The sequence below is a fragment of the Cervus canadensis genome, chromosome 4 (assembly GCF_019320065.1).
Source record: "Cervus canadensis isolate Bull #8, Minnesota chromosome 4, ASM1932006v1, whole genome shotgun sequence".
Taxonomy (NCBI): Eukaryota; Metazoa; Chordata; class Mammalia; order Artiodactyla; family Cervidae; genus Cervus; species Cervus canadensis.
Window position 1 is genome coordinate 72968260 of NC_057389.1, and position 144179 is coordinate 73112438.

Consider the following 144179-nt stretch of genomic DNA (forward strand, 5'->3'; position numbering starts at 1 on the left):
GGGAGCAGGAACTTAAAACTTGGTATTCGAAAAGTGTTAGGTAGAAGCTCAAGAACAGCCCTCCACACAGCCACACACTATGAAGATCCATCCCAGAATAGACAGTGCCTCCCTTAACCTCAACAGTTGTTGATATTTACAGAGGAGCCTCCCTCTCACTCCAGATAAGGAATGACAGACCAGGCAACAAAATTAGTGAAGGTCAATAGAACAAGAGTCAGCAGTTAATCGATTGCAGAAGGAAAGCTTCACTGAAAGGAGCCAGACCCCTGTTTTCTCAGGATAATCAAACACCTGACTCATGTAGATAGACTCATAAAATTGACTTTTTTTTTCCCTCTCAGTCTAATTGACTGATGCCTGGGTATCACATAAACCTTGGGTGTCCTCAAGATAAGACTTAATACTCTACTACTAAAGCCAGACATCTAATTACTTTCATTCCACATGAAAGATAGCCCAGAGGAATGGATGGATGTCTTTCCCATCAAGACAAGCCATTTCTTTCAAACTGTCAAGGAGCTGTGCAGAAGCCCTGTTGAGGAACACCTTCTGTAAGTCATACCAATCAGATAAATCTTCAGCCACAAGTATTAATAGCAAAGATGAAGTTATAACTACAAAACACACTATACACGTAAGTAGTACTCTGCATTCTGTTTTGCTTATTTAAACTGACCCTAATATAGTGTTTTACAACTTTACATCTGATTTTTATAAATAATATATCAGACTTAGGAGGAACTTTAAAATTTTTCTAGCCTAGTAAATCACCAAAAAGCAAAACCTCTTGTACAATAGCTCTGGAAACTTCACATAAATGTGCATGATGAAAGAAAAGAGGGGGGAAACACAGATTATTAAGGTAAAAATAAAATCTTAAAGTAGCAAATTTCATTTTTGAATAGTTCTAATTATAAGAAAATTCTCTTATAAACTGAGGCTAAATGTTTCTTAAAATTTCTACCCAATGATACCTTCTAAAAAGCTGTGTAATTAATCTAGTATACTTGCTTTTATGTGCATACAAAGCAATACAACCAAACTTTATTGTTTTTCTCTTGCAATTTTTTTAGTATTTCTGACTTAAGAAATCCTCAGTTCAACTTCCATCTTAATATTCAAATATTTTTCAAAAATTTAACTATATATCTTTAAAATTAGTAGTTTCTAATGTGTTTCTTATCCAACACCTTCCATCAGTTAACATTTTGAGCACACCTTTGAATATGTGTGTATAAATTACATGCATGTGTTTCTTTACTACTAAATTATTAAAATACATACATCAATATGAATTTTTAATTAGATAATTTAGAAAAATAAAGAATTCTACATGACTCATTAAACACAGTATATTACATACACACATTTATCACTACTTTGTCCCAACCCACAAAAGTGACAGTATTATTAGAGATAACAGAAAATTGCAATTTTGCAAGTAATGGGGTCAGGGGCAGGGGTCTGAGAGAAGCAAAGTGACTAGAAAGCTCAACTCACAATACAGATTTCTCCTAGAAGGACTTAGAAACTAGAGGCACTGTCTAGAAGTTTTGAGGATTGGTTGGAAGATCCCATCTCTGTTCTATGCAGCTGAATGAATCCTCTTACCCCTCACCCCAACCTACACATTCTGGCAAAAAGCAGTAAGTTTACTTTCTAGAAAGCTTTGCATGGTTGAGTGAGGCATTGTACTGAGAATGATCAAGTTAAATTCTGCATATAGAAAGATGAGACCTCCAGCCCGCCTTGCGTTACTCAGCTACCAGCATGCTAGAAGTCACATTTATTTCATCCATGCATGAAACTAAAGATTCCTCTGAGGAAATGGAACTGCTAAGTGAATAGCTACATTATTTGGCTATACCAAAGTGAAAAAACCTGCTCATTGCCTTTCTATCCTATTATGAAGCTCCCCAATAGATAAGCCTCAATTTTACATACAGAAATTTCATCATTAAGCATTTTATGTCTCATTTGTTAATATGAACAAAGGGCCAAAGATTATCAGAAACTTGAGGAAGGTCTCTGACATGAAAAACAGATCAAAACTAACAGAGGAGAAAAAAAAGGCACTCAGAAGAAATAGAGCACAGATTAAAACAACAGCAAACTATAACTAGAGCTCTACTAGAAGATACTATAACTGTGAAACAAGAATAATGTGTTATTAATATAATCAAAGAATAACACAGAGAAAGAAAGACCTCTTGGAAATAAAATTATTAGCCAAAAAAATAGTTTAATATATGGATTGGGAGATAAGGGTGATAAAATATACCAGAAAGTAGGACTAAAAAGCAGCAATTCTTCAGCACTCAGCCTTCTTTATGGTCCAACCCTCACATCCGTATGTGACTACTGGAGAAACCATAGCTTTGATTACAGGGATTTTTGTCAGGAAAGTGATGTCTCTGCTTTTTAATACACTTTCTAAGTTTGTCATAGCTTTTCTTCCAAGTAGCAAGTGTCTTTTAATTTTGTGGCTGCAGTCACCATCCGCAGTGATTTTGGAGCCCAAAAAAATAAAACCTGTCACTGTTTCTACTTTTTCCCCATCTATTTGTCATAAAGTAATGGAATGGGGTGCCATCATCTTAGTTTTTGAATGTTGAATTGACACTTTTGAACTGTGGTGTTGCAGAAGACTCTTGAGAGTCCTTTAGACTGCAAGGAAATCAGACCAGTCAATCCTAAAGGAAATTAACCCTGACTATTCATTGTAAGGACTGATGCTTAAGCTGAAGCTCCAATACTTTGGTCACCTGATGCGAAGAGCTGACTCACTGGAAAAGACCCTGATTCTGGGAAAGACTGAGGGCAAGAGAAGAAGGGGACGACAGAGGATGAGATGTTGGATGGCATCACTGACTCAATGGATATGAGTTCGAGCAAACTGTGGGAGATAGTGAAGGACAGGGAAGCCTGGCATGCTGCAGTTCATGAAGTCACAAAGAATCAGACATGACTGAACAACAGGACTGCAAAATAGATGGAAAACAAGAGAGAAATGAGAAAATTAAAATAAATATGGAAGTTCCCATATCTAATTAATAAGAATTCTAGAAAGAGAGAGTAGAGAAAAAAGAGGGAACTAAAATAAAAATAATACAAGAAAAAGATTTTCAGAACTGAAGGATATGAGTGCCTAGATTGAAAGGAACCAAGTACTCCACACAATAAAAGAACAAATATCTACAATAAGATATATAATTGTGAAATTTCACATCACTGGATGAAAAAGAGACCTTTATTTATTTATTTTTTCATTTATTTTTATTAGTTGAAGGCTAATTACTTTACAATATTGTAGTGGTTTTTGCCATACATTGACATGAATCAGCCATGGATTTACATGTGTTCCCCATCCTGAACCCCCTCCCACCTCCCTCCCCATCCCATCCCTCTGGGTCTTCCCAGTGCACCAGCCCTGAGCACTTGTCTCATGCATTCAACCTGGACTGGCAATCTGTTTCACACTTGATAATATACATGTTTCAATACTATTCTCTCAGATCATCCCACCCTCACCTTCTCCCATTGAATCCAGAAGTCTGTTCTGTACATCTATGTCTCTTCTTCTGTCTTGCATATAGGGTTATCATTACCATCTTTCTAAATTCCATATATATGCATTAGTATACTGTATTTGTGTTTATCTTTCTGGCTTACTTCACTCTGTATAATACATATACACAATGGAATATTACTCAGCCATTAAAAAGAATACATTTGAAAAAGAAACCTTTAAAAAGCTCCCAGAAAACAATAAAGCATCAGGACTCAACATGACATTGAATTTATTGATGGCAATCTTGGAAACTGGAAGTAGAGGAAATAATGTCTTATGAAAAAAAAATTCTAAACTCCAATACTATCTTCATCAAAATTATCAATCAAGGCATTTCAGACAAGCAAATTCTTGAAAAGTTTATCTCCCACATACCTTCTATCAGGAAGCCACTGGAGAATGGGATCCACCAAAATGAGGAGGAAAAGCAATTAAAAAACATGAGAATAAAGTAAGAAATCGACAAAGAAAAGAGACAAAGGAATTCCAAGACGGTGAAGAAAAGTCAAAGGACAATAGCTATGCAGTAGATCTTGGAAACAATCAATCCATTACCATAATAATGTAACCACTGATTGTTAAACAAAAATTTTACATAAACATACTGAGGCAATGGCAGTAAGGCAGGAGTATGAATAAGCAGAATACAGAACAAAATCCTCATCTTTCATAACAGGAAACAACAGGTAATGTCTACAATAGAAGAATCAAGAAATAGTAATACGGGTATACTACTTAGAAATATAAACATAAGTGGCAAAGAAAATAGCCTCTGGGGAAAAGGAATGAGGGTAGCAATGAGTGTAACTGGGAAACACCATTTTCTGTCATAAACTTTCAAATGGTTAAGTTTCATACACTATTCCATTCACAAAGAAAATAAGTTACAAAGGAACATTAACAATTTTAGTATTTCATTCCTGGAAGTGAGAGGATCACAGACATTGAGTACACATTCCATTCTGTAGACTATCACTTTATACAGTAAGACAAATAAGACCATATTTCAATAACAAGGCTTCCTAGGAGCTCTGCAAATGAGAAGAGGTCACAGAAAAAAAAGTAGAATTCCAAGAGAATGCTCCAGCCTATCTTAGATAATCTATGAACATGTCATGTAAAACCAGGTAGCCTATATAGCCTGTGTCAGTTCTAGGCAACCAGAAGCTCAGTTCCCTTTACCTATACAATGCAAAGATTCTGGTTCCATACTGGTTGGAAAAACTACCTGAAGAAGCACTAGTTAAAAATGCAAACTCCACAGGCTACTTGGCTCCATGAGTTTCTATTTAATAGAAAGTGTCATTGGAACCCAGGAATCTGCATTTTTACAATTGTCACAGGTGATTTTATGTCACTGATGCCCAAATCTTGAGAAGAACATTATGATGTTCTTCCTGAATTCCATGCTTTAAGTCAGGGATTGGCCAACTTCAGTAAGGGACCAGATAGTTAATATTTTAGGCTTAACCAACCATTCAGTCTCTACAGCAAGTATTCATTCCCACTAATGTGTGATAGCAGCTACAGTTAATATGTAAATAAATGAATGCAGCTATGTGCCAATAAAAATGCAGCTATGGACACTGAAATTTAGACTTTATACAATTTTGACCTGTTACTAAAAATTACTCTTCCTTTGATTTTTTTTTCAACCATTTAAAATATAAAAGCCATTCTCAATTTCAGAGCCTTTCAAAAACAAGTGGGAGACCTGATTTGGGCCCTCAGAGTAGTCACCTGACCCCAGCTCCAGGGCACTCCACTAAATGAGCAGTAACACCAAGATGAGTCCATGGAAAGAAGGAAGCTCCAGAAACCAGAGTTAGAAAAGGTCTGCTATTTCACATAAACCCTCTACAAATCAAACAGTGAAATTGGTGCTTCCTCCCTTCCACACATATCCTACTAGAGAGAATGATTTATGACTTCCTCTCACTCCCTGTAGTCTTACCCCATTCTTCCAGAAGTTTCCTTGAAGACTATATTAATCTGATTTCACACAAATAAAAATACTGGATGGGAAAAATGAGCACACAGAGTGATTTCCCCAAAGTCCTTTTTTCCGTCTATGATTAGGAATCCCTCCAGAAATCAGGCTTTCAGAAAGACTTCACACTGTCTTCTTAGTTTAACCATATGAATTTTTAGGTTATCTAATAAGCAAGTCAAAGTCATGGGTATCCAATAATATGCTTACATTTTAAACTTCTCTGAATTACAAGCTACTGTAACACCAAACCAGAATCTTAGCATCTAAATAAATCATTCATCTTCTTGTCACTAACTTAGTATTTACCATGTGACAACACAGGATGCACTAATAAGATTATATCATTACATTAGAAGGTAGCTTACAGAAACTGGCCCCTAAAATTGATTATTGGTTCATAACCCTAATGAGTTCTGCATCAGCTTATAGGGTTTTAGAAGCATTATTTTTTTTACCAGAATGTTAGATAATTCTTTTCTCAGATTTCAAGCTTCCATTAAGATGATCTGGTACCTATGAGGTTCTCTGCGTCTTTTTTCCTTTCAAGCACCCAAATTTAGATTAACAACCATGTCAATTAAAGACTACCTTTTAAACATTTGAATTAAGGTTCTCCCTTTTACTACTAAAATATACAGACCAGGTGGACATATACTGTATTACACTGTTTGCCATTAACGTGTTGTTATTTTATATTGTTTTTTTAACTAACTGAATAAGCTTACATTATATTTTTATATCTTCAAGTTATAAATTGGAGTGTTTTGCAGAAATATAATTATTTAAATTTTTCATAAATAAAATCTTCACATTAAGATATCAACTGATATATCTTTGATTTCATCATGAAAGGCAACTGATGATTCAAAAGGTAGTACAATTTTTTTGGTTTGTTGTGAGCTGAAAGAAAAAGGAAATGGATACTTCCACACAGTGTTTGCAGACTTGGGTCAATACTGAAATAACTGCATGGCCTTGGAAATGAACCATCTACAATCTGCTAACAGCTCTGCCCCACTGGCCTCTTAGATGTCACTTCACATTCAGATCAACAGTTTTCCAAAAGTCAATGCAATTGTGATTTTGCCTCATCTTTCAAGTAATACTTACAGACCTCATCAGTTACTTCACCTTAAAATTTCTTAAAAGACTCAAAAAGTGCAAATGTCAGTAGCAGCCAAGAGAACAGATGTGTAGAAAAGCAAGCAAAAGGCGGCTTTGGCATTTCAACTCTATAGTCAGTTGCATCTCACAGATGCCCAGAACTGTTCCCAATTCAGTGTTAACTCTTCCCTAAAATCCTTCAATAGTACACACTACACGCACACATGGGCATTCTCTCCGTATCTCTCTTTCCCTCCCTGCACCCCATTTTTTCTCTGCCTCATTTACTGCTCCACACACACCCTATTCTTGATGCTCTCCAGAAAAGCTAGCCACTTCAACAGTTTTACATTCATTTACCAAATTTAGAACACTTCCTCAGATGCTCATTCTATACCATATGCTTTTAGCACCTTGTCTCAACTTAGGAGGAAAAGAAAGAATGAAATAAAGTGTCAAGATCTCGCATGAAAACTCTTCAGATTTACTGGAAAGCAACAGAAACATAACCACTTTTGTTTTAGTCTCAGGCATGCATCTTCAATATGCCCTACTCCCCCCAGATATAAACATTCTAGGAAGGTATGAAGAACAGTGGAAGCTGAGCAGTCTCTGAATCTGGGATCAAGTTATATGTAGTACTTTAGGAAGTGAGTGAGTAAAATCGCTGTCGTGTCCAACTCTTTGCAACCCCATGGATTGTAACCCACCAGGCTGTTCTGTCCATGGAATTCTCCACACAAGAATATTGGAGTGGGTTACAGTGCTCTTCTCCATGGGATCTTCCCAATCCAGCAGTCGAACCCAGGTTCCCACATTGCAGGCATATTCTTTACCATTGGAGTTACCCAGGAAGCCCAGTGCTTCATAAGGCTCCACTAACCTGCTGTCTTGTGCTATTTTCACTTATGTTCAAGACAAACACCCTTCATTCAAAACAATTTGTGTATTACTCCTATACAATAAAATTTTTACTCAAGTACTCCAGTTGGAATCAAAATTGTGTAAAAGGTTTTAAGCGCAGACAGCAGCAGCAGGAAATGTCCTCCCTAACCTTGCCTCCACCCCCAAGGAACAAAGATTTTGAACGAGCAATTCAGTTTATATAGAAATAGGACTGTTCTTTGCTAAAACCTTACACTAACAGTTTCGGGAAATTGCCAAATCCAAAGTAAAAACTGAAAACATCTTAGAAACAATATTTTTATGACTGTTAATCTGGCCCATTTTTATACCTTAAGATTAGACAGACACGAAAGCAGCAATACATCAGCAGTCACACATTCAGTGAGATTCTAAAACAAAAGGTTCAGACTCAAATGAACACAGGAGCCAGGCAATAATACAAATGACTGTGCTCTGGGCCAGGGAATAATGGACACAGAAGAATGCACGTCCAAAGGGGACAGGCAACACTGACCTCCATCTGTCGCCATGAAGGAATATAGGATCAAGGAGGCAAAATATTTCAATTTTTTAAAAGAAAAGAGAAATCTTAAATTTTAAGTGAGATTCCCAATGTGAAATGCTAGCAACTGGCATTTAATTAAACCATATGCAGGTTGTTTAAAAAAAAAAAAAAAAAGTTAGTGCTCAGGCCACCAATGTCATATCCACATATCTAAAACAAATTGTTTCATCACAGCCTCTCTACCACGAGGGAGCAACTCTCTTGAGTGAGCCTGTGATAAAACTGAGGCGAGAAGTACCCCAGATTGATGTCCCACTCACCACCTTCCCTAGGACTAATGACTGGATGCTTTGGTAAGAGGAACATAGGGTCATGATGAGAAGTGGATTAAGGCAACATTTGCTCTCATCTATCAATGGCCACCTTACTGTGGGGGAGAAAACGGTGAACAAGGTTGAGAATGCAGAGAGGCTCCACAGAAAGGCGGCTAGCCTCTGTAGAGAGATGATTTAGCAAATACCAAGGGGATAGAATGAGTGTAGATTCTACTGTGTTATACAGCTGTAGCCCTAAGACTTGGATAGCAGCTCCTGATCATGGCAGGGTACATGGATGATACATCCTCCAATAATTAATCTTCAAAACTCTACATCCCAAGGGCCAAGGCCTCCACTCAGCACTGTTAAAAATATTTCTGTGCTCTGCTTCAGCAGGTGAACATCAGTGAGAAACCCAATTCTCTATTGCTTCTCCCCACTCTATGTTTTCTTCAACAGATGCTATTACAGCCCTCAGTGTACTTACTGACCAATCACTCTTTTGAGGCCTTATTTAAACCAACCTTGATGAGGCTTTGAGATTACTGGGTGGCACAGTGGAAAAGAATCTGCCTGTCAATGTAGGAGATGCAAGAGACATGGGTTCAATCTCAGAGTAGGGAAGATCTCCTGGAGTAGGAAATGGCAACCCACCCCAGTACTCTTGCCTGGAAAACCCCATGGTCAGAGGAGCCTGGTGGGTTATGGTCCATGGGGTTGCCAAGAGTAGGATACAGCTGAGCACACAGGCACACATGGCAAGATGAGGTTTTAGGGGAAAAGGAAGATCAAGGCTTTAAAGTGAGAAAAGATGAAAAGAGAGTCACTGAGGTTTAAATATGATCAAGCTCAACCCCCTGGGGTTGAAAGTAAAATGGGGGTTTAGGCAGGATGGAAATCTAGACACAAATGCATTTACTAGCAACTCCTCTTCATCAGAACTCTCAGTAATCAGTAATAAAACAGGGTCCAGTGAAAGCAAGTAAGCTGCAATTCACAACCAGAAGCTCCTTTTTTGTTATAAAAAAATACTGTAAGTACTGTACTGTGCTCAGTCATTATAAAAGAAGACTGACTAAAACAGAAAATACTGCAACATTACAACTTGCAGTTACCCGTTCAAGAACAACCAAAATCAGCTAGTGAAGTCTTGATATCATTCTTGCACATTCTTGTTGCTTCATGTCAGGTGACTGGTTATGATACTGATCAAAAAATTGGTTTTTTGAAAGGTATTCTGACCTGCTAAAAGCTCATACAGTTGAAGTTATATTAAGGTAGAGCAGTTGGGCTCTTTGGAAGTTTTAATAATTCACAATTATACAAGGAATGGTAGTTATCTAATTATCTATAAGATCTATGAAAATTTCAACATGAAAATGTTGAAAAGCTAAGACTTAGTTCATTTAGATTTAATTATTAAGGAGTCAAATATAGATGAAAGAAAGGATGCTTGTAAAATAAAATTAACATGAACAAACTTTAGCAATTATTTTTTCACAAACTGAGCAAACAAATTAAGATGATTTTGGATGGCCAAAATTTAATATAATAAATATTAATCAGTAATTAAGCACATCAGAAGAAATCCATAATACTTAGAAGCCTTAAATGACTAAATATCTGATGCAAAAGTAATGCAAATACGGACTTTTTCTTTCACATCAACAGACTCCTTCATGAAGAATTTATACTACATGAGAAATCAGGCTTGGTGTACAGAAATGGTGAAGTACTTGGCTCTCCTTTTTAACTCAAAACAAACAATAATTTCTTCACCATATTTTTGCAGTAAAACTAGGTTGATTTCCACTCTCCTATTTTGAGCTAAAGTATTTGAATAATAAATCAACAATCAAGATATAACTTTCTTACCTTGAAGAATATGAAAAAATTGACCTGTATTCTGGATGCAATTCAGGAAGATTCCTAAAATATTGTGGAGAATGTGTCTAACATCTTGACCTGACTATTCTGATGGGGACAGTGCTCCTCAGGATGTATATAGGCAGGTATATTTTTAAGAAATCACTTTAATGATTTTATAAAAAAAAATTATCTGTGGTGAAACAGATCACCAGCCCAGGTTGGATGCATGAGACAAGTGCTCGGGCCTGGTGCACTAGGAAGACCCAGAGGGATCAGGTAGAGAGGGAGGTGGGAGGGGGGATCGGGATGGGGAATACATGTGACTCCATGGCTGATTCATGTCAATGTATGACAAAACCCACTACAATACTGTAAAGTAATTAGCCTCCAACTAATAAAAATAAATGAAAAAAAATAAAAAATAAAAAAAATTCTCTACCATGAGTATTTCATAAAGGAATCTTTGTCATCTGGGGAGGGGCTTAATATTCTCAAGACTGATAGCTGTAGGTACAGCATTTTGGGGGCTTGAACTCCCCGCTTCTCTGAATGACCTTCATGCTCCTCTTCTCTTTCTGCTATCTCTAGTTTGTGAGGGTCTTTGTAGATCAGCAAACATTTACTTTTTCTTAATCACATGTGTCTGGCGCTTTTGAGAGAACACATCTGTTCTTCATCAGGAGCTCGAGATCCAGTAATGAAAACCCCACATCTAGAAAGGCAACCCTGAAAGAGATCACAGGGTGTTAAGGATCCTGAGCAGCAGCGTCTCTACAAACCAGAGCACTCTCTGCACAGCGAGGATCAGCATGCGTCAGCCTAGTCCAGGCTCCACAGGGTTTTCTCTTTTTGGCATAACTGCTAATGGAACTGCCAAAGTGCCCTTAAGGGCTCTTCTTCTGCTTGGCCTGAGAGTTTCACTTTCTTAACAGTTCACCTCAGGTACAGCCGACTCCCTGCACTCTAATGCAGTGACCCATAGCTGGCCCGTCTCCAGCACTCAGCTGGAGATAACCACAATAGGAGGCCAAGGGAGGGTTACTAGGGAGTAGATAGTAAAGCTTTTAGCCAAAAACCTTTAAACAACAATTTAGCTTTTCCTTCAAAAGGTAACATACACATTTTAAAATTTCACATACTGCAGGGACCAATGTTTCTCTTTGCTCTTCCTAACTTTTGAGCAAGTCAGGCAGTTTGAGAGCAGAACAGTTGATATTACAGTACAGATTTTATCATTCATTTTCTACTTAAAAGGAGTGGGGAGATTCAGCCCTGACATTATATTTGAGATGCTGCTACAGAATTTGTCACAAAATTTCTATCAGAATTTTAAAATCTGACAATCAGGAACCTGGCTTACAATAACATCAGGTTAAGTCACTATAAGAATGCAGAGAGGGAGGGAGAAAAAGGGAGAGAATTTTTCTAAACTGTTTTAAATATATGGGCAAATAAGGTGAAAGAGGAGCAAAAAGTTGATGCAAAAACTGTATCTATATCCAATCTAAATGCAAGAATTATATCTATATCTAAATTATGCAATTCTGTATGGCTGATTGCTGGATTCTTAGCAATGCAGAATGAGAATTTAATTTGTGAATTAGGAAACATTTCGGATTTTGATCATTTAAAAATATGTTTTTCAAAAGAAAAGACTAGGAATTGATGAGCTGTTTATTACCTTACTTCACTTACTCTGTGCAGTCCTAAGATAATAAATTAAAAGCAGTTCTGTCAGATGTATGATGTCCTTTATGAATAACTATTTTAGGATTCTCCATATATCACCCTATTTTCTTTTCCATATTATAACAACATATTTGAGGCTCTTTGTTCCATAAGCAAATTTCAGAAATGTTTACCTACAAGTTTCTTCATGAATTTTTTTGGCTATGCCTGCTTTTTCATACATATATCTAAATAATTAAAAGATCTCACCACAGAAATGAAAAATACACTGCTTCCTTTGATGCATGTTATCGGTAGCGCTGTACTTAGAGCCAGAAAGTGTTTTTTAGCCTCACCTTTTGTGGAAATCCTGTATTCACATCAAGTAATGTTAGTATAACTTCAGACAACAAGCACTCAATCTCTTTCTGGTTCTATTTTAAAAAGACTGTTTTGACAGCTCTAATTGTGGCATGCAAAAATATCAGTCAGGTAGCTGAACTTGCATTTCAAAGACTATCCTTCAGGGCTGGATTTATTAAATATTAAATAAGAACATTAAGCAAATCATACATTTTACATGAAATATTTTGGTTTCAACATGATTTCCTCACTGAAATCATTGGTCAGTGCAGTCCCTTGCTACTATCATACCTAAATTATGCACTAGGCAAGGAATTTTCCTGTAGAAATCAGCAAGTCAACTGGAACAACCTCTCTGCAGGAAAGCCCTGTCAACATATATTAGAATCCTTTTTCTGATTATATTTTGATAATAAAGTGAAGTAGGTTAAGAAAAGAAAATTAATTTTCTTTATAAGAAACATCTAATGAAGCTTTTATTCATTTCTGACAGGGATTCACCACACGTTGAGAATAACATCCTGCACTCAAGAGGAAAAATCAGATTCCATTCCCCCTTCAGAAAGAAAGTAAATGTGACATGGTTTCTAAAGTAATACATTAGAGAATTAATGACCAGATCACAGGGATTGAAACAACTATTTTAATCAAACAAATACATATAAAATACTACTGTTGTTATATCCTTCCTTATAAAGATCCAGACAGGATTAAAGGATTTACTAAAGACTGCTGATGCCTACCACTATGACTAAAAGTATTCTATTTTCTTCTGGTAGACATTTATAACCACAAAAAATAATTAATTGGACAGTCAGGCTGTGCAAATTGGCTTTTTTCCTTTAAGAATAAGACTTTTTTAGGAACAAGCATTTATGTGAAAATCTCCTACCACTTTCAACTTTTCCTAACTTCAAAATAAAGGAAAATCCAAATAACTAGATTTTTTTAAACATACAATATTGTACTTAAGACAGTACCTGATAGCTACTATAGGTGTTAAATATATATATGCTGGATGAAGGATAAAATAACATGGATCAAAAAATTTAAAAGTCAAAATCTGCACGGTGTATCTCTTTCCAACCTTTTACCTTTAACCTTGTCTTGACTTTTAAAGTATCTGGAGCACCTTATGGAATGTATACAATTGGGTCTTATTCCACTAATCATCAGAGAAATGAAAATCAAAACCATAATTAGGCAGCCACTATGGAGAACAGTATGGAAGTTCCTTAAAAAAGTAAAAACAGAGTTAACATATGATCCTGCAATCCCACCCGTGGGCATATATCCAGAGAAAACTATAATTCAAAAAGATACATGCACCCCAATGTTCACTGCATCACTACTTACAATAGACAAGACATGGAGGCAATTTAAATGTCCACTGACAGATGAATGGATATAGAAGAAGTGGGGTGGGTGTGTGGGTGTGTGTGTGTAATGGAATATTGCTCAGCCATTAAAAAAGAACAAAATAACACCATTTGTAGCAACATGGATGGACTTAGAGTTTATCATGCTAAGTGAAGTCAGAGAAAAGTATCGTGATATCACTTACATGTGGAATAAAATCTAAAGAATATATATATACATATACACACACAGATACATATATATACACACAGATACATACATATAATTGAATCACTGTGTGGTACACCTGAAATTAATATGATAGTGTCAGTCGCTCAGTCGTGTCCGGCTCTTTGCAACCCCATGTAGCCTGCCAGGCTCCTCTGACCACAGAATTTTCCAGGCAAGAATGCTGCAGAATATGATAACTGGAAACCAACTATACTTCAATAAAGAAATAAAACCGTTTAAAACTACAATGAGTTATCATCTCATACCTGTTAGAAGAGCTAGCATCAAGAACACAAGAGAGAACAAAAATGTTGAGAAAAGGGAACCCCTAAACACTGCAGGCAGAAATGTAAAAACAGTACAGCCACTAAAATGACAGTTCCTCAAAAAATGAAAAAATAGAGCCACCATATGGTTCAGCAATCCCACTTCTGGGTATATATAAGAAGGAATTAAAATCAGAATCTTTAAGACAAACCTGCATCCTCATGTTACAGCATTTTTCACAATAGCCAAAACATGAATACAATCAAAATGTACTTCAATGGGTCAACAGATTAAGAGAAAATATTACACACACACACACACACAGAGGAACATTATTCAGCCATAAAAAAGAAGTAATCTTGCCATGTGCAACAACATGGATGTACAGTGGAGGGCACTATGCGAACTAAAATAAAGACAGACAAATACTAAATGGTACCACTTATATGCGAAATCTTTAAAAAAATGCTAATTTCATTGGAAAAGAAAATAGAATGGTAGTTATCAGGGACTGGGGTAGGAGGGAAGTGGGTGATACAGGGCAACGGGCACAAATTTTCAGTTACAAGAAGAATAAGTTCTGAGGATCTAATATATAGCATGGGGACTATACGTAATAATATTTGTATATTTGAAAGTTGCTATGAAAGTAAATCTTGAAAGTCCTCATAGCAAGCAAAAAAAATTGCAATTCTGTATGGTTATGGATATTAACTAGACTTACTAAGATGATCATTTTGCAGTACACACAAATATCAAGTTACTTGTGCATTAGATCCTAGGCATTCTCACCAGATACACAAGAGTTGCCAGTGTCAACTCTGTGAGGTGATGGATATGTTAATTATCTTGATCTTGTTAATCATTTTATAATGCATATGTATATCAAATCATCACATTATATAAATATATACAATCATATTTGCCAATTATTCCTTTGTAACAATAAAAAAACATTCTTGGGATTTAAAGATTTACTGAGTGTTCTGACCTCAGGATTAGTCCCATCATACTTTACATGTCCAGTCATTTCAATAAGAAACACAAACTTGCAAGATTATCTGTCATCCTATAGACTCACCACTAGACTTCTCTAAAAATCCATTTCCTACTCTTCCTATCCTTACAAACTGTGACACTGTGATTTTATAACAAGAAATATGTATTTCATCTTCTTTCTCATTTCCGACAGAGCTTCTAAAATCTTTGGAATTTCCGAAGTGATAAAAGCAACAAAGGGGTCCTAATGTTTATAACAAACCCCTTTCTACCAACCCTGAGTTTATGTTAACAAGGTGACTTTTAAGCACTTAATGATGGGGGCCTGCTGCCAGGAGTACCAGCCACAGGATTGGAGGGTTGAAACTTCCAGTACCCCCATGTTACTACAGGATTATCCACAACAGCCAAAATATAAAGTAAACTAAGTGTCCTTCAATGGATAAATAAAACGTGGTATGTGTGTGTGTTTAATGATTTTAAAAAAGGAAATTCTGCCATTTTCAACAACATGGACAATTCTGGAGGTTATAACTCTAGTAAAATAAGCCATAATTAGAAAGACCATGAAGAGGAGAGCAGCTGGAGGTTGAATTAACCTCCAATGGTCGTTGATTTAATCAATCATACTTATATAACGAAGCTTCTGTAAAAATCCAAAAAGGAAAGTGTTCAGAGAGCTTCCAGGTCAGTGAAAATATGGAGATTCAGGGAGAGTGATGAGCCTAGAGAGGGCACGGAAGCTCCAAGCCCCATCCCATATACCTTGTCCTATGTAATTCTTCCATCTGGCTCTTCTTGAGTTACAGCCTCCAATAGTAAACTGCCAATCTCGTAAGTAAAATGTTTCTCAAAGTTCTGTGAGCCACTCCAGCAAACTAATTCAACCCAAGGCAAGGATTGTTTTACCTTTGGTCTACAGCCAGCTGATCAGAAGGCACAGGTGACAACCTGGACCTGAGGCAGGGGCGTGACTTGAGGGGTTGAGCCCGTAGTCTGTGGGATCCGCCGCTGTCTCTCAGGAGTATCAGAACTGAGTTAAATTTGTGGAACACTAGGTCAGTGTTCTCAGAAACTGGTTTAATTCCTTGGTAGTATGGGAAAAATACACACAATGAACAAATCTTTCCACTGCACCTTTTAGAATTCATGGTCAGTGATCAGTAGGGTGACTGTGTATTACCATTTGAACATTCCTGTATCACTTTACTGTTTGTATGCTGTCACACCCAATAGACAAAATTTCCCTCATTGATATAATAAATTAGATGTTTAACCTAATTACCAGTAAGCTCTCCTATCCTTGAACATTTCCCTCACCATAAGTGCAACTGGCTATTCCCTTAGGACGTTGCTTCTCCCGTGGTCCTCTCAAGTGGAAGCTGCTTTTCCTCTCACATCCCTCGTACCTCAAAGCCTGGAGACAGAGTAGTTCTCCTTAATGGCCCTTGTCACTTTCCATCAAACCGTTCTTTCCTCTTTCTTCATTAAAAACTTATAGCACCTTTGAAAGGCATTACCAGACTATTACCCCTTTCCCTCCTTGTTGACATTACCTATTAACGTCCAGTCACTTCCCCTCACTCATTGATGAATTCAGTACCTACTTTCCACCACTACTCCTGTTATTCTTGGAGAATTTCAGACCCCAAAACTTGGCCATCCAATTCCACAGCCTCTTGATTCTTTACTTGATGGCTTCCCAGGTGGTGCTAGTGGTAAAGAACCCACCTGCCAATGCAGGAGACATAAGAGACATGGGTTCGATCCCTGGGTCAGGAAGATTCCCTGGAGAAGGAAATGGCAACCCATTCCAGTACCCTTGCATGGAGAATCTCATGGATAGAGGAGCCTGGTGGGCTATAGCCCATACGGTCACAGAGTCAGATACGACTGAAAAGGCTTTGCACACACACAGTCTAGATGTCCTTCTCTCCTCATCCATCCTAGATTCTGTGGTCTAGTTTATAACACAGTACCCCCGACTCCCTTATTCTCTTCCCTTCTCTTGTGCTCATCTAACACCACCACAATCCAATCATCTGCTTCCTCTAGGACTAGGCACCACAGCAGAACATAGAACACACACATACACAACTCACATAAGCATGCTAACCAGATCTACTTCAAATGTATACTCATGTATCTGAAAGGGGAACACAACAATGCCAAACAATCCGACTCCTTGCCCCAGTAAACCCACTCTCCAGATAAATACCTCATTCTCTCTCTCCATTAACATATCTCAATATCCTTCTTCATGCTTGTTTAATGACTTTACCACTTTCTTCACTGAAAAAATATAATCAGATTAAAAAATGTCATTTTTTTTCTTCAGCAAGTCTACTGATCTACCCAGACAGCTATCCTTAATATCGCATATCTCTAAAAAAAGACTCCTGTCCTTTGATTCTCTGCATGATTATTTCCCTGAAAAATTCCTGAAGATTACTTATGTGCTGCATCCTTCTCATCATTTAGCAAAAAAACGGAAAAGTCACCTCGTCCAACAAGGCCTTTACCAACTGCTCTGGCTGAACTCTGATACTCTACTACTGGACTCTCTTCTGTAATGGCTATCAGTACCTGAAATCATTTTATTACACCTGTTTCCAACCACCAAACTTCAGCTTCTTGGACACAGGCATTCTGTCTTCAACATCACTATATTCTTCAGTACTTAAAAGAGTGCCTGATACATACTAAGTGCTACATAAAAATACTTAATAAATGGTTTACTGTGCTGATTACTGAGAAACACTAAGTAGACTGAGATCTATCTACTAACAGACATAAAAGACGGACCTTAAGACACTTTTACTATATACTGACCTTGAACTTTTATAAATACTAAAGCCTATTTCACGACTAAAGCATCACGTCCAATTATCCAAAATAATGGTAGATGCATGGAGAGATATATTGCCTAACATTTTCTTCTTTGATACAAAATACTAGGAATGATTCATATACTAATATTTCAAATTAATCATTCAAGATATTTTAATAATAATGCTATTGATAATCACCATAAAAATAAAACATAATAACAATTTTAATTTTAAAAATAATTCAAATAACAACAAAAATTAATAGAAGCATTAAATCATTAGTAACTTAATGATTTCTTTTAAAATGGAAATTAATGTTATCTTAATCTACTGAATATTAGATATTACAAATTACAAGTGTTAAGTTCTAAATAAAAACTATTATTATACCCTGTAAAAATAAACATTAATAAACGTTAAGCTAAAATGAAGACCAATACTCTGAAAAGTAATGAAATCAATTAGCACAAATTAAAAAATCAAAAAGCAACATCATAATCCATTTTTCCCACTTTAACTTACTGAATGAACCCTTTATAAATTAAAGGAATAGCCAATTTATTAATATATTTTGCCTGAAAGATACTGTTTCCACTCATTTTTATTTTTACTTTATTCACTAAATGATATTTTTCTTTTATAAAAGACTACCCATCATGGGTGAAAGTATCTGTCATTGCCCCATAGAATTTGAATTTGCAAAAGTTCTAAGAGTTAGTAAACAATACTATTAAATGTATGTTAAAATACTAGTTTCATTTCTATAATTGCAGAAAATCCAGAGATGTGAAAAGGCAAGCTTACATTTTAGATTCAAAATCACGGCTTTTCACGTATATTTTTAACTGTTTCTTCATTGACTATATTAAGAAAGATGCAATTTTAGAAATAAAATTATTTAATAAAGCTTAAAAATATGCAATTATATTTATAAAATCTGATATTTTTCACATTGTAAGTTATTTCCTTTTTCACATCAATTATGTTTCCCATAAAATTAAATATATGCAAAAAATGTAACAAGAGATTTTTCACCTTGCAAATAACATATCTGGAGACAGAAATGGATAAATACTTTTAGCATACAAAATTAATGAAGAGTTCATCTGTGATGAAAATAATCCTGAGGCAGATGTACTTTTAAAAATGTGATGAAAATAATCCTGAGGCAGATGTACTTTTAAAAATGTCTGAATTCCTCAGTATATTCCTGCTGCTAAGTTGCTTCAGTCGTGTCCGACTCTGTGCAACGCCACAGACGGCAGCCCACCAGGCTCCTCCGTCCCTGGAATTCTCCAGGCAAGAACACTGGAGTGGGTTGCCATTTCCTTCTCCAACAGTATATTCTTAAGTAACAGTAAATTATAATCTCTCATTCAAAGAATATCTTTTTCAGTGTTTTTAATCCCTTATACTATAAAATTTCTTTAAAAAATAATTCTTATGTTGTTAGTTCAAGTGAACAATTATTAAAGACTAATAAACAATTATTTGTTTCTCTAGTATGCTTTTTTAATAAACTAAGGGAGCCAAGTCATCAGCATAGAGTAAGTCAGGGAGCACTGATTTCCTGCACAAATTTTAATCTATTATAATCTACCAAAACCGCTACAGGAATTAAAAGGCAGTGGCTTATTCTATGCTATAAGCAATCAGATTCAAAGTTTCATTACATCTAAAACACATTATTTAAAAAAAAATGCACAGTATTACTAATTTATAAAAACATCCAATTATCTATAACAATTTATCTATTAAAAACTCATATCTATTTTTAGGGAATAACTCTACATAGTAAAAATCCAGTTATATAAAACTTCTAAGTTTACTAAATCAAAATTAATGTTTTACTTACAGAATCAATAACGTTTACTTCTACACCAATGAAGTTGTATCCATGATCAACAATTTACCTTCCTGAAATTCAATATCATTCAATGGAAAAGATTCTCTATTAATATGATCACATTTTTAAACAGCCAATTTAGGGCACTAAATGGGGATATGTGATGAAGAAGGGGATACATGATGAAGAAAGCCATATGGAAGTGCTCTTCTACATATTTCACTAACAATGGTGGTGGTGAAGAGCTTCCTCCTTCCAAAATCTTAGAGAAAAGACCCTATGATTGTAATGGTTATAGCTAAGAAAAGTTGGTTTGGAGTCTTAAAGTGGGGGAAAATAATTTTTCTTAATAAAACTCTCATGTTTCATATAATAAATTTTATAACCTAAGCTACAGGAAGCTGCTAAGAGCTATGACTTGTTTTGTATACTGTAGTCCTCAACACTTTATGTACATAAAATTCTCAAAATACACAGCGATTTTTTAACCCATCACAAACAGGCTGACGAAACACACAGTCACCTTTATATAAATAAATACTCTCTGAGTTAACTACATGGTTTAAATAACAATTCACAAAATAATCTACCCTACATCAAAGTGTAAAGTCTACATGTAAAGTCTTCTATTAGCTACAAATCCACAAAATCTGGAACTAGTCCAGGCAACTCAACCAAATACAAAGCATCTGAAGTTAAAAGTCAACTAATATAATAAAAAAAGCAATAACTTTTAAAAGTCAGATTGTTAAATCCTCACATAATACTACACATTTTGAAAAATTTTAGTAACTAAAAATATTAATAATGATAGTTTTTAAAATGTATTTAAAACTGCTTAACGAGAATAAGTGACTTAAAAAAGCTCTGTGTCCCTGACCTGGGTAGAGTGGCACCTGGTTGGTGGTGGCTGTCTCATATCAGTGAGGGACAAAACAACTCCTTGTTTATCCCAGCTTGGCTTTTGCTCTGTGCCCATGCCTGGTTCATGCCCTGGACACATGGGAAAAAAAAAAAAAAAAAAAGCTCTGTATGCTAGAAAAATTAAGTGTGTGTGTGTGCGTGTGTGCACGTATAAAGCTTACTTTTAAATCTAATGTTTAGTTTTTCTTTACAACTCCAAAGTATATACAGGAAACTCTAGAAGTAGTAAAGAAAAAAACCAGAGCTCCCTCTTCTTGCCTAAATGTGTACATAACTGGAGTAAACGTGAGTTAGAAATACATATATACTATATATACATCTCTTATTCTATACAAAAATCCCCATAAATATTTTCCCAAGCGGACAGGAAAATTTATTTTCCCAAATTGAAACTTTTTGCCCACTAAAAATATTTAAATTTGTTCTCAAAATTATAGTAGTCCTCTATTCTACAGTTATTTCCATGTGAAAAGTTCAATATCAGTAAGGGTATCACAGTCAACAAATCTGTTCAATGAATACTGAGAGAAATCTAAAATTATCCAGATTGCATAAAAATGAAAATGCTTGCTATTTCAAAATGACACGCACCTGGTTAAAAATTAGGGCTCTATCCAAGACAATCTACAGATTTTGTGCTTTATCTATCAAAATTCCAGTGGCATTTTTACAGAAATAGAACAAATAATCCTAAAATGTGTATAAAAACCAAAAAAAAGCTCTAAATAGTCAAAACAATCTTGAGAAAGAAAACAAAGCTAGAGGTATCATGCTCCCTGATTTCAAAATATATTATAAAGCTATAGTAATCAAAAAAGTATGATACAGGCACAAAATAAATGAAACAAAATAGAGAACCCAGAAATAAATCCACACTTATATGGCCAATTAGTCTACCATAAGGATGGAAATTTTCTTCAATAAATGCTGTTGGAAAAACTAAGCAGCCACATACAGTCACATGCAAAAGAAAGAAAACTGAACCACTATCTCACACTATACACAAAGATCAACTCAAAATGTATTATGACTTAAAATGTAAGACCAGAAATCATAAACCTCCTAGAAGGGAACATAAGCAATAAGCTCTATGACATAGGTATTGGCAATGATTTTTTTAAATCTGATACCAAAAGCAAAGGCAGGCAATAAAAGCAAAAAATAAGCAAGTAGGACTACATTAAACTGAATAACTTTTACACAGCAAAGGAAATCATCAACAAAATGAAAAAGCATCCTACTTAAACAAGGAAAAATATCTGCAAGTCACGTATCTAATAATGGATTGATATCTAAAATAAATAAATAATAAAATTAAATATTAAAAAATCCAATTTAAAAATGGGCATATTATCTGAAGAGACATTTTCTTCAAAGAAGACATATAGATGGTCAACAGGTACATGAGATGCTCAACATCACTAACAATTAGGGAAATGCGAATAAAAAACACAAAGAGCTACCACTTCACACCTGTTAGAATGGCCATATCATCAAAAAGACAATAAATAATAAATGCTAGTAAGGATGTAGAGAAAAGGGAACCCTTGTGCTCTGTTGGTGGGAATATAAATTGATGCAGCCACTATGGAAAACAGCATGGAGGCTCCTCAAAAATTGAAGACAGAATTACCATATGATCCAGTGACTCCAGTTCTGGGTTTTTATCTGAAGAAAACACTAACTTGAAAAGATATATGCACCTCCATGTTCATTACAGCATTATTTACAATAGCCAAGATAAGGAAATGATCTAAGCATCCATCAGTGGATGAAGAAAATGTGATACATACACATGTGCGTGTGTGTTTGTCTATGTGTGTGTGTGTATATATATATATGTATGTCTACATATATATATATATGAATATGTGTAGCTATAAAGGAATAGTATTTAGCCATAAAAAATTATGAAATTTTGCCATCTCCAACAACATGGATGGACTTCTGGGCATTATGCAAAGTGAAGTAAGAAAAAGAAATGATATCACTTATATGTGGAATCTGGGGAGGGGGGAAGCTTATATAAAGACAAGCTCTAAGATAAACAGAACATGATTGGTGTTTTCCAGAGGCAGAAGTGGAAGTGAGGGTGGAATGAAATGAGTGAAGAAGGTCAAAAAGGTCCATTTTTTAAGTCATGGGGATATAATATATAGCATGGTGACTATACTTAGTAATACTACACTATAGTTTAAAGTTGCTAATGGAGTAAATCTTAAAACTTCTCATCACAAGAAAAAAATCTGTTATAATTATGTATGGTGACAGATGTTAACCAGACTTACTGTAGTGATCATTTTGCAATGTATATAAATACCAAATCATTATGTTACACACCTGAAAAATAATATAATGTTATATGTCAAATGTACTTTTTCTAATTATACTCTAATTTTTAAAATTAGGGCAACTAAAATAGCACACTTAAATCACATTAGCTGAATTCAAGTTTCGTTCCTAAATACTTATTTATGAAATAAAAATTCAACCTAAATTACTTGATTATTATTTTCTTTTGCTACTTATTTCAAGCTATAAAGCTCATGTAAAAGACTGTAACTTGATATAGATATCCTCTATTATAGGTCTCATGTAATTATCTATAAACACCCATAGAAACAATACTGAACCAATCAAGCATACCATTTTCTTTTCATTCCACTTTATAAATAAGAACTTCTAACCCAGCTCAACAATTAATCACATTTCAAATTACTGATCTGAAAAAAAAATTAGAGGTACATTTTTAAAACAGTATAGTATGAAATAAATCTTGCTTTTCATTGAGTAAGTGAAACTTGTTTTTATGGCTATTTGGATTACTTCTTCTAGGTAAGTTCAGTATGTAACTCTTATTCTTTAGACAAAAACGCACAGACTTAAAATGTATAAAAAAGTTAACCTGGTATTGTCAGCTGCAGATATCATAACTAGCACCATAAGAACAATTGTACTAAATTTTAACGCTATTCATTAACAGTTCCATTTTCCTGAGTTTGCGTTTGTTCTTTGGCATTGGCTTAGGATATAATCCATTTTTCAGAAGATGTTCCTTGCTGAGGCGAATTTGAGCACCATGCTGAAGCTGGAAAGAGCATAAAGCCTGAAGAGGGCGAAGCAAAGTCTGTTAAGACAAAAAAAAAAAAAAGAGAAAGAAACATACCCAAGTGTGACAAATCATGAATTTTTTCTCTGGAAACAGAGATTATTATATTTTTATTATCAGCTGTTAACTATGAAAAGCAATAGATACTCTAATAAATATATGATAATTTCTAAATGAATAATTCATATAAATTCATACCTTACATACCACTAAGGAATTCCAGTAAGAAGATACAAATACTAATTTTCCATATAGGTGATAAAGTCTAAACTTAGTTTTATACTTGAATATATTCAAACAGTACAAAAATTGGTGCCATTATAATAACTGATTTGTAACAAGCAGACTAAAAGAGACATTTCAGTACAAATTAGTTAATTCAGTTTCAGTCACAGACTAACACAAGCTTCCTGCTACTTGATAACAATTAGATGATGGCAGCAATGGATAAGTTTACTAATTCTCTCACAATACTCCATGGCCTACGTGCATGCTCAGCTGCTTCAGTCATGTCCAACCCTTTGCAACCCATGGACCCTTCCAGGCTCCTCTGTCCACGGGATTCTGCAGACAAGTATACTGGAATGGGTTGCCATTTCCTCCTCCAGGGGATCTTCCCGACCCAGGGATCAAACCTGCATTTCTGTGTCTCCTGCATTGCAGGCAGATTCTTTACCGCTGAGCCACAGGGGAAGCCCACCCAAGGCCCACATACCAGTTAGATATTCAGGTTTGGGTGCATTTGAAATAACTGGAACTGTATATATAGCTGTCTAAACTCAAATACCTATAGAGCCAGACATAAAACACAAACATGTGACCTAGATGGACCCATAAGATAACACAAGAATAGTGAAGGTTGTAGAACAACTGGAGCATACTGTCCTTGAAGTTATTCAAATTCAAAAGTTAGGAAAAAATAAAAAGATTAAGCCAACATTTTAAACATATTTGAGTCAGATTCTTTCCTTGGGCCTAAGATACCTGATCTAACGCTTTTAAATAACAAACCTAATTGTGCAGATTGTTTTGAAAAAATAAAAAGATACATAGGTCTTTTTAGTTAGATAGTTAAATATATAGATTTAACTACAAAGATTTCACAATGTCTAAGTAAAAATGTATTCCCTCACAGGTACAACATAAGTGGTAGCAAAGGGCTTTTAAGTTTTAATTTACAATGAATTCTTACAAATATGTGGCACTCACTGATAGTTGCTCTTCCATATCCATTCTTTTCTTATTTCAAAAAAATCCAAAACTTCATTCAAGGTGGCAATGTGTCCAACTAGCAATACTACACTAACTAGTGACAGTGTTTCCAACAAGATAAGTGGAAGGCCGTGGATTAGGACAGACTTGGCAGGCATCATGGGCTTTTGCCTTTTCTTCATATCTGGAACATGATTATTAGATGTGAGATAACCATTGTGTGACTACAGGGCAATAAAAATGAAGATTAAAGCAAAAACATACAATGATGAACAGAAAGAGAAGAAATCTGGGTCTCTGATGTCCTTTTCAGCTGCATCCCCAGCCTTGGACTACTCACTTCAGCATTTCTGATTCACAGGAAAAAATAAGCCCATATATGGTTCAACCACAGCAGTAAGGCCCCTGTTATATGCAACCAAATGAAACTCCCAACTGACACCAATAAGAAAAAGACAAACATATTGGAAAAAGCTCTGACATTGCTGTAGAAAATCTCTGGTATGTTCTTATAATTTTAGTATCTTCAATTCTTCAAACAAGAGAAGAAATACAGAAATGACTATATATTACTTTAAGGGCCAACGTAGGAAATGACTGGATCCTGAAACATCATGTGTATCAGAGACACACATCCAGGACCATATACAGACTAAGAAAACTGAAGTCTCTATTGCTATGCTATGACATTTACTAGATTCTTCATGATAGAAGAGTAATGCTCCTATAATACTCCTCTAACTCCTATAAGGGCTTCCAACTTTTACTTCCCGAAGATAAGATTCTATCAATTCTCTGAAGTAATTAAGAGAACGAATTTTGGAGATAGACAGATTTGTGATAGTCACTAGAGCTGCTTACATATACACCAGTCCTCTTTCAGGATACATGATCAGACTGCATTTTTCTAGTCCCCTCTGAAGCTAGGTATGGCCATATAACTTGACATGGTTAACAAAATATGAGCATGAATAGTGTGCATCATCTCTGGACAGATGCTTTAAAAGTGGTTAATGATTCCCCACGTCCTCTCACTCCTTCCTTGATAAAAGTAGAATGATGTGTCTAGATGATGCATCCATTAGCCTGCATCCCTAACTATTATTAGTAGAGGTCCCACTGGCAACCCCACTGTACATAGAGTGTATTATGCCATTCTGATTTTGGAGTTTTAAGTACTGATGCAACCATCAGCTATGTGTTTCCAGATAAATTAGGTAATCTCTATTTGCCTCACTTTCTTAATCTGTAAAGTGAGGAATATGTAAGATGTAAAGTCCATCTTACATGGTTATTATTATGGTGGGCTATAATGATACATTTGAAGTGCTTAGCAAACAACTTGATATAAAGGATCATTTTTCTCTATACATTCATAGTATTATATCTGAGGCAATGTGAAGCTATATGAGAGGTTTACTTGTTCAGAAGAACAAAGAAAATCCTCTAGTTACAAAATTAGCTAATTTCTAAAAGTTTATTTGGGGGAAAATCAGGGTTTTGTAAATCCCTTGTCTACAGATGCAAAGTGACAGTTTCAAAAGACCATTATTACCAACATCTGGTGATGGAGTAAAACTAAGGCATTTCAGCTACAGCACAAAGCCTTGTCCCATCTAGTTATAAAACTTCATAAGGATTCCAAGGTATGAAAAATCCTCGTACATATTACAAGAGCAGAATGAAAGTCACCAACTTCCCATTCAATTTTTCTGTCAATCTACAGACAAGAACATGAGAGACAAGAAAAGGCAAAACAATGAAATCTTGAAGAGTCTGTTGTCAGGCATTTAACATAAAGTATTCCTATGTTATGCTTCTGATAAAAATGAGGGAACTACTTCTTGTATATTACACATAAGAAAGCAGCCACAAAGAGATTACATGAATTGCTTTCTGGTAAAAACTGATGACGACAAGTGATGAAGTTCTAATTCAAACTTGCTTCAAAACTCATATCATGCTATTTCCCAGTGTTTGAAAACTGCTCAAGAATAAAGGAAAAGAATGAGTCAACAGACTAAGAAAGCCATTCTATGCCAAGTGCTTTATTTTAAGAAGCCCCACTTCTACAGAATGAAGCCAGCTGAAAAATAGTAATTTTTCTCCCCTCATCATCTTAAGGTTATATTAGGATATATCTAATAAAAGATTACTGGGGGGGAAAGGCATGTTATAGCTTTCCTTCCCAGGAAAGAAAGAAAACACCTATTTCTGAGCAGATGTTAATTGTGTTTCTCAGAAGAATGCACCGATTTTTTTTTTTACTGCAGCTAGATCTAAACAGGCTGACTTGGAGTTATCCCACTAAGAAAGCTAATTGTCAGTTACATGCAATAATAAGCAACTTGGGATGTCTCATTATGCTTTTTTTCTGCTCATGCTCCTGCTGTTCATCTTATCAGAACCTCCCAAATAACATACCTGACTATCAAACACCCTTTTTCTACTCCTGGTCACTATCCACTACCCCAAGTGACCAAAGCAAAAAGAATGAGAACTTAATGACTTCACTATTGCTTTGGGACCTTATGTTCAGCTTGATCCATTCTGTAAGGTGGGGCTTCTTAAGGAGATAAGAATACCAGACCACCTTATCTGCCTCCTGCGAAATCTGTATGCAGGTCAAGAAGTAACAGTTACAACTGGACATGGAACAACACACTGGTTCCAAACTGGGAAGGAGTACAGCAAGGCTGTATATTATCACTCTGCTTATTTAAAACTTATATGCAAAAAAATAAATAAATAAATAAAACTTATATGCAGAATATGTCATGTGAAATGGTGGACTGGATGAAGCACAAGCTGGAATCAAGACTGCCAGGAGAAATATCAATAATCTCAGACGTGCAGATGACACCACCCTTATGGCAGAAACTGAAGAAGAACTAAAGAGCCTCTTGATGAAAGTGAAAGAGAAGAGTGAAAAAATTGGCTTAAAACTCAACATTCAGAAAACTAAGATCATGGCATCTGCTCCCACCACTTCACGGGAAATAGATGGGGAAACAATGGAAACAGTAACAGACTTTATTTTGGGGGGCTCCAAAATCATTGCAGATGGTGACTGCAGCCATGAAATTAAAAGATGCTTACTCTTTGGAAGGAAAGTTATGATGAACCTAGACAGCATATTAAAAAGCAGAGACATTACTTTGCCAACAAAGTTCGTCTAGCCAAAGCTATGGTTTTTCCAGTAGTCATCTATGGATGTGAGAGTTGGATTATAAAGAAAGCTGAGCCTCGAAGAATTGATGCTTTTGAACTGTGGAGTTGGAGAAGACTCTTGAGAATCCCTTGGACTGCAAGGAGATCCAACCAGTCCATGTTAAAGGAGATCAGTCCTGGGTGTTCACTGGAAGGACTGATGTTGAAGCTGAAACTCCAATACTTTGGCCACCTGATACGGACAGCTGACTCATTTGAAAAGACCCTGATGCTGGGGAAGATTGAGGGCGGGAGGAGAAGGAGATGACAGAGGATGAGATGGTTGAACGGTATCACTGACTCAATGGACATGAGTTTGGGTGAACTCCGGGAGTTGGTGATGGACAGGGAGGCCTGGCATGCTGCTGTTTGTGGGGTTGCAAAGAGTCAGACTTGACTGAGTGACTGAAGTGATGTCTGATGTTGGCTGATCCTAGGGTTTTACATCAACAAAAAGGAAAATACAGAGACTGTACAAAAAGCAAGCTTAAACAACAGTCTTGAGTTTCATCTCTCCTTTAAGATACCTAAGTATAGTGTTATTTTCTTAAGAACATACAGAGATTATGGTTAATAAACAAAGATAAGTATAATAATAAACAGATAAGTATAGGGGACTATTAAGTGTGTTTTGCTGATGCAAGGTACATTAGAGCAGGTGATAAAGTTAAGGGAGAGGGAAAAAAGTCTGAGAATACTCCCTGGTCAATTGGAGGAAGGATTTAGGATCCCTCATGAATTTTTCCCTCAAAGGAGAGAAAGAGAAATTGTCAAGACCCCAAAGTAACTCTACTCACACAGATTCACACAAAAACAGTCTATTCACGATAGCCTACTTCTTCCACAAGAAGAAAGTCTCCAATCCTGACACAGGACATGGCTAGGGTGGCGGAGAGGAAAAGGGCAATTCAGTGCTGCTTCTAGCACTCTTTAACTCTCCTCGCCTGCAGGTCTTTCACCCAGTAATTCTGACCTGAGCTTTTGTCCATTATTGGTATTTCCTTCATGGGTAAGGCACACTTTTATAATAGAAATCATGAGGTATGAGAGAGAGAGGAAAAAGGCAGAAAAGAGTATTCTGTATGTATGTGTTTTGTGTGTGTGTGTGTGTGTGTGTGTGTGTGAAGAGGGAGTTACAAAACTCCATTTAGTTATGCTCATTATCCTCTGATTTTTCTTCTTGAGTTGAATTTATCAAAAATGTTCACTAATTAAAAAAATCTAACAATTCAGTTTTATTTTGGTTTTTTTTTCTTGTCATAAGTGTAAAGTTTCTTACATGTTCTAAAAGAATCAGACAGTGAGCTTACTAAAATGTTATTATTTACTAAAGATTATGAATTATATATGAAATCATCAGGCTTTCATGGAAATTAAATAAAATGCTGATTGCAGGTTATAACCTTTTCATATTCAGTAGGCTTTTTTCTCAAAAAAAATTGTATCTCTTTATACTTTAAGCAACGTTAATAAGATAAACAGAAAGTTGATATTTCTCCTCAAATAAAAGTACCAATGGAAAAGACGCTGCTGTAAAATGTTCTTTTAATTAAAAAGAAAAAAGTCTAGTACAAGAGAACACAAATACTAAGAAATACAGAATGCTGAAATATCTAGCCAAGAAAAAACTGTATTTAAAGTTATGCTACTTAAAAACAATTTAGCATACTACAAATGCTGTTTGCACAGCCTAGAATGAATATTTAAATAATGCAATCTGGAATGCTAAACTAACAGAAAAACACCAGAGGAGAAAGGAAGGTTTTAAAAGTACACACATTTCTATCACAGATATAGTCTACTTGTCACTTGAGCTACAAATTTAACAACTTATGCATTTTTTAATTTTCCAGACAAAAATCTAACCGAACACCTACTTTCAAAAACTATGTAACTTTCCAAAGACATACCTCTTGTATGTAGTTATTTTTCTCCAAGATAGAAAGAGCAACAGCTGCACACTCCAGTGTAGAAAGGCACCTATTAGTTGGTTGCGCCCGAATTACATACTGACTAGAAATGCTAGTTTTTAATTGCACCTGAAACCAAAAACAGAATAAAATGCAATTTTCGTTCTAGGTTTAAAACATAAGGTCTGTATTTTAAATACTAATTACTCTAATTTCCTTCAAAAATCACCAGTTTATAAATATTAAATGTATCAATATCTTCTGCATATAAATCTTTTCATTACTTTGTTAAAAAGAAGCAAGAAGATAGTTACGCATCTAACAAAGAAGATACATTCAAAATATACCCAAATTCCTACAAATCAAAAATAATAAGACTAATAACTCCCTCCCAGTGGGCAAAAGAGTAAACAGACACATCACAGGAGAATATATACAAACAGGTACACATAAAGGGCTCAACATGATTTAATATAAATTAAAATCACAATAAGATAACATCTCATACTCATTACTCCAACTCTTTTGCGACCACATGAACTGTAGCCCACCAGCATCCTCTGTCCACGGGATTTCCAAGGCAAGAATACTGGGGTGTGTTGCCATTTCCTCCTCCAGGGGATCTTCCCAACCCAGGGACTGAATCTGTGTCTGCTGCATTAGCAGGCAGATTCTCTTCCACTGAACCACCAGAGAAGCCCCCTTTCACACCCATTAGAACAGTTAAAATAAAAAAGACTAACACCACCAATGCAGCAAATGAAACTCTCATACATTGAATTAGGAATGAAATGGTTTAATCACTTTGGAGAATTAATATTTGGGATTTTTTTATTTTACAGTTTATTCTTCCATTAGTTTTTTAAATGTCTTTGAGGTCTCCTGTTGAATCTTTTTTTTTTTTTTTTTTTTTGAATCTTTTTTAAACAATTTTTTTTTTTTGATTGTGCTGGGTCTGTTGTTACATACAGGTTTTCTCTAGCTGCAGAGAGTGGGGCCTATTCACTAATTTCACTGCAAAGGCTTCTCATTGTGTGGGCTTCTCTTGTTGCAGAGCACATGCTCGAGGCGCCCAGGCTTCAGCAGTTGTGGCACGTGGGCTCAGTAGTTGTGGCTCAAGCACGGCTTGGTTGAGCCACAGCATGTGGAATCTTCCCAGACAAGGAGCTGAACCCATGTTCTCTGCATTGGCAGGCAAATTCCCAGCCACTATACCACCAGGGAAGTCCCTTCCATTATTTTTTAAACTGGTAAGTGTGTGTCTGTGTGGATGTGAATGCATATAAACACAGAGACATATATATATCCTCTTTTTAGATAAAAGTAGTAGCATACTACAAATACTTTTCTCCATCAAGATAATATTCTAACTGAGACAGAGTCACACATGAGAAAAGCAATAGAAAAATGAATGTCAGAATTTTGGCTCTTTGATTCCGACTTTAATTACATGAAACTCAAGCATTATCCTATACTCATAAGCTATATTCCAAGTCCATACTCTGACCAAAATCATATTTAAGAAAACGTGATGACAAATATGGTTCTTTCACTCTTCTTTTTGGCAAAATTCACAGTGAATTTTGTTTATTGGAATTAATTTTATCTTTGAAAGAAAATGGTGGGGGGAGAGAGAGTTTTATTTCTTACTATGGCTCACGTGGCTGTATGAAAACAGAATTTGAAATGTCATTTGTTAAAAGATTTCAGAATATCCTTCTCTCTGGGGATTATCCAGTAACTGGATATATTAAAAGAGTATATATAACTACTATCTGTTATATTAGTAGCATATATGTTTATTAAAATGCTAATATGATCTCACAGCTCTTCTTTTTATACTTATGTGCTACATCACCTTCAACACATGCTAAATTCAATGAGTAAATCAGCAAAACCAAAAAGAAAACCTGTTGACCCATCTTCTTGAGAAATCACAAGCATCATAATAATTTTTAGAAACTCCCTCATCCGCATGAATAAGAGGTCAAAAAAACCCATGGCAAAATTAGCTACTGTAAGAAAGAAAAAAATTAACATATAATAAAAGTATGTTATGTAGAAAGAGGAACTACTAAAGGGATCAAGATGACTATATCAAAGTTGACAATAATTAATTAATTTCAGTCAAGTCATTTAGTTTTTCAGATCCCGCTCATCTGATAAAAAAATCAGATAGCCAGACATGATGGTATTAAAACCTATGTTTAGTGATGAATCCCAAGATCATATAATATATATGCAATTATAATTCTATATTAATTATATGTCATTATGATTAATGTGTATATTATATATCATATATTATGTGTAATTATTATATATAATCTTCATTTTCAATATTTGGAAGCTATGTTGATGCAAAGAATGTTTCACTAATTCTGATCTTGGAAGTTGGTTGTCCGAGGGTAGAAGCTATCTAAAGACTCTTAATATGACTTCTTTAGGAACAGGAGTATCACTGGCTGGTTTAGAATTCTACTGGCACAGGTTGTAAGCCTATCACTTCCACTTTAAAAATAGCCAACTTATCCAAACCTTGCTCCTAAGATGTAGCTTCAATCTTTTCCACTGATTTTCTGGATTAGCTACAATTTTAATTCCTTAAAATTTCTTAAAATCCTTTCTTTCTCTTCCATTAAGTATATATTTAATGTATAAGAATACCAAATAACAGTTTGACAGCTATGATCACTGTTCAGATACTTTTTTAAAAGGTCTGTTCAAATATTTCCTTCCTAGATAGACCTTCAGTTACTTTTGTGATTTGTGTCATTAAAAGTGTGGGAGATGTAGGAAGTTTAGTGATTTAGTAATGACCTTTAGGACTCAAACAGACAGTCAAAGGAATAACAAGCCATGGCTTATGTTTGCACAGCACATCTTTAAAATAAGTTGTTATAATATAGTTAATCCATTGGTCAAGAAAAATAAACAAAAAAAGCCCTCAAAATTAAAACAGTAATCATCTCCACACTCTGCCCAACAAACACTATATTTTTATAATTTGATGATGATTATTTGTTATCTGTTCTCAGGCTCTTTTAAGACATTTCATTACTACATAAAACTATTCTGTTTCTCACTCCATTATTAACAGTCACAAGAATTTTTAATCACTTGATCACCTTCCTTATAGGTTTCTTCAGTTCGGTTGCTCAGATGTGTCAGACTCTTCGCAACGCCATGGACCTCAGCACGCTAGGCTTCCCTGTCCATCATCAACTCCCAGAGTTTACTCAAACTCATCTCCATTGAGTCGGTGATGCCATCCAACCATCTCATCCTCTGTCGTCCCCTTCTCCTCCTGCCCTCAATCTTTCCCAGCATCAGGATCTTTTCAAGTGAGTCAGTTCTTCACATCAGGTGGCCAAAGTATTGGAGTTTCAGCTTCACCTTCAGTCCTTCCAATGAACACTTAGGACTGATATCCTTAAGATGGACTGGTTGGATCTCCTTGCAGACCAAGGGACTCTCAAGAGTCTTCTCCAACACCACAGTTCAAAAGCATCAATTCTTCAGCACTCAGTGTTCTTTACCAACAAAGGTCCGTCTAGTCAAGGCTATGGTTTTTCCAGTAGTCATGTATGGGTGTGAGAGTTGGATTATAAAGAAAGCTGAGCCTCGAAGAATTGATGCTTTTGAACTGTGGAGTTGGAGAAGACTCTTGAGAATCCCTTGGACTGCAAGGAGATCCAACCAGTCCACGTTAAAGGAGATCAGTCCTGGGTGTTCACTGGAAGGACTGATGTTGAAGCTGAAACTCCAATACTTTGGCCACCTGATACGGACAGCTGACTCATTTGAAAAGACCTTGATGCTGGGGAAGATTGAGGGCGGGAGGAGAAGGAGATGACAGAGGATGAGATGGTTGAATGGCATCACTGACTCAATGGACATGAGTTTGGGTGAACTCCGGGAGTTGGTGATGGACAGGGCATCTGGCATGCTGTGGGTCATGGGGTCGCAAAGAGTTGGACACAACTGAGCAACTGAACTGAACTGAACTGAACAGCTTTCTTAAAATCATAGCCTTGACTAGACGGACCTTTGTTGGCAAAGTAATGTCCCTGCTTTTCAATATGCTGGCTAGGTTGGTCATGACTTTCCTTCCAAGGAGTAAGCATCTTTTAATTTCAAGGGTGCAGTCACCATCTGCAGTGATTTTGGAACCCAAAGCAATAAAGTCTGCCACTGTTTCCCCATCTATTTCCATGACATTATGGGATCAGATGCCATGATCTGTTTTCTGGATGTTGAGCTTTAAACCAACTTTTGCACTTTCCTCTTACACTTTCATCAAGAGGTTTTTTAGTTCCTCTTCACTTTCTGCCATAAGGGTGGTGTCATCTGCATATCTGAAGTTATTGATATTTCTCCCAACAATCTTGATTCCAGCTTGCACTTCATCCAGCTCAGCGTTTCTCATGATATACTCTGCATATTTTTAAATAAGTAGGGTGACAATATACAGTGCCTTGACATACTCCTTTTCCTACTTGGAACCAGTCTGTTGTTCCATGTCCAGTTCTAACTGTTGCTTCCTGACCTGCATACAAATTTCTCAAGAAGCATCTCAGGTGGTCTGGTATTCCCATCTCTTTAAGAATTTTCCACAATTTATTGTGATCCACACAGTCAAAGGCTTTGGCATAGTCAATAAGGCAGAAATAGATGTTTTTCTGGAACACTCTTTCTTTTTTGATGATCCAGCGGATGTTGGCAATTTGATCTCTGGTTCCTCTGCCTTTTCTAAAACCAGCTTGAACATCTGGAAGTTCATGGTTCACGTATTGCTGAAGCCTGGCTTGGAGAGTTTTGAGTATTACTTTTCTAGCATGTGAGATGAGTGCAATTGTGTGGTAGCTGAGTGTTCTTTGGCATTGCCTTTCTTTGGGATTGGAATGCAAACTGACCTTTTCCAGTCCTGTGGCCACTGCTGAGTTTTCCAAATTTGCTGGTATACTGAGTGCAGCACTTTCATAGCAGCACTCTAAAGCTGCGCTTCTAAAGGTTTCTAAAAAAATCAATCTATTTTGTAGGCTTTATGAAACAACCCTAGTCTAGAACAAGCTGAAATAAACTTTTTAGTGACATTCTGAATTCCTTACCAGTGGAAGACACACATTAAAAACCCTCCTTTCTGAAGCAACCTTTCTTATATGATCTTTCATAAACAGAATTCATTATCTGAGCTTAGGACCTGCCCTTTGAAGGCAAGGTACTAAATGTTTTCTTCTGCTTCCAATCCTTCAACCCACTTCATTCCTTTCATTTCCTCAATTTAGTTCAACACTATGATCTAATAGTGATAAGGGTCCAGCTTTGACATCAGAGAGTTGCCAGTCTGAACACAGACTTAGCCACGTACATGCACAGTGTCATGCACTTGGACAATCATTGCTTTTCTAGAAAATATACGTATATTGTCTCATTCAATTCTCACAAAGACCTTATGAAGTAAGTACTATTATTATCTCAATTTTACAGATGAGGAAAATAAAGTACACTGAGGTGAAGTAACTTACCTGAGGTTCCAAAATCAATCATGGTAAAACAGATAAATGAATTTATAAAGTCTTATTCAAGACCCTCAGCTCTTTATAACTAGGTTAATAATTAAATGGATGAATTCTTCAGCAAATCCCAATCAACAAAACAAAGCTATTCTGATGGAAAGCAAGACTGAGGCACTCCTGAAGAATTTTAGGGTTCTTATGAACAGTTTAAAAAATCAATAGCACAGGGAGGAGTCTTCTCAACAATGAAAGTTTCTCAATAAATATCAATATCTATTGTCTTGCTCCAACCTCATCACACTATGAAGTCTGTATACTTTTTCTAAAACTTAAGATTCCAAGCATATTAAAAAGACATATATATTAAAAACACATATATAAAAGACAGAATATTAAAAAGCAGAGGCATTACTTTGCAACAAACGTCCATCTAGTCAAAGCTATGATTTTTCCACTACTCATGTATGGATGTGAGAATTGGACTATAAAGAAAGCTGAGCAAAAAAGAATTGATGCTTTTGAACTGTGGTGTTGGAGAAGACTCTTGAGAGTCCCTTGGACTCCAAGGAGATCCCACCAGTCCACCGTAAAGGAGATCAGTCCTGAATATTCATTGGAAGGACTGATGCTGAAGCTGAAACTTCAATACTTTAGCAACCTGATGCACAGAACTGAACCATGTGAAAAGACCCTGATGCTGGGAAAGATCGAGGGCAGGAGGAGAAGGGGACGACAGAGGATGAGATGGTTAGATCGCATCACCGACTCAATGGATATGAGTTTGAGTAAACTCCGGGAGTTGGTGATGGACAGGGAGGCCTGGCGTGCTGCAGTCCATGCGGAAACAAAAAGTAGGACACGACGGAGTGACTGAACTGAACTGAACTGAAAGATTCCAAGGTTAATGTCGAAATTCAGAAAACTTGATAAAAATAAATTTAAAGGGAGCATTAGTTATAGATAAAATGATATTAGTGCTACTTCTAAAACACATTATTATTTAATTTTTTTTTCTGAGTTGACCAAAGAAAATTCACTTCTTAAGTGAATGGTAAAGCACAATTCCAAAATTACTAAAAAAACTTGTAGAACACATCGGGTTTAAAATTTAGTGCTTTCTTATATTTTAAAGTGATAATAAAGTTACACCACACTTCTTCAACATACAAAAACTTTGATGTTAAAATGCAAACATACAATTCAGAAGTCTAAAAATTAAGCTCTTACAAATTTCAAATTTAAGCAAATCCAAATAATGATACAAATTTAAAATTTTATTCAGTGACAGCCATATATATATTATTTATATATTTCATTTATATATTTAATTATATTATATTTATATAGAAATATACTATATATATTTTATTATATATTTAGTCATTTAGACATATCTTGACTAGTGCTTTTTCCTAATAATACCAATATTTAATCTACCATTGTTTTTCACATAACTCCAAGTAATGCATATCTGAAGTCACTGAGAACTATGGGTATGGAAACATCTAGAGAAAGAAAGTAAAAACACATAGATTCACAAGATCACAGAATAGGAAGTTATCATTATAAGTCAAACAGTCTATCTCCTTATTCTAAGATATAATTATTCTTTTAAAACATTATATTAAAAGAATTAATATAAACTTTAATACTGAAATATAATTTATCTTAAATAAAAAAGTTTTATGAGAATTTCAAAGCCTCCTCTTTAAAAAAAAAAAAAAAAAGACTTAATAGAGGCACAAAAACACTTTTCTACAACCTTGAATTAAAATTGATGGTTACAGTCTAGGATACGAAAGCAACCTAGATGTCCATCAACAGATGAATGGATAAGAAATCTGTTGTACACATATACAATGGAACATTACTCAGCCACAAAAAGGAACAAATGTGAATCAGCTGAACTGAGGTAGATGAACCTAAAGCCTGTTACACAGAGTGAAATAAGTCAGAAAGAGAAAAACAAATTTTGCATATTAATGCATATATACTGAATCTAGTAAAACAGTACTGATGAACTTATCTGCAGGCAAGAACAGATACGCAGACGTAGAGAATGGACTTGTGGACCCGGTGGGGGAAGGAGAGGGTGGGATGAGCTGAGAAAGCAGCACTGACATGCATACACCACCACGTGTACAACAGACAGCTAGTGGGAAGCCGCTGGACAGCACGGGGGGCCCGCCTGGCGCTCTGCAACCACCTAGGGGGTGGGAGGGGAGGGCGAGGAAGAGCCAAGAGGGAGGGCGTAGACATACAGACATGACTGATTCATGCTGTTGCACAGCAGAAACCAACACAACATTGGAAAGAACCAATTAAAAATAAACTTTTAAAAACTATAAAAAGAAATGAAAATAATAATAATAATAATAATAATTAAAGAAATGATTGGTTACAATAACTCTTTAGAAGACTACAGTAAATTAACAAAATATGATACCATTAAACAGGTCAGAGAGAAGAATGTCACTACAGATTACAAGCTTTAGCATTACTTTCTGCTAGCCAAATACCTATTTTTTCCAGTAATACTTAATGGAGACAAGTCTCTGTTGAGTAATGCTATAGAAACTAACTTTTGGAACATCTCCTAAAAATGAAATTGTCCAACCTAAGCATATCTACATGTATGCATTTATTCATACTGGGCTTACATCAATTTATATCATTTATTAGGAAACAGAACAGAAACTGATTTAGGATATTAGAAATTGATTTCCTAGTCTCACCTAAGCAATAACCAATTTTATAATGTCTTGCGAGTGAAACATTTTTTCATCAAAGATAAATTTCATTTAACAAAGCTGTCATGGCTTCATAAACAGCTACTGGAAAATGAATCATAAATTAGCCTAGGTGTGAAATAAAGCACATATTATGCAATTACCTCATAAGTTCAATCTGTCACATAAAACTTTTATTTTAAAATTTACTGAGTTAAACTGTACACTTTTTCATTTTATTAAAAACACTTTTCTATAACCTTGAATTAAAATAATGTGCATGAATGGAGAGGTAGAAAAACACCACACTAAAAGCATAAGACAGGAAATTAGACTTATATAATTCAACTCTACATAATAGTATGACCTCAAACAAGATTTAAACTCTGAGTCTAAAACTTAACAATCTTAAAGAATAATTGTGCTTTATGGTACTAATGCATGTGAAATGTTCAGCAACGCCTGCCAAATAGTAAGCACTTGATTACAAAGATGTTAGGAGGGTGGTACTAACACTACTGATGTTAACAACGGTAGTGCTAATGATGATTCACAATGCTTCTTCACAGTTTAATGAGTAAGTGTGAAGCAACTCAGCTTTACTGCAATAAAGCCAGATGAGTGGTTTGATCACCAGTGTAGGATAAGATAAAACTTACTAGCAGAATGTCAACTTTTACAAGATGGAAGAAGAAAAGGTATTGAAGAGGCAGAGAAAAAGCAGTCTTAGAAGCAAAGGAAAGAACCAGAAGAGAGCTTCACTGAATAACAGAGAAGAACAAGTTACTGACAAAGAATTATCAAAAGATAACCCAATCAAAAAGTGGGTACAAGCACTGAATAGATGGTTTTCTAAATAAGACGTACAGATGGCTAAAGGTACATGAAAAGATGTTCAACACTGCTAACTATTAGAGAAACGCAAATAAAAACCACAATGAGATTTCACCTCACACTTGTAAGGGTGGCTATCTTTAAAAAGTCTACAAATAACAAATGTTGGCCAGGATGAGAAGAAAACGAAAACTTGTGCATTGTCAGTGAGAATGTAAATTGGTGCAGTCACTGTGCAAAACAGTATGGAAAATCCTCAATAAACTAAAAAAAAGAACTATCATGTGATCCAGCAATTCCATTCCTGAGTATATATATCCAAAGAAAATAAAAACAGTAATTTGAAAAGATACATGCACTGCACCTCAATATTCACAGCAGCATTATTTACAATAGCCAAGATATGTAAACAATCTAAGTAACCAGTATCCAACAACATATGAATGGATAAAGAAGATGCTATAGACAGATAGATGGAGATAGATATATATATATATATATATACACACACACACACATATATACATATATGCACACACACAATAGAATAGTACTCAGCCATAAAAAAGAATTCTGCTACTTACAACAATGTGGACCTACAAAGTATTATTCTTTTAAAAAAAATCTTTTTTAAATTAATTTATTTTAATTAGAGGCTAATTACTTTACAATATTGTGGTGGTTTTCACCATACATTCACATGAATCATCCATGGGTGTACATGTGTCCCCCCCCAACCCTGAAGTCCCTCCCACCTCCCCCCCATCACATCCCTCTGGGTTATCCCAGTGCACCGGCTTTAAGTGCCCTGTTTCATGCACAGAACTTAGACTGGTCATCTATTTCATATATGGCAATATACATGTTTCAATGCTATTCTCTTAAATCATCCCACCCTTGCCTTCTCCCACAGAGTCCAAAAGTCTGTTCTTTATAACTGTGTCTCTTTTGCTGTATTACATATAGAGTTGTCATAACCATCTTTCTAAATGCCATATATATGCATTAATATACTGTATTGTTTTTTTTCTTTCTGACTTACTTCACTCTGTGTAATAGGCTCCAGTTTCATCTACCTCATTAGAACTTATTCAAACGTGTTCTTTTGAATAGGTGAGTAATATTCCATTGTGTATATGTACCACAGCTTTCCTATCCATTCATCTGCCGATGGACGTCTAGATTGCTTCCATGTCCTGGCTATTATAAACAGTGCTGCGATGAACACTGGGGTACACATGTCTCTTTCAATTCTGGTTTCCTCAGTGCATATGCCCAGAGGTGGGATTGCTGGGTCGTATGGCAGTTCTATTTCTAGTTTTTTAAGGAATCTTCACACTGTTCTCCGTAGTGGCTGTACTAGTTGACATTCCCACCAACAGTGTAAGAGGGTTCCCTTTTCTCCACACTCTCTCCAGCATCTATTGTTCGTAGACATTTTGATGGCAGCCATTCTGACCAGCATGAGATGGTACCTCCTTGTGGTTTTGATTTGCATTTCTCTGAAAATGAGTGATGTTGAGCATTTTTTCATGTGTTAGCCATCTGTATGTCTTCTTTGGAGAAATGTCTGTTTAGTTCTTTGGCCCATTTTTTGACTGGGTTGTTTGTTTTTCTGGTATTGAGCTGCATGTATATTTTTTAGATTAATTCTTTGTCAGTTGCTTCGTTTGCTATTATTTTCTCCCATTCTGAAGGCTGTCTTTTCACCTTGCTTATGGTTTCCTGCATTGTGCAAAAGCTTTTAAGTTTAATTAGGTTCCATTTGTTTATTTTTGCTTTTATTTCCATTATTCTGGGAGGTGGGTCATAGAGGATCCTGTTGTGATTTATGTCAGAGAGTGTTTGCCTATGTTTTCCTCTAGGAGTTTTATAGTTTCTGGTCTTACATTTAGATCTTTAATCCATTTTGAGTTTATTTTTGTGTATGGTGTTAGAAAGTGTTCTAGTTTCATTCTTTTACAAGTGGTTGACCAGTTTTCCCAGCACCACTTGTTAAAGAGATTGTCTTTTCTCCATTGTATATTCTTGCCAGCTTTGTCAAAGATGAGGTGTCCACAGGTGTGTGGATTTATCTCTGGGCTTTCTATTTTGTTCCATTGATCTATATTTCTGTCTTTGTGCCAGTTCCATACTGTCTTGATGACTGTAGCTTTGTAGAATAGTCTGAAGTCAGGCAGGTTGATTTCTCCAGTTCCATTCTTCTTTCTCAAGATTGCTTTGGCTATTTGAGGTTTTTTTGTATTTCCATACAAACTGTGAATAATAGTAATATAATATATACATTTTTAAAAATACTTTCTGCCTATTCCTTCATTTGGCATATGAATTAAGGAAGGTAATTCATGTAATTAAGGCTCAAAATTTGTGAAATTGGGATTTTGCATTTTGATATCTTGCTATAATTTATATCCTAAGGATTACACTCTACCTAAAAAGTGAGGTCCACCAGTTTTCAAAGACACATAGAAATTTAAAAGAATTAATTCAAAATCTAACAACTTTAGAGTTTATAAAATATGAATTACTGAAGAGTAGATACAAGGCTGTCTTCTTAGAAATTTATAGTACCTTGCTTAATGGAATGGTTGGCACAGGCCTCATTGCATATATCAGCCCAGACTCTTGACATCAGACTGCCTAGCTTTAGACTTGGCTCCACAACTTACTTACCATTTGACATGACAGGTTACCTCTGCTCTTAGAGTCTTCATTTGGAAAATAGAAATAATAATATCATTTACATAATAGATTGTTGTGACATTCAAATGAGATAACACACACAAAGCATTTAGCATAGCTCCTGGCTTATAGTGTGTACCTACTAAGTATTATTTACTGATAATATATATAATGTCGTTGGCTAACTAGGCCTTGCCCAAGTCATTTACTTTTTTCTTAGCTAATAACTTTGCTTCATATTATCAGATAGTAAAAGAATGTAGAATATATTTCTGAAGCTATAGGATCTTGAGTTTCAGTAGACAACTGAGTTAAGTTCTTAATACTTTCTGGAAAAATTGTATTTTTTAAGGGATACATTTTAGTCTTAGCAATGATTTAATCACTTTCTTGCATCACAGTAATTAAATAATTGTTGAAAAGACTATAATTCATGTTTAGGAATTTAATTATTTCTAAAAGTAATGTATTCACATGGCTGAAAATTTAAAAGATATGAAAGAGTTTAGAGTCAAAAGTCTTCCTCCTGCCTCTATACCCCATATACCCTTTTACCATTCCCAGAGGTAACCAATATGTCAAGTTCTTGTGTATTTTCCCAGATCATTTTATTTATATACAAGTAAACCCTCCCTTTCCTCAATATGTGGTAGATACCTGCTGCTCTGATCCTTACTTTTTTCATTTAACAAGTTATTTTAGTACTTACTTGTATCTGTGGGTAAATAGCTTCTGTATTTATTTTAACAGCCTCGCTTCTTAGGTATGGATGTATGTAGTTTATTAACGATGTTAAATTATGCTTCCTTTGTCTTTTGTTTTTCTTATTCAGTTTTTTACTTAATTTTCTGGCAATAGCTTTGTATGGGTGCTATGCTAGTTTCTGTTCTTTTTTTTTTTTTTTTTTTTGCTTACTCATTTTTATTTGAGGCCTGTTAATGCAGGGAGGTAACTGTGAGAGAAGGGCCATAGCCCTGGGAGGAATTTTCTTTATCATCTTAGGTGTGCTCAGGATTTCACCCAAAGCACTATCTATAAAAGAACAGATGATTGTCTTGTCCTTTCCTCAGAATAAAAGCTTCTGCTTTTCAAAAGTCACTGTTAAGAGAATGAAAAGAAAAACCACAGACTGAGAGAAGGTATTTGCAAAGAATAGGTTGGAAAAAAGACTTATTTTCATAATATGTAAAGAACTTTTACAACTCAGTAATAAGAGAACAAACATCTCAGTTAAAGAATGGATTGGCTAAAGTTTTAAATACTTCTACCAGAAGAAAGTGAAAGTGAAAGTCCCTCAGTCTTGTTCACCTTTTTGTGACCCCATGGACTGTAGCTCCACAGGCTCCTCTGTCTATGGAATTCTCCACGGCAGAAGACTGGAGGGCTAGCCATACTGGGAGCTTTCCTCAGTGATCAATGCTAAGAAATAGAGGAAAACAATAAAATGGGAAAGAGTAGAGATCTCTTCAAGAAAACCAGAGATACCAAGGAAACATTTCATCCAAAGACGGGTGCAATAAAGGACAGATGGTATGGACCTAATAGAAGCAGAAGATGTTAAGAAGAGGTGGTAACAAAGACAGAAATATAGATCAATGGAACAAAATAGAAAGCCCAGAGATAAATCCACACACCTGTGGACACCTCATCTTTGACAAAGCTGGCAAGAATATACAATGGAGAAAAGACAATCTCTTTAACAAGTGGTGCTGGGAAAACTGGTCAACCACTTGTAAAAGAATGAAACTAGAACACTTTCTAACACCATACACAAAAATAAACTCAAAATGGATTAAAGATCTAAATGTAAGACCAGAAACTATAAAACTCCTAGAGGAAAACATAGGCAAACACTCTCTGACATAAATCACAACAGGATCCTCTATGACCCACCTCCCAGAATAATGGAAATAAAAGCAAAAATAAACAAATGGAACCTAATTAAACTTAAAAGCTTTTGCACAATGCAGGAAACCATAAGCAAGGTGAAAAGACAGCCTTCAGAATGGGAGAAAATAATAGCAAACGAAGCAACTGACAAAGAATTAATCTAAAAAATATACATGCAGCTCAATACCAGAAAAACAAACAACCCAGTCAAAAAATGGGCCAAAGAACTAAACAGACATTTCTCCAAAGAAGACATACAGATGGCTAACACATGAAAAAATGCTCAACATCACTCATTTTCAGAGAAATGCAAATCAAAACCACAAGGAGGTACCATCTCATGCTGGTCAGAATGGCTGCTATAAAGCCTACAAACAATAAATGCTGGAGAGGGTGCAGAAAAATGGGAACCCTCTTACACTGTTGGTGGGAATGTCAACTAGTACAGCCACTACGGAGAACAGTGTGAAGATTCCTTAAAAAACTAGAAATAGAACTGCCATACGACCTAGCAATCCCACCACTGGGCATACGCACCGAGGAAACCAGAATTGAAAGAGATACATGTACCCCAATGTTCACTGAAGCACTGTTTACAATAGCTAGGACATGGAAGCAACCTAGATGTCCATCGGCAGATGAATGGATAAGAAAGCTGTGGTACATATACACAATGGAATATTATTCAGCTATTAAAAAGAATGTATTTGAATCATTTCTAATAAGGTGGGGAGAAGGCAATGGCAACCCACTACAGTATTCTTGCCTGGGAAATCCATGGAAAGAGGAGCCTGGTAAGCTGCAGTCCATGGGGTCGCTAAGAGTCGGATACGACTGAGTGATTTCACTTTCACTTTTCACTTTCATGCATTGGAGAAGGAAATGGCAACCCACTCCAGTGTTCTTGTCTGGAGAATCCCAGGGATGGGGGAGTCTGGTGGGCTGCCGTCTATGGGGTTGCAGAGTCGGACATCACTGAAGCAACTTAGCAGTAGCAGCAGCATCAGCTAATGAGGTGGATCAAACTGGAGCCTATTATACAGAGTGAAGTAAGTCAGACTTTTGGACTCTGTGGGAGAAGGGGAGGGTGGGATGATTTGAGAGAACAGCATTGAAACATGTATGTTACCATATGTGAAAGAGATCAGCAGTCCAGGTCCTATGCATGAGATAGGGCACTCAGGTTCACTGCACTGGGACAACCCTGAGGGATGGGATGGGGGGGGAGGTGGGAGGGGGGTTCCGGATGGGGGACACATGTACAACCATGGCTGATTCATTGAATGTATGGCAAAAACCACTACAATATTGTAATTAGCCTCCAACTAAAATAAATTCATTTATGAAGGGAAAAAAACATATCCAGTATACTATTATTAATCAGGTAAAATAATAGAACAAAAATACATGGAGGGCTAAATGTGAAATTTTGTAGGGTAACATCCTTACATATTTATATAACAATTTTATCGATAATGAGATTTCGTTACTAAGCTCTAGATGCAATAAAAAAATGTCTTCTTTCTTCTAAGTTTGGCTACATTTTTCCATTTGTATTCAAATTGTTTCCCAAATCTATAAAAAATTCTCCTGATTCTTCTTTTTAATTATCTTCATTATTAGTATGGCAAAGTGTTAGAAGGTCAAGTATTTTTTAACCATCTGTTTCAACTACACCATCCACATCACTTTATAAACAGAGGAAGTGTTACCAACCATGCCCTGTAATTGAGGCACATAATCATACCAGCTGCCAAACTATGCCAAGCATGCCTGCTATGGAAACGGCTCTTCTTTCTCTGAATTAATTGTATCCACTGGGCCAATTTAATGCAGTGCTTCTCCAGCATTACCTTTGCCAACCATGACAGCTGTTGCAAGGAAGTCTACAATGCATCCACTGCCACTCACATTCCACCCTCAACTGTGGAACTGGGACTATGCAAAGCATCTCTGAATAATGTACTCGCCTGAAAGAGTGCAGGCAATTAGAGGCTTAAATGTCATCAGTATCATAATATGGCTCACTAGAAGTTAAAGAAATTAATATATATAAACACAAATTCATTTCACATTATTAGATAATTTTACATATCACAACTGAGTAAAATCCACTGGATCATTGCATTATAATATATATAATATATTTATCTTTCCTGATATCTAGGTTGGTAAAGAAGCTGCCTGCAACGCAGGAGACCCTGGTTCGATAGCTGGGTCAGGAAGATTCACTGGAGAAGGGATGGGCTAACCACTCCAGTATTGTTGGTCTTCCCTGGTGGCTCAGCTGGTAAAGAATCTACCTGCAATGCAGGAGACCTGGGTTCGATTCCTAGATTGGGAAGATCCCCCGGAGAAGGGAAAGGCTTCTCACTCCAGTATTCTGGCCTGGAAAATTCCATGGACTGTCTAGCCCATGGACTCACAAAGAGTCGGACATGACTGAGTGACTTTCATTTTCACGTTCTTTCAGTCACTGAAGTGACCTGCATGACCAAGGAATTACTAGTGATTGAATTAAGACCAAAAAGCCCTTATCTCAAGCTTCTCTTAACTTCAACCATCCAGAAGACACCCACAAACTGTTATGCAAAACAAAACAGTAATAATAATCTAGCTCCATGCTGTCTAATAAAAATGTATTTCAAGTTACATATGTAATGTTAAATTTTCAAATAGCTGCATTTTTAAAGGAAAAGGAAAGAGATGAATTTAATTTTAATGATATATTTTACTCAACCAACAAGATCTGAAATAAACTAATATTTTAACATGTAGTCACTATGAAAGTTGAGATTTTATATTCTTTTCCTAAAAACAAGTCCTTAAAATACATTGTATACATAACACTTAATTAGGAGGCTAAATTTAAATTATACATTGTTAATCTGTATTTCCATTTAATGAAGTAGAGTCTAAAAAGTAGTTCACATATCTAAGTTGTTCCAAACATACTTCAGTTTTCCAATAACACATTCATGTACCATATAAACACATTCCTTTAGTATTCTCATGCATGTTGACAGAATGATATTGTTTAAATGAATTTTTGCTTAATGCAAAAGCATGTAAGTTTAAAAGCTATGACTGCCTAGTGAGTAAGTTCACTAAGCCTTGGGTCAACTCAGTTTTTAAAAGCCAAATTCAAAGAAATTGAATTGAAAGCTACAAAGCATTCTTCAATTTTTCCTGTAGTATTCCATTCCTAATACTGGTGAAAAAATTTAAATTTAAATCGCAATGCCATTGTTGTTTGTTTTTGATTGTTGAACCATGACATACATTTTGACTTGGAGTTCACAGTACAGAAAATTCCTTATAAAACTCTTCTGCAACCAATAAGCAATGGCAAATTAAAAGAAGATTAAATCCATTGTCTTGTATTTCTTTCCATAAACCACTGATAATTTATAACATATGCATCAGTTCAGTTTGGTTCAGTCATTCAGATGTGTCTGACTCTTTGTGATCCCATGAATCACAGCACGCCAGGCCTCCCTGTCCATCACCAACTCCTGGAGTTTACCCAAACTCATGTCCATTGAGTCGGTGATGCCAACCAACCATCTCATCCTCTGTCATCCCCTTCTCCTCCTGCCCTCAATCTTTCCCGGGGGTCTTTTCCAATGAGTCAGCTCTTCGCATCAGGTGGCCAAAGTATTGGAGTTTCAGCTTCAACATCAGTCCTTCCAATGAACACCCAGGACTGATCTCCTTTAGGATGGACTGGATGGATCTCCTTCCAGTCCAGGGGACTCTCAAGAGTCTTCTCTAACACCACAGTTCAAAAGCATCAATTCTTCAGCGCTCAGCTTTCTTTATAGTCCAACTCTCACATCCGTATATGACCACTGGAAAAACCATAGCCTTGACTAGAACTTTGTTGACAGACCTTTGTTGGCAAAGTAATGTCTCTGCTTTTTAATATGCTATCTAGGTTGGTCACAAATTTTCTTCCAAGGAGTAAGCATCTTTTAATTTCATTGCTGCAATCACCATCTGCAGTGATTTTGGAGCCCAAAACAATAAAGTCAGCCACTGTTTCCACTGTTTCCCCATCTATTTGCCATGAAGTGATGGGACCAGATGCCATGATCTTAAGTTATCTGAACGTTGAGCTTTAAGCCAACTTTTTCACTCTCCTCTTTCACTTTCATCAAGAAGTTCCTTAGTTCTTCTTCACTTTCTGCCATTCCAGCTGTGCTTCTTCCACCCCAGGGTTTCTCATGATGTACTCTGCATATAAGTTAAATAAGCACGGTGACAATATACAGTCTTGATGTACTCCTTTTCCTATTTGGAACCAGTCTGTTGTTCCATGTCCAGTTCTAACTGTTGCTTCCTGACCTGCATATAGGTTTCTCAAGAGGCAGGTCAGGTGGTCTGGTATTCCCACCTCTTTCAGAATTTACCACAGTTTATTGTGATCCACACAGTCAAAGGCTTTGGCATAGTCAATAAAGCAGAAATATATGTTTTTCTGGAACTCTCTTGCTTTTTCAATGATCCAGCGGATGTTGGCAATTTGATCTCTGGGTCCTCTGCCTTTTCTAAAACCAGCTTGAACATCTGGAAGTCCACGGTTCACGCACTGCTGAAGCCTGGCTTGGAGAATTTTGAGTATTACTTTACTAGCATGTGAGATGAGTGCCATTGTGCAGTAGTTTGAGCATTCTTTGGCATTGCCTATCTTTGGGATTGGAATGAAAACTGACCTTTTCCAGTCCTGTGGCTACGGCTGAGTTTTCCAAATTTGCTGACATATTGAGTGCAGAACTTTCACAGCATCATCTTTTAGGCTTTGAAGTAGCTCAACTGGAATTCCATCACCTCCACTAGCTTTGTTCGTAGTGATGCTTCCTAAGGTCCACTTGACTTCACATTCCAGGATGTCTGGCTCTAGGTGAGTGATCACACCCTTGTAATTATCTGGGTCATGAAGATCTTTTTTGTATAGTTCTTCTGTGTATTCTTGCCACCTCTTCTTAATATCTTCTGTTTCTGTTAGGTCCATACCATTTCTGTCCTTTATTAAACCCATCTTTGCATGAAATGTTCCCTTGGTACCTCTAATTTTCTTGAAGAGATCTCTAGTCTTTCCCATTCTGTTGTTTTCCTCTATTTCTTTGCACTGATCATTGAAGAAGGTTTTCTTATCTCTCCTTGCTATTCTTTGGAACTCTGCATTCAGATGTTTATATCTTTCCTTTTCTCTTTGCTTTTCGTTTCTCTTCTTTTCACAGCTATTTGTAAGGCCTCCTCAGACAGCCACTTTGCCTTTTTGCATTTCTTTTTCTTGGGGATCCTCTTGATCTCTGTCTCCTGTACTATGTCATGAACCTCCATCCATAGTTCATCAGGCACTCTGTCTATCAGATCTAGTCCCTTAAATCTATTTCTCACTTCCACTATATAATCATAAGGGATTTGATTTAGGTCATACCTGAATGATCTAGTGGTTTTCCCCACTTTCATTTGCATAAATATATACAATTTGCATAAATGTACACAATTATTTTTTATAATTGTATCCATGTCACTTTTTAGAGAGACTGTTTCAGAAAACCAAGGTACAAATAATTTCAATGCATATAATATGATGAAATGAAGCAATAAAGGAAGCAATACTTTTACTCGAAAAATCCAGTAAGTCTGAATTTTTGACCTACCATAGCTGGTGCACTATCTACATGATGTAAACTAAATTTTTCATATTTAGATGAAATTCTTTGACAGATTTGAAAGATTCAAACAGCATCTAAGCCTTGAGTTCAATTTTTTTAGATTACAAATTGACAACCTTTCTTCCTACATTTGAGCTTACCCAAAGTATTTTTCATCCAAAGTATTAACTGGACTGTGTCTCTTTTATCACATGACTCATCTAAGGCTAAATAAAAGTTCCTTCAAATTTTCAAATTTTAAATCAACTGATCTTTGACACTGCAGGAAAGATCCATCTAGGTGAAAACATACATACTCCTGGGTAAAAGCAAGAGAAAAGAAAGCATACATCCATACAAAGATTAGTAATTAATGCTTATAGCACTTTGTTTATAATTGTCAAGACCTGAAAACAACAAGCAAAGTAATGTCTCTTTTTTAATATGCTGTCTAGGTTGGTCATAGCGTTTCTTCCAAGGAGCAAGCATCTTTTAATTTCATGGCTGCAGTCACCATCTGCAGTATTTTTGGAGCCCCAAAAAATAAAGTCTGTCACTGTTTCCATTGTTTCCCCATCTACTTGCCATGAAGTAATGGAACCAGATGCCATAATCTTAGTTTTCTGAATGTTGAGTTTTAAGCCAACTCTTTCACTTTCATCAAGAGGCTCTTTAATTCTTCTATGATTTCTGCCATAAGGGTGGTATCATCTGCACATCTGAAGTTTATGATATTTCTCCCAGCAATCTTGATTCCAGCTTGTGCTCCATCCAGCCTGGCATTTCACATAATGTACTCTACATATAAGTTAAATAAGTAGGATTCGGGTAACCCCCGGCAATGATGTTTTTGCAAAATGAAATAAAACTATAAACATAATCTTCAATTAAGCATTTTAAATAAAAAGTTTTCTAAACTACATGCACTTTTAAAGGGTATTTGTTTCTTCTAATGCCTTTTTATCCTATATTAAATACCATACCTTATGTGTTAAGATATCCAAACTATGAGGTAAATTATCTTCAATGTAACAGTATTTTATACAGAAAGGGAACAACCCTGCATCCTCTTTCTACCTAATTCCCAAAGCTATAAGCCAAGTTATAAGACAATGCTCCCAGGTAAACTGAGGTTCTGTTATCACCATGTTTGTTTAAAGAATAGGCCTTGATAGGATGCCCATATCCCAAGCAAAGTTAGCTTTAAAAAAAAGTAGCCCAAAACCAATGCAGTAAACCCTACAGCAAAAATTTTTTAAAAAAAGAGGCTGTACAGGTGCAAGGGGCCCCAGAAAGACAACTGCCATTAATTGTTTGTGACTTTCTAATAAATTATCATCACTATCTCTAAACTGTAAGTTCCATAAAGACGGAGATCAGGTCTGCTCTAGTTCACTAGTAAAACAGAGCTCAATCAGAGTAGATGATCAAATACAGCAAGCATCCAATAGATTTTTGTTGTAAGAATGATTTACTGAGAAAATGAATAAGTATACAAATGAACAAACATATAAACAACTGATTAATCAGCACACGAGACAATTTAACCCACAATAGAAAATTTAGACCACAACTAAGCTCTTGTCAAGACTAAACATTAAATTTAGGAAACAATATATAAGAGAAAAGGAAAAACACAAGATAGGAGGAATAATACTAAAAATAAAACATAAGACAGAAGTAAAAATACTAAAACTATTACAGAAAAAGGAACAAATACACCACCATACTCTAAGAAGCGGAACAGATACTAAAGAAAAAAAAAGACTTGAGAAGAATTATTTAAATATAAGAAGACAATGAGACAAAGGTGATTAGGAAAATCAAGAATAGATAGTTCTTCAATAAATGGTGTTGGAAAAACTGGATGTCCACATGCAAAAGAATAAAATTAGATGTTATGTTACAAAATACACAAAAATTAGATCAAAATGTATTAAAGACCTAAACATAAGATCTGAAATTTAAAACCTCTTAGAAGAAAATATGGAGAAATTTAAAACCTCATAGAAGAAAATATGAAGAAAAGCTTAATGACATTAGATTTCTCGGGAATGACACCAAAAGCAAAGAATACAAAAGAGAAATAAATAGGATCACAATGAACTTCTAAATTTCTGTGCATCAAAGGACACAATCAACAAAGTGAACAGGCAACCTAAAGTTCCTCTTCCTTTTTCAAGTTCTCAATATAAGGAGCCTGGAAGTTACCACTCCATTATAACAATGAATAAGAAACTGAAATAGCTTTATTGGATGACAACGTAAGATACATTACATTCTCATTTTTTCCTTTCATGTGGGAATTTCTCCAAGTTACTTCACTGACATCTGTCTTGGTCAGTTCAGGCTGCTACAACAAAATGCCACAGGCTGCCTGACTATCATTTCTTCTGGGAATACCCTTGTTATAAGCCTTATATATGAAACTTAAAGCTCAGAATTTAAATCTTCAGGATTGGGAGACAATGTCCTGTGAATATATTCATGTTTCTGCACACTCAGGGCTTTTTCAGCACAGAGCCCTGGCACCAAGGTTAAAGGATGTTTGAATAATGCACACGTCATGGAAGTAATGACATGCTGCTGTATTATACACAAGCACAGGAAAAAAAAAAATGGGAAGCAAATACAACATACTCTCCATTCTAAATACCTGAGGATGTGAGGAGGGAACTGCAGTTACAGAGTGACCTAGAAGGAAGGCAAAGAATATCAACTCTGGCTTTAAACACTGATTTGTTTCAGCAGCTAATAGGCCCCATGCTTACCACACAAATAAGCAACCATCAATTTCCCTCTCCTCCTTCAAATACATAGTTTATGAAATATCTTTTCACAGATTTAAAGAGTTGTCCAAGAGATACAAACAACGTGTAGGCCATAATAAAACTTCTCAATATCTCACTGACATATGACACCATGTTAGCTGATAATTACCACCAAGATATGGGAAACTGTGTAACTCTCATAAGAAGGGTATATAAAATATATGTAAGAAGTATATAGACAAGTCTAATTTAAAGCAACAAAAATGAAGACTATTTACTGAATCCCCAGAGATAAAATACCTCAAAAACACACTAGTATGGTATTAGATGCTTACCCAAATTGCTCCGTAATTTTCCAAACCAGCCCTAACCCATTCTAACATGTTCTCACACAATCTTCTCTATCCTTCTCTGTGATTAAGATTAGGAATTAGTCTTTCAACCTCTTAATAACAGCATTTTTTTTATATGAACTTGAAAAATGTTAGAACTCTTTACTAGTTCCACCACTTACTAGCTATGTGACATTACTAAGCATCTCTGTGTCTCAGTTTCTACTTTTACAAAACAGAAATCTTAATAACATCTTCCTTATGAAATCATTATGAAAATCAAATGAGTTAATATTTGTATTTAGAAAAGTGAGAAATAATAATCAAGATAAGAATGTCTGGAAAGTAAAATCATATTAGTAAAGAAGAGAGTAACAGCTTTTCGACTTCAGAAAATATTTCTAGCATTTGGTACCCAGGGAAACTTAAGTACTTATTCCAAATTTGAACTTTCCTTTTATTTTATACTCATAACCTCCAATATTTGGTTCTTTACATTTTTCCCTCTGAGTGTTAAAATATTTAGTAGTCAATAAACCTAGATAGATAGCTAGGCAGATAAACTGAACTTCAACAAAATTAAAAGGTTTTTTTTTTTTTTTGCAAAGAACACAATCAAGAAAGTAAAAAGACAATCCAAAAAATGAAAGAAAATATTTGCAAGTCACAAATCTGGTAAGGTGTTATCCTACAGAATATATACAGAACACTTACAAAACAATAATAAAGAGAACTAGATTTAAAAATCAGCACAGGATTTGAGAGTTATTTCTCAAAAAAAAAGATATACAAACAAATGACAGATAAGCACATAAAAAGATGCTCAACATATAAGTCACTAGGGAACACAAACCAAAACCATACTGAGAGACATCCCTGGTGATTCAGCGGTTAAGAATCCACCATGCAATGCAGGGAACACAGGTCCAGTCCCTGTCAGGACACTAAGACCCCACATGCCACAGAACAATTAAGCTGATGAACCACAACTAGAAAGGGCACCACAACAAATGATCCCGCATGTCACAACTAAGGCTTGATGCAATCAAACAAATAAGTAAATATTTCAAAAACAAAGAAACAAAAAACTCCACAGTGAGATACCAACCATGGTGGCCAAAACTTAAAAAGGGAGGGAGGGCATAACTAGTGGCCGCCAGGAGATGGAGAAATTGAATTGGGTAGAGGAAATGTAAAACAGTGTAGCTGTTTGGAAAACAGTATGGCAGTTCCTCAAAAAAATAAAAACAGAGTTACTAAATGACTCAACAATATACTTTTAGGTATATACCCAAAAGAACACAGAACAGGTATTCACACACAAAACTTGCACATAACAGCATTATTCACAACAGCCAAAAAGTAGAAATAAAAGTCCATCAATGGATGAATGATAAACAAAATGTATATGCATACAGTGGTATATTATTTAGCCATAAAAAAGAATGAAGGGCTGATACATGCTACAACATAGATACACTTTGAAGGATCCATGCCTAAGTCAAAGAAATTAGACACAAAAGACTACATATTACATAACTCCATTTATAGGGTGTGTCCAGAATAAGCAAAACTACAGAGAAAAAGTAGATTACTCTTTACCTGGACTTGGAAATGGAGGAAAGGGTAAAATGACTGCTAATGGGTACAGATGTTTTCAGGGGCATGAAACTCCAGAATGTGGAAAATACTATGGAAAAAGGATAGCTGCACAAGATATATATATATGTATGTGTGTATATATATATATATATATACACACACTAAAATCCGCTGATATATATATACACACTAAAATCCACTGAATTGTACACTTTAAAGGGGTAAATATTAAAATTATGAGTTATATCTCAATTTAAAAATATCTAGTGCTGCATTTTCCAAATTTGCTGGCATATTGAGTGCAGCACTTTCACAGCATCATCTTTTAGGAGTTGAAATAGCTCAACTGGAGTTTCATCACATCCACTAGCTTTGTTCATAGTTTTGCTTTCTAAGGCCCACTTGACTTCACATTCCAGGATGTCTGGCTCTAGGTGAGTGATTACACCATCGTGATTATCTGGGTCGTGAAGATCTTTTTTGTACAGTTCTTCTGCGTATTCTTGCCACCTCTTCTTAATACCTTCTGCTTCTGTTAGATCCATACCATTTCTGTCCTTTATCGAGCCCATCTTTGCATGAAATGTTCCCTTGGTATCTCTAATTTTCTTGAAGAGACCTCTAGTCTCTCCCATTCTGTTGTTTTCTTTTATTTCTCTGCATTGATCATGAGGAAGGCTTTCTTATCTCTCCTTGCTCTTCTTTGGAACTCTGCATTCAAGTGGGAATATCTTTCCTTTTCACTTCTCTTCTTTTCACAGCTATTTGTAAGGCCTCCTCAGAAAGCCATTTTGCTTTTTTGCATTTCTTTTCGCTGGGCTGGAAGAAGCACAAGCTGGAATCAAGATTGCCGGGAGAAATATCAATAACCTCAGATGTGCAGATGACACCACCCTTATGGCAGAAAGTGAAGAGGAACTAAAAAGCCTCTTGATGAAAGTGAAGGAAGGGAGTGAAAAAGTTGGCTTAAAGCTCAACATTCAGAAAACTAAGATCATGGCATCTGGTCCCATCACTTCATGGGAAATAAATGGGGAGACAGTGGAAACAGTGTCAGACTTTATTTTTCTGGGCTCCAAAACCACTGCAGATGGTGATTGCAGCCATGAAATTAAAAGATGCTTACTCCTTGGAAGGAAAGTTATGACCAACCTAGTTCAGTTCAGTTCAGTTGCTCAGTCGTGTCCGACTCTGCAACCCCATGAATCGCAGCACGCCAGACCTCCCTGTCCATCACAAACTCCTGGAGTTTACTCAAACTCATGCCCATCGAGTTGGTGATGCCATCCAGCCATCTCATCCTCTGTCATCTCCTTCGCCTCCTGCCCCCAATCCCTCCCAGCATCAGACAAACCTAGATAGCATATTAAAAAGCAGAGACATTACTTGGCCACCAAAGGTCCATCTAGTCAAGGTTATGGTTTTTCCAGTGGTCATGTATGGATGTGAGAGTTGGACTGTGAAGAAAGCTGAGTGCCGAAGAATTGATGCTTTTGAACTGTGGTGTTGGAGAAGACTCTTGAGAGTCCCCTGGACTGGAAGGAGATCCATCCAGTCCATCCTAAAGGAGGTCAGTCCTGGGTGTTCACTGGAAGGACTGATGCTTGAAGCTGAAACTCCAATACTTTGGCCACCTCATGTGAAGAGTTGACTCATTGGAAAAGACCCTGATGCTGGGAGGGATTGGGGGAAGGAGGAGAAGGGGACGACAGAGGATGAGATGGCTGGATGGCATCACCGACTCTATGGACATGAGTCTGGGTAAACTCTGGGAGTTGGTGATGGACAGGGAGGCCTGGTGTGCTGTGATTCATGGGGTCGCAAAGAGTCGGACACAACTGAGCGACTGAACTGAACTGAACTGAACTTAGTGTTGCATTGCTTCTCAAACTTTAATCTGCAAAACAATTACTTGAGTATCTTAGTAAAATGAAGACTCTAAGTAGTTCTAAGGTGGAACCTGATATTCTGCATTTCTAACAAGCTATGAAGTGATGTCAGTGCTGTTAACTGGTCCATGAACCACACTAGGAAGGAAGGCAGAGCACGGCCAACTCCCAAAGCTGTTGACAGAAGTAAAGAGAAATGATATTGTTCATGAAACTAAAAAGACAATCTCAAGAAAATGAAAACACTAACTTAAAGAACTTTCTGTACTCCCATACTCACTGCTGCAGTATTTATTACTACCAAGATAAGGAAACAACCTAAACACCCATCAACAGATGAGTGGATGAGAAAATGTGATATATGTGTATACACTGGAATATTATCAGGCCATAAAAAAGGACATCCTACAATTTGTGACAACTTGGCTGGACCTTGAAGGCATTATGCTAAGTGAAATAAGTTAGAGAAAAAGGAGAAACAAATAGTATGATCTCACTTACATGTGAAATTAAAAAAAAAAGAACTTGTAGATACAGAAAATAGATTGATTGCTGCTGCGGGGGGGGGCGGTAAGGGCACCAAAAATGCAAACTTCAGTTACAAAATAAGTCACAGCAATGTAATGTACAGCATGATGACTAAAGTTAAGAATACTGTATTATATATTTTAAAGTTGCTAAGAGAGTAGATCATAAGAATTCTAATCACAAGAAAAAAATTCTGTACCTATGTACAGGAATGGATATTAACTAGACTTACTGTGGACAGCACTTTTCAATATATACAAATATTGAATCATTATGCTATACACCTGAAACTAATATAACATGTCAGTGAAAGTGAAGTGAAAGTTGCTCAGTCGTGTCCAACTCTTTGCAACCCCATGGACTATACAGCCCATGGAAGTCTCCAGGCCAGGATACTGGAGTGGATCGCCTTTTCCTTCTCCAGGGGATCTTCCCAACCCAGGGATCGAACCCAGGTCTCCCGTATTGCAGGCAGAGTCTTTACCAGCTGAGCCACAAGGAAAGCACCCCATATAATTACACCTCAATAAAAAACATTTTAAGGATAACAATGAATTTTAATTAGGCAACAGATTAGATGTAACATAAGCCAGTCCTTAACAGCTCTATATAGACACAAGACAAAGTTTTTACGAAAATGTGTTAGCCAGTGAGTGCTCCCAACAGTGCTCTAATTATCAAGTGAGAAATCAAGCTTTAGTGAAAGTTTTAAAGGCAATAAAGCAAGAATATGCAAACACTCCCTGAAAATAAGTTTATGAAGAAAGCCAGAAGCCTCTACAAACATTTCCATATTCACCTTAGATTTATTCCTAGCAAATGACAAGAGTCTCCTGTGTAAAATTCTTCTGAGGGAACAGATATTCATTCATTGCCAAATGGCCTGGATATATTAGAAATTCAGATTAAAAGGAGGCCAAGTTAATGTTTGCATTGGGCTTCCCAGGTGGCTCAATGGTAAAGAATCTGCCTACAAATACAGGAGATGCAAGAGACACAAGATCAATCTCTGGGTCGGGAAGAGCCCCTGGAGGAGGAAGTAGTGACCCACTACAGTATTCTCGTCTGTAAAATCCCAAGGCAGAGGAACCTGGCACACTACAGTCCATGGGGTCACAAAAGAACCAGACACGACTGAGCACAGCAAGTTAGCGCCTGATTTACAATTCTTTCATTCCTCAATTAGGTAAGTATGAAGTCCACCTGTGTATTTGGGAAAAGACCAATACTTTGGATGTTAATTTTGATTTCTGTTTTCTTTTTGTCATTTTTTTGTTTCTTGTGTTTAAAGCAAAAAATTTATACTACTACAGAAACTAAGCAGATGAACTAAACTAAGAATAACAGCTAAGACAAACTGATGCAAAAAGCAGGTATGTGGGTGTACGTATATTGAAGTGGTGGTAAAAGAAATGACAAATAAATTACATTTAGAAATAAAACCTAATTAACTTAAGCTACATTATTTAGAGATTATTTTAAACTATACCTCTTACTGACAAGAGATGATGTACGTTTTTTTTCCTTTTTCATTTTTACTTTTCACTTGGTGAACTAGACTGTAAGACAGAATTATTAAACTATTTATATAGAGCAGTAGCTTTGAATGAACCAAGAAATATATAAATAAGCATGCTTTTACAAGTAAACAACCAGTATATAGTAGACTGTAGTTATCTTAAGGCCTTCTGGTCTGCCCATTCGTGATTTTAAATCATCCTGCTGATAGCAACACCCCATGGTCCCTAAGGATTCCTAATTCCTGTGGTACTTCTGTCAATAATGGTACCACCATCCACAACAACTCCAATGAAAGAACAACCCAGGATTCTACTCTGGGGAAGATAAATTATCTTTCTATTATGATAAATAAAACCAGGGGAGACCGCCTTCCACAGACATCTTCCAGTGGCAGGGAGGAAGCTCATTCATAACAAGAGAAAAATCAGAACACAAAGGGAAGCAAACTCTCAAAAGATGCTTGAGAACCAGATTCAGCCAAGTCAGAAGCCATCCCCATCTATTTGGAGTTTCCCAGTAACATGACTTATATACTTTCTTTTGTTTAGCTTGAGTTGGATTTCTGTCATCCATGAGAAAGACATATTACATACAATTTACTTGTGCCATATATTAAAGCAAGGCCCCTAAGAAAGTCTACTATGTAATAAAATAAATTTTCTTTCAGAAAAGCTGAGGAACAAAGTTAATAATTAAGTAAAAATCATCACATATACAGGAAATGTTTTTAAGAAATAGGAGAAATACTAAAAACAAGCAAATTTTTTAGTGTTATAGAAGACAGTTCAGACCTTACTATATAATCACTGTAATTTATCAATATCATTTTATAACTAGATATCTGTCTAAGGATATGTATATAGTAACATTTAAAAATCAATCCACTTCTCAAAAAAATAAAAATCAATCCACTTTTCAATTCATCTCACCTATTTCTGTTTGTATATATTTATGCCTATATACATACATCACTTCATGGCAAATAGATGGGAAAACAGTGGAAACAGCGTCAGACTATTTTTCTGGGCTCCAAAATCACTGCAGATGGTGACTGCAGGCATGAAATTAAAAGACGCTTACTCCTTGGAAGGGAGTTGGTGATGGCCAGGGAGGCCTGGCGTGCTGCAGTTCATGGGGTTGCAAAGAGTCGGACACGACTGAGTGACTGAACTGAACTGAACATATACGAAGTATATACTTATATATTGTATATATACCATATATAATTTATGTACAAAATATATTTATATGCTTTTTTAGAAAGAGTAAATTATGCAAACTTCATTGGTTTTTTTAGCAACAACTTCTAGAAATGTATCTTTTCTAAGTCATACTCATATATTGGGGCTGAATACTGTATACTCTAAAAAGCAATGCATATTATTGTTTTTACAATGATTCATATTTCCAAAATACATTAAGATGAAACTGTCTCAAGATATATAAAATGAGTTTTTACAAATTGTTTCATGTTTTAAATTACTATTTTTTTATTTCAAGCAAAAATATTTAGGAAAAAATCATCTTTCTGGTCTAGAGCTAGCAAAATTTCAATTCCAAAAAGTAAAACTTGAATATCTATTCCTTACTCTCAAAAGGTTTAGAAAAACATAATTATATAGAGACAGAGTGATATATGGCATAAAGTTAACAGCTGAGGGTATTTGAGAGAACTTTGTACTATTTGTGAAATTTTCCTGTAAGTTTGAAGTTATTGCAGCATCAAAGTTCACAACTTTGTATCTTGTCTATCATATGATTATTAGAGTGATGATGTCATTAAAAGTACATTCTATTTTGTGAACTTTGTTTTTATACTGATGACCCATTTTTGAGATTTCTGTCTTTATCTTTTTTTTTTAAGAACTCCAAGAACTCCAAGTTTATGAAGCCTTTTTCTGATTCATACTCTTCTCAAGAACCATTTGCCTTTTCACTTTAGTTTATGGTGATGTTTTCCCCCATGTTAAACCTATCTGATGTTTCTTTTAGGCATTTTCTTCTATGTTCTGGTTGTGAGGTACCCATTTAAAGGTTTAATATATAATCTACCTACATTTGCTTCTAGTTTGGAAAAACAAGAAGAGAAAAAGAAAAGTATGGCATAGTAGGACTAGGAAAATTAATTTACCTGTTTCCTTATCTGCTACTAAATTTAAAAGAGAAAAATAGTTTTGGTAAATTTTCATTTTTAAAATAACTTTTAATTTTTTTAATGTGACTATGTACTTCATTTCTGTGGTAGTCATGTAGTTATCACAAAATGAAAGCTTAGTGTTGCAGACATGACATACCCATGCAAAAAAGAAAAAAAAAAATTTGCACAAATGTTTTACAAATGTAACACTTTCATCAAACTTTTTTCTTTATACTGAGAAATATCTAAATGTAATGCAAACACACAGCTCCCTGGTGGCTGAACAGTAAAGAATCTGCCTGCAATGCCAGAGACCTAGGTTTGATCCCTGAGTTGGGAAGATCCCCTGGAAAAGGGAATGTCAACATAAAATTTTACCTGAAATGTGCCACATTCTAACAGTATCTATGTCTTCAATGAGTTGGTTCTTGTGAACACAGGGACTACTTAAGAAGTTAAATAAACCTACAGAAGCTATTATATATATATAAATATTCCAGATGAAAGTTTTCCTTTTCAGAAGTGGTACAGTACTTTAAGACCATAGGCTGTGGCTCTAAACTAGATGGATTCAAATCACAGTTCTGTTATGAGTAGTTATATGATCTAAAGTGAGGTTAACTAATACAATTAACAATACTTACATCATGGAATCTGGGGAAAGATTAAACAGATTAATATATGTAAAGTACTTGGAAATAGTACTGGCCCATTCAAAGCATTCAACATGTTAGCTGAGTTTCATCTAAAAACCACACCCACATTTTAGTTAAAAGGAATGAAAACTATAAAGAATCTAAGATCAAAAATCTCGGAATCAGGGCTTCACAGCTATTTTTCACTAAGTGCATGGCTTGTATAAACCCAAAAAGAGCGTAGAAAAGTATGTAACATAAGAACTATTGAAAATATAGGAATAATTTCATTACAAATAGAAGTTTTTCATATACCTGTTTCAATATAAAATAGCCTAAGTATGCCAAAAATAGAAGCTTAAAGAAAAAACTGCAAATAACAAACTTTAAAAAGATGTAAACACTTTCATTGGTAAATAGAGAACATAAATTTTTTATACTCATAGAACATGCGTAAAAATTTTTCATGTACTTGCCCTCATAAATATCATAAAAGTATTCAAAATATTGTTGGCAATGTTTCATGTTCTAACAGAATAAGAAATAAAATAGTGACAAAAAATGTTAGAACACTTGAGAATTAAGAACTCCTTGTAGTTCATGAATAGAAAGAAATCAAAACAAATAACAAATCATATCAATGCTATAGATACAAAAAACACATCAATCCAAAGCCACAGGAAACAATGATAATTACACCAAGAAGAAATATTACAGTCTTCCTTTATTATTAAAGAAGAAACTGACTAATCTTGGTAAAGAAACATAGCACTAGTAAGCACAAATCTTACAAAATCAAAAGGAAAAAAAATCTGAATATGTGAAATAAACAGATCCAGGGAAAAGTTCAAATTAATGAAGAAAGAATAAAGTTTAATAGTCATTAAAACAACCTAAAGGCTAATACTTCTGAAAGCTCAATAAATAGGGAAACTCTTTTTGAGTCTGTTCATGAGAAAAAGTGTGAGTGTGTGAGAGAGAGAGATTAGGAAAAAAGTAAACATTCAGAAGAAATTCAAATAAATACTTAAGAATATATAGGTATAGACGATCAATTTGTTAACCCAAGAGGAAGGAACAGTTCCCTTAAAAAGATAAGCTATTAAAAACCAAATCGAATAGAAGTAGAAAGCTTAAATAATTTTGATAAAAGAGTTTGAAAGAAGTATTTTCAAGTTATTTTAAAGTGACCAGGATCAGGTGGTTTTACCAGTGAGTTCCATGTAACTTTTAAGGAGCAAAACTATCATTTAAACTATTCTAAGCCATAGAAAAATAGTAAAATTTTCTATTTGGTGAAGTGAACATTAGTTCCCAAATATTGTAATAAAAGTACAAAAAATACATAAATTATAATTTAATGCCATTAACTAAAACATAAACTTTGGCAATATATCAAAAGAATACTGTAAGTGTTCATTCTAGTAACACAAGAACAATTCAACAGTTAGGAAATTTATCATCATCAATTACATCAACAAACTAAACTTTGATTTCATTATATGATTATATGATTATAATCATGAATGACCAAAAAAGCCCTTCATAAAAACTTAGCCATTTCCAATAAGAAAAAAGCAATTTAGTATCCCAAAAATATTTAAACATAACATTTCTTAACAAAAATATTAATACACATAAAATAAATAATCTTTAGACTGTCCTGATTAAATGTTTCAGAGACTTTCAATACATCTAAATACCTAAACTATGGTGAAATTTGATGGTAGTAATTAAGAAATAAGGACAAATCTGAAATTTTCTACATATATATAAAACATATATAAGAGCATATTCATACCTATGTACAGACATGCTTATATATAAATACCATCAAATTCATATATAACAACATACGTGTGTCCTCTCAGAAAATACATACTACACATAGAACTATACATTTGTATTTTCTCTAGTTCAAAATACTAGTGTACCTGTTTAGGCAGTCGGAACAAGGAATTCTTGTAGAAAATATCCTTAGCCTGGCTCCACGTGCCATCGATGATGATTATTGTAGAAGGATAAACAGGAGAATCTAATATAAATTCTTCCAAATCAGCAGCTTCAGCCCCTGGATATAATATTAATGTATCAGACTTCTGACAAATAGTTGAAAGTTCAGGATCTCTAAAAGTTTAAAATAAAAAGTCTTTATTAGTCTGTGAGGAGGACAGAAGCTTTATTATTCTTGCTGAACTTCTCTCAAAAATGCATGTTAGTAATATTCCATGGTGTATATGTATCACAGCTTCCTTATCCATTCGTCTGCTGATGGGCGTTTAGGTTGCTTCCGTGTCCTGGCTATTATAAACCGGGTGGGATGTTTCGAGAGAACAGCATCGAAACATGTATATTATCTATGGTGAAACAGATCACCAGCCCAGGTGGGATGCATGAGACAAGTGCTCAGGCCTGGTGCACTGGGAAGACCCAGAGGGATCGGGTAGAGAGGGAGGTGGGAGGGGGGATCGAGATGGGGAACACATGTAAATCCATGACTGATTCATGTCAATGTATGACAAAAACCACTACAATATTGTAAAGTAATTAGCCTCCAACTAATAAAAATAAATGAATAAAAAAAAGGTAGTTAAAAAAAAAATGCATGTTAAAGCATTATAGCACAAGAGATATAATAATGAATAAGACAGCCTGTCTGCAAGCAAAGAAACAAACTTCAGGGGGAAGGAGACAAGTTAAAGAATCAATTAAAGATAATATATGGTATCATCTCTGAACTACAGAAATATACAGTTAATATCAGCTTTAACAATGTCCCTTGAGATTAGGATCAGGGTAAAGATGGGCATAGTACACATTGTACATACTGAAAGTCCCAGTTACTGCAACTTAAGGCAAGATAAAGAAATAAAAAGCATAAGCAACAGTAAGGAAGATATATAATGACATAAAATGCTACTTACATATAAAGTTATAGGGAATCTACAAAACCATTTCTATGACTAACAAACAAACTTAGAAAATCATAGTATACAGGACTAATATACAAAGCCCAACTCTTTTCTTATATACTAGTGGCTAAAAACTGGTAATAAGTACTTTTAAATTCTATTTACAAAGGATACCGAAAGTAATATGCCTCTTATCCCCCCACGGTAATATCACAAACTCTATAACAGAAAACTAAATCAATCATTTAATTACTAGACTAATATTAAAACAATATTTTTAATCAGCTTTAGTTTAAAATCCAAGAGTGAATAATAATTTACTGGATAAGCACTATATTAGGCACCATCAAAAAAGCTGAACTTAAATAACATGGGCTCAAAATGAGCTCAACTATTTAGAAAAGTATTAAGTTCCTCATCCCCAGGCACAGTTGTGGAAGGGTGAGAGAGCCAAGTGTCAGGGACGACCCAGAGAGTCTCCACTTCTACCACCACAGTTACCATTTCTGCAATTAAAAAAAACAGGGGCCAAGTGGGCAGATTATATATCCACACCTATGCAAGAATTATAGAGAAACTATCATCATAAAGAGCCCCTGTGTGTGAAAGAAGTGTCACAGTGTAAACTATCTGGTTGCTCCCCTGTGAAGAGCTCTGGATCATGCTTCCACTCCCAACAAAACGGGAAAATTCACAGCAACAGCACCAAGCCCAGACCAAAGCTCACTTCTGCAGGGCAAAGCAATGCAAACTGTAAAAATATATAAGGAAAGAATGCCTACACAATAATTTCAGAAAAAGGAAAAAAGTTCTTTTATAAACTTCTAACATGATGTTATTTTCATAATACAATGCTAAAATAATAAAGGAAGAAAAACGTTTGGTCAATCCTTAGCCTTGGCGCTGGCACTAATCTTACTTAGCACTTTCATAAGTGAACTGAAAAAGAAATCTCCATACTTTCAAGAGAAATTAAAATTTTCATCTAAAAATATATTTAGTGTAGATAGGATCAAAGTAATTGTGAAGACTGTGAATAGGTAGAAAAGCAACAAATATGCTTCAAAGGTAAGAAACAACTTGTAGAAAAATTTAAATATATATTTATATTAATGGGTTCTATAATACAAAGCAAAATAAGATCCAAGAGTATTGTAGAATTGTCTGTGAAGATATCAACTAACAAACTCCTACACATACTGGACCAAATATTTTACAACACAAGAGAAGGCATTCTATCATTTTTTGAAAATATGACATGCCTATAACTAGAATACTAAATATAGTTCTCGTCACTGTACCTTAGGAAGGTCTTAATGGACTAGAAATGGAATATGTGTTTTTATATAAATGGATATCATATATAATTAAAAGAAAAAGAAAGAAAAACAGGAACTGCATCTAATACAAGTACTAACATCTTGAAATAAACCATCTTAACAAAAATGAAATAAATAGTAAATATACATGCCTTTTGAGGGAGAAGGCAGAAATTATATTTTTTAATCACTTTCAATGTACTATGTTCTAGGTCTGATAGATAACCTGAAGGAAATCGTTTTTAAAGTAAAAAAAGAATTTGATTAAATTGCCCTAAAAATTAATTTACCTTTCCTCACTGAAGCGACGACCAATCTTGATTTTACACTTATCTTTGGGGAGACATGCTGCTAGAAGAGGAACTGTCCGCAACACCTTGTTTTCCTATAATTAAAAAATTAATTAAAATGCAGATTTTACTTAGATAAACACACTTTTAAGACTTTTTTCTTTTGGCCACACTGCACAGCATGCCAGATCTTAGTTCCCCACCCAGAGATCATTGAACACAGGCCCTCAGCAGTGAAAGTGCCGAGTCCTAACCACTGGACTGCCAGGGAACTCCCCACTTTTAAAATTTTCTGATGAACATTTGATTCACAACATTACATACAACTTTCACAAGTTGTTTACTACAGACCACAATTTAATAAAACAGAGCTACAGTTTCTTCAACTTATCAGTACTAAACATAAGTGTATATTTTTATTCTATTTGGGTGTGTTTACATGTTTACTGATCAAAAAAGATAACATTAATCTAACTATTAGTTAAGATTATAAAAAAATGTAAAAGTGTTTAAATTGAATCAAACTTTTTGATTCAGTTTTAAAAAAAACTTTTTTTTCACTACTACATTTTGTAGTATGTCAACTTGAAGCTAATTATCTACATATTGGTGCCTCAAAAGCAAACATGTGTTCAAAAAACAAAAGAATTGGGCATATCGTTTTGGAACAATAAAGAAACACAGAAGCCAATCTTAAAAGCACCCAATGGAACAACTTGAGCAATAAAATAATAAACATAGTATTTGGATTATAACCCAAAGTACAAAATAGAGTCCAGACTGATATAAATGAATGATTAAATAAACAGGAGAGAAGAGACAAATCTTCCTCATAGAAGAATTTCGAGTAATGAACATAAACTCTCCCCACTCCAGGAGGTGATGTTTAATCTCTCCTTCCTACGTGAGTGTGGGCTGCATTTATGACCTTCCCTCCAAAGAATAAAGTATGGAAACAGAAATAAAATATAATTTTCACATGGAAAAAGTTGGTAACAATTTCTGTAAATTGTATTAACTATCATCATAGTTAATGTTCACCATAAATTTTTTCTCCCAATGTCCTAACTTCTAACACAAAAAACCACCTTTCTGGTTGTCACAAGAATTCCATTTTTAAGCCTAGTAGAGTCAGATGATTAGCTATTCTGTCTTAGCCTCATACTTATCTTGGTTATTCTGGCCGACAGTGCTCAGTCACTGCCTGGCCTCTTCTGTTCCACTGGCCCAACTGGGAATGTCATGCTTAATCCAATAAAGGACAGAGGCCTGGAGAATCCCATGGACTGGCAGGCTACAGTCCATGGGATCACAAAAGAGTCAGACACGACTAAAGCAACCGAGCACGCACGCACATAGACTCCAATGATTCTTTACCAATTTACTTAATCCTGTGTGTATATCCTCACAGTGAATAATTTGACTACTTTTCTGTCTGTAAAAAAGCGACAATGTCTTTAAAAAATAAATAAATAAATCTACACTCTAAAACTTTAAAAAAAAAAAATAAATCTACACTCTAAAACTTTAAAAAAAAATAAATAAATAAATCTACACTCTAAAACTTTAAAAAAAAAATAAAATAAAATAAATCTACACTCTAAAACTTTAAAAAAAAAAAATAAATAAATAAATAAATCTACACTCTAAAACTTTAAAAAAATAAAAAAAATAAATCTACACTCTAAAACTTTAAAAAAAATAAAAAAATAAAAAAATAAATCTACACTCTAAAACTTTAAAAATAAATAAATAAATAAATAAATCTACACTCTAAAACTTTAAAAAAAAAAAAAAAAGCGACAATGTACTAAAGGTGCTAAAGTTACTAAATGTACTAAAAGATCAAATATTACTTACTTTCCTTTAGGAATATCAGTTATTCAGCCAATTAATACATAAAACAATAAAATTATACATGAATTTATTAAAGTAATTAAAACTAAATTTATAATTACATTATTTATTTTTGCACAGAAACAAAAAGTATTGTAGTAATGGTATTCAACAAAAACACACACACACAGTTACTCTCTCAGGAACATTCTGTGTTTACTTCTTTAACCTCTCAATCTAGGAAGTATTAATTAAAATAATATGTAAAAGGTAAATTTAAAGATGCTGAGAGTAGTTAAACTGATCGACCTAATAAAAAATTCAAAAAGAAACAGAAGAGTCAGAATTTGCTGTGATTTTAACTAAAAAGTACATGCAGCAGTCTGAAGCTCTGAAGAAGCCTGAAAACAGCAATTTGGAGCAGCTCCTATGGTGAATGGGACTAGCAGGAGGCAGGTAAGAGGGGAGTTTCAGGACATTCTCCAGTGTCTCACACTGTTTTCTTCCCTCCTTAACATCACTTTTGAAACTCTGATACATAATTAAATCACCTTCCAAATTTTTGTCAAAGTAACACATGTATAAAACTCAAACAGTGCCAAAAGATTTAAAATGTTCCCAGATACAATCCCCAATACTACTTCCTAGAGGCAATTGCTTTAACTCTTCCAGCTATTTCTTCCAGTAGTTACGTCCATATTTCTATACATGCCTTGCTATTTCTTATCAATTTTAGATATTACATACAAACTATCAATTATTACCATCATATTAGGTAACCGTAATGTGTGCAATTCTAAGTGCATTTTATGTATTATTCATTTCCTATTCACCATAAGACTCTTCCACCATACCTTCCCTCTATTCTCATACTTCCCTCATACCCTCAGTTGGTAAAGAATCTGCCTGCAATGCAGGAGACCCTGACTTGATTCCTGAGTCAGGAAGATCCACTGGAGAAGGGATAGGCTACTCTCTCCAGTCTTCTTGGGCTTCCCTGGTGGCTCAGCTGGTAAAGAATCTTCTTGCAATGCAGGAGACCTGGGTTCTATCCCTGGGCTGGGAAGATCCCCTGGAGAAGGGAAAGGCTTTCCACTCCAGTATTGTTGCCTGCAGAATCTCCATGGACAATGGAGCCTGGCAGGCTGCAGTCCATGTGGTTGCAAAGAGTCAGACACAACTGAGTGACTAAGCACCACCCCATTCACCATAAACCAGTAACACAGTATATTTTTATTACTTCCATTTCCTTAATGACAAAACTGAGGCACAGAGAGGTTATCTTTCCCAGAGTTACAGAGTTTACAGAGCTGTGAAGAATTTAAACTCCTGAGCCTTACTCATTCTATAATTATAGATTCTCTTAATAAATGAAGATTTAGCTTTCTTACATCACTCCTTACCCTAACATCATCTACTATTTTTAGTGAAATAAATAAACAGTATTTACATCATTAATGGCTATATGTATATATATATTGTTCACAAAAAGCCAAGCTATTTAACATAACATTTCTTTTCTGTAAAGTTTTTTTTTTGTTATTTTTGAGGTAACTCTTTTCTTTCTATCCTCAAGTAATTTTCTATATGCATGTCCATACTCTTTGAAATGCTCCATCATAATAAACACCATTTCATCCATTCCATCAAGTCTTCTTTTCTCAAAGCCCCTTCCTAGAGCCTATACAACTGATTTTCAATCAGTTTTTAGGGGAAGTCATCAAACTGACCTGTTCTGTGACTGAAAACTGTATGCTGAGACTAAGCTCAAGGCAGCCCAGTATGACTGAGTTAGATTAAGATTGTAAAGTTCCTTGGGTGATAGAGAAAATCAATACAGATGGACCTGTACACACGTGAAAGACATCTGCAGCATATACAATTATGGATGGATCATCTAAACTGTGGATTAACCATGAAAGAAGGAAGGAAGTGAAGAATAGAGAGAGGGAAGAAGAAAAGGAAGTGGGGGGAAAGGCAGGAATGAAGAAAATAAGGAATAAGACATGAAAACATTAAAATTGCCACAAATCAATGAAAAACCTCCAGTTTAATAACAGTGAAAATGCCCCATATTATGTATATTATGAAATGAAAACAACACTTGTCATCAAAAGTCAAGCTTTAGTCAAAACTGTTATGGCCAATAAGCTATCATTTTATGCAAATCTGAGCTACACTGGGTTGTAAGTTTAAATGCAGCAATATAATGCTAGTGATAAAAGTGTCACAATCCTGACAAAGCATGCTGTTAACACTGGGGGGGAGAAAAAAAGGTTGCCCAGCAAATGAAACATCTAACAATTCACAATAAAAGTAATTATTTTATCATTTGCAAAAGGAAAGTGACAGATTAATATCCTTTAATGTCTTTGTTAAAGTCTTCAAGTGCTGTATATTAATACTTCAGAAATACAAGAAAAAAATTATTCCTCCTTCAAAGCCTGGAATAATTTTAACTTCAGTGTACACTAAACTCATTTTTGTACCTGCATCACACATCAAAGAGTTTGGTACTGATATCAATTTCTGATTATCTATGATCTCCTTCCCTCCTCTCTTCATTATTGCATTTGAGTTACTAACACACACACACATTACCACATGCATAATCCTCCCCAATATATGAAACCATTAACTAAAAAGTTTTTATATACAACATATATAATATTTTATATATTTTTATTTTCATATATACTTGTAAAATATACACATTTGTTCTATTCACTTAAAGAAGTAAAAAACTTAACATTCATTTCATAACACTAAAATGCTGAGAGTAACTTCTACCTTAACAAGGAAAGACATCAAAGAACAAAAGCTAAGATCAAAATTTAAAAAGCAATAATTTCTTGACTCAACTCACAAAATTTCATTTTTTTCTCCATATAAAATCATTGGAATTCTAAATTTCTCTCTTACCATTCAGTAACACAGTTTTTATGAAATAACACCATTTTATGAAATACATTTTATCTGTCTATAGAGCATATCAATTTATTTTTTAAAATGCTGAAAAGCTGAAAGGGATGAGTATGTTCACCTGCATGCATCTTCTTGTGTACTAATATCCTACCTGACATTGTGTATTTCACAACACCTTACTCACCTCTGCTGGATGCTGAATTATATACAAGTAGGTAGAGATATGTACAGGATGCGCTGGTAGAAATGGACACAAACACACTTTCTGAGGCCGGCTAAAGGACAAAATAAAAAAGAAAAACTATAGTATGTTTAAAATAAAATTATATAACAGTAACATAAAATTTGAACATAATCTCACTTAATTATATAGATTTGCTAAAGCTTCATTCTTTTAAAGTGATATTAAGAAAGAATTTAATCAAACATATTTTCAATATGAGAATTTGAAAAATAAGACTCAGGTAAATTTTTTACCATCCATAGTATATCAAAGTATCTCAAAAAATCTTGCCTTAGTTATCTTCAGTGGAAGAAGAATCATAAGTCACCACCATGGTCTTTTTATTCATGAAGGACTACTTCTACTATCTTGCATTCCAAATCAAAAACAGATCTCATGTCAAATAGAAACCTGGCAACTAATCTGAATCTGAAGTTGGAAGGAACAAAGTGGTAATAAAATACTGGAATATAATCACCACCTAGAAGACAGTGCTAATCGAACTTAGCCATCAGTCAACATGGAGAACTTACCAATTCTGAGAAGAAACCCAAACAGGGGCCACCAAAGAATATTTGGCTAGAATTACATCCTCAGAGCATGTACCATACCCATCCATGTTCCCTTTTGTTATTGTTTACTCTGTTGCTTTCATTTTCCTTAATTTTTAGTGCTTTACTTGTTTCAGTAGCACTTACAAAATCCGGATGGAATAAAAGGGTACACTTCCCATCTCAGTTCTCCAGCCTAGTGCATTCTGTTCTCTAACGGCAAACAGTGATTAGTTTCTTGTGTGTCCTTCCAAAGGTACTGAAGGAATATACATGGGTAGTTTATCATTACATCCTATATTAAATATGTGTGTTTATAACATGAAATTAATCAAGCAGCCAGATACAATATGATGGAAGCAAATGTTCACAACAAATCACTATTACAGGCAGATGTCACATGACATTATAACAATATACAAGTGACTGCTATATTTTAAAGAGAATTCCCAACAGCATACTTGCTACTAGAAAATTGATTGATACCTACAGTTTCCTCAATTTTACTTATGCTGAGTTATAGCCTGAGGTAAAAAATATGTATATTAATAAAACACACAGTGTGAGTAAATTGGTTCGATTGTATCTACCACCTCACTTTGCAAGAAACTGTTAAACCTTTGCTCCTGCTGAAGAAATTATCTAAATAATATCTGAGGCAGAGGTATAAACATATTGTACAACGTGACCCCACTTCCCATCTTCACTACTGAACCAAGAGTGAATGATTAACCCGAGAAAATCAATACACTTGTTTTCCAATGACATCTGAAATGATTCGGTGTGACTACTCCGAATCACTAGTCCTACCAAGGATTCCCTCTTAGGAATGTGAGCAAATTTATAGGAACAGAGAGTCTTTCAGTGGTCACAAGAAGAGTAAACATAAGTAAACACCAGAGGAGTGACTTATGGGACTATACAGTGACAAACAAGGGATTCCCTGGTGGCTCAGACGGTAAAGAGTCTGCCTGCAAAGCGGGAGACCAGAGTTCAATCCCTGAGTCAGAAAGATCCCTTGGAGAAGAAAATGGCAACCCACTCCTGAATTCTTGTCTGGAAAATTCCATGGATGGAAGAGCTTGGCAGGCTACAGTCCATAGAGTCACAAAGAGTTGGACACAACTGAGCAACTTCATTTTCACTTTCAGTGACAAACAAATCAAGGGCTACAATTAGAAAGGATTTCCCATTCAATGGAAGGAGACAGGATGAGATATATTCGAGTTTTAAAAGTTTACGTTTCTGGAGTCTATCCCATCAGGATGTTTGCATAAGTCTCAGCCTCATCCAAAGGGATCAGACAGAAGAAGCAAGAACTACAATCCCATAGTCTCCAGAACAAAAGACACAATCACAGAAAGCTAATCAAAATAAAAATGCATAGGATTATGACCCAGATGAAGGAACAAGATAAATTCCCAGAAAATCAACAAATTATATGGAGACAGGCAATCTTCCAGAAAAAGAATTCAGAATAATGACAGTGAAGTTGATCCAAGATGTTGGAAAAAGAATGGAGAAGATGCAAATAATGTTTACCAAAGACCAAGAACTAAAGAACAAACAAGCAGAGATGAACAATACACTAGAAGAAATCAATAACAGAATACCTGAGGCAGAAGAACAGATAAGTGATCTGGAAGAAAAATGGTGGAAATCACTGCCGCAAAACAGAACATAGGAAAAAGAAGGAAAAGAAGTGAAGACAGGATAAGAGACCTCCGGGACAACATTAAACACACCAATATTCACATTATGGGGTCCCAGAAGGAGAAGAGAGAGAAAGGACCTAAGAAAATACATGAAGAGATAAAAGTTTAAGTTTCTGAATTTTTTTTTTGCATGAAACTGCATATGACTGCAATGCATGACCAAATGTCAATAACATTATTTTATAAAATTTAATTTAAGATCAGATGAAACGACTTCCGCAGTGGTATGGTGGACAGGACTCTGTCTGCCAATGTGGGGGACACGGGTTCAATCTCTAGTTTGTGAATATTCCACATGCTGAGGAGCAACTAAAGCCCACATGCTACACCTACTGAGCCTGCACACTCTAGGGTCCGCCATCTGCAACTACTGAAGCCCGTGCACCCTAGAGCCTGTGCTCTAGGAACAAAAGAAGCCACGAAAATGAAAAGCCCATGCACCACAACAAAGAGTAGCCTTCACTCTCTGTAAAGAAAGAAAGTCCAAGCACAGCAACAAAGACTCAGTACAGCCAAAAATAAGAAAAAGATCAGATGAAGCCATTTTTTAAAAATCAGAATTTCACTGCAAATCAACTGACATATTTATAAACTATATGGTTCTAAGAATATGAAAGAATGCAAAAAAAACTGTCATATATCCTATGTAGGAAAATCCACATATCAGTAGAGCCAAAGAACTGAAAAATCCAATCACGAAAACAAGCTGAGTGAAAGCCATAGACTTCTGTGGGTAGCAGAAAATTGGCAAAATAAACTCTTGTTAATAATATCTTTCCAGCTTGTGATTCATCACAAGCTGGAATCAGGATTGCCAAGAGAAATATCAATAACCTCAGATATGCACATGATACCACCCAAACTGCAGAAAGTGAAGAGAAATTAAAGAGCCTCTTGATGAAGGTGAAAGAGGAAAGTGAAAAGGCTGGCTTAAAACTCAACATTCAAAAAACTAAGATAATGGCATCTGCTCCCATCACTTCATGGCAAATTGATGGGGGCTGGGGGGAGAAGGAAACAGTGACAGACTTTATTTTCTTGGACTCCAAAAACACTGCAGATGGTGACTACACACATTAAATTAAAAGACGCTTGCTCCTTGGAAGAAAAGCTATGACCAACTTAGACAGCATATTAAAAAGGAAAGACATTACCTTGCCCACAAAGGCCCATCTAGTCAAAGCTATGGTTTTTCCAATAGTTATATATGGATGTGAGAACTGGAAAATAAACCTGAGTGTTGAAGAATTGATGCTTTTGAACTGTGGTGTTGGAGAAGACTCTTGAGAGTCCCTTGAACTGCAAGGAGATCCAACCAGTCAATCCTAAAGGAAATCAGTCCTGAATATTCACTGGAAGAGTCGACTGATGCTGAAGCTGAAACTCCAATACTCTGGACACCTGATGCAAAGAACTGATTCACTGGAAAAGACCCTGATGCTGGGAAAGACTGAAGGCAGAAGGAGAAGGGGACACAGCTTGATTCCAACTTGAGCTTCACCCAGCCCAGCATTTTGCATGATGTACTCTGCATATAAGTTAAATAAGCAGGGTGACAATATATAGCCTTGACGTACTGCTTTCCCAATTTGGAACCAGTCCGTCGTTCCATGTCCAGTTCTAACTTGTTGCTTCTTGACCTGCATACAGATTTCTCAGGAGGCAGGTAAAGTGGTCTGGTATTTCCATCTCTTTAAAAATTTTTCATAGTTTGTTGTGATCCACACAGTCAAAGGCTTTGACATAGTCAATAAAGCAGAAGTAGATGTTTTTCTGGAACTCTCTTGCTTTTTCGATGATCCAACCAATGTTGGCAATTTGATATCTGGTTCCTCTGCCTTTTCTAAGTCCAGCTTGAACATCTGGAAGTTCTTGGTTCATGTACTATTGAAGCCTGGCTTGTAGAATTTTGTGCATAACTTTGCTAGTGTGTGAGGTGAGTGCAATGTATGGCAGTTTGACAAACCTAGACACAGTATTAAAAAGTAGAGACATCACTTTGCCAACAAAGGTCCATATAGTCAAACCTATGGTTTTTTCAGGAGTCATGTACAGATGTTAAAGCTGGACAATAACATAAGACTGACTGAGCACCAAAGAACTGATGCTTTCAAGTTGTGGTGTTGGAGAAGACTCTTGCTAGTCCCTTGGGCTGCAAGGAGATCAAACCAGTCAATCCTAAAAGAAATCAACCCTGAATATTCACTAGAAGGACGGATGCTTAAGCTGAAGCTCCAATACTTTGGCCACCTGATGAGAAGAGTTGGCCCATTAGAAAAGACCCTCATGCTACCAAAGACTGAGGGCAGGAGAAGAAGGGGACGACAGAGGATGTGGTGGTTGGATGGCATCATCGACTCAGTGGACATGAGTTTGAGCAAACCCAGGAAATAGTGAAGGACTGGGAAGCCTGGCGTGCTGCAGAACCCCAGTCCTGGTGTGCTGGGGTCACAAAGAGTCTGATTCGACTAAACAACACCATCTTTAACTCATGATGTACATACATACATATATACATACATGTGTATATATATACATATATACAAACATACATATATACAAACATATATACATATATATATATATATACACACACAAGTATATATATAGTTATAAAAGTCCTTAGTATGACAGGATAGTGCAAAGAACTGCTCTGGTTATTGATAGCTCTGGATTTCATGTCTGACCAAAACCTCTGTTCATGGGAGTGGCAGCAAACTGGGATAGTAATTTCTTTACTAGGAAGATATGCTTGATCTTTAGGAAGGTTTAGAATTAAGCAGTTTGGAGAGTTACACTCCCAGGATAACAAGGAAAGTTGCATCAGGCACCCACTCTCCAGGAAAACAGGCAAAACTACCTAATACTATTTTTAAAAACAACCACTTCAAGACTCTAGTAATTATCCTAAGGGTATATTTGAATAAAAAATCATTACTCAAGAAAATTTACAGGAAAACTTGGTATTGGGATAGTTTGTGGCATTTGAATTATAACCCATTTACTGCCTTGCCCTGGTTCAGGTTGATAGAAAGTCCTCTCCAGGTAAGTGCGGCCAAGAAAGCAGAGCTTTCTCTCAGCTTTCAGTCAAGACTTACTGTATGTCATCCCCTCCAATTCCAAATTAAAGAAAATAAGTTCCTGGTGAGTGTGGCCAAGAAGAGCAGAGGCTTTACCTGCTCCTGCTCCTGCTCCTGGTGAGTGTGGCCAAGAAGAGCAAAGGCTCCCTTCCTCCACCCAGCCTTCACTTTAAAACACTTTACTTTTACTTTACTTTACTTTTTTGCTTTACTTTTTGCTTCTGCTTCTGCTTCTGCTTTGCTTTGCTTTGCTTTACATTACTACAGTGCAGGAGGCTGAAAATGTTGGGACCCCAACTGCTCTCACCCCAAATCGCTTGTAGGTTAGAAGTACAAGAAGCTGCTACACCAGAAGCAGCAAGTCAATGGCCACTGCCCAGCCCTGTGCCCAGGAACTGCCCTGGAGGAGAGTCAGGCTATATAAGAAAAAAGAGCTCTAAAGCTCTCCCGAAAGTAAATGACTTTATTTTAAATGGAGTATGAGAAATTCAAGCCCAAGAGTGCTCTCAAAACAAAAACTCTTCTTAGTTGAGAGCAACAAGGTAAATAATAGGCCAGCGAGTCATCAGAAAGAACCAGAGAAACAGCTCAGAAGAGCACATCTGCACTCAAAACCTCAAAAACTATCCCTCCTCACACTTAACTGGACTGCTGAGCAATTCTCCAGAATGATCAGCTGATAAGTAATGGAGGCTAATGGGAAGGATGCAATACAAAAAGAAGAAGGCAGCTTAAGAGAAAGACGTTGAAGAGACATTCAACAAAAACCTGCTAAAATCACTGTAATACTGGTGATGTCTACACAACTTTGCTAATATAACAACAATAAAAACAAAAACAACTCTAAATTATACACTTTAATATGATAAATTCCATGGTCTGTGAATGTCTAAATAAAGTTGTTATTTTAAAAAATACAAAAATGCAATGAAACAAGAATGTTCGATGTAATTCGTAAGAAAGAGGCTGGGCCATGTGCTTAGTCGCTCAGTCGTGTCTGACTCTTTGCGACCCCCTGGACTGCAGCCCACCAGGCTCCTCTGTCCATGGGGATTCTCCAGGCAAGAATACTGGAGTGGGTTGCCATACCCTCCTCCAAGGGATCTGCCCAACCCAGGGATTGAACCCAGGTCTCCCACACTGCAGGCAGATTCTTTATCGTCTGAGCCACCAGGGAAGCCCAAGAAAGAGGCATTTTACCACTATCTGACATCATGTTTTGTTAAGGTGGGTTTCCTTCTCTACAAAGTAAGCTACCTAAGGGCAAGGACTTGACTTGACCTACTTTTTTCACTTTTATATCCTAGCACCTAGCATAATAAGCTTTCAATAAATACTGTTGCATACATAAGTGAATACCTTTGCATTCCCTCTTACCTCATCCTTGGAATGCCCTTCTCCTCCTACACAATTTCTTATCCTATCCCTTCATTTTCTTACATATCAAATACTAATCTCTCCTTCACTTCCTCCCTAGTACTAAGACAATTAGTTTGCATTATGAATGAAGTTCAGAGTCTCAGATCTTCCTTTGACGTTTTTGTTGTTTTATTTTGGGCACAACGTGCAACTTGTGGGATCTTAGCTCCCCTGGGCGTTGACAGTGAAAGCACCAAGTTCTAGCCACGGGATAGCCAAGAATTTCCTCAGATCTTCTTTTTATCATTTGTGATCTTTCCTGTAAACAATAGCATACAGGAGGCAAAAATATTTACTGAAGAAAATATTCACTAAACAACAGCAACAAAAAAAGATCAGTTAAGCACTTTATATACAAACCCTGTAACTGTGATTTAAGCTAAACCTAATTGTTCCAGCTTATGCTTTAACATGCTCATAAAATATCATTACCTATTTATTGTAAAGCATGCCCCCTTTATTAACCTAATTCTAATTACCTCAAGCTAATAAAACTATAGTTCTTTAAAACATTTTGTATTTCATAAGTTTATATTTAGCAAGTTACTTTACAATAAGAATGTGTGCTTATTTATTATTAACAGCAGTTTTTCTCACACTTTCCTACTCTACAATTGTCTGCATGTACTATGCTGGTAACTAGCTATCCAAATGTTAAACCATTTCTTACCAAACTAGTGGTAAGTGCAGAGTAACTGCTCTCCTAATTTTAAAACCCTTTTCCAAAAGAATAAAATGCCTAGGAATAAACTTAACCAAGCAGGTGAAAGACCTGTATGTTGAAAGCTACAAGACATTAATTAATGAAAGAAAATGAAGAACACAGAAATAAATGGAAAGATATTCCATACTCATGGGTTGGAACAATTAATATATTTTCCACGTCCGTACTACAGATCACTGCCTTGTCATGACGAAGGGACCTGCGTAATTCAATGAAGCTATGAGCCATACACCGAAGAACTGATGTTTTTGAACTGTAGTGTTGGAGAAAACTCTTGAGAGTCCGTTGGACAGCAAGGAGATCAAACCAGTCAATTCTAAAGAAAATCAACCCTGAATATTCATTGGAAGGACTGATGCTGAAACTGAAGCTCCAACACTTCGGCCAGCTTATGAGAAGAGTCAACTCATTAGAAAAGACCCTGGTGCTGAGAAGGACTGAAGGCGGAAGAGGGACAGAGGATAACATGGTTGGATGGCATCACCGACTCAATGGACATGAGCTTTAGTAAGCTCCAGGAGATGGTGAAGGACAGGGAACCCTGGTGTGCTACAGTCCATGGGGCCGCAAAGAGCTGGACACAACAGAGCAACTGAACAATAACGTAGAGCCACCCAAGACAGACGGGTTATAGTAGGGAGTTCTGACAAAACCTGATCCACTGGAGGAAGGAACAGCAAACCACCCCAGTATACTTGCCATGAGAATCTATGAACTATATAAAAAAACAAAAAGATATGACACTGAAAGGTGAGTCCCCCAAGTTAGGAGGTGTCCAACATGCTACTGGGGAAGAGCGGATGACAACAACTAATAGCCCCAGAAAGAATGAAGCGGCTGGGCCAAAGAGGAAGTGAAGCTCAGCTGTGGATGTGTCTGGTGATAAAAGCAAAATCTGATGCTGCAAAGAACAGTATTGCATAGGGACCTGGAATGTTAGGTCCAAGAATCAAGGTAAACTGGACTTGGTCAAGCAGGAGATGCTAAGAGCAAACATCGACATCTTAGGAATCAGTGAACTAAAATGGACAGGAATGGGGGAATTTAATTTAGATGACCATTATATCTACCACTGTAGGCAAGAATTCCATACAAGAAATGGAGTAGCCCTCATAATCAACAAAAGAGTCTGAAATGCAGTACTTGAATACAATCTCAAAAATGACAGAATGATCTCGGTTCACTTCCAAGGCAAGCAATTCAACATTACAGTAATTCAAGTCTATGCCCCTACCACCAATTCCAAAGAAGCTGAAGTTTATCAATTCTATGAAGACCTATAAGATCTCCTAGAACTAACACCAAAAAAAAAAGGTGTTTTACTCATCACTGGGGGTTGGAATGCAAAAGTGGAAAGTCAAGAGATACCTGGAGTAACAGGCAAGTTTGGTCTTGGAGTATAAAATAAAGCAGGGCAAAGGCTAAAGGCTAACTGAATTCTGCTAAAAGAATGCACTAGTCATAGCAAACACCCTTTTTTCAACAACACAAGAGACAACTTTACACATGGACATCACCAAGTGGTCAATACTGAAATCATATTGATTCCATTCTTTGTAGCCAAAGATGGAGAAGCTGTATACAGTCAGCAAAAACAAGACCTGGGGCTGACTGTGGCTCAGATCATCAGCTTCGCATAGCAAAATTCAGACTTAAAACTAAAGAAACTGGGGAAAACCACTAGGCCAGCCAGGTATAACCTAAATCAAATCCCTTATGAATATGCAGTGGAGGTGACAAATAGATTCAAGAGATTAGATACAATAAACAGTATGCCTGAAGAACAATGGACAGAGGTCCATAATATTGCATAAGAGGCAGCAAACAAAATCATCCCAAAGAAAAAGAAAAGCAAGAAGGCAAAGTGGTTATCTGAGGGGTCTTTACAAACAGCTGAAGAACAAAGAGAAGTGAAAAGCAAGGGAGAAAGGGAAAGGTACACCCAACTAAATGCAGAGTTGCAAAGAATAGCAAGGAGAGACAAGAAGGTCTTCTTCGATGAACAATGCATAAAAACAGAGGAAAACAACAGAAGGGGAAATACTAGAGCTTGCTTTAGGAAAATATGAAATATCAAGGGAACATTTCACCCAAAGACGGGCACAATAAAGAACAGAAACGGTAGAGACCTAGTAGAAGGACAAGAGATTAAGAAGAGATGGAAAGAATACATGGAAGAACTGTACAAAAAAAGATCTTAATGAACAGGATAAGAATGAAGGTATGGTCAGCCACCCAGACCCAGACATTCTGGAGTGTGAGGTCAAGTGAACCTTAGGAAGCACTGCTGTCAATAAAGCTAGTAGATGTGATGGAATTCCAGTAGAGCTATTCAAAACTCTAAAGGATGATGCTATCAAAGGGTTGCACTCAAAATGTCAGCAAATCTGAAAGGCCCAGCAGTGGCCACAGGACTGGAAAAGGTCAATCCTCATCCCAATTCCCAAGAAGAGCAGCACTAAAGAATGTTCAAAACATCAGACAACTACACTCCTCTCCCATGCTAGTAAGGTCATGCTTAAAATCTTGCATGCTAGGCTTTAGCATTATGCAAACCAAGAACTTCCAGACATCCAAGCTGGATTTAGGAAATGCAGAGGAACAAGAGGTCAATTGTCAACATTCACTGCATCACAGAGAAAGCAAGGGAATTCCAGAAAAACATCTACTTCTGTTTCATCAACTATGCTAAAGTCTTTGACTGTGTGGATCATAACAAATTGTGGAAAGCTCTTAGAGATAGACCATCTTACCTGTCTCCTAAGAAACCTGTACGTGGGTCAAGAAGCAACAGTTAGAACACTGTATGGAACAAAGGGATTGAGAAAGGCGTACAACAGGGCTGTCTGTTGTCATCCTGTTTATTTAACCTATACGCTCAGCACATCATAAGAAATGCCAGGCTGGGTGAGTTACAAGCTGGAATCAAGATAGACGGGAGAAACATCAACAACCTCAGATATACAGATACCATTCTAATGGCAGAAAGAGAAGAGGAACTAAAGAACCTCTTGATGAGAGTGAAGGAGAAGAGTGAAAAAGCCGGCTTAAACTAAATATTGAAAAAACAAAGATTATGGCATCTCGCCCCATTACCTCATGGCAATCAAAAGAGGAAAAGGTGGAAGTAGTGACAGATTTCCTCTTCTTGAGTTTGAAAATCACAGAAGATGGTGACTGCAGCCATGAAATCAGAAGACAACTGCTTCTCAGCAGGAAAGCTATGACAAACCTAGACAGTGTTGAAAAGCAGAGACATCACTGCCAACAAAGGTCCATATACAAGGTTACCATCTTCCCAGTGGTCACACACAATTGTGAGAGCTGGCCCATAAAGAAGGTAGCATGCCAAAGAATTGATGCCTATGAACTGTGGTGCTGGAGAAGATCCTGAGAGTCCCTTGCACAAAAAGGAGATCAAATCAGTCAATCTTAATGGAAATCAACCCTGAATGGGTTTCCCTGAATGGAAATCAATTCACTGAAAGGACTGATGCTGAAGCTCCAGTATTTTGGTTATCTGATGCAAACAGCTGATTCACTGCAAAAGAAAGATTGAGGGCAGGAGAAGAGGGTGTCAGAGGATGAGATGGCTGGATGGCATCACCAATGCAATGGACATGAACTTGGGCAAACTTCAGGAGATGGTGAGGGGTAGGGAGGCCTGGCGTGCTGCAGTCCATGGGATCACAAACAGTCTGACATGAGTGGGTGACTGAATATCAACAACTACAGATTCAATGTAACCCTATCAAACTTCCAATGACATTTTTTACAAGAATAGAACAAAAATTCCTAAAATTTGTGGAACCATTAAACCAAACAGCCAAACAATCCTGAGAATGATGAATAAAGCTTGAGGCATCGTGATCCCTGAATTCAAACTATACTAACAAAGCACTAGTTTTCAAACAGTACTGTACTGGCATAAAACCACACGTAGATCAACAAAACAGAACAGAGCCTAGAAACAAACCCATGCATATATGGTGAATTAATTTACAACAAAAATGACAAGAATATACACTGGGGAAATGACAGACTGTCTTAAATGGTGTTAGGAAAGTTGGACATAAAAATAAATGAAACTGAACCATACACAGAAATCAACTCAAAATGAACTAAAGATCTGAATGTAAGGCTGGAAACCATAAAACCGCTAGAAGAAAAATATAGACAGTAAGCTCTTTGACTTACATCTTGGTAATGATTTTTTTAACCTGACACCAAAAGCAAAAACAAAAATAAACAAGTGGGACTATATTAAACAAAAAGTTTCTGCCTAGCAACAGAAACTATCAATAAAATGAAATGACAACCAACACACTAGAAGAAAATATTTGCAAACCATATATCTCATAGGGGGCTAATATGCGAAATATATAAAGCACTTATACAACTCAAGAACAGAAACAAACAATCCAATTGAAAAATGGACATAAGATCTGAATAGACATTTTTCTAAAGAAGACATACAGATGGCCAACAGGTACATGAAAAGATGTTTTACATCATTAGTCATCAGTGAAATGCAAGCCACAATGAGATATCACCTCACACCTGTTAGAATGGCTACTGTCAAAAAGGAGAAATAAATGCTGGAGAAGGTGTGGAGAAATAAAAAATGAAGCATACTTCTAGAATTTACATAGATCCCAGGAAGAAAGATTAATATCTGATAAATATACTGTTAGATTGGGTACTGGTTTGGAAAACAGCTATGAAGATATGTCACTGACAATATCATTGTATTGCTACTTGATCTTGTCTGTGTCAGAGGTTTTCAATTTCCTTTTTCATAGAACTGGCAATGAACCACCAAGAAAGTTCTGGTAAAGTTCCACTGAATCACAGGCAAATGTAATAAAATGTAGTCATTTATGACTATTTTAAACTAACTTATAACAGAATGACCAAAGTAATAGCTGAGATTTTTAACTCTTCTACATTTACAATGCATTGCAAATGTATTATAAATACTGTTTTCTGTCACTGGGTGTTATCTACACAACCCAATAGACATTTACTGGTTATCTATACAACTCAATAAGTATTTATTCTTAATACATAAATTCTTAATACATAAATGGGGTTTTCAAATAATTTCCATAAAGAAATTTTATGAAAGATGCTTTTTCTTCTTTTCTCACTAAGGTTGTATGAATAAATACATAGCTTCCTGTCAGACTCGGACTGACTAGCTTCTGAAGTGAATGAGGTAACACAGGGGTAAGATGTCACTCTCGTATGCTATCTTTGACAGCCTGTAGGCAAATAAATATGACTACAGATGCTAAAACCTACAAAAAAGAAAAACTTTCAAAATTAATATTTAAAAGTTTAATTAAATCTCTAACAGTATTTACCAAAAGCTGTTTTTCTCATAGTACTAATTTTAATCAAGAAAATCTCACAGAGGCAAAGTTTAAAGATTAGTGAACAGATTTACAAAAACCATTAATTTAAAAAGAATTTCTTTTACCCACTAAAGTAAAGCAAATGTAGAACCCAGAAAGATACCACACCTCAAACTTCCCAATACTCAACAAAAATTTTATAGTTCCACAGAGTGAAAAAGCAAAGAACAGAGAGTTTTATCACTCTTCAATAGATAGCTGAACAGATACACTGCATCATACATTAAAAATAGCAACAACTTTTTAATTTCAAAACCGACTGTGAAAAAACTAAATGCCACAGTGCCCTCTATTGTCATTTTAAAGAAACAAATAATTTGTAAAATAAACTCTAGGTTTTACATTTCTGAGACTATACTTAATATAACCAATGAAAAGAAGGAATAACTTTTCATTATTAATATCACAATAAAATTTCATCTTATAAAGAGAAGCAATCTCAACCATGCCTAACAGCTTCAAGTGTAGTAAACCATGATATTTTCATAACCCCCCCAAAACCATTTCTATCACTACATTATTTTATTTTATAAATACCTTCTGAAGTAGAGGAACAACAGGCTCAGAAAAATAAACCACTCTTTCAGGAAAGGAAGTAACTCTCCAAAGAGAATAAGTATCTTTAGATGAGACATATTGACCTAAGCATGCCTAGAGCAGTGATTTCCAAAGTGAGTTAAGTGAATTATCCCAATCAGGTGCAAAAAGGTAGTATCACTTCTATTTATAATTAAGCATTACCAATATTCAGTGTATAGAATAACACTCCCTCTGTGGGATGGTATATCACATGGTAATGTGTCAAGATATGCAGTATCCTAATAGAAAAGGAGTTTCATAACATGAAGTGCTAACAATAGCATCCACAAGGAAACTACATATATTACAAAGAGTCTATACTGAAGAAATTCTAACTACATAATCACAAACAAACAATAAGTATATGGCAGAGACGTTTCTTCCTTACTGCTACTTCAAACTCTTCATTAGAGTTAATAAATCTCAGATATGACAATAACTTTAGAAAGTAGAAATTTACTCTCTCTCTCTCCCACACGATGGGGTGCTCTTCTCTTCCCATCTTTGGATTGAAGTGCCCTCACACCTCGAAGATGGATTTTCCTGCTATCATCTAAATAAATAGAGCTGTAACACTGAGCTATAACAGTGATTTATTTATGAGCTATAACACGGTCTGTCCTCCGAGAGCTGTGACCCGCCAAGGGGCTTTAATTTCCATCACTCCAAATCTTTGTTGTGACGAGACAAAGAACCGAGGAGCATACACTCGCCTGACACTTCCTAAGGCCCACTTGACTTCACATTCCAGGATATCTTGCTCTAGGTGAGTGATCACACCATCGTGATTATCTGGATCATTAAGATTTTTATTGTACAGTTCTTCTGTGTATTCTTGGCACCTCTTCTTAATATCTTCTGCTTCTGTTAGGTCCATACCATTTCTGTCCTTATTGCTATGCCACAGCCTTTGACTGTGTGGATCACAAAGATCACAGCCAAAGATCCACAGACTTGTGGATCACATGGCTGTATATTGTCACCCTGCTTATTTAGTTTGACCCCAGGTAAATAGCAGGGAGGGAACACAGCTCCACCCATCAACAGAAAATTGGATTAAAGATTTACTGAGCAAGCCCCTCTGATCAGAACAAGACCCAGTTTCCCCCTCAGTCAGTCTCTCCCAGCAGGAAGCTTCCATAAGCCTCTTATCCTAAGCTCTGTACTAAGGATTATATAACAACAATGTATCTTGCTCAAGGACATGTTTCTACTTTTTAACAGGAACCTTCTAATTAATCTTGTTATTTTATGTTGTGGGAGTAGGTCTAGTAAGACCTTTCTATTGTTAGTTCTAATCTTGTTATATTAAGATGTATGTTGTGGGAGTGGGTCTAGTAAAAGCATATAAGGCCTTAATAAGACTAGTGAGTGGGGGCACTCTCTGTTCCCCTTCTGATGTCTATGTCAGAAACTTTCTCTGTCCTTTTTTATACCTTAATAAAACTCTGCTACACAAAAGCTCTTGAGTGATCAAGCCTGGTCCCTGGCCCCAAAGCTAAATCTTCTTTGGAGATCATGAATCCGACATCATTCAGCATAAGCTATCAGTAGTCTGCCGGGCTCCTCTGTCCATGGGAATCTCCAGGCAAGAATACTGGAGTGAGTTGCCATGCCCTTCTCCAGGGGATCTTCCCGACCCAGGGATGGAACCTGTGTCTCATGTCTTCTGCATTGGCAGGCGAGTTTTCTTTGCCACTAGCGCCACCTGGGAAGCAGTTGCTGGTGAATGGTTAAGTGACCAGTTAATATCTGTTGTATACAAAATAAATGGAAAAGGGGAAAACAGTTGGAATTCTTTTAGCATAACTATCAATTCTAGTAATCACCTACACTGCTTCCCTACTGAAAAGTATTTATTTGTCAGAGTCTTTTGTCTGTTTCACCAACTATTATAAGATGCCCTTAAGTGTGTGCAGACCTGGGAGTAGACATCTCTGAAGGGAGATGGAGACCTGAAGGAGACCTGGTTGTTGGAGCCAACTGTGGTGCAGGTCCAGTGCCAGGAAGCTGGTTTTGTCTGCGTGGGAGTTGGTTTTGCCTGAGTGGTTGCGTAGTTTCTTAAACTGAGTCCACTCCAACTTCCCCTCAAGGAATGTAGTGTTTGGAGACTAGGACTTGAGGAACTTCTATGAGAACACCTTTCAGATTTTCTGTTCTTTGGTCAGAGGTTTTGTGACTCACACTGCCTTATTCCTCTTCTCCCTAATGACTAATAAGTTAGCTGAACTATTTGATAATTTGGTTGATAAGCGGAGCCTTTTTTTTAACAGAGCCTGCCTAGTACCTTTTCAGTGTTGAAAAAGGGACAACAGGTCCACACTGAAGTCACTTATATTAAGTCCCCAGTATTCTTGCCTGGAGAATCCCATGGACAGATGAGCTTGGCAGGCGATAGTCCAAGGGGTCACAAAGTTGGACACGACTGAGCAACTAACACTTTGTTCACTTCATGCTAAGCCCCACAGAAGCAAACTAAAACTTCATACCCAATTGCGGTTTCAGCATCTCTTTGAAATGTAATTTTTTAAAACCAATCAGCCTGGAATTTCCTGACCAGCACCAGTGAGGTGATACCCATCATAAACCTCAACCCTTCTCCCAATGAAAGGTGATTTTGCCTGAAAGAATAATCCCCCCCCCCCTTTTTTTTCATTTTGACTTTCTTGTCCCACTCCTTCCTGCCTTTTTAAAATTTTTGGCTGCACTGTGAGGCATAAAAAAAAAATAAGAAAAAAAAAAAAGAAAGTAGAAATTTAAAAGATACTTGAAATGTGAAATCACATCTTACTATCAGTAGCTTATTATCATGAACCTTACTATAAGTATATATTATGTCTCAAAAATACTAAATAGTAAGAGAGTAGGGCTCTATCACAATCAGCAAGACATTTTTAAACAGTTTATTTCATCATAATTTCTTCCTTTTATCTATGTTTTTCTATGTTTTGTGATGCAAGTCATACATTAGTATATGATTAACGTGTATTACCACAGATAAGTATGTATACCTATTAGAATTACATCCTAAGTGTTTTAATCAACTGTGGTATGTATTCAAAATAATTTAGGGATCACTGGCCTAGAGATAAGTTTGTTCCTACTACAGGATCTATAAGAAAAATGTTAGTGTTATTATAATTAAAGAAGTCTTCAAATGAGCCAGATACTTGGAAAACAAAAGCCTGTGTCCAGAGATATAATTATATTTGCTGCTGCTGCTGCTGCTAAGTCGCTTCAGTCGTGTCCGACCCTATGCGACCCCATAGACGTAGCCTACCAGGCTCCCAAAGCCTGTACTAGAGCTTCAATGACAAAATGACAGATTAACTAACACTAGAATCTTATCATAAAGTAATCATCTATAGTCAGTTATCTTATTATTTACTCTGTCTTCTTATATAGAAATAAAACAAATTAAAAAATCTTAATAAGTAAGTCACTCTTTGCAAATTCTTATTTTATACTTTCATAATTTGTCTTAAATATTAATTACATAGACATGTTTTCTCATACTCAATTCACAATGAATTCTAGAGGAAACAATTTCTTACTCATTTTTCTATGTCCCTTTACTGGATACTGTCTTAATAATAACTGAACGAACAAAGACTACTCCCATGATTAATCAAAGCAAGCCTCCAGGTCCATGAGTAGCATAATTCTATGCTCCTTAGCCACTGGCCAACAAAAAGGAACGGCATGAATGACCATCCTGACAAGCAAGGAGTCAAAGCTGATCTGTGAAGCTATTCAGGAGCCAACTATAAATGAAATAAAAAATTTTAAGAAAAAAGAAAAGATGAATGAAACTAAGACAAGTGAAACGAAGGCTGGTTCTTAGGAAAGATAAAACTGGGGCTGCCTTGGTGGCTCAGTAAAGAATCCACCTGTCAGTGCAGGAGACACAGGTCCAATCCCTGACCCAGGAAGATACCACACACCAGGGAGTAGCAAAGACCATGCACCACAACTATTGAGCCTGTGCTCGAGAGACCGGAAACCACAACTACTGAGTCCACAGGCCCCAGAGCCTGTGCTCTGGGAGAAACCACCACAACTAGAGTAGTCTCCACTCGCTTCAACTAGAGAAAGTCCATGTGAAGCAATGAAGATCCAGCACAGTCATAAGTAAATTAAAAAATCTTTTAAAAGCTCAGCAGAGAAAAAAAAGAAAAAGTGAAAGTGTCAGTCACTCAGTCATGCCCAACTCTTTGCAACCCCATGGACTGTAGCCTACCAGACTCCTCTGTCCGTGGGATTTCCCAGGCAAGAACACTGGAGTAGGTCACCATTCCCTTCTCCAGAGGATCTTCCCAAGCCAGAAATTGAACTCAGGTCTCCTGCACTGCAGACAGATTCTTTACCATCTGAGCTACGAGGGAAGAGAAAAAAATCAATCAATAGTACCTTCAAATTTGCCTTTCTGATTGATGAATAGTCACCAAGAGAGAAGCTGACCACAAGCAGATAAAGGACGCAGGAGGTAAAGGGGGACATTAAAAAAAGACAATAAAACTGCCCCTCTCAAAATAATTAAAAATCACCATGAACAAAGGAAAAGAATATATGGGTTAGAAGAAGGAAAAGGAACACCTCACTGGAAGTATTTATTACATGCAATAGGAAAACAAAGACTGTAATATTGCTCATTTCAGTATAATTCATTATTATGTGATGTGGAAATATAAATATGAATGGTAAGGGAGCTCACCGCAGATGGTGATTGCATCCATGAAATTAAAAGACCCTTACTCCTTGGAAGGAAAGTTATGACCAACCTAGACAGCATATTAAAAAGCAGAGACATTACTTTGCCAACAAAGGTCCATCTGGTCAAGGCTATGGTTTTTCCAGTTGTCATGTATGGATGGGAGAATTGGACTATAAAGAAAGCTGAGTGCTGAAGAATTGATGCTTTTGAACTGTGGTGTTGGAGAAGACTTAAGAGTCCCTTGGAGTGCAAGGAGATCCAACCAGTCCATCCTAAAGGAGATCAGTCCTGGGTGTCCATTGGAGGGACTGATGTTGAAGCTGAAACTCCAATCCTTTGGCCACCTGATACAAAGAGCTGACTCATTTGAAAAGACCCTGATGCTGGGAAAGATTGAGGGCAGGAGGAGAAGGGGACGACAGAGGATGAGATGGTTGGATGGCATAACCGACTCAATGGACATGGGTTTGGGTGGACTCCGGCAGTTGGTGATGGACAGGGAGGCTTGGCGTGCTGCGGTTCATGAGATCGCAAAGAGTCGGACATGACTGAGCAACTGAACTGAACTGAACTGAATGGAGCTCTACCCTATTACTTGCCTGACCTTAAAAATACATAAAAGAGAATAAATATTTAAATCACAAAGTTGTTTTATGTGGTAAATAAAAACATATATGAAAAAAGCACTGTGTAACCTGTGAACTCTTTTAAAATAATGCCAAATTTACTCAAAGAGAATAAACAAGTGGTTGCCAGAGGGAAGGAGAGGGGTGGGAAGATAAGCGAAAAAGGTGAAGGAAATAAAGAGGTACAAATTTCCAGTTACAAAATAAATGTGTTACCTGTATGAAATGTACAGTGTGAGGAATATAGTCAATAATTATGTAATATCTTTGTCTAGTGACACCTGATGCGAAGACCCGACTTACTGGAAAAGACCCTGATGCTCGGAAAGATTGAGGACAAGAGGAGAAGGGGGAAACACAGCATGAGATGGTTGGATGGCATCACCAACTCAATGGACATGAGTTTGGGCAAACTCTGGGAGATGGCGAAGGACAGGGAAGCCTGAACTGCTGCAGTCCACACGGTCACAAAGAGTCAGACATGACTTTGCGACTAAACAACAACAATAGTAACTGGTAACACTGGTAACTAGACTTACTGTGGTGATTATTTTCTAATGTATAGAAGTATCAAATCACTATTTGGACACCAGGAACTAACACAGTGTTGAAGGTCGATTATGGTTCAACCAACAAAGAAAAACCTAAGGTTTTTGGTTATCGGAGGTGAGGAGTGGTGAGAGGGGGCACTGGATAAAGGTAGTCAAAAGGCACAAACTTCCAGTTATAAGATAAATCTAACTACCAGGGATGTAATGTACAATATACTGTAATTAGCACTGCTGTATATTACAGATGAAAGTTGTTCACAACGTAAATCCTGGCAGTTTCCTGCTGGCCTGGTAGTTAGTAGGATCCCAAGCTTTCACTGCCACGGCCCATATTCAATTGCTAGTCGGGGAACTGAGACTCCATAAGCCTCAGCACAGCATAAATAAATTAATAAATAAATAGAATAAAATTTAAAAGAGTTCTCATCAAAAGGAAAAAAAAAATTTCTTTTTTTTATCTATATGAGATGACATATGTTCTAAAAATTTATCGGGATAATCATTTGATGGTATACGTAAGTCAAATCATTATGTTGTACTTAAAACTTATACAGTGCTGTATGTCAATTATATCTCAATAAAACTGGAAAAAACTAAAGTACATTACATATTTTAAAAAATAAATGAAGAAAACAAATGTTATACTAGACTATCTCAGAATATATTCTCTCAGTACATAAGCACTAACCGAACTATAAATTTTTAATGTGGGACAAATGTAAACATAGTTAAAAAATTAATGTGCTTTGATGTTCTTTGAAGAAAACATCTATCAGAGGGTAATGATAACATTCTTGTTTTTCTAGTGGAAAATAAATCAAACATTTAGATAGCTCTGATGTGGTTTTTTTTAATTGGTCACTCCTCTTTGGAGACTTAATTAAGATTAAGAAAAAAACTCCCTCTTGAGATATATCATTTTTGCTCAACTTTGAACATATGATTAGCTTGCACAGTAATTTGTAAATCAGTTAGCGTCCCACATATCTTAGGAATGAACTACTTCAAAGAATAAACAGATTTTCTAGATTAACAAGAAAGAACAAATTAACTTAGTGTCTTAAGAATACGATACTTTTGATATGCACAAGGAATTAAATTTGAAGACTATCTAAATTTTTATCCTAAAAATTATCATCAATAATCTAGCTTATTTTAAATTTACCAAAACAGTTTTCTAAGTGTCAATACCAACTCAACAATCTCAATTATTATAAAGTAATAGGAACTAGCATGTTTCACTTTTACCTAAAAAACCTGCAGGCTGATTTACCCTGCTGCTGAGGCAGACCAGACCACAGTGACGTACATGAGACCCAGATTAAAAAGCAAGTATCTATGAGGCGCAGGCAGTTAATCAGAGATGAATGAAGCAGGATGGACTGGGAGCAATGATGACCTGGACAGATCATACCCAATCTAAAGGCACAACCAATACTCAGGATGGTAGCCCCAAAGCTGCTAGATCTCCCCATTCTTACAGAAACCAGAAATTGGATTCTGATATAACACATCTTCATTTTTAACTATTAGCAACTAATTTCAAACTGGTAAAAATACAGTTTTAAACAAAACATCTGTGGGCTGCCAGCTTGTGGCTCCTGTGTTCTTCTTAAACACCTACAGTCCTCTGCTTCACTTTCTCATGTTTTCATTCCCATCACCTTTTTCTCCTGAATATTCAAGCCTAAAGAATACAGAAAAGGTTAAGACATGGAATAAGGAAACAAGATGTTATTAAAGGGTACAAACTTGGAAGCAGAAGATGAATAAATGCTGGAGATCTAATGCACAGCACTGTGATATAGTCAACAATACTATATTACATACTTCAAACTTGCTAACAGACTACATCTTAAAACTTCTCAGCACAAAAAAGGAAATGACAATTAGGTGACAATAGCTAACCACTACCAGGGATAATCTTACTGAATATATAAATGTATCAAATCAACAGGCTGTATACCCTAAACTTATATAATATTGTACACCGACCAAATGTATCTCAATTTATGTTAAAAAGGAGCTGTGTGCATGGTAAGTCACTTCAGTTGTGCACGACTGACTCTTTGAGACCCTATGGACTGTAGCCTACCAGTCTCCTCTGTCCCTGAGATTCTCCAGGCAAGAATATTAGAATGGGTTGCCATGCCCTTCTCCAAAGGATCATCCCAACCCAGAGATCGAACCTGTGTCTCTTATGTCTCCTGCATTGGCAGGTGGGCTCTTTACCACTAGTGCCACCTGGGAATCCCAAAATAGAAGCTAGAGAACACTAATGCTCAGGCATCCTGTTACTAAGCTTGACGTAAACATACTTCTTCATGGTCCAACTCTCATGTCCATACATGACTACTGGAAAAACCATAGCTTTGACTAGACGGACGTTTATCAGCCAAGTAATGTCTCTGCTTTTTAATACGGTGCCTAGGTTGGTCATAGCTTTTCTTCCAAGGGGCAAGCATCTTTTAATTTCATGGCCGTAGTCACAATCGGCAGTGATTTGGGAGCCCAAGAAAGGAAAGTTTGTCACTGTTTCCCCATCTATTTGCCATGAAGTGATGGCACCAGATGCCATGACCTTAGTTTTTTGAGTGTTCCATTTTAAGCCAGCTTTTTCACTCTCCTCTTTCACTTTCATCAAGTGGCTCTTAAGTTCCTCTTCTCTTTCTGCCATAAGGGTGGTGTCATCTGTATATCTGAGGTTATTGTTATTTGTCCCAGCATTATGATTCCAGCTTGTACTTCATCCAAGCCCAGCATTTCACAGGATGTACTCTGCATACATAAGTTAAAAAAGCAGGGTGACAATATACAACCTTGACACACTCCTTTCCCAATTTGGAACCCGTCCGTTATTCCATGTCCAGTTCCAATTGCTGCTTCTTGACCTGCATACAGATTTCCCAGGAGGCAGGTCAGGTGGTCTGGCATTCCCATCTCTTTCAGAATTTTCCAGTTTATTGTGATCCACACAGTCAAAGGCTTTGGTATAGTCAATAAAGCAGAAGTAGATGTTTTTCTGGAATTCTCTTGCTTTTTTGATGATCCATCAGGTGTTGGCAATTTGATCTGTGGTTCCTCTGCCTTTTCTAAAATCAGCTTGAACATCTAGAAGTTCTCAGTTCACATACTGTTGAATCCAGATTTGGAGAATTTTGAGCAAAGTTTTGCTAGCCTGTGAGATAAGTGCAATTGTGTAGTAGTCTGAACATTCTTTGGCATTGCCTTTCTTTGGAACTGGAATGAAAACTGACCTTTTCCAGTCCTGTGGCCACTGCTGAGTTTTCCAAATTTGCTGGCATACTGAGTGCAGCACTTTCACAGCATCATCTTTCAGGATTTGAAATAACTCAACTGGAATTCCATCACTTCCACTTGCTTTGTTTGTGATGCTTCCTAAGGCCCACTTGACCACATTGCAGGATGTCTGGCTCTAGGTGAGTGATCGTACCATCATGATTATTGATCATGAAGATCTTTTTTGTATAGTTCTTCTGTGCATTCTTGCCACCTCGTCATATCTTCTGCTTCTGTTAGGTCCATACCATTTCTGTCCTTTATTGTGCCCATCTTTGCATGAAATGTTCCCTTGGTATCTCTAATTCACTTGGTGTCTAATTTTCTTTTCTGTGAGAGTTGGACCATAAAGAAAGCTGAGCGCCAAAGAATTGATGCTTTTGAACTGTGGTGTTGAAGAAGACTCTTGAGAGTCCCTTGGACTGCAAGATCAAGCCAGTCAATCCTAAAGGAGATCAGTCCTGAATATTCATTGGAAGGACTGATGCTAAAGCTGAAACTCTAATACTTTGGCCACCTGATGCAAAGAACTGACTCACTGGAAAAGACCCTGATGCTGGGAAAGATTGAAGGCAGGAGGAGAAGGGGATGACAGAGAATGAGAAGGTTGGATGGCATCATTATAGACATGAGTTTGAGCAAGCTTCGGGAACTGGTGATGGACAGGGAAGCCTGGGGTGCTGCAGTCCATGGGGTCACAAAGGGTCAGACATGACTAAGCGACTGAACTGAAGTGAAACATACTTCAGCTTAAAGAGTATGAAAACAGAGCTACTCCTGCAGCTTTAATAGCTCCGCTTCAACTAGTGACTACATCCACTCTGCAATCAAAATAATAAGGCTTCTTCAGCAAGCGTGGAGTGTAGAGCAAAGAGTCAAGCGCTTGCAGGAGCTTGGGAGACAAGCGGACTGGAGCCAGAGACCCAGCTCTGCTACCTGATTGTTACCTCCACCTTTTCATCCTTCAAAAGCTAATGATGTCATCAACTCCAGAAGGCTGTTACGGGACAAAAATAAAATAACAAATATAAAACACCTCATCTCGGTGGATAACCTGCTGATGACCAGTATCTAATAAATGGGTGCTATTTATATTGATGTGGTTTCACATAATCCTTACAACTTTGTACTTCTGAAAGAAGAAAGCACTGGAGATAGAAAAATTATGTCTCAGGGCCTGTCTGTGTCAGTTTATATATATGTTGTCCCTGCTGTCTTCCTCCCTCAGACACATTAAAAAATTCTCTGTACTTATTTTTATAACCAATGATTTGCAAGTGGTTTCCAACTCTTGTCCTCAGGCAGGAATATCCACAGAAGACATAAAAATATAATTAAGATGTTTGGCATCTTTACTACAATGAGGCTCTAACTCTTCCCAGTCAAGCCTTTACCACTGTATCACTATTCAGTTTGCATTTTTCTTAATAAAACAGAGTATAAATTATGATAGCTAAAAGCCACCCACAGAAGTCAAATTGACACCTCCATTCAAAAAAAAAAAAAAAAAACCACTTCAGTGGCTACTTTGTCGGGCTCTAGTGCTTTAGGATTAAACTTCCTGCTGATGCTTAGTCCCTTGGTCATGCCCAACTCTTTTCAACCCCATAGACTATAGTCCACCAGGTTCCTCTGTCCATGCGATTTTTCAGGCAAGAATACTGAAATGGGCTGCCATTTCCTTCTCCAGCAGATCTTCCCGACCCAGGGATCCAACTCATATCTCCTGCACTGCAGGCAGATTCTTTACCCGCTAAGCCAAAGAGGAAGATTAGAAAAGTCAAAGTGGTTAGTCACTCAATCATGTCCAACTCTCTGCAACCCCATGTGCATGGAATTCTAACTTCTAACAGCTTATTTGGCCCTTCCCAAGAGAACCACCATCAACCTCTGCAGCCTCACTTCTCCTTCCTTTCTGCCAAGCTCTCCAAATACACCGTGCTGATACAGTATACTCCTGTACATGCTGCTCCTTTTAACAGGGACATACTTTTCATAAAATCTGTAACCTGCAATACCAAACTAGTATGGATCTTTTATAGGATATTTCATTCATATTTTGTTGTGGAATCCAGAGTCGCAAAACACACCTCGGAAGACATTCAAGACAGTGGAGTACAGCTTATTACGCCAGCGGGTCCAAGAGGAATCACTTCCCACAAGGACCCTGATGTTTCTGAGAGGCCCAGTTTTATATCCCACTCCCACGTGACTGGTTATATGTTAGCAACCTCTTTGTTGTATATGACTGAGTTTTACAGTAAGTAGGTGCTAGAAGAACAAACAATTAAAGTTAAGGGGGAGAGGGGGACAATGGTTATATATCAAGGGGGGATGTCTCCATGGTTAATCTAACAGGGGCAGCCTGACCTCAACTACAATCTCCATTTGCCATCTGTAGGGAGGGAATTCTCCAGGAGACCTGGTTTCCATTAGCAACAGTTTCCTCACTCTTGGGCAGGGTTCAGGCCCAGTTTACATCCTATCTTTAAGACGGGTGACAGGCCTCAAGAGGGAGTCTCTCCTACTTTCCTCACACCGGCCCCAACATTTAAGATATGCTGTATTTCTAACGAGCAAGATTCTGCTGAGAATTTAAATTGAGTTTACACTTCCTGAACAAAACCAATCTCTAGAACTCTTTAGGCAGTGACAATTATAGTAGTGTATTTAGAGAAATGAATAGCGTTTTAAGTATTAAAAAAGGGCCAAATAATTGTGACGTACTGATCACTCAAAACTAAAAATGCATTTCAATTTTAAAAACTATTATAAGCATAACAGTAAAGAAGTTCACTCAGGCAACTAGCTGAGACCCTAACAGCCTAATGAAATAAAATATAAACAGCTATAAATTAGTTTATATTTTATTGGTAACACCTAAATATTCTCCTATTTCTAGAACTGTATCCTAACCAATTAAAACAAATAAAATGCATAACGTGCCAAGGGAAAGAAGAGTCTTTAAAAGGTAGAAAATTTCACCAGAAAATGCAAAACACAGAAATGTCAGAGTGGATTATAATTCTAAAGTATTAACTAAATAAAACTGAAAACAAGCTAAAATACAGTAACAGTAGATCAGGTTAGAGGGTAGAGAGGAATGAAAAGGCAGAGCCAAGAGGATTTTTAAGGCAGTTAAAACATTCTGCATGAAACTATAATAGCAGATAAAGGTTATTACAAATTTGTCCAAACTTAAAATATGCACACCACCAAGAGTGAACCCTAATGTAAACTATGGACTTTTAAGTGATAATGATGTGTCACTCGAGCCCATCAATTGTAACAAATGTACCACTCTGGTAGGGGATGTTGATACCTGAGAAGCTATGCTTGTGGTGGGGGGATGGAGGGGGCAGAGGCCACATGGGAAATCTTTGTACCTTCCTCTCAATTTTGATACCAATCTAAAAGTGCTCTAAAACACAAAGTCTATAATGGGGCAAGGAGAAACAGATCAGAAACATTATAAATTTTTGCTAACTACAGAAGACTAATTTTTAAACTATTTCAACTAGCAGTTCTGAGTAGACTAAAAGCTATATAATAAAGCTAGCATAATTTATCTCTGGATTTATATTTGAAACATTTTTCTTTCAGCATTCTAGTAGACCTCTTTGCTGCATTTTTAAGTGTTATCATCTAACAACTTTAGACAACTTATTTAAATAAATTGTATTCACATATCCCTCTCTTCTAAAACACAGTCTCTTCTACACACAAACTACTCACCTTTGTCAAAGATCTACTGAATATCTACTAGACATAGTACAGTCAGAAAATATAAAAAGATCCCTACACTCAAGATTCTGACTCTGAGGTCTTTTGATTCAGCCCTGGGAAAAGGTCAAATGGTAAAGAATAGCAACCAGTCTGTCCTGCTCCCCTTCTCGAAATGCTTTTCTCTTGGTTTGAATCATTTTTATCGTTTAAGTATCAAAATAAGTGCTATCTCTTCAGAAATCTTTCCTGACACCATCCTGCTATTTTCTATTACAGCATCCCACTTCTCGCCTTCATTGCTGTTCCTTTGTGTTTTTTTCAATCTGTAACCACATATTTGGTTGCTTTTTTACTGTCTGATCATCTGTAACCAACAACAAACTAAACAATCTATGTGGACAAAGCCTCCAACCGTATTAATAATTAGCAAAGTACTCCATACACAATAATTAAATGAAGACATACATCTCTTGCTCCAGAGAAGAGTCTGATGTAGAGAGACCAATGTAGAGGTGATAGCTTAACCATGAAAACTGGTAAGATCATCTGTGGGAAGTGTATGGGATTAGAACAAGAGAATCTAGAACAAAGACCTTGAGGTGGCCCAACACTGACAGTTTGAATGGAACAGGCAAAGAAGACTAGGACAGAAAAGTCAGATAAATCACAGAGAAACCAAAGAAAGAATGTTTCAAGGAATATTTCAATTGCAGAATTCTCCCAAGAGGTCCAGTAAAAATTGAAAGGCTCCATTAGCTTTCATTCCATTAAGGTTAATGGTAGGACTTCCCTGGTGGTCCAGTGGCAAAGATTACATGCTCACAATGCAGGGAGCCCAGGTTGATCCCTGGTCAGAGAACTAGATTCCACATGTCACAACTAGGAGCTTGCATGCCACAACTAAGGATGCCATATGCCACAACAAAGATCAAAGATTCCTCATGCTGCAACTAACACCCGGAAGAGCCAAATATAATAAAAATAAATACAAACTTTTTAAAGCCTATATTAATATTACACCAGAAAAGAAAGTTATTTTTAAAAATAGTACATCTGTATAACATGACATTCTAACAAGCAGGGAGAACAGTCCTCACAATCGTGAAAGTACATTAAGCATAACTCAATCAGGCAGACAATGCTGATTGCTGGTTATTAGTTTAACAAACGGAGAAGGCAATGGCACGCCACTCCAGTACTCTCGCCTGGAAAATCCCATGGACGGAGGAGCCTGGTAGGCTGCAGTCCATGGGGTCGCTAAGAGTCGGACACGATGGAGCGACTTCACTTTCACTTTTCACTTTCATGCATTGGAGAAGGAAATGGCAACCCACTCCAATGTTCTTGCCTGGAGAATCCCAGGGACAGCGGAGTCTGGTGGGCTGCCGTCTATGGGATCGCACAGACTCGGACATGACTGAAGCGACTTAGCAGCAGCAGCAGTTTAACAAAGTCTCCTCATTAGACAATAAGTAGCCCAGTGAGCTCAGAGACATGTTCTATCCATGTCTAGGTTCCCAGAAACCTAGCACGGTGCCTGGCACACAGTAGGTGCTCAATAAATATTTCTAAGTGAATTCATAATTCTGAATCCAATCTCAACTACCTTAATAGCCACCTTGATTGTCTCTCTCCTCTAATCCATTTTATGTTTTTGTTTTGACCGTGAGATGGCTGTGTCACATAAGCAAAAAAGTGTTTTTACAAATATTACTGTTATTACGCCTTTCTTCCTCCACCAGACACTTGCTTCCTGACAGCGAAACTTCTGTCCGCTCATCCCATGACCCGCTAGTGTCTTGCATGAATTAAGGGTAAGTAATCCTGAACCTGGAGAAGAGCCTTCTTACTAAAAGAGCTGTGGCTACTTCACAGTGATTTGAACGTCAACCAGTGGACCCTGCAGCTCCAAGCGCGGAGATGAGAGACAACGCTCGCCTGTCCGCAGTCGCAGCAGCCGCCTCCCCGGCAGGGGGCGCTGCAGCGCGCCCCCACCCCCCGCCCCCCAAGTCCGCCGCCGGCCTCAGTTCCCGCCCCCGCCCCAGCCCGGCGGTCACCTGCAGTGGCTGCACTCGGGCCTCCGCTCCGCCGGCTCCACTGGCAGGTCCCACAGCCCGTCCGCACTGGCCCCGCACGCCTCCGCGTCCAAAACAGACGCCGCTGGCGCTGACCCGCCCACCCGCGGCTCCTCCTCCTCGGGCGTCTGAGTCCTCAAGGTCCCAGGCAGCCACGCGACGGGGTCCCTGGGTGTTCGCGCCTCTTTGTGCGGCTCCATGGCAGGCGCTCAGGGCCGGCCCTCACATCGCTTCACTGCTGCCGCCGGGGGGCGCCACAAGCTGAAGAAACCGTCCCGCGCCGCACGTCGCCACGCACGCACGCCACGTACGGAGGGCGGGTCTCCGAAGCCCCGGCGGGAGACCCCGCCCCGCTGCGGGGAAGGAATGAGCCCATTGGTTTGTGCCCAGTGGAACAGTTCACCTAGAACCCGGAAGGAAAGTGTGGTTGTCCTGGAGCTACTGAGGTTAGGGAAGTGTCTCTGGGGCAAGTAAAAGAATCTCTTCTGAAAACATCTCAGGTGGCAAAGTTGTACTTTCCTTATTTTTAACCCCTTCAAAAGTGAAAGTAAAGTGGAAGTCTGCATATTCCGCCTTAGGATGGCAGTTTAAGAATTAATAGCTGGGTGAGTGCGCACAGTCGCAGCCGCTTATGTACTTGATAGTTTCAGGCCAGCATGGGAAAGTTTGCACCGACTGTAAATTGGATTCACTGCTGGTCTGCTTCAGCGGATTTCCTACTCTGGAAGGTCAGGAACCTGTGCCCTGTGACTTGTACTTGGTATTTCCCATAGCAAACATGCATTTTACGCTAAACACTAAATATTTCTTTAAATGAGGTTTTTTGTGTGTTTTGTTTTGTTTTCATTGTCCGAGGACCCTACGCTCAAGAGGCAATAAGAGAGCTGAGATTTCATGGAGAGGAAAGAAAAGCCACAGAAAGATAACTACTTCGCCTAAGGTTTTACAGCTCTGAAAAACAGCAATATAGCCCGCAGTTTTTTAAAAACTAACATTAACTTCACTTAAGAAAGAGACTACTTCTTGCCTTATATGGGTGCTGCTTGTTGTCACTTATTAATACTTTGTTACTTCTTCCAGCATTCAACGTTTTAAACAAAAAAAGTTTTCACCAGTCATATGAATTAAGTTTTGCAATGACAATTATCTTGATTCTTGAGCTACGAAAGAGTAAATATAAAATAGATTTATCACTGATAGTAATAGAACAGTACTGTATTTCTTAAAATGTTGATCTCACTATGACATTTTTAGTCATCTTAAAATCAAGCTTGTATATAGAATACAGGACAATTGTTTTCAACTTTCCTGCATTCTTTTCCCCTGAAAATGGTACCTGTCATTTATTTTGGAGTACTCAAAGGGAGGATAGAAAAAAGGCTGAAAAACCTGCCTGGTGATGAATGTGGGATGAGAGAAAAAACTGGAACTTAATACCAGTTGGAGTTGGGAGATAATGAAATCCTAGAGACTGTAGAAAAGGAGGTGAATCAGAAAACAAAGAAATATGGATGCAATTTAGATTAGAGAACGAACTCTTTAACTTCTAAAAGTCTCCTGTGACAACCCTTAAACTCTGATCTCCAATCTCAAGATGTGAAATGTTCTGGCAAGTCATTTAAGGTCCCTCCAGACTCCCAACTATGAATTATGTGAAGGAAATTAAGTTCTAACAAGCCTATTTATATTTGGTTTTCTCTTTTAACACCCCACATGAGATCATTGGTTGTACCCATCAAAGAATTAAAAATCCAACCATTTATTTCTACTACTTCTGCCCTGATTCAAGCCTGTGTCATCTCTTGCCTAGAATATTACCATAAACACATTTAAGTGGGCCCCTGCTCCATCCTTGTTTCTCTACAGTTCATTCTCCCAGAGGTTGACCAGAATCAGAGAAAACTCCCATGCAGGTGGGATAGAGCCAGAGTTTAATAAAAAGAGTCATTTTTCCCCCTGAAAAGCAAGAAATTCACCCAATGTCCAATTTATGAATCCTGACTTTAAGAAGCCTGAAAAAAATGTATCACACACCCAGCCAGCTGCTATTTTATGTGAGTTTACCAGCCTGGGACAGACTTCAATACCAAAATAAAAATCATCAGTCACCAAACCTCTGAGAAATTCCAAGGCACCGGGAAGGTAAGCGAAAGTTCCTTTAAGAGATAAAACCAACTTAACAGTGCATCAATGTTAACAAAATAATCTAAATTTTATATTTTATTTTAATTTATATTTTATTTATCTCCCAACTCCTAGTAACCAGATCATTATGCTCTTTGTTTCAAGGGAGTCTGAGAGGTTAAAACAGATTAGAGACGACCTCAATATCAGGCCTGATGTGTGTGCACATGTGTGCGAGGGATGAGATGGATGTGTCCTTGGGAGACATTGTTAGACTGTTAGAGGGAAGATTTCCCTGAGAAGGGGACAAAAGGTTACCAAAACCCCATTCCTAACCCCAAGTGCTCCCAGGTAATGATACCACACCCAGATGGGAGGAATGAGGGCATGACTTCCTGGATGCCTAGAGGAAATGAACCCTAGATTCCAAGTTTTCCAGCCTCGTGAAGATTCTGCTGCTGCCACCAAGTTATATGTGACCAAGAACCAGGGACTATGGTGTTTCATTGATAGCAAATGATTACAGAAGGTCCAAGGGGGCCTCCTTGGTATTTTGGCTCATAGTAAGATCCTTGACACCCTTGGGACCTTGAGTGTCACTGGTATGAGAAAGGGCCTCAATAATGTCTCGCAGTAAACATCCTGGAAGCCCAGAAGAACAAGGATTCAGTATTGGATAAACAGGGCTTCCCTGGTGGCTCAGCAGTAAAGAAAGCACCTGCTAATACAGGAGACATGGGTTTGATCCTTGGGTCGGGAGGAGCCCCTGGAGAAAGAAATGGCAACCCACTCCAGTATTCTTGCCTGGAAAATCCCCTGGAAAGAGGAGCCTGGCAGGCTACAGTCCTTTGGGTCAAAAAGAGTCAGATACACCTTAGCGACTACACAACAGCAGCAACAATTGGATAAACTTTTTTTTTTTTTTTTGGTTGGATAAACTTTTATTTAAATGAAGTAAAGACAATGGAATTTCCCTGGAGGTACAGTGGCTAAGACTGTGTTCCCAGTGCAGACACCCTAGGTTCGATCTTTGGTCAGAGAACTAGACCTCACATGCCACAGCTAAGAGTTCATAGACCACAGCTAAAAGCTCCTGCAAACCAAGACATAAGATAGAAAATCCCACGTGCACCAACTAAGACTTGGCACAGCCTAATAAATAAAAATACATTTTTTAAATGAAGTAAAAAATAAAATATTCCTTATATTCATTTTCTATTGTGCTGTAACAAATTACCAAAGTCGCTCAGTCATGTCTGACTCTTTATGACCCCATGGATTGTATAATCCATGGAATTCTCCAGGCCACAATACTGGAGTGAGTAGCCTTTCCCTTCTCCAGGGGATCTTCCCAACTTAGGGATCGAACCCAGGTCTCCCACATTTCAGGCAGAGTCTTTACCAGCTGAGCCACAAGGGAAGCCCAAGAATACTGGAGTGGGTAACCTATCTCTTCTCCAGCGGATCTTCCTGATCCAAGAATCAAACGGGGTCTCTTTAATTGCAGGCAGCTTCTTTACCAACTGAGCTATGAGGGAAGCCCGGCTTAGTGGCTCAGTACATATTTATTAACTTGTAGTTTTGTATGTCAGAAATCTGACACGGATCTCACAAGTAAAATCTCGGTAGTGGCAGGCAGCATTCCTTTGGAGGCTTTCAGGCAGAATCTGTTACCTTGCTTATCATTCGGCTTATTGGCAAAATTCAGTTCTTAGTGGTTATCATTCTCTGGCTGAATGTCAGCTGAGGGCTGTTCCCATCTTCTAGAGGTCACCCATGTTGACTTGTAGGGGAAACAAACTGTTACATTTATTAAACTTTTTTAAGGTTTGTGGGGGCCCACAGCAGACCACCGGAAAGTGTGCCTCAATGACATATTGATTATTTTGAAGTGAACTTCAGTTACTTAAGGCAAGGCCAGTGCAAGAGGGACACCCTCACCCTTCCTTCTGTTGCCCTGAAAGCAGATTATGTACCTCTCATGTGAAAGGTATACTCCCCACATCGAAAGGTAAAAGGACATACTTCTCACCAAAGACTGAGAATTCAGGCCTAGAACTCTATGTAAACAAGCCTTGTTACTTCCTTAATATAATACCCCAAGCCCAAATTCTGTTTAGATTCCTTGCTAATTGGGCACCTAAAATCTAAGTTTTCTTTCTCCAGTCAATTCCTCACAGATACACTGTTTCTTTGTCAAAAAAAAAAAAAATGTTTTTTAAACTGCCTGCTTTGGCCACTTTTTAAAGTCCATTTCTGTGGAACCTCCATGCAAATGAATTAAAGTTTGTTCTTTTTTCTCCTGTTAATCATTCTGTGTCAAATTTATCATTAGCCAAGCCACAAGAACTCCACAGGAGTAGAGGAAGAAATTTCCCCCTCCCCAAAAGCTGGTAGTCACCCTAAAAGGAAATTCCTTTGCCAACCTGAATGGTAAGCAAGGAAATGGACTCTGCCTTAGAGGCTATTTTTTTAAATTTTAATAATAAATCTAAATTTTCCAATGAAATCTTTAATTCTTATTTTGGTTAAATGGATAACTGAGCATTGTTTTACAGAGACCTGTTTGCGCAAGCAGTTTAAGACATTTTTGATATTTTGACAAACTTCCCCAGTGACTCAGATGGTAAAGAATCTGCCTGCAATGCAGAAAACACAGGTGCAATCCCTGGATTGGGAAGATCCCTTGGAGAAACGAATGGTGACCCAGTCCAGTATTCTTGCATGGAGAATTCCATGGACAGAGGAGCTTGGTGGGCTACAGTCCATGGAGTTGCAAAGAGTCAGACACAACCAAGTGAGTTTCACTTTCATTTTTTCACTTTCCCAAAAATCAAATTCCAAATGAAGTCTTTTTGACTTTGGAATATGAAATATTTAAAGGCCCATGAAATATCTCGAAAATGTGTTCTCTCTCCTTATAAAAAGAGAAATTAAGCTAATTAGGTATATTTGGTATGTTAAATTACATGGGAAGGGTTGTCAAATAAAAAGTAACATTAAGCCTTCTTTATATTTTGTGCATATAGATATGAATTATAAGTGTTCCAAAAATTATGTGAAATTCCTGGAAGTTATATATGTTCTGACATGAAGTGTTGTCTGTCATCAAAACTGAGGCTCATACTAAAGGGACTGAACCCCAATATCAGGGAAACGACCTGACTGTCACTCAGAGGCATGAACACCAGAATCTGTGTAGATTTTGGCTCATGTGAATGAACTCATTTCTGCTTCTGGAAAAAAAAAAATTGACTGCTTATTGCCAGACTTTTGTCATGTTAATATCCTTGGACCATAGCAATGGTCTGCTCCTGAATCAGAGAAAGTAAGATGGGTAAGCAACAGCTATAAAATAAAAAAGAGTTCAGTTATGGGAAACCCAAGACAGCCAGTTAATTTTTCCCAGCTCCCTGGCAAATCTCATTTTTCTTTTTGTTGCATTCCTCACTCACAATTCACTCAGTATGACTCAAATTGTAAACAGACATTGCTAGGAAGATTTCTATCAAACTGCAAAAACCGGGACTTCCCTGGAGTCCAGTGGTTAAGACTCTGCACTTCCACTGCAGGGGGCACAAGTTCAGTCTCTGGTTGGGGAACTAGGATCCTGCATGCTGTGCAGGGGGCCCCACCACCAAAAAAATTAATAAATAATAATGATAAAGTTTTACACATAGTGTGTGACAACTTACAAAAATCATTTTTTAAAAAAATACGAATAAAACTGCAAAACAGTACCAGCAATGTCTGGCAGTTCAGGTCCATAACTGTGGGAAAAAACTACTCTTGTCCCCAGACACCTCAGACCTCCTTTCCCTGGACCCTTGGAACACCTAAAACTGGACTTCATTCAACTGCTACTTAGCATGGGTTATCAATATGTTCTTGTTATTATCAGTATATGTATGTTTTCCCCATAGGTCGAGGCCTTCCCTTAGCACAAGGCTGATGCCCTCATATTGGCAAAAAGACAGTTTTTTAAAATGTGTTTTCCTCTTGGGGTTTTCCAGTGATCAAGGTACCCAGTTCACTGGGCAAATCATACAAGCCTTAACAAAAACCTTGCAAACTTCTTGGAATTATCACTGTTCCTGTCACTCTCAATTATCAGTCAAGGACAACAGAACTAGTGGGAAAACTGAACTCAAAGAAGAACAAGAATTAATTATATGGGATTGAATGAACTAATGAATATGGTTACAGTTTTTATGACGTTTTGTCTAAAATATTCATACTCGTGTTCAGTCGTGGCCAAGTATTTGCGACTCTATGAACTAGAGCCTGCCAGGCTCCTCTGTCCACAGGATTTTTCAAACAAGAATGCTGGAGTGGGTTGCCATTTCCTACACCAGGGGATCTTCCTGACCCAGGGAATTAACCCACATCTCTTATGTCTCCTGCATTAGCAGGTAGAGTCTTCTCCACTGTGCCACTTGGCAAGCTGGTCTGAAATATGACTAATATTTAAACCTTTTGTTTTCCAGATTCAAGGAAATTTTGTAAAAATTTGGTGAATTATACCTTTGTAAGCAGAATTGAAACACTTACCTTTTTCTCTCTACCTGATCCCTCCAGAATTCAGAAACTCTCAATGAGTATCCTTATTTTTTGGCAATATAGTTATTTACGTAAGTTCAATAAGAATCTGTTCACCTTAAAACAGAACACAATTGGAAACACTGATTACATTACCAAGGCTTTGACTAGAATGGTCTTTTCTTTTTTGGCTGCACCTTGAGGCTTGCAGGATCTCAGTTCCCCAACTTGGGATCAAACCTGATCCCCCAGAGCCTGGCAGTGAGAGCTTGGAGTCCTAACCATTGGACCACCAGGGAACTGCCAAGAATGGTCATATGTGAGACAGACCCTTGTAGATTCAGACATGACCAGGCAGCTTAAAGGAACTAAGATTGACTTTATGGAACCAATAAAGCTCCCTGTAAAAACAGCCCAATATTAATACCTTGCTTACAGTTATCCCAGCAGCCTTACCAGGTGAGTAAGGAAGGTCACATACTATCAGTACAGGAAATGCAGGATATTGAGGGGACCTCAAGAAAGGAGGAATTCACCCAAATCTATAGTAATTACAGGATAGTCTGATAAGCAAGTCTTTGATGTGGCTTCCTGGCCTCAAAAGACGTTAAAAGTTCAATCTGGAGATTCCTTGTAAAAGTTCAAGCAAAATAGGTTTAAAGGATCCTACATGGTTAGTCACTATTCTTGCTAGACTTATATAAACACTCAGTTCAAGTTTATTAACTCTAGACATAGTTTGTAATCAAATTCGTCTTAATTTGGCTACCTTAGTAGAAATTAGGGTGATTTTAGAGAGAAAATTGTGTCTCAATAATAATTCATACATATAGGTATCAGATTTTATTGCTATTAACTTTCCTTGAGGTTTTATCATTTACCTAAAAACTAGACTGAATTTTTAGAGTTTCCTCCAGTATTTGACTACAACTCTCTAAACTAACTTTTCCAATTTTCTCCCATCCTTTTGACTTGGAATCACTGAAACCTAAAACTATTCCTGGAGCCCCGCAAACCAAAGCTAAACAACTTGACATAAACTTCAGAGAAATTGCCACAACAGCTTATACTTAAATAATGTTTGTGCCTGTTGCTATATGAGTCACTCAGAAAGTTTACCAACACCCAATGACATCATCAGAGATGTTTCAAACTGCAAAAGACGCTGGGACATTGATAATCTAGAAGTCCTCTTGACTGACTGCCCTCTGGGCTCAAAAACTGGTTTATAATCTCCAATTTTTAACCTTTATTTTTCTTTTGTTTCCATAGAAATGCTACTTATTAAATACCTGACTCTCTGCACCATAGACCTAGCATTGGGAGCCCATCTGCCTGACTGTCTCCTGAAATGAGATACATGCATGCATGCATGCTAAGTCACCTCAGTCATGTCCGACTCTGTGCGACCCCATGGACGGCAGCCCACCAGGCTCCCCTGCCACGGCATTCTCCAGGCAAGAATACTGGAGTGGATTGCCATGTCCTTCTCCAGAAATGAGATACAATTATTGAAAAAGATCTGTCCTTTTCACTGAAACTGCTTCAGTGAAATGGAAGACTCTGAGAACCTGCTCTCTCTCTCTCCATGGTCATCAGTTCAGCTTTGAGTATGTGAAACTTCCAGTTAAGTTTCAGATGAGGGAATTGTTGGGGCCCAGATAAAACTGCCCAAATTGTGCCTCAATGGCGAATTATTTAGAATTAAAGTTACTTAAGAAACAGCCAACACAAGAGGACACTCTGACCCTCCTTCATGTCTCCCTGGAAGCAGGAAATCCATCACTCAGTTGAAAGGTATACTCCCTGCATCTGGAGGGGGAAGGACACCTTGTTGCCAAAAATAGTGAATTCCAGACTCTAAGCCTATATAAACAAACATCCTTACTTCTTTAATTCACTACCTCAAGCCGAAACTCCATTTAAATTTTTCACTAACTAGACACCCAAAACTTGAGTTTCATTGTCCTGTGAATTCCTCACAAATTTATTGTTCTTTCATTTAACAGATATAAAAAAACTGCCTGCTTTGACCACTTACCAGATCTCATTTCTATGGGACCTCTATGCACATGAATTTAAATGGTTTCTTTTTCCCTGTTAATCTGTCTTTTGTCAATTTTATTGTTAGTCCAGACACAAAAATTCAAGAAGGGTAAAGGGGGAAATACATACATATATACAATGGAATATTACTCAGCCATTAAAAAGAATGAGATTATGCCATTTGCAGCAACATGGATGGATACTGAGAGTGTCAAACTGAGTAAAATAAGTCAGACAAAGAAGGAGAAATATCATATGACATCCCTTATATGGGGAATCTAAAAATAAATGATACAAACTTACAAAACAGAGACTTATAGACTTAGAAAATGAACTTATGGTTGCCAGGGGGAAGGGATAGTTAGGGAGTTTGGGAAGGTCATATGCACGTTGCTATGTTCAAAGTGGATAACCAACAGGGATCTACTGTATAGCAAGCACGTGGAACTCTACTAAGTGTTATGTGCCAGTCTGGATGGGAGGGAGATTTGGGGGAGAATAGATACATGTATGTGTATGACTGAGTCCCTTCACTGCTCACCTGAGACTACCACAATGTTATTAACCATCTAAACCCTAATACAAAATAAAAAGTTTAAAAAAAAAATGACAAGGGCCTAAAAGAGTAAAGACTCTGGAAGAAACTTTGACCTTCCCCTTAAATGCCTGAAAGAATGTAGGTGGTAGATGACCTTTTCTAGTTAGAGATCTATGGAATAAACTAGATTCGGTAGACAGAGCAGATCCCACTAACGTCTGTTTGTTAAAATTTCTCTGGGTCCCATTGCTCTGCATGGCCCAGCAAACATTTGTACATCAGATATTTGCTTTGTGGTGGTGGTTGTTGTTGTTTGATCGCTCAGTCCTGTCTGACTCTTTGTGACCCCATGAACTGCACCACCACACCATACCAGGCATCCCTGTCCTGGGATCTCATCTCCTGGACTTTGTTCAGACTCATATCCATCGAATCAGTGATGCCATCCAATGATCTCCTCCTCTGTCTTCTTCTCCTGCCCTCAATCTGTCCCAGCATCAGGGTCTTTTCCAGTGAATCAGCTCTTTGCATCAGGTGGCCAAAGTATTGGAGCTTCAGCTTCAGCATCAGTCCTTCCAATGATATGCAGGGTTGATTTCCTTCAGGATTGACTTGCTGTTCAGGAAACTCTCAAGTCTTCTCTACCACCACAATTCAAAAGCATCAGTTCTTCAGTGCTCAGCCTTCATTATGGTCCAACTCTCACATACATGACTACTGGAAAAACCATAGCTTTGACTAGATGGACTTCTGCTTTTCTACCTAGAAGTTGATTGCCTTCCTCCCCTTTGAAATCCTAAACCACTATTTCAGCATCCTCCATTGTGTTTAGCTGAATGTTATGTAAGGTTAGGGTTTCAGCCATTTTGGGGAGTTACTCAGTTTTCCTGAGTCTGTCTCATGTGTACATGTTATTAAAGTTGTATTTGATCTTCTCCTGTCAGTGTGCTGATACAAATTCTTATATCAGCCAGAAGAACATAGAAGAAAAGAGGAAACCCTCTTCCTCTCAGGGCTTCCCAGGTGGCTCAGTGGTAAAGAATCTGAAAGTGAAAGAGGAAAATGAAAAAGCTGGCTTAAAACATTCAAAACACTTAGATCATGGCATCTGGTCCCATCATTTCATGACAAATAGATGGGGAAACAATGGAAACAGTGATAGACTTTATTTTCTCGGGCTCCCAAATCACTGCAGATGGTGACTTCAGCCATGAAATTAAAAGATGGTGGCACCTTGGAAGAAAAGCTACGACCAACCTAGACCGCATATTAAAAAGCAGAGACATTACTTTGCCGACAAAGGTCCATCTAGTCAAAGCTATGGTTTTTCCAGTAATCATGTAGGGATGTGAGAGTTGGACCATAACGAAGGCCGGTCACCAAAGAATTGATGCTTTTGAACTGTGGTGTTAGAGAAGACTCTTGAGAGTCCCTTGGACTGCAAGGAGATCAAACCAGTCAATCCTAAAGGATATCAACCCTGAATATTCATTGAAAGGACTGATGCTGAAGTTGAAACTCCAATACTTTGGCCACTGATGCAAAGAGACAATTCATTGAAAAAGACCCTAATGCTGGGAAAGACAGAAGGCAGGAGGAGAAGGGGGTGACAGAGGATGAGATAGTTGGATGACATCACTGACTCAATGGACATGAGTTTGAACAAGCTCCAGGAGATAATGAAGGACAAGGAAGCCTGGTGTGCTGCAGTCCATGGGGTCACAAAGAGTTAAACATGACTGAGCAACTGAACAACAACAGCAATGCAGGAGACACAAGTTCGATCCCTGGGTCAGGGAGATCCACTGCAGGAGGAAATGCCAACCCACTCCAGTATTCTTGCCTGGAAAATCCCATGGACAGAGGAGCCTGGAGGGCTTCAGTCCATGAGATCACAAAGAGTCGGACACAATTTAGCGAATGAACAACAACAGGAATAATTAGAATCCTCTTTGGAGCAATCCTCTTTGTGTGGATCACAACAAACTTTGGAAAATTCTTAAAAAGATGGGAATACCAGACCACCTGACATGCCTCCTGAGAAATCTGTATGCAGGTCACGAAGCAACAGTTAGAAGTTGACATGGAACAACAGACTGGTTCCAAACCAGGAATGGAGTATGTCAAGGTTGTATATTGTCACCCTGCTTATTTAACTTACAAGCAGAGGACATCATGCGAAGTGCTGGGCTGGATGAAGCACAAGCTGGAATCAAGATTGCAGGGAGAAATATCAATAACCTCAGAAATACCAATAACCTCATAATATGCAGATGATACCACCTTTATGGCAGAAAGTGAAGAAAAACTAAAGTGCTTCTTGATCAAAGTGAAAGAGGAGAGTGAAACAGTTGCCTTAAAACTCAACATTCAAGAAAATGAATTTCATGCACCCAGTCCCATTACTTTATGGCAAATAGATGGGGAAACAGTGACAGACTTTATTTTTCTGGGCTCCAAAATCACTGCAGATGGTGACTTCAGCCATGAAATTAAAAGACGCTTGCTACTTGACAGAAAAGTTATCACCAACCTAGACAGCATATTAAAAAGTACAGACATTACTTTACCAACAAAGGTCCATCTAGTCAAAGCTATGGTTTTTCCAGTAGTCATGTATGGATGTGAGAGTTGGACTATAAAGAAAGCTGAGTGCCAAAGAATTGATGCTTTTGAACTGTGGTGTTAAAGAATTGACTCTTGAGAGTCCCTTGGACAGCAAGGAGATCCAACCAGTCCATCATAAAGGAAATTAGTCCTGAATATTCTTTGGAAGGACTGATGCTACAGCTGAAACTCCACTACTTTGGCCACCTGATGTGAAGAAGTGATTCATTGGAAAAGACTCTGATACTGGGAAAGATTGAAGGTGGGAGAAGGGGACAACAGAGGATGAGATGGTTGGATGACATCACTTACTCAATGGACATGAGTTTGAACAAGCTCCAGGAGATAATGAAGGACAAGGAATCCTGGTGTGCTGCAGTCCATGGGGTCACAAAGAGTGGGACATGTCTGAGTGACTGGACTGAACTGAACAGGACTTGGAGCATTCATTGTTTGTTGTTTAGTCACAAATTCATGTCCAATTCTGCGACCCTATGGACTGTAGCCTGCTAGGCTCCTCTGTCCGTGGGATTTCCCAGGCAAGAATACTGGAGTGGGTTGCCATTTCCTTCTCCAGGGTATCTTCCTGACCCTGGGATTGAACCTGCATCTCCTGCATTGGCAGGCAGATAATTACTTGATAAAGCCCACAGTTCTACCTCCAACCTAACAAAGCTAGGAGGTAGAACTGTCACTAATCTGTCAGTCTCCAGGTAGTCCAGATGAGCACCAAAGGTGAGAATCATTGCCTTTTACCTTAAATAGTGATTGATTTTTCTCATAAGAAAAGAATAGAATGTAATCATAATTTATCTCCTCTTTTAAAATTGTCAGTTTTTGCCTTTGTTGGCAGATACAGATTTTTTTGTCTTTAGTGTATTACATTCCTCCTTAAGGGGACATATTCACCACAACAAAAATTTGTCCGGGAAGGGGAAATTTCTTCTACCCTCTTGTGGGTGGACTAATAATAAAGTTGACACAAGACAGGTTGTCAGGAGATAAAGAAGCAGCATTAATTATTGCACTTGGGGGGATCTCATTGAAATGGGATCTAGGTAGTGACCAAAGCACACAGCTTTTATATCTGTTAGATGAAGAAACGACAGATTTGTGAAGAATTGACAGGACAAAGAAACTTGGGCTTTGGGTGTTTAATTAGTGAAGAATCTAAACAGTTTGGGCAAGGGGTAGTAAATTAAAGATGTAACAATGGCTTCTCTACCCCAAATACCCTGTATCTGGTCATAGTGTGTCCTTCTGCCTCCAGGTACAGGGAATGCACCTTCCTTATGAGAAATTTATTTTCTGTCTTCAGGGAGACATCCTGTACCTTAAACAATCTCTCTGAGGGCATGAACACCACAAACTTGAGATTCCTTGAGGAAATACCACCCTTCTAATAGCTTTGAGCTGCAGGGCATCTTGATATAACAAGTTATCTGTTGGCAATTCCTCATTTGAGCCAGTAACTAAAAGGCATAGGCCCCAACCCTAGGTATCCTTTTAATTCTCTCTGTGCTTTGAATTGAAGTATAGAGGGAAATATGAACTTTGCTTAAAAGTTAGGCAAAGTTTAAGGATTACAGAAATTTGTTTGCAGTTATATTTTGCTCTCCATCCTCAGATATCCCTGAGGGAAAATGCTATAAAAGTAATGATTAAGTGATTTTTCGTGTTCAGAGTTGAAGTTCCAAAACCAGCGTACAGAGTCACAATCCTTGAGCAGAGGGAGGGTACAGATTTTACTCATCTTCTTTACCCAAAGCAACAACCCTGTCTGTGAGCTCCTGTAGTAACCTGCTAGGACCTTGAGCTCAAGAAAGAACTGTGCCTTTCATCACCCTATCTTTGATGTAGTGAGGCCATCCATTAACGAGGAGCTTCAAAAGTGCTAGAATTGATCCTGAGGTGAAAACGAGACAGGAAGAGAGCAGGGCACAACCTTTAAAAGAATGACGTAGCCCTAGGGTACAACAATAAACTGGTTAGAACCAGCTAGGTCCAAGATGGTGGACAAGTCAACTTCTACTAGACCTTGAGCCTCAGAATACACTTATTGTAATACATCAACATGCTAAATGACATGCCCACAGGCCTGTGTGAACCACTATGCTATACACCTGAAACATATAATATTGTAAGTAAACTATATTCCCATTTTAAAAAATTGAAACACTTCAAGTCCTTAAAAGCACACATACACACGCACAAATTCCCTTCTGTGTCCATTATCTCTGCATGGCCCAGCAAACATATAGAGGACTATTGATGATCCCCCATATGATTGATAATATGATTATTATTGATAATTGATTGATAATAATGTCATCAATTCAAATAGGAAAGACTGGAGTGATGAACATCTTTGGGGAAAGATGGGTGCCAAAACAGGGTGCCAAGAATTCTATTTTGTCCATGCCATGTTTCAAGTACCAATGTTGAAATTAATATAGAAATATCAAGCATGCAGTTGGATATAAGAATCTGGACTATTAAGACAGGGATAGAAACATTAAATGCACTTGTTTTTCCTTCCAGTTTTATTGAGATATAATTGACATATAGCACTGTGTAAGTTTAAGGTATAATGATTTAACTTATATCATGAAATGATTATGACAATAGGTTTACTGAACATTCATCATCTCATATAGATATAAAATCAAACAAATAGAAAAAAAGTATTGTCTTGTGATGAGAACTCTTAAGATATACTCTCTTAACACCTGTCACATAACATACAGCAATGTTAATTATATTTATCATGTTATTAAGTGTGATTTGATTAAAAAAAAATAAAACAGAGATCAACTATATGCTCGAAATACCAGGGGATTGTCTGATTTGAGACAGGGCAGCAAAAAAACAAGCCATCACTGTGCTGTATACTTTTACTACAGTCAGCTCCATAGATCTTTTCCAGTCCCTTTGATTGTATTCTATATTTTCCAGAGGCCTGGAACATGAAGGTGACCACTGATGCTTCTGTATCTGTTTTCAGTTTATTGTTCATGGGAATAGGACTGTGGTGAAAAGAATGGAGAAAACATAAACAGGGGGAAATCCGGTATTTCTTGAAACAAGTGTAAATCATTGAAATAAAATATATATGATTTAACAGAACTAGAATTCTAAAATAAATATCTTTCAAATTTCTTTATAATACCAACCTCCAAATTCCTGCAAAGAGGAACATGATACAGCCCTGCCACTGACATACACTTTTGTACAGTTTCACATAGAACAGCATTATACTGAGTTCCATGCTGAAACAGATTATACTATAGCAAAGCCCTGGTGTTATTTGTGAAATTATAATTTTCATTTTACAGCACTTTACAGTTTATGAAGTCTTTTTACCAACATTATTTCATTTTGTTTTTCCTTACAGTCTTACAGAGTAAATAAGATATTTATTTTTTGACAGATAAGGAAAAATGGCAGCCTCTGAAAATGAAATGGTTTGTCTAAATTAAAATGGCTATTTTAAGTGACAAGATTGTGGTCAAAAGCCAGATCTTCTAACTCTAGGGCTGTTTCTTTCTGTGATATCATAAAACTTCTTTACTTTTTTCCACACTGTTCAGTAGATATTGATTAATAGTTTCCCAAATTTCATAATAAACAAAACTGAAATAGTGAAATGAATGCTTTGATACCACAAAATTATATAAGAAAGAGCTAAGATTAGAATTTATATTAACTAATCCATTACACATTCATTGATGATTCAGCTAGAGATGTTTACCACTGTAAACCATTTCTACTATATAAATATCTTAAGTTAAAATCTATGAACAAGAAAATATCTGGCATAAATTCCCTTAAGAATGCTTATAATTAAATTTCTGACCATTTTTACTACATTTTTTACAAGTTTTCAAAGGGATAATTCATGTTTTTAAAACTTTGCAGAAGGAAGTTTAAAAGTCACAAAATTACTGAAGCAGATGCGACTATTGCAAAAAATAAAAAGAGGAAGTTTAAAGAAAAACTAAATGCACAAGTAATGTTTTAGAATGCTTGAGTGGATTCATTGTGGCAGTCACATATGGTAAATCTAATGCTTTACATACATTTTGAGACATGTTATACACAAAGCCCCTATTCAGTGAAAATACCATTATATGAGCATATGATGGATGACTTTTTGTTCTTTATTTTAGAAGAAATGTGAGTGCAGATTAGACTGGCCCAAAAAATCACGAGTTGAAATTTTCTCCTCTAAGTATTGTTTCTCATCTTTAGATTTTAATCTCTTTTTTTGTACCACATCATTGTCATGCATTCAAATAATAGGTTTTGCTTACAAACTCCAGAATTAGAATTCGATATGGTAATATCAGTTGACAATAATTAATTTTGGCCTGAGACATACAGTTTCAATGACTTGTTACTTGCCCTGGATGTACTCCTATACTAAAAATACATACATTGACTCCCAACTCTTACATAAAACAGGCCAATAGTTGAAGACCAAAAAAAAAGTCATACTCTTCTATACATATATTTAGCCACACTGAAATTAGTCAAAGACAAATATAATCTGATGATGTGAGACATCAGTGGTGTACATAATCCAAAATAGTCCATAATCTTCAAAAAGGAATTTAGGACATGCATTTTAGTAAATATGAATATTTGACATCCTAGGAATTCAGAACTCCTAAAAAAGATTGTTATATTATGAATACTGAACATCTTAACTAGACAGGAGTTAGGTTTTATATTCTGATTCTTAACTACAGTATTTTCAAACCAAAAATCATGATCAATTATCTGAAATACTGGAGAAGAAGCAGAGAAAAGCAAACCCTCTTGCACTGTTGGTGAGAATGTAAACTGATACAGCCACTGTGGAGAACAGTATGGAGATTTGTTAAAAAACTAGGAATAAAACTACCAGGCTAATGCTAAGTCGCTTCAGTCGTGTCCGACTCTGTGCAACCCCATAGACGGCAGCCCACCAGGCTCCGCTGTCCCTGGGATTTTCCAGGCAAGAACACTGGAGTGGGTTGCCTCTTCCTTCTCCAGAATTACCATATGACCCAGCAATTCCACTCCTGGGCATATATCCTGAGAAAACCATAGTTGAAAAAGAAACATGTACCCCACTCTTCATTGCAGCACTATTTACAATAGCCACCACATGGAAGCAACCTGAGGAGGGCAACCCACTCCAATATTCTTGCCTGGAGAACCCCATGGACAGAGAAGCCTTGTGGGCTACAGTCCACAGGGTCACAGAAAGTTAGACACAACTGAAGTGACTTAGCATGCGTACACAGAAACAACTTAGAGGTCCATCAACAGATGAATAAATAAAGAAGTTGTGGTGCATATATATATATAGTGGAATATTACTCAGCCGTTAAAAGGAACAAATTTGAATCAGTTCTAGTGAGGTGGATAAAGCTAGAGCCTGTTGAAGCAAGTCAGAAAGAGAAAAACAAATATCATATATTAACACATATATAGGGAATCTAGAAAAATGGTACTGATGAACCTATTTTCAGGGTAGGAATACAGACTCAGACATATAGAACAGACTTATGGACACAGAGAGGGAAGGAGAGGGTGGGATGAACTGAGAGTAGCATTGAAATATAAACATACATACATTACAATTACCATGTATAAAATAGCTAGCTAATGGGAAGTTGCTGTATGGTGCAGGGAGCTCGGCATGGTGCTCTGTGACAACCTAGAGGGGTGGGATGGGGCTGGAGGTGGGAGGGAGGTTTAAGAGGGAGGGGACAAGGTATACCTACGGTTGATTCACACTGATGTATGGCAGAAACCAACACAACATTGTAAAGCAATTATCTTCCAATGAAAAATAAATTTTAAAAACAGAGTATATAAAAATTATCCGAGATAGTTTAAAATTGGCCCTGCTCTAGATAACTCATGAATCCTGGTCAACCCATTTCTAGCTCTTCTCCCAGTTTTCTGTCCACATATCCCCAAGTCCTCTTCCCAAAGACAGAAACTCTTGATTCCCTGCCTGGCCCCATGCTTTGGAAACAGTGCTGTCTTCCCTTCAGTAATTCAAAAGTCCTTTTTTATTATGCTTTTGTGTATTTTCTAAATCCTATATATAAGCAGCTTAAAAATCATATCTTAGGAAACAATAAAAATATTTTTAAGGGATTTGAAGATTACTAGCTCAACATGCAAGTGATTCAGTGTTAAGTGATACCTGTTCTTTTTTTTTTTTTTTTTGATACCTGTTCTTGCCATTTGCTGCATCCTAGTTCTGATTCCCATTAACGATCATCATTCTTGACCCTAGGCCTTGCTGGTCAAGGACTAGGTTTTGTTCCCTCCACTATCACAGAGGGCTTAGAGACCTTCACTGAACCTACATCTTGCTACACTCATTCCTGAAACCTACTAACTGCTGGCTATTTCCCTCATACTGCTTGCCATAATATCACTCTTAGGTTACCCTTTTTACCTCTGGTTAAGCCTCTCTGATGGTCACCACTTTTCTGGCTCACCACTATTGTATGTTGTCACATCTCCTAGAGACTAAGTTCCCTTAAATCTTGGCAAGATAACAAACTGATGGCCCATAGGGCACTATTAGTTGGTTTGGCATTATCAATATTTGAAATTTTAAAAGGTGAATGTCTTTAGGCCAAAGATATGTTCTCCAGTTTGCCAAAGGCTCCAGCACTCTCTAGTGTATTACAGAAAGTGAAACTCACTCAGTCATGCCTGACTCTTTGCGACCACAAGGACTATACAGTCCACGGAATTCTCCAGGGGATCTTCCCAACCCAGCGATTGAACCCAGGTCGCCAGCATTGCAGGCAAATTCTTTACTGTCTAAGCCACCAGGGAAGCTCCTATTGTATTACAACAGACCCATTATTAATTTTCTTATCTGCCTGAAACTTGAAGCCATTGGAGGTAGACCTCTAGAGAGAGATCCCTTCCAATAGCCTAACAGAGCTCTCATCATCACCCCATCCAGGCTCTGTTTACCCAGTAGTACATCAACTGAATGTCTAATTCCAAGTCTTAAGATTTCTTAGTCTTTCTGGCTCCACTGATTCAACAAATCCCTTGTGTGAAATGACAACACCATCTCAGATGCCAAGAAAGTAGGAGATGGAAGGGGTGACATTTGAATGTTACTCTGGAATTACTGACTTGTTTACTATATCTCTCCAAATCACAGATGCACTCTGGGAAAAAAAAATCTAAAAAGAAACTCAGCAGAAGAAGAAGCAAAGAACAGACCTGATATGCATGAAAATGAAAAGTCTCACTACTGATGTGAGAATTCAGTATACTTTTTGATGAGCTAAAAATTACTATCACGAAGATGGATGTTAGTTGCTTGCCCACAGACTTATGCCCACATCAGCTAAGGATTCACTCCTGCATTCCATACACAGCATATTAGGAATCTGTAGGATTGGGGAAAACATTTCATCTCCGCCTGGGGAAGATTTAGAGTGGGAAAGAGTTAGGATAAGTGGAACAAAGGAGAAGTCAGAATGGCCTAAGAAACAAGCAAGCATGAGTGGAAGCAAGGAGGAAGGAAGAAAGGGAGAACGGGAGGCAGGGAGCAGGAAGGCAAATTAACAATTTATTGAGCATGTGCTAGGTACCAATTGTGTTCAATCCTTTTATACACATGGTTTCATTTAATATTCACACTCTCTTAAGTTCAGAGAATTAAGGACACATTCAGGGTTACAAGAGCACAAAACAACAAATTTAGACTGTAAAGCCAAGTCTAGCTCAAAAGCCCACACCCTCTTCAAGATGCCACAACTTTCTCCATGGTGACTTATTTTAACCACTGCAGCAAGCATGTACATGAAAGTGTTTAAAAAAAAGAAAAAGCAAAATTCAACTGAGTAGGGATTTCCCAGGTGGTTCAATGGTAAAGAGTCTTTGGTCAGGGAACTCAGATCCCACCTGCCAAAAGGCAAATTAAGCACGTACCACAACTATACAGGCCATGTGCCACAACGACTGAGCTGGCACCACCAGATCAAAAGATCCCACATGAAGTAATGAGGATCCTGTGTGCCACAACCAAAACATGACATGGCTAAATAAATAAATAAAATTTTAAAAATTCAACTGAGTAAAATTGATTGTAAATAAAAGGGGGGGTTTATATTGAAGGGCAAGGAAACTATTAGCAAAAGAAAGGATTATTTTGGGGCCAGGACATTTTTTAGGGGGGAGAAGGGAAAGGCAAGAGTTTTATCATCAAAATTGCCTCTTTCCCCTGGGAGGTGGGACGGATAAAGTGGGCCACCATGACAGATTATTTTGTTGGTGCTAACCAGAAAATACCAGACTGGCTGATTCATATTACATTTCTGGTGAAGGTAGAAACTGCAATTAGATTAGGTATTTAACTAGGTTTGGTATATGGGCTTTAGTACAAGTGAAGCCACTGGGAGCCTATGGTTTTTCTCTTTAACAAGAACTTAGCAGTGCTTTGGAAATGGGTTGAATAGATCAACTTAACTTTCAAAACAGTCTTGTGAGATAAGTATTGTTTTTTCCTTTTCTCACAGATACTGAAACTAAAGGTCAAAGAAGTCAAATACCATACCAAAAGTCAACCATTTTTGCAAACATCAACAGAATCGCTTGCTGTACGCCTTAGGCACAAGAGTCCCCCATTCTCTGTGCATGTTGCAGAGGGGTGAGGTAGGTAGGGCCAGAGTGAAGCTGGATGCATAACGACACTGTGCTTCGTGGGATCCCACGAAGGATCCCACCCGAGGGATCCCAACAGAGGGATCCCACCCCCTGTTGCTCTGTCTTTTACAGAGCAAGATAAGAGTGAACTCAGAAGCAAGGGACATAGAGTCTGGGCTTGGGCACTAAATGGTCTGAGCTTGGTTGCCAGTTGTCTGGGAACGCTAGCTGTTAACTCCTGTAGGAAGTCGGTTTGTGGTGCAGCTCTTTCCATGGGGAGAAAGGAAATCACTGAAAAAGGTGCCACCAGAAGCTGTTTCAGACACAGCCCCTTCCACCGAAGCAGGGGCCGCTGCCCCAGCTAGTTCATCCAGACATCCCAGAGAGAAATCGTAGGGCCATTTATTGGACAACCCAACTTCTCTTTACTCATTCACCAAAAATAGTGACAGAGCAAGGACTTAGCCATGGTCTTTTGTTTTTAGAATCCAGGTAGAAGTTGGAAAGCTAACCTTGGTTGAGTGAAAACAGTAGCCAGATCCAATGGCTACAGCGAGCTTAGAACTGTTCCACAAGACTTATTTGGAATCTCAGGTGTTCAGATGGAAGATAGTCAAACAGGTAAATGCCAGCATCCTAGTGCCAAGTGATGGAGTCACTCATAACATCCCAGACCAGCTAAAGGACTTGAGGAGGGAGATGTCTCCAGTTAGGAGAAAAGGAGCACCACATTGACAAAAGAAGTTATAGGAAACCATTTCCATTAAACTCGTTGGTTGAATTAGAAGACAGCTTCATAAATAACTGTACTCTCTGTTCTTCACCACAAAGTCTCTTTATGATAAAATTTTCTGTACAAACAAATACAGAAGATCAAGTGACATTTCTACTTTAAGAGGATTGGATCTTTTTCACTAATTTATATCACTTTTGATAGTAAAATGAAGTAGATTGTAAGTAAGGAGTCTTACTGTGAAGGTTTTGTGAATAACTACTGCATGATTTTTTTAAATTTTCAATTAATTTTTTAACTGTAATTAATTTTTCAGTACATATTTTCCTATACTGAGTTTACCATTTCCTCTATTATTTTTTTTTACTTTATCTCTACAGTAGATTTAGAGTAAAAGACTTATTTTTCTTTATTTTCTAAAAGGCTGAGAGATGTTTCATTCTATCTTGTGAAGAACCATTCTTATTAAGCAAGGACTGGTCTGAGAATGTAACTGTGCTTACTCCTTTTGTTGACTAAAAAAGATGTACAACTTGAGAGTTGTGAGTTAAGTTTTATTTGGGGCAAAATGAGGACTGCAGCCAGGGAGGCAGCATCTCAGATAGCTCTGAGAGACTTCTCCAAAGCAGCAGTGAGGGAAAGTCAATATATAAGGTTTTGGTGAAGGGGGAGTTCAATACCATGAAGCACTCAATTTACAAAAGGTTTTTGTTAGTCATGAGGATCTGATGTCACCATGAAGGGATTTAGTGCTTCTCTAGATATGACGAGATGCAAGGATTGAGATCATAAAATCTGTTCCTAAAAACATCCAACTATATAAAGACCTGTCCCACCAGATTCCCTGGAGCACAGAGTGCCTCAGTCCACCCTGACCTCCCTCAGGGGTTGTTGAATGTCCACAACTATAGCAGCATGGGGTTCAATCTCTGTAGAGGCAGATGGCAAAAGCCTTGTTGTTCAGTCATTGGCAATGCTCTTTTTTTTTTTTTTTTTGCAATGCTCTTGTAAGTGCCAATTTGTAGCTGACACTTTCTATTCTAAAACTGAACCAAAGAGGACAGGCAAGGAATAAGAGGTTTTTTTTTAAAAAAAAAATTAGCTAATAGGTGAAGTGATTTTACCTCCTTTTTGTCTGAGATCGAAATCAGGGCTTCAGAGAACAAATTAGCAGTTACCAGTGGGGAGACAGGAGGGGAAGAAAAATCAATACAGGGATAAGGAGCCAATAAATACAAACTTTTCTGTATAAAATAAGCTTCAAGGATATATTGTACTACAGAAGGAATATAGCCAATATTTTATAATAACTATAAATGGAGTATGGGCTTCCCTAGTGGATTGGAGAAGGCAATGGCAACCCACTCCAGTACTCTTGCCTGGAAAATCCCATGGACAGAGGAGAAGAGCCTGGTAGGCTGCAGTCCATGGGGATGCTCAGAGTTGGACAAAACTGAGCGACTTCACTTTCACTTTTCACTTTCATGCATTGGAGAAGGAAATGGCAACCCACTCCAGTGTTCTTGCCTGGAGAATACGAGAGACGGCGGAGCATGGTGGGCTGCCATCTATGTGGTCGCACAGAGTCAGACACGACTGAAGCGACTTAGCAGCAGCAGCAGCAGTGAGTCAGATGGTAAAGCATCTGCCTGCAATGCAGGAGACCTGTGTTCTATCCCTGGATCAGGAAGATGCCCTGGAGAAGGACATGGTAACCCACTCCAGTATTCTTGCTTGGAGAATCCCATGGACAGAGGAGCCTGCTGGACTACAGTCCATGGGGTCGCAAAGAATCAAAAACAACTGAACGACTAAACACACACAAATGGAGTATAACCTTTGAAAATTGTGAATCACTATATTGTACGCCTGTAACATATAATATTGTACATAACTATACTTCAATAAAAAATGTTTAGATCAGCGCTTCAGTGTCCATTTACTTCTACATTTGCTCCTTGGAAGCATGGATCGGTGGGTCAAATGACATATTGCTAAAGTACTTGATTCACAAAGGTCATTTAAAGATAGAACCTTGTAGATAGACTTATTTTCTCTCTTTTCCTGTCTTTTATTTCCTTCTTTCTTCCTTCTTTGCCCCCCTCTTCTTCTCCCCTTTCCTTTAGCGTATAAGTTAACTCTTAAATAAACCTAATATTAATAATAAAATTTTATTTTATGATAAAGGGAAGACTGAGTGTTTAAGTATAAACATGAGAAAGTGAAATTTTTCATAATGAATATTTTACATTTTACTTTACACATACAGTTTACTATATTGTTAACATAATGCATGCTTTGAACTTGCAATACGTGAACTGAGAACTTCGAGATGTTAAAGCTGGTTTTAGAAAAGGCAGAGGAACCAGAGATCAAATTGCCAATATCCGCTGGATCATCAAAAAAACAAGAGAGTTCCAGAAAAACATCTATTTCTGCTTTATTGACCACGCCAAAGCCTTCGACTGTGTAGATCACAATAAACTGTGGAAAATTCTGAAGGAGATGGGAATACCAGACCACCTGACTTGCTTCTTGAGAAACCTATATGCAAGTCAGGAAGCAACAGTTAGAACTGGACATGGGACAATAGACTGGTTTCAAATAGGAAAAGGAGTATGTCAAGGCTGTATATTGTCACCCTGCTTATTTAACTTATATACAGAGTACATCATGAGAAACGCTGGGCTGGAAGAAGCACAGGCTGAAATCAAGATTGCCAGGAGAAATATCAATAACCTCAGATATGCAGATGACACCATCCTTATGGCAGAAAGTGAAGAGGAACTAAAAAGCCTCTTGATGAAAGTGAAAGAGGAAAGTGAAAAAATTGGCTTAAAGCTTAACATTCAGAAAACTAAGATCATGGCATCTGGTCCCATCACTTCATGGGGAAATAGATGGGCAAACAGTGGAAACAGTGGCAGACTTTACTTTTTGGGGCTCCAAAATCACTGCAGATGGTGACTGCAGCCATGAAATTAAAAGACGCTTACTCCTTGGAAGGAAAGTTATGACCAACCTAGATAGCATATTAAAAAGCAGAGACATTACTTTGCCCACAAAGGTCCGTCTGGTCAAAGCTATGGTTTTTCCAGTGGTCATGTATGGATGTGAGAGTTGGACTGTGAAGAAAGCTGAGTGCCAAAAAATTGATGCTTTTGAACTGTGGTGTTGGAAAAGACTCTTGAGAGTCCCTTGGACTGCAAGGAGATCCAACTGGTCCATCCTGAAGGAGATAAGTCCTGGGAGTTCATTGGAAGGACTGATGCTGAAGCTGAAACTCCAATACTTTGGCCACCTCATGCAAAGAGTCGACTCATTTGAGAAGACCCGGATGCTGGGAGGGATTGGGGGCAGGAGGAGAAGGGGACGACAGAGGATGAGATGGTTGGATGGCATCACCGACTCAATGGGCATGGGTTTGAGTAAACTCCGGGAGTTTGTGATGGACAGGGAGGCCTGGTGTGCTGCGATTCATGGGGTCGCAAGGAGTCAGACATGACTGAGCGACTGAACTGAACTGAACATGTCTGGAAAATTCCATGGACAGAGGAGCCTGGTAGGCTACAGTCCATGGGGTTGCAAAGAGTCAGACACGACTCAGTGACTTTACTACTTACTACATACCACCAAGGGCCAGGGCTCTCCCTGAGGGAGAAAGCAGGTTAAAAACTTGGAATGAGGGAAGATAAGAAAGATCAAGTGATATTTGATTGAAATTGGGCTTCCATTGTGGCTCAGAAGGTGCTGATCTGCTTGCAATTCGGGAGACCCGGGTTGAATCCCTGGGTTGGGAAAATCCCCTGGAGCAGGGAACGGCAACCCATTCCAGGATTCTTGCCTGGAGAATTCCATGGACAGAGGAGCTTGGTGAGCTACAGTCCATGGCGTCGCAAAGAGTAGGACACAGCTGAGCGACTAACGCTTTTTCACTTTTCATCAGTACTAGTAGAAACTCAGTTTTTAGAAAGCATATCACACACACAAAGAGTGATGGCATATCTATTGGGATAATGAGATTTTGCCTGTGGGTTGACTGAACACTTTAAAGGAATGGACCCATACCTGAGGGCGCTAAGACAGGTGGTAGTTACCTGAAGTTTCAGTTCAGTTGCTCAGTCATGTCCAACTCTTTGTGACCCCATGGACTTCAGCATGCCAGGCTTCCCTGTCCATCACCAACTCCCAGAGCCTACTCAAACTCATGTCCATCCTGTTGGTGATGCCAGCCAACCATTTCATCCTCTGTTGTCCCCTTCTCCTCCCTCTTTCAATCTTTCCCAGCATCAGGGTCTTTTCCAGTGAGTCAGTTCTCCTCATCAGGTGGCCAAAGTATTGGAGTTTCAGCTTTAGCATCAGTGCTTCCAAAGAATATTCAGGACTGATTTCCTTTAGGATTGACAGGTTGGATGTCCTTACAGTCCAAGGGACTCTCAAGAGTCTTCTCTAACACCACAGTTCAAAAGCATCAATTCTTTGGTGCTCAGCTTTCTTTATAGTCCAACTCTCACATCCACACATGACTACTGGAAAAACCATAGCTTTGACTAGATGGACCTTGGTTGGGAAAGTAATGTCTCTGCTTTTTACTATGTTGTCTAGGTTGGTCATAACTTTTCTTCCAAGAAGCAAGCGTCTTTTAATTTCATGGCTGAAGTCACCATCTGCAGTGATTTTGGAGCCCCAAAAAATAAAGTCTGCCACTGTTTCCACTGTTTCCCCATCTATTTGCCATGAAGTGGTGGGACCATATGCCATGATCTTAGTTTTCTGAATTTTGAGCTTTAAGCCAACTTTTTCACTCTCCTTTTTCACTCTCATCAAGAGGCTCTTTTGTTCTTCTCTTTCTGCCATAAGGGTGGTGCCATCTGCCTATCTGAGGTTATTGATATTTCTCCCTGCAATCTTGATTCCAGCTTGTGCTTCATCCAGCCTGGCATTTCGCATGATGTACTCTGCATATAAGTTAAGTAACCAGGGTTACAATGTACAGCCTTGATGTACTTCTTTTCCAATTTGGAACAAGTCTGTTGTTCCATGTCCAGTTCTATGAAGGGACATCAGAAAATTCCCAAAGGGGAATCCAAAGGGAAAGGCTTTTCCCTTTCTTTTTGGACAATATCCATCTAGATCTCTTCTTTGCTACAAACTGGATGTGTTTTTCATTTTTTAATAAGAATGTTGTCTAAGAAGTCACTTTTCCCTTCATTAGTTCAAGAAAGCAGGATATTTGCAATAAAAATAGCTTTTCTTCATTTTGTTAAAATAAACATAAGGGACTAAAAACGCAAACTAAATATTTGATAAATAAGAAGGTTTTAAAAATACAGTCGCATTAAGTAAAAGATATGATGCTTTGTTAGAAAAACAGAGTGAGATTAGCTGATTCATAGTGGCAGATAAGGTAATTCCTTTGGGCCTTTTTGCTGAGAACAACTATATCTCTGTGGTTGTTCAGTCACTCAGTCCTGTCCAATTCCTTGCAACCCTGTGGACTGCAGCATGCCAGGCTTCCCAGTCCTTTACCATCTCCCGGAGTGTGCTCAAACTCATGTCCATTGAGTTGGTGATGCCATCCAACCATCTCATCCTTTGTCATCTCCTTCTCCTCCTGCCTTCAATCTTTTCCAGCATTAGGGTCTTTTCACATCAGGTGGCCAAAGTATTAGAGCTTCAGCTTCAGCATCAGTCCTTCCAATGAATATCCAGGGTTGATTTCCCTTCACACTGACTGGTTTGATCTCCTTGCTGTCCAAGTCACTCTCAAGAGTCTTCTCCAATAGCACAGTTCCAAAGCATCAATTCTTCACTGCTCAACCTTCTTAATGGTCCAACTCTCACATCCGTATGTGACTACTGGAAAAACCATAGCTTTGACTATACGGACCTTTGTCGGAAAAGTAATGTCTCTGCTTTTTAATATGCGGTCTAGGTTGGTCATAGCTTTTCTTCCATGGAAACATCTGCTCATGGACATCAGTGAGTTAACAAGTTAATAAAGAGGTACTGGGTCAAGATGCAGGCTAAGACAGAACAATAGAAAGTGAATCTGAAATTTGGGAACACTTCTATTCTGCAGGTGTTTATCAGTTCCTGGACGAAGTAGCTAAGAGTCTGAATATACTGATATTATATATCAATATATACTTGCTCTCCTTTTTCTCCTTATCTTCTTTAAAAATATAGTAAAATTATATAAATTAATGACTATAACAAGGTATTGTTGGGGTTTTTTTACATTTATAGATGTACAGGTGAAATATGTGTAATAATAATAACACAAAAAGGAGAAAGTCGAGTAAATCTATGAAGGAGTAATGTTTCTACATCTCACTAAAATTAAATTAGTATATGGCTAGAGTTGATTGGTGCTGATAAATTGAGATGTATATGGTAAGCCCTAGATTAACCACTAAGGAAATAACCAAAATAGTGGGAAAAAAGACTAATGAAATTAAAATGCTACATTAGAAAATATCCACTTAATGAAAAGAAAGCAGTAAGGGAAAACAGAGGAACAAAGCAACATGATATATAGAAAACAAAAACTCAACTGGCAGATGTAAATCCAACTATCAGTAATGGCATTAAATGTGAATACACTAAGCAATCTAATCAAAGGTAAGGACTGTCAAACTGGATTCTAAAAAAAAAAAAAAAAACCACCAAGATCCAATTATTTTATGACTACAGGAGAAATGCTTAGATGCAAACACACAAAGATTGAAAGTAAAAGGATATCAAAAGCTAGACCATGAAAACACTTTGTTCAAAGTGATTCTCAAAACCCATTTTAGGTCCCTGGGAAAATTTTTGAACCAATACCTTTTGCATATGGAAATTCTGGTCATTCTGCAAAATTCAGTTCAAGTACAACCTCCTCTTTAAACACTTCCCTGACTATTCCCAGAGCCTTTTTCCACATTTATAAACATCTCCTGTGGATATTGTTTATACCACTTTTAGTAAAGAATATATTCAATGCATAAATTAGGATCTAAAAACAAACAAAATTAACTTCCTTTATTTTTCCTGATCTCAGATTACTCTTTCCTAGTTCTATACACCAACCCTCTTCCTCCTTCCGTAGTGCTTTCAACCGACCAGAACATGCAGCACCTTTACCTCAATTTATGCTACTGTGCCTTAAGTGACTTCCCCTTTTCATACAGAAATTGAACATTTCTTTCCTTTGTGACATATAACAAGGCCTACTAAGCTTTATGAATATCATACTAGCTTATTCTAAAAGCAACGCACTATGTTAATTTATTTTAAGTACTTAAGGTAAACTTAATAGTTTTATATTTACGATTATGTATTTGTGATTTGAATTTTTAAATTTTTATTTATTTTTGGTTGCATTGGGTCATCATTGCTGTGTTCAGGCTTTCTCTAGCTCTGGCGAGTAGGGACTACACTTCCTTGCCGTGCACGGGCTTCTCATTGCAGTGGCTTCTCTTGTTGCAGCTTCTCTTGTTCTCTAAGCCCATGGGCTTCATTAGCTGCGGCGCACTGGGGCTTCCCAGAGGGCTCAGTGGTAGAGAATCTGCCTGCCAATTTAGGAGACATAGGGAACTCAGATTCATTTGGGAAGATCCCCTGGAGGGTGAAATGGAAACCCACTCCAGTATTCTTGCCTGGAAATCCAACCGACAGAGGCGCCTGGCGGGCTACAGTCCATGGGGTCACAAAGAGCCTGAGCACATATGCGCAGGCTCAGTAGCTGTGGCGCACAGGCTTAGTTGCTCCTTGGCATGTGGAATCTTCCCAGACCAGGGATCAACCCTATGTCCCTTGCATTGGCAAGCGGATTCTTATCCACTATGCCACCAGGGAAGTCCAAGTTGTTTTTTTTGTTTGTTTGTTTGTTTATTTTTATCTTGGTAAAAAAAAAATGATCAGACTATGAAGTACATGCTTTGGTTCATCACCCAGATCTCCACTTCAGCAGTCATTCTCCCACCTACCAGTGTGAGCTACAGGTGGCTCACAGCAGAGCCCCTACTGGGCCTTGTCCTCACCTGAACAGACCTGCCTTGCTCAAGTTTAGACTCTCTTGACAGGGATGAGAAACTTCCAGTGACCTGTCCATATGGGAATACAAAGGCCCAGGTCCCACACTCAGTTGAACACAACTCAGAAGAAACATCTCAGACCCAGTTTCCCAGGAGTTCCGTAGGAGCCCTACAACTACATGCAATGCATGGAACTACATGTTTCCCATGCAACTACATGGAAGTTTGCCTTCTCTCACTACCCAGTCCTGTTCTGGTATTTCTCCCAAGAGTACTCCTGATAGACATCTTGAATGCAAATCTTTGTATCAGAGTTTGGATCCCAAAGAACTGCCCTAAAACAAACAAGGCATGCTTGGCATATGTGTCAGTTTCCTAGGGTCGCCATAACAAAGTCCCAGAAACTAAGTATCAAAAGCAACAAAAATTTACAATCTCATAGTGGTGGAGCTAGCAGTCTGAGATGAAGGCATTGGCAGGGCCATGTTCCTTCTAAAAGCACTAGGGAAAGACCGGTTCATGCCTCTCTCCTAGCTTCCAGTGGTTCTTTGTGGCAGCCTCACTCCTACTTCATCTGGCATTCTCTGCATCTCTGTCACTGTGTCCAAATTTCCCCTTTTTATAAGACCACAATCATAATGGATTGGTGAAGTGAGTGAAAGTCACTCAGTCGTGTCCAACTCTTTGCAACTCCATGGAATAGTCCATGGAATTCTCCAAGCTAGAATACTGGAGTGGGTAGCCGTTCTCTTCTTCAGGGGATCTTCCCAACCCAGGGATTGAACCCAGGTCTCCTTTGCAGGTGAATTTGTTACCAGCTGAGCCACAAGGGAAACCCGCTAATGAGTTCATCTTAGCTTGATCAACTGCAAAGACCCTATTTCCAAACAAAAGCATATTCACAGATGCTAGGGGTTAAGATTTCAACATATCTGGGGAAAACATAATTCAACCCATAGCAGCATATTATAAGAATTAACATGTAAAAAAAAAAAAAAAAAAAGAACATGTAAAACATCCTCTGTCATGTGACCCCATGGACCATAGCCCACCAGGCTCCTCTGTCCGTGGGATTCTTCCAGCAAGAATACTGGAATGGGTTGCCATTTTCTTCTCCAGGGGATCTTCCTGACCCAGGGATCGAACCCACATCATTTACATCTCCTGAATTGGCTGGCATATTCTTCACCACTAGTGCCACCTGAGAAGCCCCTTTATATCAAAGGGTCTTTTAAAAACATAAAAACTTACATAGTCTATGCAGTTTCATCCTCATCAGCCTGGGACTAACTGAGAGTTACAATGCAACAACAGTACTTCCCTGACTTGGCTCAAACAACTTTCCAGGAACGACAGCTCTTCAAGGCGTTCCCAGACTGTTCTGAGGTCCTCAGTGGGTGACTTTTTTTGCACTCTGTGGACTATTCTGTTGTTCTGTGGGTTTGTTTTTTTTTTTTTTTTTTTTGTACTCACAGTAGTATCCATTACTTTTCTGAACTACTGCTTCAGCTGACTGAGACCATGAAATCTGCCCTTGCTGATACTAAAGGCTCCTGCCACTTTTCTTCTCAAAGTGTCACCACTGCTAGTGGATATTAAATCCACCCTTGTTTGCACAAACGACATGATCTCAACAAATGCAGCTTTATAAGTCTTACGTGATAGAGCAAGTGCTTCCACCATACCCTATCTTCTCTTTTTCCACTACTTGCTCAGGAATGCCTTGACTGATCTTGGACCTTTGCTACTCTATATTAGATACAAGCTAAAATCGGCTTGTCTGGACTTCCCTGGTGGCTCAGTGGTAAAGAATCCACCTGCCAATGCAGGAGACATAGTTTGATTCCTTGTCAGGCAAGATCCTACATGCCACCGAGCAATTAAGCCCAGGCGCCACAACTACTGAGCCTGTGCTCTAGGGCCCAGGAACCGCACCTATTGGGCCCTCGCACCGCAGCTACTGGAGCCTGAGCACCCTAGAGCCCATTCTCTGCAACAAGAGAAACTGCTGCAATGAGAAGCCCATGCACCGCAACTAGAGAGTAGCCCCCATTCACTGCAACTGGAGAAAGCCTTAGTGCAGCAATGAAGATGAAAAATAAATAAATAAATACAGCCCAGAATAAATAAGTAAATACATTAAAAAAAAATTTTTTTAACAGCTTGTCAGTTACAAGAAAAATGTTGTATTGAGTTTTGGATTAAAATGTCATTGCATCTATTGACTTTTTCATATATTGAACCTTCCTGTCATGTGGGAAATTACCTTGATGTAGTGGTGGTGTCAACAACAAGTTGGCACTTGCCAAGGGCATTTGCCACCTGCCTCTGCCAGGACTGAATCCTGTGCTGTTGCAGGTGTTGACCTTCAACAGCCCTGAAGGGAGTTCAGGACTGATAAGATAAATGAAGCTTTTTTGGGCTCCAGGAAAACTGGCAGAACAGGTCTTTAGATAGTTATTGCCAGGAACTGATTTTTTGAGCCCAATCCTTGTATCTCCTCATACCTAGAAAAGCATTAAGTCCCTTCATGGTGACATCAGCTCCTTGTGACTAGCAGAAAACCTTTTTTTAAGATAAATGCTTGATTGCATGAACTCCTCCTTCACCAAAATCACATATATTGACCTTCCACCCCATTTCTTTGGAGCAGTTTGTCAGAGCTCTCTGATGTGCTGTCTCCCAGGCTGCAGTCCTCATTTTGCGCCAAATAAAGCTTAACTCACAACTCTCATACTGTGCTTCTTTTTTAAGTCGATAGTTATGGTACCCACAAAGGGGCCCAGAGTAGACTTCTCTTCTTTGCCTAAACTCTATGAGGAACTGGAATCTGGGTGCCAGCAGAAGCCCCTTGTGCCCATCTGCCTCCTCAAGAGAGTCCAGACATATTTGAGTAAGGTTCTCCTGGTTCTTGTATCTCCCATGTTGGTTGATAGTCCTGAGTTTTATTTGGTGGTGGAGCAGGTACCTGTACCCTCCCAGTTGAAACATACCAGGGGAGGTGCCCCACTGAAAGATACCAGGGCATTCCCGTTCACTGAGTGGAGCTTGGTTGAAAGATACTGGGGAATATCCACCCAGTTAGAAGACCCTGGGGTGGGGGCGGGCAGGGAACTGTTTGAAGGATACCAGGGGAATACCCACTCAGTGGAAAGATACTGGGTGAGATTCAGTTGAAAAATACTAAGGAATACCCGGGGCTTGGTTGAAAGACACCAAAGTTGCCAGTTGTAGGAGACTTGAGTGGTCTGTACTGAGTAGTTAGGTAAGAGGCTAATCTGATGCTTTCCTCAATGCGGATGCCTTAATAGAAAAGTGACGATATTACACTAGAGCTTTGCTTTGAGGAAAAGGGACAAGATTTCTCTCAGCCAGTTGTGGTTTTCTCAGGTGACTGAGAAATTTATGGGAGAAGTGGAGGCCAAGTCCTAACGCTATGTAGTGGTCCCATAGAAAAACCCACTCATTAATTAAAATACTTGCTCACCAGGGATAGTGAATAAAAATTGGCCATTCAGCGACCTGAACACCCACAGTTGTCTAGACTGCGGGAGGGAGAAAGCAAAATACATAAGAAGAGCTGAAACAACTCTGGGGTGATGCCTGGAGGAGTGAAGTTCACAAGCAGCACACAGGTCGACCACACAATTTAACTAATAAGTTTTATCCCTGACAAATTCAACTTAAAATGGGAAATGTGCTGTGCTTAGTCACTCAGTCGTGTCCAACTCTTTGTGACCCCATGGACTTTAGCCCACCAGGCTCCTCTATCTGTGGGGATTCTCCAGGCAAGAATACTGATTGGGTTGCTGTGCCATCCTCAGGGGATCTGCCCAACCCAGGGATTGAACCCATGTCTGTAGCATTGCAGACTGATTCTTTATCATCTGAGCCACTAGGGAAGCAAAATGGAAAATAGAGCTTCTCACACACAGAAACAAGGAACATCAGAAAGCATTCCCTAACTAACACCCCAGCAAGGGTTGTGTGCATACGTAACTTATACTTGCAAGTACCTACTTAATTGGGGAAATTATACTAAAGTAGATCTCAACTTAAAATGGCAAAATTGGGGTTCCTTTTTATATTCCAAAACTCATATTTAACTGATATTTTTGCATGCACAGTTTAAAACAGCTAGCCATAAGATCAAACAGACTGAATGGAATGCTTACTTTGATTGGTATCTAGAAGTTTCAAAAGTAGAAAACAACAGAGTAACCTCTTTGCAGGAAACCAACAAGAAATTGCTTGAAACTATATCAGATCACTAAAAAAGGCTGCTAGCACTCTCTGCCTCTCCTTCTGCTCCACTCAAGTATCCTCTCCTATCTGAACTGCCTAGCCCAAGTGCTTTTTCTCTTCCGACTCTTCTGCCTCCTGCTACTCCCCTCTCCCCAGCAAAGGGGGAAAAAATTAGAAGTGATTATAGCTCTCTTAAGGAGAAACCTATTACAAGGGGAAGTGAACTGTCTTCAGTGCTTACCTATACACCCGGGACCCAAATAGAAGTTAGAGACAGCTAAGGAATTTCCCAATCCAGGATCCATTGAGATTTGCTAAGGAATTTGAATTAACCATCTGAACCTACAAGACCGGGTTTTCAGATCTGTATCAACTAATGCAGCTGTTTGTTTCTGAAAGCAAAACAAGAGAATGAATAGAGAAAGCAGGATAGAAAAGTCTCTTAATGACTTTGAATCACATAGTCCAGAGGTTTGCACTGAATGCAAAGAATTAGCTTGGAAATTACTTGAAACTATCCTAGAGCTTTCTCCCAAAACCATAAATTGGACAAAGATTCAATAATGCAAGCAAGGACTGGATGAATCAGTCTGGACTATTACTGGAAATTGAGGAAAAATCATTTTTAAGGAATATTCTGGTCTTGACACCAGAATAATTCTCTAACCACCAAAATGATCCTTTGCTTATCTCTACTTTTTAGAAGACTTACATGTGGATTTGGCTACTCTAGTCAAAAAGACAATCTAGACTGGTCTGAGTTACACACAACTCCCTTGTTACACTGACTTGACCAACTTTTCAAAACCATTAGAAAAAAAGAAAAGGGAGTATCTATGAAAGTTATAAAACTTCAGTTGTACCAATTAAGTATACAATGCTACTTGAAGGTCAACAGACCCCCAGCCAGTTTAATTCCCAAACAATAAAGAAAACTTGAAGGAAAAAATAACTCTTTAGAATTGGTACTCTGCGGGAATAACTCTAATGAGAAACTGATTTTGCTCCCTTTGTCATGAGACCAGAGCTCTCTGGATCACTTATCTAGACCATCCCTAATTTCTGATACTGAGGAAAAAAATGGGAGATTGTTCTAATTATATTCTAGGTGTTATTTACAATTAGTGAGTTTTATATTCCGACGTATATCTCAGTATATGTCTTTATCTTTGGATAATATTGCTGAGGTCAATTTGTAAATGAACTCTAATCTCATTGGCCTAAGGAAAATTAAGTGCTTACAAATCAAACAATTCTAAATACAAGAGAAATTAAGCTAAATGAATTTCAGTTTCGTGTGAACAACCAGGGGATTACCCATACTGGAAAATACATAATTGAAAGGACTCTCCAATCCAAAGGAAGAATCTTTTAATCAGGAAATTACACCATGCCAAGATGAGAAGAAGACAATATCAGAAGTAGACAGCCTACCCAAGATGCTGGGCCTGATTCATATGATTGTTTATAATGTTTTCTTGACTTCTTGGTCATTTGCATACAAATCAAATGTTTTCTATCATGGACATAATCCTATGCTGGTTGTAAAACTCAATCCAATTGTTGGGTTTGTGTCTAGTACTTCTAAATTACCTTGGTGGATTTCTCTACTCCAAGACTCTAACTGGATGGCCCTTAGGAAATTTATTTAGAAGAAAGAAAGTTCACTTCTGTTTAAGCTACCCTTGATATTTCTAGGTGGGAACTGCTCATCTGGCCAATTAATAATATCTGTTCTGATCTTAGCCATAAATATGAAGTTTCCTCTGAAGTTTCTCAAGCTCAATCAGAGAAATAAGCAACTTCAACCAAGGAATAATATCTCCCACAATTATGGGATAGATTTATGTGGTTGACACCAGGTTGTGGTCACTGAAGTTTTAAATCCCCCCTCCTCTTTATCTTGAGAGCAATTAAATTGTACTAAGGATAATCAGCCTAGTAACACTAGGAAATTGTTGCTGAGAGCCTTATGGACAGTACCAATATATAATTTCTCTTAAAAAAAAAAAGATTGGTACAGAATAGACTAAGTCAGATGACCTAAGAATATACTGGGCTATACCTAATTCAAGTTCTTGGCTTAATTCTCACTTATAACTTTAGTAATACTGATAACTATGTTATTTGTATTTGCCTGCTTTACAAGATTGTTTTTTCTTGCAATTACCAAATATGTAACTGAGCCTCCAACAAAAATAATGATGACTAGGTGACTTGAAGCAGTTGATCAAATATGTAGCTCTGTATATGATCAATGATTGTAATAGTGTAACGCTAGATATGGGAAGATGCGATAATAGGGAATATTCTCCTGGACCATAACTAGAGGGCAGGTGTCCAGAGATCTTTGACTATTAAGACCTAGTCCAATAATAGCACTTTGAGTGACCTATCAGCAAAATCTTCTCCAGACTTAGGAATGAGCTTTCTTAGCATCATGGGACAAAATGGTGATGAAAAGCCTCCCAAACTATGGTCAGGTTTATGACTATGAGGAGGATCCTCTCAATGACAAATTGGTGCTTACCAAGGGCATTTGAACTTCCAGATGTTCAAGCTGGTTTTAGAAAAGGCAGAGAAACCAGAGACCAAATTGCCAACAACTGCTGGATCATTGAAAAACAAGAGAGTTCCAGAAAAACATCTACTTCTGCTTTATTGACTATGCCAAAGCCTTCGACTGTGTGGATCACAATAAACTGTGGAAAATTCTGAAAGAGATGGGCATACCAGACCACCTGAACTGCCTCTTGAGAAACCTGTATGCAGGTCAGGAAGCAACAGTTAGAACTGGACATAGAACAACAGACTGGTTCCAAATAGGAAAAGGAGTACGTCAAGGCTGTATGTTGTCACCCTGCTTATTTAACTGATATGCAGAGTACATCATGAGAAATGCTGGGCTGGAGGAAGCACAGGCTGAAATCAAGATTGCTGGGAGAAATATCAATAATCTCAGATATGCAGATGACACCACCCTTATGGCAGAAAGTGAAGAAGAACTAAAGAGCCTCTTGATGAAAGTGAAAGAAGAGAGTGAAAAAGTTGGCTTAAATCTCAACATTCAGAAAACTAAGATCATGGCATCTGGTCCCATCGCTTCATGGGAAATAGATGGGGAAACAGTGGAAACAGTGTCAGACTATTTTTCTGGGCTCCAAAATCACTGCAGATGGTGATTGCAGCCATGAGATTACTCCTTGGAAGGAAAGTTATGACCAACCTAGATAGCATATTAAAAAGCAGAGACATTACTTTGCCAACAAAGGTCTGTCTAGTCAAGGCTATGGTTTTTCCAGTAGTCATGTATGGATGTGAGAGTTGGACTATAAAGAAAGCTGAATGCAAAAGAATTGATGCTTTTGAGCTGTGGTGTTGGAGAAGACTCTTGAAAGTCCCTTGGACTGCAAGGAGATCCAACCAGTCCATCCTAAAGGAGATCAGTCCTGGGTGTTCATTGGAAGGACTGATGCTGAAGCTGAAACTCCATTACTTTGGCCACCTGATTCGAAGAGCTGATTCATTTGAAAAGACCCTGATACTGGGAAGGATTGAGGGCTGGAGGAGAAGGGGACAACAGAGGATGGGATCGTTGGATGGCATCACCGACACAATGGACACGGGTTTGGGTGGATTCTGGGAGTTGGTGATGGACAGGGAGGTCTGGCGTGCTGCAGTTCATGGGGTAACAGAGAGTCGGACATGATTGAGTGACTGAACTAAATTGAACTGAACTGGGTAGAAGATACATGGGACCAGCATGGGTACACAAAATGGATGGAATTTGAATTAAGACCTCATGAATATCAACTGGTTTCATTTACTTTATATACTTAGTATATCCTAAATATTAACCATATTTAGCATATCATGAGTATTTAGGTATTTTGTGATTAATGAGTATTAAGCAACTCTTGGTCCTTCCATCCTTTTCTATTAACATACACATGCACTACGTATAAATAACTTCTTATCTATACTTACACATCTAAAGAGTTTTTTTAGTTAATTTCTTTACATTTGTAGTAGAATATTCTCAAACAATACAACAATACAATATGCAAGAACACTGTACAGTCCATTTGGTTTAATTTATTTATATCTCCTTCAATAGATTTCAATAGTTTTCCCCCCTCTTTAAAGTAGACTTTCACAGCATTTTAAATTATTTATTCCCAAGTACATCATATCCTTTGCAGATATTATAACTGGATTTTTGTTATATCTTTTTTTACATTGAAGTATAGTTGATTTACAAAGTTGTGCCAATCTCTGCCTTAGAGCAAACTGACTCAGTTACACATCTATTACATTCTTTTTTTTTTTTTATTACATTCTTTTTTATATCCTTTTCCGAAAGGGTTTATCCCAAGAGATAGGATATAGTTCCCTTGCTATGCAGTAGAACCTTGCTGTTTATCCATTCTAAATGTGACAGTTTGCATCTAGCAACTCCAAACTTATAAATCTTTAATAATACCTTCATGCTCTCACCCTATTCAAGCAAAGCATTACAATTGAAAGAGCATGATCTTTAGAGTCCCATAAAACCAGGTACTCTACGTAGTAGCTATGTGATTTGGGGCTTCTCAAACTATTGGAAAGTCAATTTCTTCATTTGCAAAGTAAGAGTAAAAATACCTAACTCACAGATTTATTGTAAATTTTGAGATATTTTGTAATGTGGAGCTGTTCTGTGCATTGTAGGTTGCTTAGTGGCATCCCTAACCTTTATCCACTGATACCAGTTCAGACAGTGAAGAATTCACCTGCAATGCAGAACACCTGGGTTTTATTCTTAGGTCAGGAAGATCCCCTGGAGAAGGGAATGACTACCCACTCCAGTATTCTTGCATGGAGAATCCCATGGACAGAAGAGTCTGGCAGACTATATAGTCCATGGGGTTACAAAGAGTAGGACACAGCTGAGTGACTAACACTTTCACTAGCAACATATACCACCCCATTTAAAAAATGAGAAAATGTATATAAATGTACATAGAAGTAGTAAGTTCTCAAACATCGGCAGTTAATGAGTCATTTTGGGCATTTGGCCAACTGAGTTTTTATATTATAGAAACTTAGAATCTCTTATTTTAATAAGATTAAACAACATATTTCCCATATATATTAAATATCTGCTTTAAAAGAGAAAATACAGAACAAAATTTAATGTTTTATTGATGATCTGGAATCAACATTATTATTATGATTTAAATAAAGGGGGAAGAAATATACATTTGATTGCCTGCAGTGTTATAGGCAATTAATGTCCATCCTAAGCTTTAATCCTTATAATGGCTTTTAGAAGCAGGTACTCTTATCCCTGTCTTATAAAGGAGGAAGTTAAATTGCAAAGAAATTTATTTCACTCATGTTAAATCACTGCTAAGTGATCAGCCTTGTCTGATTTCAAATTCCATGTCCTATTTGCCACCCCCAGACAGCCATATAATAAATCTCTCAAAATGAATCATGCATGTGGGGCTATTTGTCCTTACGTTAAATAGCACAGATCATTGTGCTTTGTGAGTTTGTGTGCTTATTTTGCTCCACCATAGACTTGTGTAGCAGAACCAATTGATTCCCTAGGCTATCCTTCCCTACATCTCTTCTTCTCTATAGCCCACACTCCAGATTTGTTTCTTGTTAAGAGAACCCCTGATTCCTCAGATCTAGGGTAGCCTTGAGATTTAAGGCAAACTAGACCTCTCCCCAACCCCAGAGGTCTTGATTGGTGCCAATTATTATCATTCCATTCCCCTTGCCAACAAATGGTTTAGGCATGGGTGTGTGAAGCAATTTTGGCCAATGAGACATGACAGGAAATCTACCAGTGGATTTCCAGCTTCTGTCCAGCAGAAGTTTCTCCTGGCTGATAATAATAGACCAATGGAAGAAAATGAGTCCTCTTCTTAAACTTGATGTGATATCATCTTATATCATCTTGTGATTATACAGGAACATGCCTCAGAGCAAGAACCAACATGAAAAAGATAGCAGTGAAAAACAGAAAAAGCCCAAGCTTTTCATGATATCATAGAAATTAATGCATTGTACATTCCAGCAAGGTACAGCCTGGTGATTCAGCTGGTGTTTCTGTTTTGTTTTGAGCATGTAATGTGCTGAACATCAGGTTAATACCTTCTTTCTTACATGCCTTCTAATGAATGAAAAAAAATTGAAAAATAAAAATTAAGAAGATAATAAAATGAGAGAATCCAGCACCCTTTTCTTTGTTTTTGCTCTATAAAGTTGTTTATGAAATAGTCCTAGCTCAAGACTATTCTAGACTTAAAAATGTTAGGGCTGACTGCTTCACCACTATGGGAAAAACAGAGATGAGATAATATGTCAGGTGTTCATTATTATCCCAGTTTTGTAGAACAATGAAAACCCATTCTCCTGTCCTTAAAGGAGTGTGTCACACAGGAAGCAGGTAGCAAAAAATGTTAATCATGACTGTAAATCTCTCCTGCGGTTCTTCCTATGTGGTACATCAGAGGTACCACTATTATCAAATCCGGTGATCAAGCTGTCTGGAACTTTTTAGGTGCAGGATAACTTTATCACTACTGGTCATACTACTTTTAGTTTTCTCTCTTTTCCCCCTTCTCTTGGGGACTCAAAGTGTTTTTCTGTCTAAAAATATATTAATGTGAGACATGGTGAGAGCTTTTGTTCTAGGTGTAACAGTTTGGAGTCTACTCACGGGTAACATTTAGAAGGACCTGTCCATTTTTTACATTCTGTTTATTCTTGCTACCTACATCAGCATAGATATTCACTAAATTATGGTGTGAATGAATTAATGAATGCTAGTATAAAATAAATGTAAATAAATTTTGATTGATGTATTCATCCATTCTCTTTGTTGTTGAAAAGTTTATTACATAGGCATGACAAAGTAAATAATTATAACAAAGAATTATAAGTATTATGCTAGAGGTATGCACAGGATACTGTGAGAACAGAGAAGTGGCTTTTTTAAGATGTGGATTTCAAGTCAAGGGAACAGCATGTTCAAAGGGACAGAGAATTGTACATTGTGGGCTGTGGCCATAGTGAAGAGCTAATGATGGCCTGTTCACATCTCTCCTTCCAATATTATTCCCAGAACCACTATCTTGCTTATGTCAGTCTTTGTGCTTTTTAAGTTCATGTTAGACAATTCAGCTCCAGGAGCAAAATCAGAAAGATCACAAGGTAAAAAGAGGATAGATGGCCAATAATGAGCTGTGAATGAGCTGAAATACTGACTTAATCCATGGGGTAAAGAAAATAAATGAGAGGGAAAAAGAGTATCTGAAGCAGTAGGTAATTGGGGGAGAAGCAAATAGGCACTCTGAAACAGAGTCAAAGAAAGTAATATAGATATATTAAGAGGGAGCCAATAATAGACCCGGGTTCCACCCCTGGGTTGGGAAGATCCCCTGGAGAAGGAAATGGCAACCCACTCCAGTATTCTTGTCTGAAAAATCCTATGGACAGAGGAGCACGGCGGGCTACAGTTCATGGGGTCACAAAGAGTCAGACATGACTGAATGACTAGCACTTTCACTTTCGATGGTAGTGCTAGACTTGAATTGCTATGGTATCATTATTTTCCTTACTGATGACTACCATCTTAAAAACTTTAGTCGGAAGGGGTTTCTCTGTTCTTTACAACTCAAAGAGCCTAATGAAAATCAACCTCTCAAAAATAAATAAATAAATAAAAATTTAAAAAGGAAAGAAAATCAACGTCTCCAAAATGGATTCTGCTTCTGTAAACTAGGATTTTTCTTTCATCTTCCCACAAATGTGGCACTCTTATTCCTACCTGTCTTCCATCTTTTATGTCATTTACCTTAGATGAAGTTCCTTTTCTTCTCTCTAGCTAGTTGTTCAGCTGACATTCTGAGCCTAAACAAAGTGCCAGACATCTTGATGCTGGAGCTACAGAGATGACTCACACGTGGTCCTTACCTTCAAAGTTGGAAACAACCTAAATGCCCAGAGAGACATGGTTAAATGATTACGGTATGCCTGACAAAACACACCGCTTAACAGCCCTTAAAATCATTCTACAAACAACACTTAGTGACTTGGAGAAAGTCACAGTCTTATGGCAAATGACAAAAGCAGGTCAGGGTAATGCTAGAGAATACGGGCTATCGGCCTCATTTTAGGTTTAGTAGTCAGAACAGCCTACATTCTAGAGTTGACTGAAATACTTTCTAAACGTATGACCTTGAACACAATACTAGACCCTTCTGAGTTTCAGTTTGCTTATCTATAAAATGAGGATAAATAATAATACATACTTTCATCATGGCCTGGTAAGATTAAATGACATAATATATGTAAAGTACTTAGCACCTTGTCAGCTCATAAGTGTTCAATAAATGCTACCCACTATTAGTATATCATAGTTTACTAAAAAATAAAAGTACACATTAAATGTATGCATATAAAATGGAAGGAAATATTATAAAATGTAAATATTGATATGATGTCTGAATGATATGACTACAGATGATCTTTGTTTCCTTCTTTATACTTTTATGTGTTTTCTGTATTTTATACAATGGCAATGTTTTACCTTATAATAAGAAGAAAAGTTATTTTATGAGACTAACTCAGGACAAAAGGTTATTTTAAATAATTATTACTGTTCTTTAAAATGTGAAATATTTTCTTTATATTTTTAACTAAGTCAAATATTATGAATTTTTAATTAGTAAAGTTAGAGTTAGATTCTATTATAGCTTAAATTCTGATATTATTCTAAACAATATGCTTTTATGTGTTTTAATTCTATTTTACAACTTAAGAAGTGCCAGAAGTTAATGAAGAACACTGAACTTCCTTAGAAAATAAAATATTGGGCTGGCCAGAAAGTTTGTTCAAAACTGGAATGAACTTTCTGGCCAACCCAATATATCAAACATGTGCTTAGATAGAAAGTCCTGCTTTAACCGAACAGTTTTAGATTTAAATTTGTTGAAATTATAGTGTGTGTGTGTGTGTGTGTCTGTGTATCACCATAGCAGCAGAAGCTGCCTTAGCGAACTAAAATAAAATGAAATCAATGTTGTAAACACTGTACATGAAGAGTCAGGAGAAAAACATATTGCTAGCTCTTGGGTGAAGGCTGTAACTATAACAGTGCCTTTATGAGAAATCACATGCTAACTATTCAAAATTGAAGCATGGACTCAAAGATAAAAAGATACAGCTTCAGAAAATGTGGACTATCTAAACTATCCGTGAATTTGAAGACATCACACTTCCTGATTTCTTTTTTTTCTTTTTAATTTTCAGTGTGCTGTTCAGTTTGCAGGATCTTAGTTCCCTGCCTAACAATCAAACCTAGGCCCACAGCAGTTATAGCACCGAGTCTAGACCAGTGATAGCAGTAGACTGCTAGGAAATTCCCACACACCTCCTGATTATATTTTTAAAGTTATAATAATCAAAACAGTATGATATTAGCATAAAAACAGACACATAGGTCAATGGAGCAGAATGAAAATGAATGAAACTGGACCTTTACCTTACAGTATACACAAAAATTAACCCAAGATGGATTAAAGGCTTGAATGTAAATCCAGAAACCATAAGAAAAACCTTAGAAGGGAATATAGGGGTGAGCTCCTTGATATTGGCAAGGATTTATTTTTTATTTGACACCAAAAGCAAAGGAAACAAAAACTAAAACAAACAAGTGGGACTGTATCAAACTAAAAAGTTTCTGCGTGGCAAAGAACACCATCAACAGAATGAAAAGGCAACTTCAGAATAGCTGAAAATACTTCAAATTATAAATCAAAGTATTGGAACTTCAGCTTCAGCATCAGTCCTTCCAATGAATATTCAGGGTGGATTTTCTTCAGGATTAACTAGTTTGATCTCCTTGCAGTCCTCACTCTCAAGAATCTCCTCCAGCACCACAATTCAAAAGCATCAACTGGGAAAAACCCTGATGCTGGGAAAGACTGAAGGCAAAAGAAGAAGTGGAGGCAGAGGATGAGATGGTTAGATAGCATCAACTCAAGTGGCCTACCAGTAAAGAATCTGCCTGCCAGTGCGGGAGACACAGGAGACACGGGTTTGATCCCTGGATTGGGAAAATCCCCTGGAGTAGGAAATGGCAAACCACTCTAGTTTCCTTGCTTGGAATATTTCATGGACAGAGGAGGTTGGCAGGCTATCGTCCATGGGTTCACAGAGCCAGACACGACTGAGTGAGCACATTTCAAATCATACATCTAATAAGGGGTTAATACCCAAAATAAAAAACTCGTGCATTTCATGGATAAAAGCATGAATTAAAAAAATAGGCAGAAGAACTGAACATTTTTCCTAAGAGAGCATACATATAGTCAACATACACATGAAAATGTACTCAACGTCACTAATCATCAGGGAAATGCAAATCAAAACCAATGTGTTTTCACCTCACATCTATTAGAATAACTATCATCAAAAAGACAAGTGATAAGGGCGGTGAGGATGTAGACCAAAGGGAACCCTCATATACTCTTGGTGGGAATGTTAGTATAGCCACCACGAAAAACAGTATGCAAGTTTCACCAAAAATTAAAACTATAACTACTCATATGATTCAGCAATTCCACTTCTGTTTATGTATCCAAAGGAAGTGGAAACAGGATATCAAACAATATGTGAACTCCCATGTTCACTGAAGCATTATTCACAATAGCCAAGAAAGGGAAACAATCTTAAGTGTCGATCATTGCGTGAGTGGATAAAGAAGATGTGATATGTACATACACAATGGAATATTATTCAGCCATATTAAAGAAGGAAATCCTGCCATATGCAACAACATGGATAAAACCTGAGGTCATGACTCAGCGGTAAAGAACATGCCTGTGATGAAGGAGACCCAGGTTCGATCTCTGGGTCAGGAAGATCCCCTGGAGGAGGGTATGGCAACCCACTCTAGTACCTTGCCTAGAGAAGCCCATGGACAGAGAAGCCTGGCAGGCTGCAGTCCATAGGGTCACACAAATAATCCAGACAAAGAAAGACAAATACTGCTGATACTACTTATATGTAGAAACTAAGGTGGCGGAGGGTAGGGAGGGAAGGTCAAACTCATAGAAATAAAGAAAAGTGCTTTCCAGGGGCTTGGTGGGAGAGGTGGGGAAATAAGAAGAGGTTAGTAAGATAAGTAAGGTCTGAGGATCTAATATAAAATATGGTGACCGCAGCTGATAACATTCTATAATTGAAATTGCTAAGACAGTAGAACTTAAATATTCTACACAAAAAGGGAAAAGATAAATATGTGAGGTGGTGGATGTGTTAATTAGCTAGATGGGGGAACCCTTTTACAGTGTGTATAAATCAGATCACCACAATGTACACTTTAGGTAAAAATAAAGCAACCTAAATATGAAATTATAATTCACTGACTTTCCCTATTATTAAATGACACAGGAAACTACCTTAAAGATTTATACTTTTAAAAGAAATGACTACTATATGCTATTTTTTTCATAAGGGCAAATGTTCCAGGAAATGATTACAAAAAATAAGAAACAGAAAGTGGTGGTGTTTTGCAATGGCTTTAATTTTTCTGCTTGCTTTCACACAGACAGAAACACCCACAGGGAGCTTCAACTACCATGCTTCTGCAGATGATTCCGAAATTTACTACTCCCGGAACATTCTCTTCTCTTTATTCAGTACCTCCCCTTTGCCAGTTCTTCAGCTCTC

At 37.4% G+C, this 144179-nt stretch overlaps 1 protein-coding gene and 1 non-coding gene across 4 annotated transcripts; one reads left to right on the top strand and one right to left on the bottom strand.

The window, feature by feature from the left end:
* The first annotated feature begins 20702 nt into the window (after positions 1–20702).
* On the top strand, positions 20703–20837 carry LOC122441137. The gene has a single exon (XR_006269271.1). It is a non-coding gene; the product is annotated as a small nucleolar RNA SNORA48 (small nucleolar RNA).
* A 2567-nt stretch (positions 20838–23404) lies between these two features.
* Positions 23405–99196, bottom strand: DTWD2 (DTW domain containing 2). Of its 3 annotated transcripts, XR_006269038.1 has the most exons (7): positions 98894–99196; positions 70396–70486; positions 65451–65545; positions 62864–63056; positions 30198–30326; positions 25075–25261; positions 23747–23883 (listed from the first exon to the last, which is right to left on the bottom strand). XR_006269038.1 is itself a non-coding variant. In XM_043465860.1 (6 exons), the coding sequence occupies exons 1-6, from the start codon at positions 99109–99111 to the stop codon at positions 23713–23715; spliced, it is 897 nt and encodes a 298-aa protein (XP_043321795.1). In that variant the 5' UTR covers positions 99112–99196; the 3' UTR covers positions 23405–23712. The 3 variants fall into 3 exon arrangements, 2 of the variants coding, with proteins under 2 accessions (XP_043321795.1, XP_043321796.1); XM_043465860.1 differs by lacking the exon at positions 25075–25261 and having other exon boundaries at positions 23405–23883; XM_043465861.1 differs by lacking the exons at positions 25075–25261; positions 30198–30326 and having other exon boundaries at positions 23405–23883.
* Positions 99197–144179: the final 44983 nt, after the last annotated feature.

Excerpts from the sequence above, each read along its gene's own strand:
- DTWD2 (XM_043465860.1), bottom strand. The coding sequence starts at position 99,111 with ATGGAGCCGCACAAAGAGGCGCGAACACCCAGGGACCCCGTCGCGTGG. Across the intron at positions 30,327-62,863 it reads TGTTCCGACTGCCTAAACAG|GTGCAATTAAAAACTAGCAT; the intron begins GTACACTAGTAT and ends TTTTGGTTTCAG. Across the intron at positions 23,884-30,197 it reads AAAATAACTACATACAAGAG|ACTTTGCTTCGCCCTCTTCA; the intron begins GTATGTCTTTGG and ends TTGTCTTAACAG.